The sequence below is a fragment of the Mobula birostris genome, chromosome 31 (assembly GCF_030028105.1).
Source record: "Mobula birostris isolate sMobBir1 chromosome 31, sMobBir1.hap1, whole genome shotgun sequence".
In the NCBI taxonomy this organism is placed as follows: domain Eukaryota; kingdom Metazoa; phylum Chordata; class Chondrichthyes; order Myliobatiformes; family Myliobatidae; genus Mobula; species Mobula birostris.
The window spans coordinates 3850507-3972499 of NC_092400.1; the positions used below are offsets into that span (position 1 = coordinate 3850507).

The 121993-nt window shown below is 43.5% G+C and overlaps 1 protein-coding gene and 1 pseudogene across 1 annotated transcript; both read left to right on the plus strand.

Moving 5' to 3' along the window:
- Positions 1-5937: 5937 nt before the first annotated feature.
- On the plus strand, positions 5938-49056 carry LOC140190707 (solute carrier family 2, facilitated glucose transporter member 11-like; annotated as a pseudogene).
- Positions 49057-49110: 54 nt separating this feature from the next.
- LOC140190708 (solute carrier family 2, facilitated glucose transporter member 11-like) lies at positions 49111-79999 on the plus strand. The gene is made up of 11 exons (XM_072247525.1): positions 49111-49175; positions 49344-49361; positions 50162-50237; positions 62822-62982; positions 66439-66563; positions 67856-67985; positions 69727-69875; positions 70239-70264; positions 71861-71921; positions 72721-72848; positions 75459-79999. Exons 1-11 carry the CDS (start codon positions 49111-49113, stop codon positions 75609-75611), a joined length of 1092 nt encoding a protein of 363 aa, XP_072103626.1. The 3' UTR covers positions 75612-79999.
- The last annotated feature ends 41994 nt before the right edge of the window (positions 80000-121993 follow it).

A 121993-nucleotide genomic window follows, 5' to 3' on the forward strand; every position in this document is an offset into this window, starting at 1 on the left:
CACAGGTCCCTAGCTCTTGTCTGAATTTGACTCCATGATTCCTCTTTCCATTTTGCTGAGGGTGCATCGATAACAGACTGAGCCAAGTCCACAGCGGATGAAAGCTCCAAATGACAGGGAGTGATTTCCTTATAGCCCACAAATCTGTATACTGCCATGCCCAGCGTGTATCTGACAATTTTTTCAACTCCACGGGCTGTGCAGTTGATTCCAGTTCTCTGTTTCTTCATGAAAAGATCGTGGGCAACAGAATTTGTAAAGGAGTTGTAAAGTAGCTGCACAGTTTCAAAAAACTCACCCACCTGCTTGTTGTACATTGCTCACAACATCCACGAAAACAAGGTTAAGTCTGTGAGCATGGCAATGTATATATAATGCCTGCGGGACCACTTTCCTGAACCATTCTTGCACCCCGTTATTGCACCCGGGCATCACTGCCGCCCCGTCATAACACTGACCTATACACGCGTTCTTATCAATAACGCACTGGGCGAGTGTCTGTTTAATGCTTTTAAGAAGCGACTCTGCGTCCAACCCTTCTGCTGGAGTGAAGTGCAAGAATTCTTCAAGTGCTGTTTCGTTATTCAAACACCGCACCACCACTGATATTTGCTCCTTTTTACTTGTCTTTACTTTCATCCACCATGATGGCAAAATGTCCAGCCTCCTTGATTTCTGCACTTAATTGATGTCTGACCATATCTGCCATAATTCCCATAATTTCATTTTGGATATCGTGATGGGTGTTTTTTGCATTTCCAGGATTGTCCTCTTATTTTTTTTTAGCCACAGTCTTATCAAACTTCCCAATTACACTGAGCAACTCAACAAAGTTTCCCCTATTGCCAGATCCATCATCCTCCCAGTGTCCTTGCTGAGCAATGCTTTGGCATGCAGTATAGCGTAGAGACTCAACTACTGCTCTCATATACTCACAATTTTCTTGGACAATCTTTGCATGTCCTTTGTCAAGCATATTTCCCGATCTTGTTTTCTCAATCTGAATTCGGCCCATGCCTCCATAGCAAACTTATGAGCTGCACTTACATGGTGGGTTATGAAAGCTGTTGTAGCTTTCCGCCAGTTGCGGTAACTGGTGACAGTGAAGGTAGACTCGGAATGGAACCCATGTCCTCCACACAGGAAATGTCTGCATGCAAAGCAGAACGTATTATCTTTCGTGATCGAATATTCCAGCCAGTCAAACCAGCCACAAACAAAACTCCTTTGCTGATTTCCAAACTGTTGCGAGCAGCAAAGGGTACTTTTTCAATGCTGGCTGACATCACTAACAGTATTCCCACTAGCACTAAGAGCAGCTTCATCCACGTTCTCTTCCGAATCCCGCTCCATTTCTTGTTCCTCTACTTCACCCTCACACTCCTTTGATGAACTGCTGTCATCCTCATCCCCACTTACTACTTTCTGCATGTCACTTTCAATTATGACAGGCTCAAGCTGAAACACCACTGATTCCTCTGGATGACGTCGTTTTCTGACTAAAAATCGAACCATTTTTCAAGCCGGCCAAAATCATGCACGTGCCAGGTTGACGCTCGCGTGTAAAAGCACAACGTGCGTGTGTGGCATCCGTTAGTCTCGCGAGACCACGGATCTGCGCCCGGATGTATACCATCAATCTCTCGCGTGAGTGAGAGTGACTGACGTCACCACCTTAAGAGATTTTAGATCAGCTTAACTGATCTGAGGACAGCAACGGCAGGACATTGACAATATGCAGAAGTGTAGAGTGGATCTGACAGAGTTTATAACTTTATTGCTGCATGGGTGCTATGGTAATTGGGGGCGCTGTTTCACTGGATCAACTGGAGAAACAAGCTGTATTCAAAACTATACAGAGAAAGCAAAGCAGCTGCAGTTAATTTCTTGGTGGTGCTATGGTGGGGCTATTGTAATTTCTGCTGGGGCTATAGCCCCTGCTAGCACCACCTGACTGCCGCCCCTGGATGCCACTTTCAAGGAATTATGGGCCTGTATTCCCAGATCCCGTTGTTCTACCGCACTCTTCAGTGCCCTACCGTTCACTGTATAAGACCTACCCTGGTTGGTCCGGCCAAAGTGCCACATCTCACACTTGTCTGCATTAAATGCTATCTTCTAAATTTCAGCCCATTTTTCCAGCTATCCTAATCCCACTGCAAGCCATGATAGACTTCCTTGCTGTCCATCACACCCCCAATCTTAGATTAGATTATGAGAACACTCAGTCCTCTTTTATTGTCACTTAGAAATGCATACATGCATCAAGAAATGATACAATGTTTCTCCGGAGTGATAGCACAGAAAACAGGACAGACCAAAGACTAGCACCGACAGAACCACATAATTATAACATATAGTTACAGCAGTGCAAAGCAATACCATAATTTGATAAAGAACAGACCATAGGCAGAGTAAAAAAATGTCTCAAAGTCCCGAGTCGATTGACTCCTGAGTCCCCGATAGCAGGCAGCAAAAGGGAGAAACTCCCTGCCATAAACCTCCAGGCACCGTCAACTTGCCGATACCTTGGAAGCAGCTGACCCCAGCTGACCCTGAGTCTATCCGTCCAAAAATTCCGAGCTTCCGAGCAGCCTCTCCGATACAGCCTCCTGAGCACCATCCTCTGCTGAGCACCTTCGACCTTGCCCTGGCCGCTGAAACACGCAAAGCCGAGGATTTTGAGGCTTTCAGCTCCGGAGATTCCGGTTACCACACAGTAGCAGGGGCAGCGAAGTGGGCATTTCAGAAGTTTTCCAGATGTTCGGCTGTGCTCTCACGTCTGTCTCCATCATATCAGAATCAAGCACGGTCCCCTACTTGACAAATAACAGATATTCATCACCGAAGCGGCCACGCGTGCTGTTGTCGCGCTGCCATCTTCTCCCCCCCTCCCGGGAGGAATTGGTATCATATGCAAATTTGTTGATCCAGTTAACCACATTATTATACAGATCGTTGATATAGATGACATACAACAACAGACCCAGCACTGATTCCTGCAGCACTCACAAGTCACAGACTTCCAGTCAGAGAGGCAACTATCTACTACGAATCTTAGGCTTCTCCCACAAACCAATGTCTAATCAAATTTACTAGTTCACCTTGAATGCTGAGCACCTAAACCTTTTTGACCAACCTCCCATGCGGGACCTTATCAAAAGCCTTGTTAAAGTCCATTTAGACAACATCCACTGCCTTGTCTTCATCAACTTCCCTGATAACTTTCTCAAAAATCTCTGTAAGATTGTTTGGACGTGACCAGCCACGCACAAAGCCATTCTGACTATCCTTAATCAGTCCATGTCTATCTAAATAATTTTGCATTTGGTCCCTTAGAATATCTTCCAATAACTTTCCCATGACTGATGTCAGGCTTACTGGTCTATAACTTCTTGGTTTATTTTTAGAGTCTTTCTTAAGTAGTGGAACAACGCTGGCTACCCTCCAATCCTCCAGTCAATAGGGATGATTTAAATATCTCTACTAGGGCCCTGACAATCTCTGCACTTGCCTCCCACAGTGTCCGAGGGAACAGATTGTCAGGGCCTGGGGATTTATCCACCCTGATTTGCCTCAGGACAACAAACACCTCCTCCTCTGTAATCTGTACAGGGCCCATGAAGTTGATGTCACTTTGCCTCACTTCTCGAAACTCTGTGTCTATCTCCTGAGTATACACAGATGTAGAGAAATCATTCAAAATCTTCCCCACCTCTTTTGGCTCCCTGAATAGATTACCATTCCTAGATTTTTGCAGAGACCAGTTTTGTCCCTTGCGACCCTTTTGCTCTTAACATAACTGTAGAATCCCTTAGGATTCTCCTTCACCTTGTCTCTGGAGCAACTTCATCCCTTCTTTTGGCCCTCCTAATTTCCTTCATAAGTATTCGCTTGTATTTCCTATACTCAGTAAGTAAATCATTTGCTCCTTTATATCTATTCCTACTGTGCCCCTCCTTTTTTTTCTTAACCAGGGCCTTAATTTGCCTTGATAACCAAGGTTCCATACACCTGTTATTCTGACATGCACGTACAAGATCTGTACTCTCAGAATTTCACATTTGAAGGCCTCCCACTTTCCAAGTACACATTTGCCGGAAGACAGCCTGTCCCAATCCTATTTGCCAGGTTGTTTCTGGTACCAGCAAAATTGGTCTTTCTCCAATTTAGAATCTCAATTCATGGACCAAACTTACCTTTTTGCATACCTACTTTGAAACTAATGGCATTCAGATCACTAGATGCAAAATGTTCCCCTACACAGACTTCTGTCGCCTGCCCTGTCTCTTTCCCTATTAGCAGATCCAGTATCGCACGCTCTCTCGTTGGGACTTCTACGCACTGATGAAGAAGACTTTTCCAAACACATTTGACAAACTCTATCCCATCTAGTCCTTTTACAGTATTGGAGTCTCAGTCAATATGTGGAAAGTTAAAATCACCGGCTACAACAACCTTATGTTTCTTGCAACAGTCTGCAATCTCTCTAAAAATTTGTCCCTCTATATCCCTACGACTGTTGCACAGTCTCTAATAAAACCCCATTAATGTGGTCATACACTTCTCATTTCTCAGTTCCACCCACAACACCTCACTAGACCAGTTCTCCAGTCGATCCTGCCATGAAATTTCCCTACTAGTAACGCCATCCCTCCTCCTCTAATCCCTCCCACTCTATCACGTCTAAAACAACGCAACCCTGGAATATTAAGCTGTCAGTCCTGCCTCTCCTGCAACCACTAATGGCTATAATATCATAATTCCATGTGTTGATCCATGCCCTGAGCTCATCCACCTTCTGTATGATACTTCTGCATTGAAATATACGCAGTTCAGGACACTAGTCACACCACGCTCAATCTTTTGATTCCTGACTGTGTGAGGATTTACCAACATCTGCCTCCGCAACCTCTCCGCTATCTGTTATGGCACTCTGGTTCCCACCCTCCTGAAACTCCAGTTTAAATTGCACCGTACAGCACTAGCAAACCTTCCCACTAGAATATTAGTCCCCTTCCAGTTCAGGTGCAAACCATCCCTTCTGTAAAGGACTCACCTTCCCTGTAAGACAGCCCACTGATCCAAAAATCTTATGCCCTCCCTCCTACACCAACTGCTTAGCCACGTGTTAAACTGTAATCTGCCGATTTCTTGTCTCACTAGCACGTGGCACAGGTGGAAATCCTAATATCACAACCCTGGGGATCCTGCCATTTAACTTAGCACCTAACTCCCTGAACTCACTTTGCAGAAACTCATCACTTGTCCTACCTACGTCATTGGTATCTACATGGACCACAGCTTCTGGCTGTTCACTTTCTCACTTAAGCTTACTGAGGACTCAATCTGAGATATCGTGGACGTTGACACCCTGGAGGCAACATACCATCTGGGAATTTCATTCTCGGCCACAGAACCTCCTTTCTACTCCCCTAACAAATCCCTGTCACCACAGCTCACCTCTTCTCCTCCCTTCCCTTCTGAATCGCAGAGTCAGACTCAGTGCTAGAGACCTAACTTCTGTGACTTTCCTCTGCTAGGTCATTCCCCGCCCCCCCACCCCCAACAGTATCCATAGTGGTATATCTGTCATTTGGGGGGATGGCCACTTGAGTATTCTGCACTGGCTGCTTAATCCCTTTCCCCTTCCCGACAGTCACCCAGCTTCCTGTGTCCTGCACCTTGGGTGTATATACCTCTCTACATGCCCTATCTATCACTCTCTCATCCTCCCTCCCGTATGATCTAGAGTTCATCCAGTTCCAGCACCAACTCCTTAGCGCGTACGGTTAGAAGCCATAGCTGGATGCACTTCTTACAGGTGTAGTCATCAGAGATACTGGAGGTCTCCCTGTCTTCCCACATCCCACAAGAGGAACATTTCCACTATCCTGTTCTAACTGATCATATATAAAGTAGGAAGAACAATAAACCATGGAGGTGGGGGAACTCCACCTACAGCTTTTTTGCCTTCTCTCACTGAAGCCTCAAACGGTTAAAGCCTAAAAAAATCTCCACTCCAACACTGACCACTCCAACAATGGCTGCTCCGCTTGACCCTGCCTTATTTTAATTTGATGTTGCCAATCAATCCCAAATTCTGATTGGCACCTGAACAAAGCACGAAACTGCCATGATTTTCTACTTTTTCTATTCAATTGTGAATCTGAGTGAACTATGTTTTCTCAGGCTTCCGATCTCCAATTTGCTGCTGCTCAAAGCTCCAAACCGCTGCAAATCACTGCCTATTCACTCATTCGGTGAACATGGGTGAATTATGTTTTCTCAGGCTTATGACCTCTGATTTGCTGCTGCTCAAAGCTCCAAGTACCATTTTGGGTAACACTCATGATTTCATACAACTGAAATATCCTACCCAATCCTATCAAAGCAAATCCCTTCCTGCACTCTTGAATTTCTCAGCTCAGCAATCAGCTGAAAGATACAATATTGGAATAAGCAGTGTTGAAAAGAAAACCATAATGTAGAAGCAAGTCACTGGTGAATAGCACAAACAAATTACTATAAAATTCAGACAAATGCAGTTTGCCCAACAAAACAGAAAAGTGATTGAATTTCTCGGTTGTAGCTGCAGTAGAACATCGGCTGCTCGTTTTGGGATGTGAAAGTCTTGATTAAATGTCTGCTCTTATCTTCCTTTCAAAATAAATGGTGCCTACAGAAAATAATCCTCTTTGCTTTCTTTTTGTTCCTTTAGCTGCAGATTCGGGGTCTCCTCCTGACCATCTTTTCTGCCTGCATTGGTGGCACCTTCCAGTTTGGCTTGAACCTGACCATCATTAATGCACCAACAACCGTGAGTCCACAGTTATGGTCAACAAAGAAACATTGGTGTTCTCCAAATTTGTAAAACCAAAACTAGATCTGTAACTTTTAATCAGTTTGTCCAGAAGTTCATCAATGAGACCTGGACCAAACGCTACAATACACAGCTGGAGAACAGGGTCATTACATTTTTCTGGACCCTTATCGTGGTCACTTCTCTATTGGAGGACTGGTTGGGGCTCTTATTGCTGGACCCATGGCCATAACATTTGGAAGGTATGAATCATGAAAGAAATGTGCTTGTTGAATTCTGATATCCAGATATATCCACTTCTATTTGCATTTATTAGGGGTTAAGACTTGTTGAGGTTATTTCTAATTTCCAACTCCCAAACACGTAAAGATTTGATTTCACTCCCGCGTCTTTCTCCCACCATGATATCTCCTCACTGCATCCTGTCCTCCATTCACCCTTACTCTGTCTTCTATCCTCCTTCCCCCATCTTTACAGCATGGTCCTCTCGACTGCAATCCTTTGTTTTCTTCCCCATCTTCAGTGTTTCCATCTCCCTCTGAATTCTCTACTTCCAGTGTGCTGCCACACTTTATCTCAATTCTCTTTTTACTTTTCCACCTATTACCTTTCTCTTCATAGTCTCCCTATATCATTAGCCATATCCAAGTCAACCTAGCTTCTTCATCTTCCATTCTGCATTCGCATCCTCATCCTTCCCAGTGTTCTTCCTCCAGCTATTCCTTCTTTCCTTTCCCATCTACTCCCTCCATCTATCCATCCATCCATCCTCTGTCACTCTCCTCTTCATTAACCTCCTGCCCCATTCTTGCAATTCCCTGAAATTTGGAATTCCAGTAAGATGACACCTGATTAAATTTTGACTTCTGGGATCAGAGGTTAATTTGGCTGTTGTTCTATCACCCGATAAGGTTAAATCTTTCAATGAGAAAACAGCCTTTTCTAATCTTACAGGCTCTGAGACATTAAAACATTTGTTGCTGAGAATTTCAATAAATGTTCTCTTAAATTGTTAAATTTAAAATTGGCAAAGTTTAAATGTGGAATCAATGGGGTTAGACTATAGGCCTCACAATAACTACAAGAAGGTAGAGGAACTGATATACTTGTAGGTTATGGAATGATGCAAAATTAAATTGGTAAATTGGTTTATTATAGTCACATTACCAAGGTAAAGTGAAAAACTTGCCTTGCATATTATTCATACAGATCAATTCATTAACAACAGTCCATTGAGGTAGCACAAGTTAAAACAATAACAGAATGCAGAATGAAATGTTACAGAGAATGTTCCGTGCAGGTAGCAGGTAGATGATGTAGACTGTGAGGTCAAGAGTCTATCTTGTCGAACTAGGGAACCATTCCATGGTTTTATAACAGTGGGATAGAAGCTGTTCTTGAACCTGGTGGCACCTACTTTCCCACTTTGTATCTTCTACCCGATGAAGATGGGAGAAGAAAGAATGCCTGGGGTGCCTGGAATCTTTGATTATGTTGGATACTTTACTGAGGCAGCAGGAAGTTTCGACAGAGTCCATGGATGGGAGGCTGATTTCCATTATGTGCTGAGCTCTGTCCACAACTGTGATGGATATTCACTCCTTGGTTGTTTGCTAATCTCAGTTTTCTAAACAGCATCTGCGACTTGGTTAGACCAAAAACAATGATAGGTAAACTTCCAAAGTAATATTGCTTTGTTTAGGGAGCGACTCTTCAGTTTTTAAAATGTAAATGTATAGCAATGATTAGCTTGAGGTTAAAAACATAGCTTTGCAAACAAGCTCTGTCTATGTAGCAGATTGCTAGCTCACTGTACCTGCTTTATTACTGCTCAAGGTGTAATATAAGATAATGGGTTGTTTAATTTGGCTTGGTTCAAACAGACAACCTGACTTTTACATTGCCAAATAGATGGCTAATACAATTTAGCATATCAATAACTGATGTGTTTATAATTCAAAGATTTTATGTACAGAAGGACGTTAGCTTCACAGCATTTTCAGTATTAATTGAGATCTATATCTCCAAGATGGTTTTAGACCATTTGTGTTAAAAGGATATCTGAGGAAATATCATATATGTGTGAAATCACCCAAGTGGAGAAAAGGATTATAAATGTAGAAAGCAGTTCAGTCTTATTCGGAATGGGGAAAGAGCATCAGGAAAAAATGTGAAAGGAACACAGGGTAAACTAGAATCCATTCTTCCAGCTTTGGTTTCTGCGACAGACGATTTGTTTGTCTGTACCGTGGTATGTCATTTTAGTTTATAGGAGTTGTACCTGTGTTTTGGAGATCCTTTATACTTTGTGATTTAGAAATGCTATGTGGTTTGTGTTTTAGAAATGGTTCATAATCTGGAAATGTTTAAGGTAAAAATTCTCTCTGAGCTTTAAATGTGTTTTAAGAAAGTTGCTTGAATTTAAACATGTATCACTGAATATAAATGAACTGTGTTTTAATCTACTTTGTTAGCTGGAAGTATCTTCACTTTGGTAGGGAGAGGGGACCCACCATTCAAATAGTGGGTATTGGCAGCTAAACTCACCACGGAGAATAAACAGGGAAGTAAACTATTCTTTGAAGATTGGGTGGTTACAGTAGGACCTCCCTTTAGTGAGAGTACTCATGGCTGTTTAGGGCTTAAGGTCTTCACTTCAGGTTAGAAGTTCGCAGTCAGCAAACCCAATGTCACACAACTCTCTGCAGTTCCTTGCAGTCACTGAGCTGTGATACACCCAAATGCACTCGGATGCACTCGTATATAAACTTGTTTGGAGCACTTTTCTGACTTAATACGTTCAAATCCAGATCAGATTGGATCTCATAATTACATTATTATGAAAATATGGAAATCACGTGACACTCTCTGACTGTTAAATTGTTCCTACACAGGAGGAATTCACTGTTACTGAGCAATGTTTTCGTGCTCATTGGTGCGTTGCTGATGGGTCTGAGCAGAACAGCCAAATCCTTTGAGATGATCATAATTGGAAGATTCTTTTCTGGAGTAAACTCAGGTATCTATTTTCTTTCAAAGCAGGGAGTAGGAAATGGCCTTGGGAAAATAGCATAACGTATTGGGGAGAAACGATAGCGTAGCACTTAGCTTTATGTTATTCTGGAGCCAGTGACCCAGAGACCCAGATTCAATTCCAGCCACTGTCTGTGTATTCTGCTGAAGAATGCAGAGCTTGTACGTTCCTCTAGATGATCCGGTTTCCTTCCACATTCCAAAGCCATGTGGCTGCTAGGTTAATGATCATATGGGTGTAATTGGGCAGTGTGGGCTCCTAAACAAGATGGGACTGTTACTGTGCTGTATCTTTAATGAAATAAAAAAAACAATAACTTACCATTCTGGCCTTGTCCAGTGGAGATACCACCCTGTTTTTAATACACTCCGTCCGAAGTAGTCTCCCACTTGTTACAGAACTCTTTAATGCACACAAATAACAAGTATAAGTACCACGTGTGATTTAGTAGTTTAAAATATGTTATTCTGTATGTTCACTCATCTACTGTATCGACATAGTAGGACTATAAGATAAAGTAGGATCGTCACCCTGTAAAATATTATCAGGTTATTACAGTAGACAATAGGTGCAGGAGTAGGCCAATCAGCCCTTCGAGCCAGCACCACCATTCACTATAATCATGGCTGATCATCCACAATCAGTACCCTTTTCCTGCCTTCTCCCCATATCCCTTCACTCCGCTACCTTTAAGGGCTCTATCTAACTCTTTCTTGAAAGAATCCAGAGAATTGGCCGCCACTGCCTTCTGAGGCAGAACATTCCACAGAACCACAACCCTCTGTGTGAAAAAGTTTTTCCTGAACTCCGTTCTAAATGGTCTACCCCTTATTCTTAAACTGTGGCCTCTGGTTCTGGGCTCCCCCAACATCGGGAACATGTTTCCTGCCTCCTGGGAATGAACCTCGTGATCCTACGCTGCACTCCCTCAATAGCTAGAATGTCCTTCCTCAAATTTGGAGACCAAAACTGTACACAATATTCCAGGTGTAGTCTCACCAGGGTCCTGTACAACTGCAGAAGGACCTCTTTGCTCCTATACTCAATTCCCCTTGTTATTACGTCTGTTTTGTTTAATTAAGGTGGAAATATGCTGTACATTGAATGAACACTACCTCAAAGGTTTCTGACAAGCACAACTGATGCAGAAAGGACTCACCTTGGGCTTGAAGAGCGGGGTGACTCCAACAAAAGCAAACCCCAAAGTCCACAAATAACTGGCAACCCCTACTCCTGTAATTATTCTTAACTAATCTCTTATCCTTTCTAACAGCCAATGTGTCCATTCTCTGTTGCCTTTAACTCCATTTTCACCCTTGTCAGAATCAATGTTGAGAGTTTCCAATTACCTTTACAAATCGTCTTAAAACTGAACTCCCCTCAGATCTTTTCCTTCCCACGGACTAACCTTCCAGTTTATCCTTGATGATCTGGCAATCCATCTCCAGAGTAAATGCTCAAGCTAGCACAGCCTTTTTTGCTGATTCGATGCAAGGGTGACTGGCGTCTCAGTGAGTGTAAGAAGTCTGGGATTGGAGGTATGTTCCTTCCAGGAGATGTCAGAAAGCCACAGCAGCCTCAGGGGAAGAGCAAAGAAGTGGGACTCACTGGTTGTATGCACTGTGTGGCTTCTTCCATGGAATGAAGCGTTATAATGCAATGCTAAAATTTCAGTGTCTCACCTAATGCCAAGAATACAAACTTGCAAGTTGAATGTGGAATGTGATGAGTGTAATGTGATAAACTTTCAGTAAGTGTATGAGTGAAGAGTATCTTCATTCCCCTTTGCTCTTCAGGCGTGGGATTCAACATTAATCCCTTGTATCTCGGTGAGAGTGCTCCAAAGGAGATCCGTGGGACAGTGGCCCTCTCGTTTGCTCCATTTACTGCAGCAGGATTGGTGGTGGGACAGTTCATAGGACTGAGGTAGGTTCTAGGATTTTACATTTCTTCCATCCCTGGGTGTTGGGTAGATGTTTCAGACTAGACAATTATATAGAGACATAGGAGACAAAATCATAGTCATTTTTGAGAGAGGCAAATACATTAGGGGCATTTAAGAAACTCTTAGATAGGCACAAGGATGATAGAACAATAGAGGGCTATATGAGGGAAGGGTTAGTTAGATCTTAGAATGGGTTAAAAGGTCGGCACCACATTCAGCAAGATCACACATGTAGTGAAATCTTCACCATCTTACCTGTGCCCCTATCTCAGCTGCATTTTACAGGAGCACCATTCAGAGCATCCTGACAAGTTGCATCTCCATCTGGTCTGGGAGCAGCCGAGCATCGGACTGGAAGTCCCTAAAATGGGCTATGAGAACAGCTGAGAGGATCATAGGGGTCTCCCTACCACCCATTGGGAACATTTATCAGGAGCGCTGTGTACACAGGGACCTTAGTATTAACAAGGATCCCACACATCCATCCAGCACCCTCTTTGACTTTCTACCATCAAGCAGGAGACTCTGATGCATAAAAACAAGAACGATCAGGATGGGAAACAGATTCTTCACTCAGGCCATTAGGCTTCTGAACACCCTGCTGCATTGTATTCGAAGTGTCACCGGTTAATCTGTTCTGTCCCTTACAGCATTTAATTTATGCACCTAGTTCATTATTTATGCATGCTTCATCTGTGGATTTTATCCTTACCTTCATAAGCTGCTGTGTGTTCTGTGTACCACTGTGTACACCCTGCTGTGGAGAAATGTCGTCTCATTTCTATATACATTATACACGTGTATATACTGTAGTTAAGTGACAACAAGCTTGACTTGACTTGAAGTAGACATTAAATTTGATGTGCACTCCATATTGTGCCCACCCCTCTACCTGTTACCACCTTGATTACGAAACCCAGTAGCCAGGCCTGCCCATCTCCTGTTACCATGTGAGACTCCAAACCAGCATTGCCCCAACAAGAGCTCAGCCTGACCCCTATTGTTCCGTATTCCCAGAACTCCATCCGTTTGGACAGGAACTTTTGACCTACATTCCGTGTGCTGAACCTCCCGTGAGGTCAGCCTCCCTTTGTCTCAAACACCTCAAGTTTCAAAGTACATTTATTATCTAACAACATATGGTTCACCATTTTGTTGCAGGCATTCTCAAAAAAAGGAAATACAATAGAACTTTACTAAAAACTGTACATAAGCAAAGACTGGCGGATAAGTAATGTTCAAATTAAGACAAACTGCAAATAAAAGTTGTACTGAGAGCATGAGGCCTTGAAAGTTCATCTGTAGGTCTTAGAATCAGTTCAGAGAAGCAGCTCAAAGCAGTCGAGCTGTCCAACACTCGCAGACCAGGGCTGTGCTTCAGATCTTTCCCTGTAACCCCCAGTACGCACCTCACAGACAATGCAAGGACTATGGCCCATTAGCTGGCTTTCCTATCACACTTGCCTCCTCTCCAAGGTAACACTCATTTAGGCCCCATAGTTCTTCACCCCTGGAACACACCTGACAGCCCCCTGGACTCAACCTGAATCCAGCATTCCCTCCAGGGTTCCAACTCCAGTGGAGCTGGCACATCAGCACCACAACATCTTGGGCTCATCCTGAAATCCTCAGCCCTACAGAAAAGCCAGTAGGAGCCACCCAGATGAACCTGGGATTACTTTGTCTCTGCGACCCATCCCTCTGTGCCTGCACCCACCCATGCCACAGTCCCATGATCCTGACAGACTTGCACACACCCCCACACACACGCACACATACATTTGCACACAATAATTCGACTCCTCCACTCTTCCACCAACACTGCTCTCCTAGTCAAGGGCCCTGTGTAACTTGTGGACCCGTTTTTTAATTATTCCGTGGATTCGTTCTTTTGTTCCCTACAACCCTGGATGTGTATAAGAACATAAGGAATAGTAGCAAGAGTAGGCCATCCGGCCCATCGAGCCTCCACTGCCATTCAATAAGATCATGGCTGATCTGGCCATGGACTCATCTCCACCTACCTGCCTTTTCCCCATAACCCCTAATTCCCCTACTATACAAAAATCTATCCAACCTTGTCTTAAATATATTTACTGAGGTAGCCTCCACTGCTTCATTGGGCAGAGAATTCCACAGATTCATCACTCTCTGGGAAAAGTAGTTCCTCTTCATCTTCATCCTAAATCTACTCTCCCAAATCTTGAGGCTATCTCCCCTAGTTCTAGTCTCACCTACCAGTGGAAACAACTTTCCTGCCTCTATCTTATCTATTCCTTTCATCATTTTATATATTTCTATAAGATCTCCTCTCATTCTTCTGAGTTCCTGTGAGTACAGACCCAGGCGACTCAATTTCTCCTCATAGTCTAACCCTCTCATCTCTGGAATCAACCTAGTGAATCTCTTCTGCACTGCCTCCAAAGCCAGTTTATCCTTCCTCAAGTAAGGAGACCAGAACTGCACGCAGTACTCCAGGTGCGGCCTCACTAGTAGCCCGTACAGCTGCAGCATAACCTCCCTGCTCTTAAATTCAATCCCTCTAGCAATGAAGACCAACAAACCATTTGCCTTCTTGATACTCTGCTGCACCTGCAGACCAACCTTTTGTGATTCATGCACAAACACTCCCAAGTCCCTCGACACAACAGCACATTGCAAATTTTTATCATTTTAAATAATAATCTGCTCTTTCATTATCCTAAATAACCCATTCTCCTCCTCACATAGACCCATAATCCTCTGAATGTAATCATCTGCCTCATCAACAATAATTTGCCAGCATTTATATAGTGATGTTAACTAAGGAAAGTACCCTACATTTATCCCAAGTCCCATCATATCGTCATGATATCTGGTGCTTAACAACACCCTCTCCTTGATGCCAGGTACTAAAGGTCTAAAGGCCAAGTTATCCAGTCGAGTCGAGTTTATTTTCACATGCACAGGTATGGTGGGGTTACAATCACAGTGGGAAGCCTGTTTGTAGCAGAATCCCAGGCACAGGGATTCAGGCAATAGTACATAATTATACAAGACATGAAGAAAAGAGTGTGCAAAACATTTGTGCAAAAAAAATAGAGAAACGTCATAGTAGGGCAAAAGGTAGGCAATAGAGAGACTGTAATGATTATTGTCAAAGCTTAAAGTAATATTGTTTGGGTCATTTATCCCGTTCAAATCTAATGTAAGTTTTAAGTAAATCTGTGAACTGAGGAATATTCAGAGGAACAGCGTTCCAGTGTTGTTCCATCGCAGCACCCACACAATGCACAAGGTGAGCACAAGTGAATCTGTGTTGTGATATGACTTGCAGAGAGATTTTGGGCTCAGATGAGTGGTGGCCTCTGTTGCTGGCGTCCTGCGCTGTGCTAGCCCTGATCCAGCTGGCCATGCTTCCATGGTGCCCGGAGAGTCCCAGGCACCTGCTCATCAACAGGAAAGATGAGAACTCCCACATGAAGGGTAAGTGGTGCCGAGGGAAGCAAGCAGTTCTTTTTGTTGACTGTGGGAAAGCAAGAAAGAAAATGGATCAACAGACTCAGAGGCAGTTGATGCTCTCAAGTGAACGGAAGACCATTCTCACTTCCTCTGTTCCATCAATGGGTTCCCCATTTGCATTCCATTCCTCCATCTGTCCTCACTACCTTCTCCTCTTTCCTTCACCCTCCCCTCCTATCCCCTCTCTCTCCAGCCACCCTCTTCTCCTTCATCTGTCCTCACTCCCTCCTCTAGGTGCTGAGGACACACACTGTCATGATTCTGGGGATTCACCATTTCCAATTCCTGGCCTTGGATGTACCTCGGCTGGAGGGAGTGGAGCTCCTTTTGTTTTTGCCGCATGGAAGAGTTGAGCTGAGCACTCTCAAAGTGAAGTTCGTGCCTTTGTTATATGGAGGCTTGGGAATCTTGAGAATTTGTAAATCCTTTTAACTTATTTATTAATTGAAAGACAGCCTGGAATGGTCCCTTCCAGCCACGCCACACAGCAACGCCTGATTTAACCCTAGTTTAGTCACAGCACAATTTACAATCAGCAATTAGCCGACCAAGTGCTATGTCTGTGGACTGTGGGAGGAAACCGGGGCAGGCAGAGGAAAGCCACACTGCCCATGGGGTGAACGTACAAACTCCTCACAGAGAGCAGTGCTTAGCACTTAGCACAATGACGTGAAATGTGGCTATCTCACGTTGAATGGAGAGCTTCAATAATACGACTTGGACACAGTAACGGCAGTCAAAGAACCATCTCCATATCCAGGCACCCAACCGGTCCTGACTCCACTGAACGTTGGCAGAGCATTCTTCACCCTGCCTCGAGGCGGCATGAACTCAAAGAGCTCGTACTCGGAGAAACGCAGGCGTCTTAAGCAATAATCCACATTGGCCAGAGGGCCAGCGATGTGGATGTGAAGACCATCCTGAGTCCTTGCCTTCTCCGCACTCAAAAGCCAGAGCACTGGATATCGGAATGTCCTAGATCTATGGGATCGGATGTCTGTGTGAGCAGGGGGCACAAGGGCTAGGCAATCAGTCAGTCAGTCCGGATCGGGAGCAGTATCTCCAACACCATCACACTGAGCACGGGGTCCCCCAGGGCTGTGTGCTCAGTCCACTGCTGTTCACTCTGCTGACCCACGACTGCTGCAACACACAGCTCGAACTGCATCATCAAGTTCGCCGATGACACGACCATGGTGGGTCTCATCAGCAAGAACGATGAGTCAGCATACAGAGAGGAGGTGCGGTGGATAACGGACTGGTGCAGAGCCAGCAACCTGTCTCTGAATGTGAACAGAAGAAAAGAGATGGTTGTTGACTTCAGGAGGACACGGAACGACACTCTCCGCTGAACATCGACGACTCCTCCGTAGAGATCGTTAAGAGCACCAAATTTCTTGGTGTTCACCTGGCGGACAATCTCACCTGGTCCCTCAACACCAGCTCCATAACAAAGAAAGCCCAGCAGTGTCTCTACTTTCTGCGAAGGCTGAGAAAAGTCCATCTCCCACCCCCCATCCTCACCACATTCTACAGAGGTTGTCTTCAGAGCATCCTGAGCAGCTGCATCACTGCCTGGTTCAGAAATTGCACCATCTCGGATCGCAAAACCCTGCAGCGGATAGTGAAGTCAGCTGAGAAGATCATCAGGGTCTCTCTTCCCGCCATTACAGACATTTACACCTCACGCTGCATCCGCAAAACAAACAGCATTATGAAGGACCCCACACACCCCTCATACAAACTCTTCTCCCTCCTGCCATCTGGCAAAAGGCACAGAAGTATTCGGGCTCTCATGACCAGACTATGTAACAGTTTCTTCCCCCAAGCCATCAGACTCCTCAATACCCAGAGCCTGGACTGACATCAACCTACTGCCCTCTACTGTGCCTATTGTCTTGTTTATTATTTATTGTAATGCCTGCACTGTTTTGTGCACTTTATGCAGTCCTGGGTAGGTCTGTAGTCTAGTGTAGTTTTGTGTTGTTTTACGTAGTTCAGTGTAGTTTTTGTATTGTTCATGTAGCACCATGATCCTGAAAAACGTTGTCTCGTTTTTACTGTGAACTGTGCCAGCAGTTATGGTCGAAATGACAATAAAAAGTGACTTGACTTGACTTGACTTGAATCAGTGTGCCCAGAGTTCAGGTCCCATCATTGGCTTGTCCAGGGGTCAATACTAACGACTGAGCCCGTCGGTCAATTGGAAGTTCAGAATTCAATGCCTGATGGCTGAGGCCTGGAGACTCGAGGCCTCCGCTAGAGTGGGACTGTCCGTGTGGGTGGGTGTGTGGGAGGTAGGAAAGAGGCTTGTTTTGCTGTTGTTTTGTTGCTCGTTGTGTTCTGTTGAACATTGTGGACATGCTAAGTTGGCGCTGGAATGTGTGGCCACACTTAGGGTTGCATCCAGCTCATCCCTCGGGCTGTCGGTTGTTAATGCAAATGACACATTTCACTGTACAAGTGATAAATAGATCTGAATCTGAATCAGATATCCATAAATCTGACTTTACCCTCTCAATACTCCAGTACGAGTCCCCCGTCCCCCACGCCACACAATCCCGATAGCCCAGTTTGCTCTGGGTGCTTATTGTTCATTTTCACAGGGGTTTCCAAGGGGGTCACCTCCTGATGAACTCACTTCAGACAGCAGATGCTTTTTTGTCACCAAGATCTTTGTATTGTTGGAGATTTAGATGGTCAAAAAGGAGGAGCTGAATCATTATCGATCTAGCATCACACTTTCTGTTTACGCAGCTCTGAGGAGGCTGCACAGCAATATCGACATCACGGCAGAAATGGACGAAGTGCTGGAGGAGCAGGCTGTGCTTGAAGGTCAAAGGGCAAAGAGAATCTGGGAGCTGTTCCAGGACAGAGCCGTCCGGTGGCAGATGATCATAACCTTTCTGCTGGGCAGTGCCTTCCAGTTATGTGGCAACGATGCTGTAAGTAGCATTGAGATCCAGGGGAAGCTCAGCTCTTAAAAGCCAGTCACTGCAGTCAGTGCGGCTGCCCCATAGCTCTGGCAGTATGAGTACAGCCCTCACCTCAGCCGCTGTCTGTGTGGGATTTATGCTTTCTTTCTGTTCTGTGCTCCAATTTCCTCCTAAAACCTGAAGAAGTGCTGGCAACTTAATTCCCTCTAGTTAGGCTAGACTAATGAAAGGGTGCAAATAGCAATTGTGAGAGAGTAAGTGGAGGTGACAAGGAAGAAAGAGTGAGATTGGAGTAACAAATGCTCTGCTGAGGATCTGAACTAGTGATTGTGAGAGAGTAAGTGGAGGTGAGGAGGAGGAAAGAGTGGGATTGGAGTAGCAAATGATCTGCTGAGGAACTCAGTGGATGCAACAGCGCCTGTGGAAGGAAAGGAGCTGTCGATACTTTAGACGAAAGCCCTGCCTCAGGAAACATTGACGATCCCTCCTTGCCGCAGACGCTGCTCGATCCGCAGAGCTCCTCCCGCAGCCTGCTTGCAGCTCCGGGTTCCAGCGCCTGCTGTCTCGTGCCTCTCCGAGGTCAGGAATGAGACTGATGGGATTACTCCAGTGGGATGGACCCTAGGGGCTGGACTGAATCCAAGTCCATAACAGAAGATCAACTCTGTGCACCGGTGTGAATCATCAGTGACGCTCGAGGCAACCTGAGCCTGTGTTACACTATCTATGGGTCTCGGCCCGAAACGTCAACTATCTGTTCACTTCCATAGAAGCTACCTGACCCGTGGGTCACTCCAGCATTTTGTGTGTGGTTTTGCTTGTTGTGGGACTGAAGTACAGCTTTATCAGGGCTAGGTAGCAGAGAACAAATCGTCATGAAAAACTCTATATCCAACTTCCTGAATACACTTAATACGGAAGGGATTAAGGAACTTGGCGAGAAGGTGGGAACAGGGAACGGGGTATCCATGAACCCTTTGGCTTTGTAGTTCTGGGGTGGCAGGGTAGTGTAGTGGTTAGCACAACCTCGTACAGTGGCCAGTTGTAAGATCTGGGTTCAATTCCTGCCACTAGCTATGAGGAGTTTGTACGTTCTCCCTGTGACATCAAGCTTTTCTTAAGATGCTCTGGTTTTCCCTCACTTTCCAAAGACCTACAGGTTAGGGCTAGTGAGCTGTGGGCGTGGTGCTGGGACACTCGTGGGCTGCCCAGCACAATCCTCACTGATTTGATTTGATGGAAATGACGTATTTCACTGTATGTTTCCATGTGCACGCGATAAATAAAGCTGACCTCACTTATCTTTAGTTTCTTGTTTGTCAGTTCTGATTCCAGGCTTTAGTTCCAGATTAATTTAGGTCAATGCTTTAGATTTCCCAGCTACAATGGCATTTGAAGACAGATATGAGGTAACTAAGAGCAGGAGTAGGTAACAGACGTCTGCACCCTGTTCCCAATCCACAAGAAGGCACATGTCCCGCTCAGTGTCCCTTCTTCTGTTTCAACGTTAAATGTAGTGTCTTGATGAGTTTGTCTCTGCTGCCTCTGCGGTGGAGAATTGCACAGATCCACCTGCCTCTGAATGAAGACATTTCTTTTACCTGGCATTCCACCAGGCTGTGCCTCGTCATTCTGAGTTCTCCAGCCCGGAAGACTAGATTTGTGCCTACAGGTCATTCATCTAGGCTGCTGGATTACTGAACCAGGAAGTTAACCATTAAACCTTGTATTTCCATAAGACAAGACCATAAGACAAAGGAGCAGAAGCAGGCCATTCAGCAAGCATCTTTAGTATCTTTCCAAGCCGCATCTCGTTTATTCCCCCTTTCCAGTAGAATGGACTTGTAAAACCTTCAGAATTCCCCACCCAAGAGGGCTGTGGAGGCTTGGACACTTGTTACATTCAAGACAGAGACCGATTGACATTGCAAGCAAGAGAACAGCCACCATCTTATTGCATGTAAAATTGCGGCCTGGGTTTGGTGGCCGGAGCTGGTTACTGAATGGCTTGACCCTGTATTTCATACTGTTTCCACCAAATGCTTTACTCCATTGCCGAGACGTCTCTTCAACCCCCAGGTTAGTTACTGTGTGTACCTGCACAATGTCTTTACACTCTCAATGCATCACGGTCAGTCACACCGTCTGGAGCATCCACACAGACTCAGTTTTACATAAACAACCAGTTATTAGGTGCTGCAGATTCTAGAGTTAAACAATGGAATAACTGATTCCCCATTTCACAGTCACACTTTGAACTTGTTATCTACTGGCACAATCAGAACACAGCACGTTATCGAGAAATGCCAAGGCTGTGAGTTCGTATCTCACTTAGAGCACATGTGAGTTCCCAACCTCGATGAGAATTGGAATGTGTTTGTTCAGTCTGTTAGACATGACTTGTCTGGTTTTTGTTTGTAATGTGATTGTATAATAGCACTATCATCATTGAATTTATGCATTTTGTAAAGAAAACTAAATTACATGAATTTACTGCCTGTCCAATGCGTTATTCTGTCTATATTTTGCTGGATTCAGAATCTAATTTCTTTTTTTCTGACAGATGTATTACTACGCTGTATATGTGTTCCGTGCTGCAGGAATTCCGGATGAAAAGATCCAGTATGTCACTATTGGAACTGGGTGCTGTGAGTTCACTACCTCGTTGACAAGTGTATGTACTGTTTCACTATGAACCAATTTTTCTCATAATTCTGTTAGGTTATGACAATCTCCATCAAATCTAATTTCCAACTCTCAAGTTTTTTTGACTTTAATCGCAGGACTGAGCTGCACCAGTGTTGGCTGTTCTGCCATCTTTCATCTCGGCTAAGTTTCAGGCAGTGTCCTCTGAATTTAAATAATGTCAGTGATTCCCCTGTCACTGAAATTGTACACAGACTGATTCATGCTGCCTAAAGATAGTGCGGAGGTGAGATCATGCTAGATAACATCAACATTGGGTTGGATAAAAAATATTTTAAAATATGCTAGAGACCTGTGCAGATTAAATGTGATACATCAAAATATCTAATTTGGAGAGCACTAGAGCAATCATGAGGCTGACTTATCCCAGCCTGTACACTGCACTGTGCCTTGAAGGAAGACAATATTTCCTACTAAATGAGACTTAATGGTCTAGAAATTCCTCTGATCAACTCAAACAAATGGCTAATTTCACTCACCTCTTCTTACAAGTCCCATTGCCAAAGGTTTCAAAGGTTTCAAAGGTACATTTACTGTCAGAGAAATGTATACAATATACATCCTGAATTGCCTTTCTTCGCAACCATCCACGAAAAGAGGAACGCCCCAAAGAATGAATGAACCCCGAAGCCCCCCCCCCCACAGCTCCCCTCCCTCCCGCACATAACTGGCAGCAAGCAACGATCCACCCTCCCCCTACCAGGGAAAAAAAGCATCAGCACCCGCCACGGAGCACTCAAGCGTGAGCAAAGCAACAGTAAAGACACAGACTTGCAGTGAGCTCAAAGACTACATTGTTCACCCGGTATTCGACTAACCACAGGCTCTCACTCTCCCTAATAAGGGAGAAAGAGGTGCCTCCAGATGCATCTTCTAGAATTAACAAGCCTTTAACATCCTCGCTCACCATTTACTTTGTTCTGTCCCTCAAATTTCGGATCAGCGTGCCCATAGAAGGTAGCGGGTAGTGGTCGATGGGATTTACTCTGTGACTTGCAGTGTTCTGTCTCTCTTGCTTTCCTCCTTATAACAGGTATTCCCTTTGTTATCGTCCACCTTCCTCTGCAACGAACCGGTCTGATTTCTCTCTTCCCTTGTTTCAATTTGAACAATTACGAGGCTGCTTCTTTCTCTCCTAAAACCTGCTGAGTATTTTCAACATTTTCTGCTTTTATTTTGGATTTTCAGCATCAGTACGGTATTCTGTTTCCAAAGAAATTTGCCCTGTTCATGTATTACAAAGCCTAAGATCTCTCATGTTTTATGAACTCCTCTTTCAATATTTCCATTTATCCCATGTATCTTAATCTTCTGGATGAGGGACTTTCTCAAACACCTTATTAAGATCCACGAAGAAAATATCCACTCAATATATCCTAACATCTTAGAATCAGAATCAGCTTTATTATCACCGACATATTCCATGAAATCTGTTGTTTTGTGGCAGCAGTATAGTGCAATAGATAAAAAACTATAAGTCATAATAAGAAATATTTTAAAAATAAATATGGAAGTACGGGGCACTCCTCTGTTTTCGTGGATGTTTGCGAAGAGAAAGAATTTCAGGAGGTATATTGTATACATTTCTCTGACATTAAATGTACCTATTGAAACCTACTGAAAAAGGGAGCAAAAAGTGAGGTATGTGTTCGTGGTCTATTCAGAAATCTGATGGCAGGTGGAAAGAAACTGTTCCCAAAACTTTGAGTGTTTTATCTTCGGACTCCTTCCTGACCCTTTTCCCTCATGGTAGCAACGAGAAGAGGACATGTCCTGGATGGTGAGGATCCTGAGGCATCACTATTGAAGATAGCCTGGATGGCGGGAAGGCTAGTACCATGACGGCTGAGTTTACAACCCTCTGCAGTTTTTTACTGATCCTGTGCATTGTGGCTTCCAAGCCAAGCGGAGATGTAACCAGTCAGTATGCTCTCCATGGTACATCTGTAGAAACGTCACATATCAGAGGTACATGCACATGAATCCTCAAGGACTGTACTGTTTATTCCATATCACATCTTCGAACTGTGCCTGCCAAAATACTGATGGCTCTTTCTCTCCAATCTCTGGCTGTTGCAACTGGAAACACTAGAAAAACAACTTTTAAAGTGCTTTAAGTAGTTCCTGTCAATCCTCTGAATTATGAAAACTTTTACAGTAATTCTGTGCTCTTCAGATCCCCCTCAGGCATTCCTTGCATATTGGTGCCTTGAGCTGCACTGTAAGCCTTCAAAGGGTGATCACTTTGAGCAGCATCCAATGACGACATTGATTTTCCTCCATTAGAATCTGTTCATTGACCGGACTGGGCGCAAGGTGCTGCTTATCGGGGGCTATAGTCTGATGGCTGCTTGTGGAATATTGTTCACCATCTCCTTGACTCTTCAGGTATGTCATAGCCTCTTCCTCACTGGTAAAAGGGACAAGTCATGTTGGATTTCAACTGTTTTCCTGTTAAGTTCCCACTAACTGGAGCACATTTATCTGGTGTGTTCATATCCGTATGAAGGTCGCGTTTTAAGAATTCCCAACTATGGATGGGAACCTTTGCTCAATTTTGTGCTCTTGGGGATAGGTTAAGATTCCAACTTATCAATGGGCCACATTTCCCTGTGAGGTGTCAGAGCAATAGCTATTGGGTCGGGGGGGGGGGGTGGGGTGAAGTTACAAACTAGAATGGGAGGGATAAAATACTCAAAGGAATCGGTCTGACAAAGTGAATGGGCTATTCTTGATCTTTATTTCACTGCCTAATTCACTTCAAGCTGCTGATAAAACTCTCATTAAAGTCTATTGAGTTGTAGGCTCTATTATTACAACATATTCCTGACTGACCTTTATTCTTCTGTTCTCTAAGGTCATTAAAGACCAGCATGTTACTCCGACTATGCCACTCATCCATTGCCCTTGTGTTTACTGACATGCACCAGCACCGAGTTAAGCCTTACATACATTCTAAAATTTTCATCCTTACTTTGAAATCCCTGCTTGACCTTGAGTTCCCTTCTATCTTTAACCTTCCACAGTCCTGTAAATCTCTTGGACATCGGGGCTCCTTTAATTCAGCCCCTTAGCTCAGCTCTTGATTTAACTATTCCACCACTGGTATTTACACCAGAAGATGTTCCTTATATCGAACTAGCTCCCCAAATCTTCTGTTTCTTTCTGCCATCCATCAAGATGCTCTTTGACCAAAGATTGCATCACCTGCCTTAATATTTCCTTTGATCATTTGGAGTCAACTTCTTCTGTTTCATAATGGCCCCGGTGAAGTGTCTTGCTACGTTAAATACAGAAATGCAAACAGTTATTGCTGTGTGTAAAAGCGGGCATTGACAGACCAAAATATTTATGGACTTGTTTAGTGCTGAGCATAGCATAGACTTTTATAATCCACCCTGAGGAACAATCAGATCCAAGGCCAGGATCGTGATTTGTTCTCAGTGGAAGATGTTGTGCTTGAGTTGCTGGATTGAGTTAAGTGAGAAATACAAGAAAAATGCTTCAATGGGAAATGAAAATGAGACATTTTTATATCAGATAGCCAACTTACATTGAAGTTAAAAATCTGCAACCATGTATGTTTGGACTGGGAGGAATAATGGATCCACTTCCTTAACACTGTGCTGCAACGTAGAGGCCTGGTTTGCCTTTTTGACGTGAAGTGGCAAGTGAAGCATGACTTTTGAATTGAGAGATGAGTATCATATTGTCAATGAGTACTAATCCTGACAATATGTTGCAATTAGGAAAAGGACTGTGCCTTACCTGTCTAATTGATTCTCCCTCTCTACTGACCCAGGACAAGATCAGTTGGGCACCGTTCCTCAGCATGGCCTGTATCTTTGCATCGTTCTTAAGCTTTGGAATTGGCCCAGGTCATTACTGCTATTAAACTTTTTATCTTACACAGAGAAACAAAATCAAAAGAGAACAAGGCAATTACAAAATATCTGATGTAAAAGCTAAAAAAAAATGCTGGGAATATTCACTGGGTCAGGCAGCGTCTGTGCAAAGAAAGTGACCAAGAAACAGAATTAATGTTTCAACTTGATGATTTTCAACATAACTGTAAATAAGACAAGTTCTAAACATGGGTAAAAATATAGAATAAAAGGAATTAAGCTATGATAGTGAGGATGGCAAAAGATTAGATGTCTAAAATGGGGTAGAAATAAAATGAATGGTTCAAGAAAGATATAAATAGGAATAGCCAAGTCACCAAGGGACATTGTGGAACTCTATGTTAGCTGGAGGGATGAGAAGAGCCTAAGAAAAGTGAAACAGGTGCTTTGAACTTCCCAGAAACAGGAGGGGCATGGAGCAGTTGGAATTTAGATGTGTGTGGGAAATGGATTTTGCAGTTGTGTAGCCCCATGTGGATTTGCTTACCTTCACTAGACTCCCATATTCCAGTGGGACCCAGGGGGTAGATACATGTTCACATTGCATCTGCCACTCCAACCCACTTTACTTCAGAACTAGAATGCTCTCCCTACCCCACCTGATGCAGTTCCACGTCCAATATACATACAGAACATTCAGTTGTAAAAACTCAGTCTGCAAGGTGCACTCTTCCCCGTTGACTATCCACCAAGAATGTTTCACTATATTTCAATATCATGTATTTTAGTTCCACTCATCTTGTAAATTCTTTCTTTTCTATGTCTTAGCTGGTGTGTCTGCAGTCATCCCGATGGAAATCTTCGACCAGACTGCACGGCCAGCCGCCTACATGATCACTGGCTCCCTGTTCTGGATAAACCTCATTATAGTTGGTCTGACTTTTCCATTTCTTGTTGTAAGTGTCCTGAATGCAATTGAATTTTGTGGCACAAACTATAAAGATTTTGCTAAATATTCTACATTGCACCACATGTCCTTTTTGGAAGTTTCTTGCATAGGGGAGGGAACATTTCTTCCATATACCAATAATAATTATTCACTAATTTGGATTTTTTCTATCTCGTTCTTTACAAGCTGTATTATTGATTCATTCTGTTGGAAGTTTTGCTGAAGTGACATGCTTTAATAATGTCCCACCCTGCCTTAGTTCTGTTCTTACTACCCATAGGCACAGACCAAATCTGTATCTTCCAGTTGCCCACACCCACACTGGAGGATTGAAGACTCACCCAGTCACCAATCCATTGAAGAGTCACCTAGTCACATTTCCATTGAAGATTTACCCAGTCATTATTCCATTGAAGACTCACCCAGTCACCATTCCATTGAAGAGTCACCTAGTCACATTTCCATTGAAGATTTACCCAGTCATTATTCCATTGAAGACTCACCCTGTTGCAATTCCATTGAAGATTCACGCAGTCGCCATTCCATTGAAGATTCACCCTGTCACTATTCCACTGAAGATTCACCCAGTCACCATTCCATTGAAAATTCACCCAGTCATCATTCCATTGAAGATTCACCCAGTCACTATTCCATTGAAGATTCTCCCAGTCACCATTCTATTGAAGATTCACCCTGTCGCTATTCCATTGAAGATTCACCCAGTCGCTATTCCATTGAAAATTCACCCAGTCACCATTCCATTGAAGATTCACCCAGTCGCTATTCCATTGAAGATTCACCCAGTCGCCATTCCATTGAAGATTCACCCAGTCACTATTCCATTGAAAATTCTCCCAGTCACCATTCTATTGAAGATTCACCCAGTCGCTATTCCATTGAAGATTCACCCAGTCCCTATTCCATTGAAGATTCACTCAGTCACCATTCCATTGAAGATTCACCCAGTCACTATTCCATTGAAGATTCACCCAGTCGCCATTCCAATGAAGATTCACCCAGTCACGATTCCATTGAAGATTCATCCAGTCACTATTCCATTGAAGGTTCACCCAGTCACCATTCTATTGAAGATTCACCCAGTCACTATTCCATTGAAGATTCATCCAGTCACTATTCCATTGAAAATTCACCCAGTCACCATTCTAGTGAAGATTCATCCAGTCACTATTCCATTGAAGATTCACCCAGTCACCATTCTATTGAAGATTCACCCTGTCACTATTTCATTGAAGATTCACCCAGTCGCTATTCCATTGAAGATTCACCAAGTTGATATTCCATTGAAGATTCTCCCAGTCATCATTCCATTGAAGATTCACCCAGTCACTATTCCATTGAAGATTCTCCCAGTCACCATTCTATTGAAGATTCACCCTGTCGCTATTCCATTGAAGATTCACCCAGTCGCTATTCCATTGAAAATTCACCCAGTCACCATTCCATTGAAGATTCACCCAGTCGCTATTCCATTGAAGATTCACCCAGTCGCCATTCCATTGAAGATTCACCCAGTCACTATTCCATTGAAAATTCTCCCAGTCACCATTCTATTGAAGATTCACCCAGTCGCTATTCCATTGAAGATTCACCCAGTCCCTATTCCATTGAAGATTCACTCAGTCACCATTCCATTGAAGATTCACCCAGTCACTATTCCATTGAAGATTCACCCAGTCGCCATTCCAATGAAGATTCACCCAGTCACGATTCCATTGAAGATTCATCCAGTCACTATTCCATTGAAGGTTCACCCAGTCACCATTCTATTGAAGATTCACCCAGTCACTATTCCATTGAAGATTCATCCAGTCACTATTCCATTGAAAATTCACCCAGTCACCATTCTAGTGAAGATTCATCCAGTCACTATTCCATTGAAGATTCACCCAGTCACCATTCTATTGAAGATTCACCCTGTCACTATTTCATTGAAGATTCACCCAGTCGCTATTCCATTGAAGATTCACCAAGTTGATATTCCATTGAAGATTCTCCCAGTCACCATTCTATTGAAGATTCACCCAGTCGCCATTCCATTGAAGATTCACCCAGTCACTATTCCATTGAAGATTCACCCAGTCACCATTCTATTGAAGATTCACCCAGACACTATTCCATTGAAGATTCACCCAGTCCCTATTCCATTGAAGATTCACTCAGTCACCATTCCATTGAAGATTCACCCAGTCACTATTCCATTGAAGATTCACCCAGTCGCCATTCCAATGAAGATTCACCCAGTCACGATTCCATTGAAGTTTCATCCAGTCACTATTCCATTGAAGGTTCACCCAGTCACCATTCCATTGAAGATTCACCCAGTCACTATTCCATTGAAGATTCATCCAGTCACTATTCCATTGAAAATTCACCCAGTCACCATTCTAGTGAAGATTCATCCAGTCACTATTCCATTGAAGATTCACCCAGTCACCATTCTATTGAAGATTCACCCAGTCACTATTTCATTGAAGATTCACCCAGTCGCTATTCCATTGAAGATTCACCAAGTTGATATTCCATTGAAGATTCTCCCAGTCACCATTCTATTGAAGATTCACCCAGTCGCCATTCCATTGAAGATTCACCCAGTCACTATTCCATTGAAGATTCACCCAGTCACCATTCTATTGAAGATTCACCCAGACACTATTCCATTGAAGATTCACTCAGTCACTATTCCATTGAAGATTCACCCAGTCGCTATTGCATTGAAGATTCACCCGGTCACTATTCCATTGAAGATTCACCCAGTCACCATTCTATTGAAGATTCACCCAGTCACCATTCTATTGAAGATTCACCCAGTTACTATCCCATTGAAGATTCACTCAGTCACTATTCCATTGAAGATTCTCCCAGTCACCATCCTATTGAAGATTCACCCAGTCGCTATTCCATTGAAGATTCACCCTTTCACAATTCCATTGAAGATTCACCCAGTCGCTTTTCCATTGAAGATTATCCCAGTCGCTATTCCATTGAAGATTCATCCAGTCACTATTCCATTGAAGATTCACCCAGTCACCATTCTATTGAAGATTCACCCAGTTACTATCCCATTGAAGATTCACTCAGTCACTATTCCATTGAAGATTCTCCCAGTCACCATCCTATTGAAGATTCACCCAGTCGCTATTCCATTGAAGATTCACCGTTTCACTATTCCATTGAATATTCACCCAGTCGCTATTCCATTGAAGATTCACCCAGTCGCCATTCCATTGAAGATTCACCCAGTCACTATTCCATTGAGGATTCATCCAGTCACTATTCCATTGAAGATTCACCCAGTCGCTATTCCATTGAAGATTCACCCAGTCGCCATTCCAATGAAGATTCACCCAGTCACGATTCCATTGAAGATTCATCCAGTCACTATTCCATTGAAGGTTCACCCAGTCACCATTCTATTGAAGATTCACCCAGTCACTATTCCATTGAAGATTCATCCAGTCACTATTCCATTGAAAATTCACCCAGTCACCATTCTAGTGAAGATTCATCCAGTCACTATTCCATTGAAGATTCACCCAGTCACCATTCTATTGAAGATTCACCCTGTCACTATTTCATTGAAGATTCACCCAGTCGCTATTCCATTGAAGATTCACCAAGTTGATATTCCATTGAAGATTCTCCCAGTCACCATTCTATTGAAGATTCACCCAGTCGCCATTCCATTGAAGATTCACCCAGTCACTATTCCATTGAAGATTCATCCAGTCACCATTCTATTGAAGATTCACCCAGTCACTATTCCATTGAAGATTCACTCAGTCACTATTCCATTGAAGATTCACCCAGTCGCTATTGCATTGAAGATTCACCCGGTCACTATTCCATTGAAGATTCACCCGGTCACTATTGCATTGAAGATTCACCCAGTCACCATTCCTTTGAAGATTCACCCAGTCACTATTCCATTGAAAATTCACCCAGTCACTATTCCATTGAAGATTCACCCAGTCGCTATTCCATTGAAGATTCACCCAGTCACTATTCCATTGAAGATTCTCCCAGTTACCATTCTATTGAAGATTCACCCAGTCGCTATTCCATTGAATATTCACCCAGTCACTATTCCATTGAATATTCACCCAGTCGCTATTCCATTGAAGATTCACCCAGTCGCCATTCCATTGAAGATTCACCCAGTCACTATTCCATTGAAGATTCATCCAGTCACTATTCCATTGAAGATTCACCCAGTCACCATTCCATTGAAAATTCACTCAGTCACCATTCCATTGAAGATTCACCCAGTCACTATTCCATTGAAGATTCACCCAGTCACTATTCCATTGAAGATTCTCCCAGTCACCATTCTATTGAAGATTCACCCTGTCGCTATTCCATTGAAGATTCACCCAGTCGCTATTCCATTGAAAATTCACCCAGTCACCATTCCATTGAAGATTCACCCAGTCGCTATTCCATTGAAGATTCACCCAGTCGCCATTCCATTGAAGATTCACCCAGTCACTATTCCATTGAAAATTCTCCCAGTCACCATTCTATTGAAGATTCACCCAGTCGCTATTCCATTGAAGATTCACCCAGTCCCTATTCCATTGAAGATTCACTCAGTCACCATTCCATTGAAGATTCACCCAGTCACTATTCCATTGAAGATTCACCCAGTCGCCATTCCAATGAAGATTCACCCAGTCACGATTCCATTGAAGATTCATCCAGTCACTATTCCATTGAAGGTTCACCCAGTCACCATTCTATTGAAGATTCACCCAGTCACTATTCCATTGAAGATTCATCCAGTCACTATTCCATTGAAAATTCACCCAGTCACCATTCTAGTGAAGATTCATCCAGTCACTATTCCATTGAAGATTCACCCAGTCACCATTCTATTGAAGATTCACCCTGTCACTATTTCATTGAAGATTCACCCAGTCGCTATTCCATTGAAGATTCACCAAGTTGATATTCCATTGAAGATTCTCCCAGTCACCATTCTATTGAAGATTCACCCAGTCGCCATTCCATTGAAGATTCACCCAGTCACTATTCCATTGAAGATTCACCCAGTCACCATTCTATTGAAGATTCACCCAGACACTATTCCATTGAAGATTCACCCAGTCCCTATTCCATTGAAGATTCACTCAGTCACCATTCCATTGAAGATTCACCCAGTCACTATTCCATTGAAGATTCACCCAGTCGCCATTCCAATGAAGATTCACCCAGTCACGATTCCATTGAAGTTTCATCCAGTCACTATTCCATTGAAGGTTCACCCAGTCACCATTCTATTGAAGATTCACCCAGTCACTATTCCATTGAAGATTCATCCAGTCACTATTCCATTGAAAATTCACCCAGTCACCATTCTAGTGAAGATTCATCCAGTCACTATTCCATTGAAGATTCACCCAGTCACCATTCTATTGAAGATTCACCCAGTCACTATTTCATTGAAGATTCACCCAGTCGCTATTCCATTGAAGATTCACCAAGTTGATATTCCATTGAAGATTCTCCCAGTCACCATTCTATTGAAGATTCACCCAGTCGCCATTCCATTGAAGATTCACCCAGTCACTATTCCATTGAAGATTCACCCAGTCACCATTCTATTGAAGATTCACCCAGACACTATTCCATTGAAGATTCACTCAGTCACTATTCCATTGAAGATTCACCCAGTCGCTATTGCATTGAAGATTCACCCGGTCACTATTCTATTGAAGATTCACCCAGTCACCATTCTATTGAAGATTCACCCAGTCACCATTCTATTGAAGATTCACCCAGTTACTATCCCATTGAAGATTCACTCAGTCACTATTCCATTGAAGATTCTCCCAGTCACCATCCTATTGAAGATTCACCCAGTCGCTATTCCATTGAAGATTCACCCTTTCACAATTCCATTGAAGATTCACCCAGTCGCTTTTCCATTGAAGATTATCCCAGTCGCTATTCCATTGAAGATTCATCCAGTCACTATTCCATTGAAGATTCACCCAGTCACCATTCTATTGAAGATTCACCCAGTTACTATCCCATTGAAGATTCACTCAGTCACTATTCCATTGAAGATTCTCCCAGTCACCATCCTATTGAAGATTCACCCAGTCGCTATTCCATTGAAGATTCACCGTTTCACTATTCCATTGAATATTCACCCAGTCGCTATTCCATTGAAGATTCACCCAGTCGCCATTCCATTGAAGATTCACCCAGTCACTATTCCATTGAGGATTCATCCAGTCACTATTCCATTGAAGATTCACCCAGTCGCTATTCCATTGAAGATTCACCCAGTCGCCATTCCAATGAAGATTCACCCAGTCACGATTCCATTGAAGATTCATCCAGTCACTATTCCATTGAAGGTTCACCCAGTCACCATTCTATTGAAGATTCACCCAGTCACTATTCCATTGAAGATTCATCCAGTCACTATTCCATTGAAAATTCACCCAGTCACCATTCTAGTGAAGATTCATCCAGTCACTATTCCATTGAAGATTCACCCAGTCACCATTCTATTGAAGATTCACCCTGTCACTATTTCATTGAAGATTCACCCAGTCGCTATTCCATTGAAGATTCACCAAGTTGATATTCCATTGAAGATTCTCCCAGTCACCATTCTATTGAAGATTCACCCAGTCGCCATTCCATTGAAGATTCACCCAGTCACTATTCCATTGAAGATTCATCCAGTCACCATTCTATTGAAGATTCACCCAGTCACTATTCCATTGAAGATTCACTCAGTCACTATTCCATTGAAGATTCACCCAGTCGCTATTGCATTGAAGATTCACCCGGTCACTATTCCATTGAAGATTCACCCGGTCACTATTGCATTGAAGATTCACCCAGTCACCATTCCTTTGAAGATTCACCCAGTCACTATTCCATTGAAAATTCACCCAGTCACTATTCCATTGAAGATTCACCCAGTCGCTATTCCATTGAAGATTCACCCAGTCACTATTCCATTGAAGATTCTCCCAGTTACCATTCTATTGAAGATTCACCCAGTCGCTATTCCATTGAATATTCACCCAGTCACTATTCCATTGAATATTCACCCAGTCGCTATTCCATTGAAGATTCACCCAGTCGCCATTCCATTGAAGATTCACCCAGTCACTATTCCATTGAAGATTCATCCAGTCACTATTCCATTGAAGATTCACCCAGTCACCATTCCATTGAAAATTCACTCAGTCACCATTCCATTGAAGATTCACCCAGTCACTATTCCATTGAAGATTCACCCAGTCACTATTCCATTGAAGATTCACCCAGTCGCCATTCCAATGAAGATTCACCCAGTCACTATTCCATTGAAGGTTCACCCAGTCACCATTCTATTGAAGATTCACCCAGTCACTATTCCATTGAAGATTCATCCAGTCACTATTCCATTGAAAATTCACCCAGTCACCATTCTAGTGAAGATTCATCCAGTCACTATTCCATTGAAGATTCACCCAGTCACCATTCTATTGAAGATTCACCCTGTCACTATTTCATTGAAGATTCACCCAGTCGCTATTCCATTGAAGATTCACCAAGTTGATATTCCATTGAAGATTCTCCCAGTCACCATTCTATTGAAGATTCACCCAGTCGCCATTCCATTGAAGATTCACCCAGTCACTATTCCATTGAAGATTCATCCAGTCACCATTCTATTGAAGATTCACCCAGTCGCTATTGCATTGAAGATTCACCCGGTCACTATTCCATTGAAGATTCACCCGGTCACTATTGCATTGAAGATTCACCCAGTCACTATTCCATTGAAGATTCACCCAGTCGCTATTCCATTGAAGATTCACCCAGTCACTATTCCATTGAACATTCTCCCAGTCACCATTCTATTGAAGATTCACCCAGTCGCTATTCCATTGAAGATTCACCCAGTCACTATTCCATTGAAGATTCACCCAGTCGCTATTCCATTGAAGATTCACCCAGTCACTATTCCATTGAAGATTCTCCCAGTCACCATTCTATTGAAGATTCACCCAGTCGCTATTCCATTGAAGATTCACCCAGTCCCTATTCCATTGAAGATTCACCAAGTTGATAGTCCATTGAAGATTCACTCAGTCGCCATTCTATTGTGATGAAATGAAACAGATAAAAAACAGAGGATGGATTCAATCAGCAGTTTTTTGAATTGTTTGTGGATGATTTTGTACCCATTCTTGGAACTAACCATAAACACACCAATGTCTGAAATGAAAGCAGAAAACCCTTCTTTAGTTATAGTTCAAAACATTGCAAAGTCTAGAAATTGCACTTAAAACAGAAAATCCTGGAATTCCACAGGTCAGGCAGCATTTGTGGAGGGAGTGGAAGTTAGCATCTCAGGTGGTTTGATCAGAAATCAAATGGACCCCAAACAGTACTGCAGAGGAGGTGAGGAGATGAGGCAGGAAAGGGAAAATCTGAGGGAGGTTGGAGATCAGGCGAGAGTAAATGCACAAGCTTTACAGTACTGGCTGAGACAGGCTCTTGGAGCTGGAGCAGCCGCTGACATTCCTGTAGATAAAGATCGAAAACATCGAAACATACAGTGAAACTCATCATTTCTGTCAAATCAAATCAGCAAGGATTGAGCTAGGCAGCCCACAAGTGTGTCCGTGCTTTCGGAATGGTAGAAGTAGTGAATGCGTGTTCAAATGGCATTGCCATCGGCAAGACCACTACTTAGATGCACTGCTCTGTGCACCACACTTCCATCTGCCAACAGCTTCTGTCAATCAGAATGTATCTGAATTTTCCATCCATTATTTCTCCTTCAAGCAGCACTGCCAATGACTTAACCACTGCATTGTGGCAGACAGGAAGGCTCCACAATGTGTAGTCAAAATGCCCAACACACCACTGGCACTGGCCTACCCACTATCAATGACACAGATACAGAAGGGTGCCAGGAAAAGGCCAGTGACGTCACAAGGGACCTCACCCACTCCTATCAGGGAGGAGGCTACGTAGCATCCGTTCCAGGACCACCAGACTCAAAAACAGTTACTTTCCCCAAGCAGTAAAGCTGAACACAACCTCTGTCCACTAACCTACCCCTCCACACCCCCCACCACAAGTATTTCATAGTTGCTGGTGAACGCAGCAGGCCAGGCAGCATCCCTAGGAAGAGGTACAGTCGACGTTTCCGGCTGAGACCCTTCGTCAGGACTAACTGAAGGAAGAGCTAGTAAGAGATTTGAAAGTGGGAGGGGGAGGGGGAGATCCAAAATGATAGGAGAAGACAGGAGGGGGAGGGATAGAGCCAAGAGCTGGACAGGTGATTGGCAAAAGGGATATGAGAGGATCATGGGACAGGAGGCCCAGGGAGAAGGAAAAGGGGGAGGGGGGAAAAACCCAGAGGATGGGCAAGGGGTATAGTCAGAGGGACAGAGGTAGAAAAAAGAGAGAGAGAGAAAGAATGTGTGTATATAAATAAATAACGGATGGGGTACAAGGGGGAGGTGGGGCATTAGCAGAAGTTAGAGAAGTCAATGTTCATGCCACCAGGTTGGAGGCTACCCAGACGGAATATAAGGTGTTGTTCCTCCAACCTGAGTGTGGCTTCATCTTTACAGCAGAGGAGGCTTTGATATGTGTTGCTTGAATTTCCAGCATCTGCAGAATTCCTCGTATTGACAAGTATTTCATTCTCTTTTACACCTGTGCATTGGAAATGACATTAGACAATCTTGAATCCACATACAGCAGCTTGCTCAGCTACTAACTATTCTACCATGACCTGTGCACGACACACAAAGCAATCACTAGGTTCCCTCTTTCTTGCAGAGGGTCACACACAACCATTCATGGTCATTAAATTCATTGACATAGTACATTACATCTATCAATCTCTCATTGTAATTACAAATTGTTATTTCACATTGTGTGAGCACATGGCCAAGTGGTTAAGGCATTCGACTAGCAATCTGAAGGTCGTAAGTTCGAGCCCCAGCCGAGGCAGCGTGTTGTGCCTTTCAGCAAGGCACTTAATCACACATTGCTCTGCGATGACGCTGGTGCCAAGCTGTATGGGTACTAATGCCCTTCCCTTGGACAATATCAGTGTCGTGGAGAAGGGAGACTACCGCATGGGCAACTGCCTGTCTTCCATACAACCTTGCCCAGGCCTGCGCCCTGGAGAATGAAGACTTTCCAGGTGCAGATCCATGGTCTCGCAAGACTAACCTTTATTTATTTTACATTAGGGTTACATCATTTCAGTTGTTTAGCTGTGTACAAATATTTCTCAGCAAGTCAGTCTGGGCTGAGTATACTTTCCTGAGTGGCTGCCCTTTCCAACATGGTGCCATTGCTCTCAGCTCCAGCTCCTCAACCCAACCACCCTCTGCTGTAAGCACTTAATCAGTTCCTGACTGGCTGTGAAGTGCTAACTGACTGACTGCCTTCCTATGGTTCTTTGCTGTATCTTGACGACCGCTTCTCGGCTCTTAGATCCTGTGAACAGCTTTCTCTTCTGCCAGTCCTTGGAACCAGGTTGATTCGTTCAATGTAACCTTATGGATCATAAATTTCCATCAGTGATCAGGAGTCACAATTTTCTGATTCAACAGAGAGAAAAAACAATTTAAGTTTCTTTATTAATTTTACAAATCTAACCTGGAAAGTTTAATTTCTCCATTTAGGTATTTGTACAGATGTAAGTCCACACCTTGCTGCTTTTTTCTTTCAGTTGGCCAAAACTATCTCCTGACGAAGTGACTGTTCAACACCAAGAGGATATAAAGAATATAGAGCATAGAACAATTGAACACTACAACATTGTACAGGCTTCTTGGCTCACAATGTTGTGCCAAACTTTTAAGCAACTCTAACATCAATTTAACTCTTCCCTCCTAAATAGCCTTCCATTTTTATATCATCCATGTGCCTCTCTTAAGAGTTTTTAAAATGCCTCTAATGTACCTACCTCTGCCACCAGCCTTGATATCGTGTCCATGCACTCACTATGTAAAAAAACTTCTCCTGACGTTCCCCCATACTTTCCTCCAGTCATCTTAAATTTATGCCTTCTTGTATTAGCTATTTTCACTGTGGGATAAAGTCTCTGGCTATTCACTCAGCCTATGTCTCTTACCTTATACGCCCGATCAAGTCACCTCTCATCCTCCTTCACTCCAAAGAGAAAACCCCCAGCTTGCTCAACCTTTCCTCATAAATATTCTCCTGGTAAATCTCTGCACCCTGTGACAAGAATACACATAGATTAAGATGTAGCTGTCCTGTGCTGGCACCAGTGGGATCAGCAGTTGGTCTGCCACCTGTCTTCAGGAGAGAGAGAGATAAGGAAAACAATGGAGCAGCATTTGGAGATGTGTAATGAAGGGGAAGGAGGGCTGTCAAGATCTGGTCCCCCTTTGAACCCTGAACTGTTTGAAGTGATGGACAGGCGATACCCCAGCAGGGGGATAAAAAGGGACAGGTTCGCTAAGGCAGACACACACACGACACCCGAGGTAACGAGACCCTGGAAGCGGTGCGCCTCTCACCAGCAGAAATGGATCACTCAGTTGGAGTCTGGATTACTAGAACTAAGAAAGTTTTATTAAAGAAACAAGCAGCACAGTACTCTAATCAAAAGGATAATGAATGCAACAGTTCAGCAATGATAAACATACATGTACACAGAATTAAGATAACAGGATCAATCAAGCTCTGTCGTTGTCTAGGGGTAAGTGACCAGCTTCAAAGTGACACAAAGTTCGGTTCAATTTAGTTCAGTTCAGTTCGCAGTAATCGCTGCCGTGGCGATGGACAGTGGGAGGAAGGAGAGAGAGAGCAAAACAAATGAATATTCAAAACGACTTCCACACAGACCTTCACAGTCAGCTTTCGGGCGAGTCCTTTGTGATGTCATCTGAGGTCACCGACCGTGACCCCTCCGTTTCCAGATGCGATCGTTTCCCTGCGCTGAACCTGGCATCCAGTCAAGGGTGGACACACACCAGGTTCCCACCGATCGTGCCTTTCCACCCTGAGCGTCTATGGCTTGATCCCGCGACCAGCTGTCCAAAACCTTCCCACCGACTTGTGAGAAGCGCACCGCATCCAGGGTCTCATTACCTCGGGTGTCGTGTGTGTGTCTGCCTTAGCAAACCTGTCCCTTTTTATCCCCCTGCTGGGGAATCGCCTGTCCATCACTTCAAACAGTTCAGGGTTCAAAGGGGGAGCCGATCTTGACAGCTCTCCTTCCCCTTCATTGCACATCTCCAAATGCTGCTCCATTGTTTTCCTTATCTCTCTCTCTCCTGAAGACAGGTGGCAGACCAACTGCTGATCCCACTGGTGCCAGCACAGGACAGCTACATCTTAATCTATGTGTATTCTTGTCACAACCCTCTCGAGAGCTTCTGCATCCTTTCTCTAATGGGGCGACAGGAACTGAACACATTATTCCAAATAAGAGATCAGTCTTGGCACAGTGGGCCAAATGGCCTCCCCCTCTACTGTGCCATCTGGCAATTTGTCACTCAGTGTCACACTCTTAGTCAATAGACAATAGACAATAGGTGCAGGAGTAGGCCATTCAGCCCTTCGAGTCAGCACCGCCATTCACTGTGATCATGGCTGATTATCCACAATCAGTACCCTTTTCCTGCCTTCTCCCCATATCCCTTGACTCCGCTATCTTTAAGAGCTCTATCTAACTCTTTCCTGAAAGAATCCAGAGAACTGGCCTCCACTGCCTTCTGAGGCAGAGCATTCCGCAGATCCACAACCTTCTGTGTGAAAAAGTTTTTCCTCAACTCCGTTCTAAATTGTCTACCCCTTATTCTTAAACTGCGGCCTTTGGTTCTGGGCTCCCCCAACATCGGGAACATGTTTCCTGCCTCTAGCCTGTCCAATCCCTTAATAATCTTACATGTTTCAATCAGATCCCTTCTCATCCTTCTAAATTCCAGTGTATACTCCCCTTAGAATCTTTCTTCCTCTTTGGAATAAACTGATCCTGCACCTTCTGTATTATTCCCAGAAATACCTGCCATTGTTGTTCCACTGTCATCTTTCCAGTCAACTTTGGCCAGCTCCTCCCTGATGGCTCCATAGTCCCCTTTAGTCACTAGTTGAAATACAGGGATCTTGCATATTGTGGAGACTTGTCTGGAAGTGGGGCTGGCACACGCAGTCTCCGGCCATGAGCTGGTCAGAAGCCATAGCAAGGGGAAGGTTAGCTCATGTGGCGGCTTTGCAGAGGGCAGTGTTACACAGAAGTTCTACTGTGGAGGACTTTTGAGACTTTGAAGAAATAGACCACAGATGGATGTGCACAATGCTATAAAGCAGGACTGCAATGTAAACGTGGACAGAGTCCAGGTCCTATCATACATATGGTTTTGTGCATAATTCGGAGCCACGTCTTCCAGCAGCCAGTTCAGTTTCATCACCTGTAGACCATATGGAGTATGTCACAGTTGATATGTCAGCTTCCATCCAACTATAAGCAGAGGTCAACCAACTTGCGAGTGTTGTACTGGAAGCTCTATCAGCTTCTGCTGAGGGTCCAAACAAGAACTTTGAAGTTGCACTTGAAGAATAACTTAAAATAAGAAAAAATAAACCGAGTGCTCCAAGTTCTCAGCATCCGTGGAGAGTGAAAAACATAAACGTTTCAAACTGATTATCTTTAGGAGATGTGGAACAAGATTAGATGTGTAACACACAAGATGCTAGAGAAACTTAGGAAACGTCTATAGAAAGGGATAAGGAGTCTCGGCCTGAAACGTTGACTCATTATTCCTCTCTATGCTGTAGACGCCGCCTAACCTGCTGAGATCTTCCAGCATTTTGAGCGCATTGCTCCAGATTTCCAGCATTGCAGAATCTCTTGTGTTTAAGGTTAGTTGAAAGTATGGACATTGCAAGACAAACATGTAATGGCTAATGCATTTAAGCAGTATACTACCAAAGGGCACTGACTCTGTCTTTCTGTCTTTCAGGAAGCTCTGGGCAGTTTCTGCTATATGCCATTTCTTTCATTCAGCTTATTTGCGGCTATTTTCATTGGATGTTTCCTGCCAGAAACAAAAGGGAAAACCTTTTTGGAAATTTCTCAGATATTTCACAGGCGCAACTTTAAGACTCAACTGGAAGAATCGTCAGCAAGTTCCTGAAAGCCAAGAGAGAAAGATAATGTCATGAGCACCAAACAGATAACTGTATTAATAGTATCATTGTGTGACATCCTTTGTCAACTGGCCTCTCTTTCCTCTTTAGTGTCTGCTTTTCTTCACTTGCATGGGAGAAAAGAAATGAATATTGAAATATTTTGCATTTTTTCCATGTTGATGTTAGGAAGCTGATGCTTCAGGACTGGTTGAGGAGGACATTAATTATGCAAAATGATTTTAAAAATGTAACCATTTAGTTCAATAATAATAAAAAAAATTCTCCACTTTGAAAACGGATTCTGTTATCTTGAGGAACTGGCTCAGAACAGGGGACGATGAAGATGAAAGGCCACCAGTGATCTATGCTCCTCCGGGAGCTAAGGGCCCAAGAACTTCAGACACAGTCGGCGTTGTTAATGATCTGAGCTTCAGTCTGGAGGGCAGATTAGGGAATCCCAATAAAACAACAATGGTGATGTCTCGTGACCTGAAATGGATGTTCACTGTGCACACGGTTCTGTGAGTGACTTAGCTGTACAGTGGACAAGCAGGGGCACAGGTGCCAGGGTCGGGGGATGTCTCAGTCTGGGTCCACAGTGTTCTAAAAGGGGAGGGAAAACAGCCAGAAGTCGTGGTACATATTGGCACACATAACACAGGTCGGAAAAGGGATGAGGATCTAAAAGGAGAATACAGGGAGCTGGGTAGAAAGCCAAAAAGCAGCAGCTCAAGGATAGTAATCTCTGGTTTGTGGCCTGTGGCATGTGCCAGTGAGGGTAAGAATAGGATCATCTGGCAAATGAATGTGTGGCTGAGGAATTGGTGCAGGGGGTAGGGTTTCAGATTTCTGGAACATTGGGATTTCATCTGGGGAAGGTATGACCTGTATTAAAGGATGAGGTGCACTTGAAATCAAGAAGAACCAGTATCCTTGTGGGTAGATTTGCTGAGTTGTTGCGGAGGGTTTAAACTAATTTGGCAGAAGGATGTGAACTGGAGTGATAGGGCAGAGGATGGGACAGTCGGTATACCAGTAGGTGCAGTGTGTAGTGAGACCATAAAGAAGGGCAGGCAGATGATAGGACAAAATTGCAGTCAGTGGGAAGGGGTAAAGAGTGCCTTTAAGCCAAATAGTAGGTTCACCAGTTCAACAGTTGGAAAAATGAGAATAAAATAAAAGAGAAGGAGAGTGCAGGAGAGGTTACAAAAGTCTTCAGAATAAATTTAAAAAAACAAAAAGTTTAGAAAGGAATAAAAATGTAACTTTCTGCACAGTGGGGCAAGATTGAAAAGGATGATGAGTACAGGACTGAAGATGGTATATTTGAATGCACACAGTACACAGGATAAGGTAGATGATCTTGTAGTGCAGTTAGAAATTGGCAGCGATGACATTGTGAGCATCACTGAGTTGTTGCTGAAAGAAGATCACGGCTGGGTGCCCAACATCCGAGGATACACAGTGTATCATAAGGATAGACAGGTAGGCAGAGGGGGTGGGGTGCTCCTGTTGCTAAAAAATTAAATTAAATCCATAAAAGGAGGAGACGTGTAAAAAGGACAAAGTCACGATAGCCATGGGGGATTTCAATATGCAGGTAGATTGCGAAAATCAGGTTGGTGCTGGATAGGGAATTTGCTGAAAGCCTGCGAGATTGCAGTTGAGCCCACGAGGTTAAAGGTAATCCTGGATTCGGTGTTGTGTAATGAATCAGATTTCATTAGGGAGGTTAAGGTAAAGGAACCCTTAGGAGTTAATGATTATAATGTGATTGAATTCACCCTGCACTTTGAGAAGGAGATGCTAGGATCAGACATATCACTACTAGAGTGGACTGAAGGGAACTACAGAGACATTAGCAAAGAGCTGGACAAAATGGATTGGAAGGGGACGTTGGGAGAGATGATAGCGGAGCAGCAACAGATGGAGTTTCTGGGAACAATCCAGAAGTCGCAGGGTAGATACATCCCAAAGAAGAAGGAGCATTCTAAAGGGAAGATGAGGCAACCATCGGTGACAAGGGAAGTGAAAGACAACCTAGAAGCAAAAGAGAGGGCATATAATAGAGCAAAAATTAAAGGGAAACTAAAGGGTTGGGATGCTTTCAAAAACAAGCAAATGGCAACTAGAAAGTACTAAGGAAAGAAAAGATGAAATATGAAGGTAAGCTTGCCAATAATATAAAAGAGAATACCAACATTTTTTTTCAGCTATTAAAGAGTAAAAGATAGGCAAGAGTGGATATCGGACCTCTGTAAAATGATGCTGAGGAGGTCGTACTGGAGGATAAAAAAATGACAGATGAGCTGGATGAGTATTTTGTGTCAGTCTTCACCGTGGAAGATACCAGCAGTATGCCAGAAATTTGAGAGCCAGGGAGCAGAAGTATGTGAAGTTGCCAATACTAGGCAGAAGGTTCTTGGGAAACTGAAAGGTCTGACGGTAGATAAGTCACCTAAACCAGATGGACTATACCCCCGGGTTCTGAAAGAGGTAGCTGAAGAGATTCTGGAGGCATTAGTAGCAATCCTTTAAGAATTACTGGATTCTGGAATAGTTATGGAGGACTGGAAATTCACAAATGTCACTCCAATCCTTAAGAAGGAAGACAGGCAAAAGAAAGGAAATTATAGGCCATAAGCACAAGAGATTCTGCAAGTGCTGGAAATCCAGAGCAGCACACAAAATGGTGGAGGAACTCAACAGGTCAGGCAGCGTCCATGAAAACGAATAAACAGTTGATGTTTCAGGCCAAGATCTTTCATCAGGTCTGGGACCACTTACTTTCCTGTGGCATGTCGGTGATTTGGATGATGGAATTGATGGCTTTGTGGCCTAACTTGTGGATGATATGAAGATAGTTTGAGGGGCAGATAGTGTTGAGGAAGCAGGGAGTCTGCAAAAGGGTTTAGACAGATTCTGAGTTCGGACAAAGAAGTGACAGATGGAATACAGTGTTGGGAAGTGTATGCTCGTACACTCTGGTAGAAGGAATAAAGGCATAGACTATTTTCTGAACAGGGAGCAGATTCAGAAATCAGAGGCTGAAGTGGCCAGAGGATCCTCATGCAAGGTTCCCTGAGGGTTCACTTGCAGACTGAGTCGGTGATGAGGAAAGCAAATGCGATGTTAGCATTCATTTCAAGTGGACTAGAATATAAAATAAAGACGCAATGCTGAGACTTTATAAGGCATTGGTCATACCACACTTGGGGTATTGTGAGTAGTTTTGGGCTCCTTATCTAAGAAAGCATGTGCTGGCATTGGAGAGGGTCCAGAGGAAGTTCAGTAGAACGATCCTGCGAATAAAAGGGTTACATATGAGGAGTGTTTGATGGCTCTGGGCCTGTACTCACTGGAGTTTAGAAGAATGAAGGGGGATCTCATTGAAGCCTATCAAACACTGAAAGGCCTTGATAGACTGGATGTGGAGAGGATATTTTCTATAGTGGGGGAGTCTAGGACCAGATGGCACTGCCCCAGAATACAAGTCATCCCATTAGAACAGAGATGAGGAGGAATTTCGCTAGCCAGAGCGGGGTGAATCTGTAGAATTCATTGCCACGGATGGCTTTGGAGGCCAAGTCAATGGGTATATTTAAAGTGAAGATTGATATGTTTTTGATTAGTAAGTATAAAAAGGTTATGGGGAGAAGGTAGGAGAGGGTTGAGAGAGATAATAAATCATCCATGATGGAATGGCGGAGCTGGTTCAAAGGGCCAAAGGGCCTCATTCTGCCCCAATGTCTTATGGGTAGGGAACTATAGTAACTGTAATTGTAAATAGTTTATTATTGTCACATGTACCAACATACAGTGAATAGCTTGACTTTGCTATGGGATCCAGACAGATCATTCTGTATGCGTACTTTTGAGGCAGAGCACAAGGAATAAAAATAAATGAACGCCAGAGACTATGCAGAATCAGGAAATCACACACTGAATGTTGGAGAAATTCAGCAGGTCAGGCAGCACCTATGGAGTGGAAGGAACAGTCAATATTTCAGGAAAGTGTTCTTCATCAGTACGTAGAAGTCCCAACGAGAGAGAGTGCGATACTGGATCTGCTATTTGGGAGTGAGACAGGGCAGGCGACAGAAGTCTGTGTATGGGAACACTTTGCAGTTAGTGATCCGATTGCCACTAGTTTCAAAGTACATATGCAAAAAGGTAAATTTGGTCTGTGGATTGAGATTCTAAGTTGGAGAAAGGCTAATTTTGATGGTATCAGAAAGGATCTGGCAAGTGTGGATTGGGACAGGCTGTTTGCTGGCAAATGTGTACTTGGTAAGTGGGAGGCCTTCAAAAGCAAAATTGCAAGTACGAAGCTTGTACGTGTGTGTGTGTCAGAATAGAAAGTAAAGATAACAAGTGTTGGGAACCTTGATTTTTGAGAGATATTGAGGCCCTGGTTAAGAGAAAAAAGGAGGTGCATAGCAGGTTTAGTCAAGTAGGAACAAATGAGGTGCTTATGCAGTATTAGAAATGCAAGAGAACACTTCAGAAAGAAATCAGGAGGGCAAAAAGAAGGCACAGGTTGTTCCAGAGACAAGGTGAAGGAGAATCCTTAGGGAAAAGAGCAAAAGGATTACAAGGGACAAAACTGGTTCTCTGGAAGATCAGAATGGTAATCCATTTGTGGAGCCAAAATAGAAACCATAGAAACTACAGCACAGAAACAGGCCTTTTGGCCCTTCTTGGCTGTGCCGAACCATTTTCTGCCTAGTCCCACTGACCTGCACATGGACCATATCCCTCCATACACCTCCCATCCATGTATCTGTCCAATTTATTCTTAAATGTTACAAAAGAACCCACATTTACCACCTCGTCTGGCAGCTCATTCCATACTCCCACCACTTTCTGTGTGAAGAAGCCCCCCCTAATGTTCCCTTTAAACTTTTCCCCCCTCACCCTTAACCCATGTCCTCTGGTTTTTTTCTCCCCTTGCCTCAGTGGAAAAAGCCTGCTTGCATTCACTCTATCTATACCCATCATAATTTTATATACCTCTATCAACTCTCCCCTCATTCTTCTACGCTCCAGGGAATAAAGTCCTAACCTATTCAACTCTGTAACTGAGTTTCTCAAGTCCCGGCAACATCCTTGTAAACCTTCTCTGCACTCTTTCAACCTTATTTATATCCTTCCTGTAATTTGGTGACCAAAACTGAACACAATATTCCAGATTCGGCCTCACCAATGCCTTATACAACCTCATCATAACATTCCAGCTCTTATACTCAATACTTCAATTAATAAAGGCCAATGTACCAAAAGCTCTCTTTACGACCCTATCTACCTGTGACGACACTTTTAGGGAATTTTGTATCTGTATTCCCAGGAACATGGATGAAGGCAAGGCAGTGGATGTTGTCTACATGGACTTTAGAAAGGTTTTTGACAAGGTCCTGCATGGGAGGTTGGTCAAGAACATTCAGCTGCTCAGCATTCAAGATGAGGTAGTAAATTATTAGATTATGAGGACACTCAGTCCTCGTTTATTGTCATTTAGAAATGCATGCATTAAGAAATGATACAATGTTCCTCCAGTATGATATCACAGAAACACAAGACAGACCAAGACTAAAACTGACAAAAACCACATAATAATAACATATAGTTACAACAGTGCAAAGCAATACCGTAATTTGATGAAGAACAGACCATGGGCACGGTAAAAAACGTCTCAAAGTCCCGATAGCCCATCATTCACGCAGACGGTAGAAGGGAGAAACTCTCCCTGCCATAAGCCTCCAGCGCCGCAAACTTGCCGATGCATTCGAAGGACCCAACCACAGCCGACTCTGAGTCCGTCCGAAAACTTCCAGCCTCCGACCAGCCCTCCGGCACCGAGCACCGAGCACCATCTCTGCCGAGCGCTTCGACCCCGCCCCGGCCACCGAGCAACAGGCAAAGCCGAGGACTCGGGGCCTTCTCCTCCGGAGATCCTGGATCACACAGTAGCAGCGGCAGTGAAACACGCATTCCAGAAGTTTCACCGGATGTTCCTCCGTGCTCTCACGTCTGTCTCCATCAAATCAGAATTGTGCACGGCACCCTACTTGACAGATAACAGATCACTGGAGAGGCCACTGTGCGCTGCGTCGCACCGCCATCTTCTCCTCTTGAATCAGACTTTGGTTTTGCGGGAGAAGCCAGCGAGTGGTAGTCGATGGTGCCTCTGACTGGAGGCCTGTGACTAATGGAGTGCAGCAGGGATCAGTGCTGGATCCTTTATTGTTTGTCATCTGTATCAATGATCTGGATGCTAACGTGGTTAACTAGATTAGCAAATTTGTGTACGACACTAAGAATGGGGTTATATTGGACAGCGGGGAAGGCTATCATGACTTGCATAGGGATCTGCATCAGCTGGAAAAATGGGCTGAAAGGTGGCAGATGGAGTTTAATGCAGACAAGTGTGAAGTTTTTCACTTCTGTAGGACCAATCTGAATTCCTCTTACACAGTGAACGGTAGGGCATTGAGGAGTGTGGTGGAACAAAGGGATCTGGGAATACAGGTACATAATTCATTGAAAGTGGTGTCACAATTAGATAGGGTTATTAAAGGAAGCTTTTGGCACATTGGCCTTCATAAATGAATGTATTGAGTACAGAAGATGGGATATTATGTTGAAGTTGTATAAGACGTTGGTGAGCAAAACCTACCCACAGGAAAAACGTGAACAAGTTTGAAAGAGTACAGAGAAGATTTAAAAGAATGTTGCCGGGCCTGGAGGACCTGAGTTGTAAGGAAAGATTGGATAGGTTAGGACTGTATTCCTTATAATGTAGAAGATTGAAAGAAGATTTGATGGAGGTATACAAAATTATTAGGGGTATAGGTAGGGGAAATGTGAGCAGGTTTTTTCCACTGAGGTGGGATGGGACTACAACCAGAGGTCATGGGTTAAAGGTGAAAAGTTTAAGGGGAACATGAGGGGAAACTTCTTCACTGAGGGAGTCTTGAGAATGTGGATGAGCTGCCAGCACGAGTTGTGTATGTGAGCTCAATCTCAATGTTTAAGAGAAGTTTGGACGGGTACATGTAGGGCTGAGTAGGTTGACGGGAGTAGACAGCTTAAATGGTTTTGGCATGGACTAGGTGGACCAAAGGTCATACTTCTCTATGACTCTGTGTTTTTATATAGTATATTTTATGCACTGTACTCTACTGCTGCCTCAAAACCCACACATTTCACGACATACTGTACATTAGTGATAAAAAACCTGACTGATTGGGCACAGGAGTACATTCAGCCAGAGACTCATTCCACCAAGATGCAACACTGAGCGTCATAGGAAGTCATTCCCGCCTGTGGCCATCAAACTTTACAACTCCTTCCTTGGAGGGTCAGACACCCTGAACCAATAGGCTGGTCCTGGACTTATTTCCAACTGGCATAATTTACATGTTGTTATTTAATTATTTATGGTTTTATATTGCTATATTTGCTATACTTATACTCTATTCTTGGTTGGTGCAACTGTAACAAAACCCAATTTCCTTCGGGATCAATAAAGTATGTCTATCTATCCACGTGTGGCAACTGTGCGATGGATGCAAACATGAGGAATTCTGCAGATGCTGGAAATTCAAGCAATACACATCAAAGTTGCTGGTGAACGCAGCAGGCCAGGCAGCATCTATAGGAAGAGGTACAGTCGACCTCTCAAGCAGAGACCTAGAGATGCTGCCTGGCTGCCGGCGTTCACCAGCAACTTTGATGTGTGTTGCTTGTGCTATGGATGTGCAGGAATGTAACACAGCATGAACGCATTGCCTTTGAAAGTAAAGAATGAAAAGGCACTGCACGGTTTATTCATTTAAATATTTGTTTAGTAATAACGTTTGTTTTGGATAAAAAAAACTTATGTTAGCGGGCTTCAGGGAGACCCAACAACGGTTACAATCAAACTTCTCACAGGGAAGACAACTGCAGATCAGGTCGGGCAGCTTCTACAGAAAAGAGAGAAAAGTTGACTTTTCGGGCCAGACTCTTCATCAGGACCGCACCGGGAGACAGTCACATCCCGTTTCCACGGTAACTCCGTGGCCCGACAGATTCCAGTGAATCACGAAAAAGTTGTGGCGATGAAACGTCTCGCTTTCCTAACTTCGTATTAATACCCCAGCGGCCAGCACCGCCCGGAGGGTGATAGCGGGGTGGCGACTCTGCCCCCTGCCGCCCGGAGGGTGACAGCGGCGCCGCAACGCTGTCCCCTGCCGCCCGGAGGGTGATAGCGGGGCGGCGACTCTGCCCCCTGCCGCCCGGAGGGTGACAGCGGGGCGGCGACTCTGCCCCCTGCCGCCCGGAGGGTGATAGCGGCGCCGCGACGCTGTCCCCTGCCGCCCGGAGGGTGATAGCGGCACCGCGACGCTGCCCCCTGCCGCCCGGAGGGTGATCGCGGCACCGCGATGCTGCCCCCTGCCGCCCGGAGGCTAATAGCGGGGTGGCGACTCTGCCCCCTGCCGCCCGGGGGGTGATAGCAGCGCCGCGACGTTGCCCCTTGCCGCCCAGAGGGTGATAGCGGGGCGGCAACTCTGCCCCCTGCCGCCCGGATGGTGACAGCGGCGCCGCGACGCTGCCCCCTGCCGCCCGGAGGGTGACAGCGGCGCCGCGACGCTGCCCCCTGCCGCCCGGAGGGTGACAGCGGCGCCGCGACGCTGCCCCCTGCCGCCCGGAGGGTGACAGCGGCGCCGCGACTCTGCCCCCTGCCGCCCGGAGGGTGACAGCGGCGCCGCGACGCTGCCCCCTGCCGCCCGGAGGGTGACAGCGGCGCCGCGACGCTGCCCCCTGCCGCCCGGAGGGTGACAGCGGGGCGGCGACTCTGCCCCCTGCCGCCCGGAGGGTGACAGTGGCGCCGCGACGCTGCCCCCTGCCGCCCGGAGGGTGATCGCGGCTCCACGACGCTGCCCCCTGCCGCCCGGAGGGTGACAGCGGCGCCGCGACGCTGCCTCCTGCCGCCCGGAGGGTGATAGCGGAGCGGCGACTCTGCCCCCTGCCGCCCGGAGGGTCACAGCGGCGCCGCGACGCTGCCCCCTGCCGCCCGGAGGGTGACAGCGGCGCCGCGACGCTGCCTCCTGCCGCCCGGAGGGTGATAGCGGAGCGGCGACTCTGCCCCCTGCCGCCCGGAGGGTGACAGCGGCGCGGCGACTCTGCCCCCTGCCGCCCGGAGGGTGATAGCGGCGCCGCGATGCTGCCCCCTGCCGCCCGGAGGGTGATAGCGGAGCGGCGACTCTGCCCCCTGCCGCCCGGAGGGTGACAGCGGCGCCGCGACGCTGCCTCCTGCCGCCCGGAGGGTGATAGCGGAGCGGCGACTCTGCCCCCTGCCGCCCGGAGGGTCACAGCGGCCGCCCCGCGGACTCGGGTGACTGGACACGGCAGCAAATCACTGGGAGAAATAACACAAGAAGGAGCAAAGTGAAGGATCGGTCAGGAATGCCGGTGAGTTTGCTGACTTGCAGCGATGGTTGAGCATGGACTGCGGGGACTGAGGGAGTGGGGCCGACGCCGGCACACCAGCCCGGCGGCTCCGGATGAAGCGAGCCTGCCGTGTCCGTGATGGAGAAAAGCCGCAGAAATAGATTCAGGTAGTCCCCTCCCCCCCATAATGGCATTCCTTGTTCGTGTGCACTTGGCAGTGTAAACCGCATGGAAGTAATAAGTACAGCGACGACCGCAGAAATACCGGAATAGTGCGCACCGGAATGCTAAACTGACAGTGATAGCAGAGGTCCGGCGACAGAGGCTGTAACCCGACGTGCCGACTCAGTCCCCCAGGTAGCCCGTGTCCTGATGCATGCGTTGGTCCTCTGCATCCATAGTTGCTGTTCTGCACATTACCCGTTGCTCCATTCTGCATTTCTGCCAGTCGTTCCGCCTCTTCAGTGTGCTGACGGGAGTGATGAGCTGAGGCTACAACCTGATCTCTCCCGAGTGGTTTCCCAAATCATTCCCGGGATTGGAAGACATCTGGTCGGACAGTCAGGACGAGATCACACAGACCCTCTGGCAAACCAGGAAGGAAGCTATATTTACACTTTATGGAATTCTACGCAAAAAAAAGCCACCAGTAATCCTTAAAATCTTTCAGAGTGCATTAAACAAAGGCAACATTACTTGAGAAGTTTAAAAAATCTCGGAGTATTTTAAAATGTTTGATTTTAATTAACAAACCATTAGAAAATATAAAAATAACTTTCGTGTGCAAAACAGTGTGAAATATCTCCCTGTGTTTCTTGCAGCTGTTTCCCATTAAAATCAGTGCCTGGTGAAGAAAAGCACTTTCTGCATTTACTCGTGACTTGCGGAAATCTAAAAGTGAGTTACTTTCATTAGTATTGGGCAGTAAATATTAGTTCACTTTGTATCCACGTTAAATTTAACCCTGGGCATGACACCAGCACAGCCTCTAGAGCAGCCTTTCTCAACCTTTTTGCCCTGGAGGAACCCTTGAAATAATTTAAAGGTTTCGGGGAAACGCTGCGTCAAACATTTATATCTACAGTTCATGGCTAGTGTGATCAGTAAGCTGCAGATATAATAATTGTCAATGCTCTTTCGAGTAGAGAATGAATTTTTGGCCAACCTTGAAAAAAAGGGTAGTTAAGCTTAGCTTGCCTTTTATGAAATGAATCTCTTTCTTTCCCTTTCATAAATTTTAAAAATTTGCAAGGCAAACATAGGGAGTACCCTGGTGGCTGTGCCCCTTAACAATAGGTACTCCTGTTTGAGTACTGTTGGGGGGGGGGACAGCTTACCCGGGGGAAGGGACAGTGGCCATGCCTCTGGCACAGAGTCTGGCCCTGTAGCTCAGAAGGGTAGGGCAAGGAAGAGGAAGGCAGTTGTGATAGGGGACTCGATAGTAGGGGTGTCAGATAGGCGATTCTGTGGACGCAGTCGAGAGACCCGGATGGTAGTTTGCCTCCCTGGTGCCAGGGTCTGGGATATTTCTGATCGTGTCCAAGATATCCTGAAGTGGGAGGGTGAGGAGCCAGAGGTCGTGGTATATATAGGTACCAATGACATAGGTAGGAAAAGGGATAAGGTCCTGAAAGGAGAATATTGGGAGCTAGGAAGGGAGTTGAGAAAAAGGACCGCAAAGGTAGTAATCTCGGGATTACTGCCTGTGCCACGCGACAGTGAGAGTAGGAATGCGATGAGGTGGAGGATAAATGCGTGGCTGAGGGATTGGAGCAGGGGGCAGGGATTCAAGTTTTTGGATCATTGGGACCTCTTTTGGCGCAGGCGTGCCCTGTACAAAAAGGACGTGTTACACTTGAATCCTAGGGGGACCAATATCCTGGCAGGGAGATTAGCGAGGGCTACTGAGGTGACTTTAAACTAGAATGGTTGGGGGGTGGGAATCAAATTAAAGAGGCTAGGAGTGAGGAGGTTAGTTCACAACAGGGGGATGGGAACCAGTGCAGAGAGACAGAGGGGTGTAAAGTGAGGGTAGAAGCAAAAAGTACTAAGGAGAAGAGTAAAAGTGGCAGGCCGACAAATCCAGGGCAAGCATTAAAAAGGGCCACTTTTCAACATAATTGTATAAGGGCTAAGAGAGTTGTAAAAGAGCGCCTGAAGGCTTTGTGTGTCAATGCAAGGAGCATTCGTAATAAGGTGGTTGAATTGAAAGTGCAGATTGTTATTAATGATTATGATATAGTTGGGATCACAGAGACATGGCTCCAGGGTGACCAAGGATGGGAGCTCAACGTTCAGGGATATTCAATATTCAGGAGGGATAGACATGAAGGAAGGGGAGGTGGGGTGGTGTTGCTGGTTAAAGAAGAGATTAACGCAATCAAAAGGAAGGACATAAGCCGGGAAGATGTGGAATCGATATGGGTAGAGCTGCGTAACACTAAGGAGCAGAAGACGCTAGTGGGAGTTGTGTACAGGCCACCTAACAGTAGTAGTGAGGTCGGAGATGGTATTAAACAGGAAATTAGAAATGTGTGCAATAAAGGAACAGCAGTTATAATGGGTGACTTCAATCTACATGTAGATTGGGTGAACCAAATTGGTAAAGGTGCTGAGGAAGAGGATTTCTTGGAATGTATGCGGGATGGTTTTTTGAACCAACATGTCGAGGAACCAACTAGAGAGTAGGCTATTCTGGACTGGGTTTTGAGCAATGAGGAAGGGTTGATTAGCAATCTTGTCGTGAGAGGCCCCTTGGGTAAGAGTGACCATAATATGGTGGAATTCTTCATTAAGATGGAGAGTGACATAGTTAATTCAGAAACAAAGGTTCTGAACTTAAAGAGGGGTAACTTTGAACGTATGAGACGTGAATTAGCTGAGATAGACTGGCAAATGACACTTAAAGGATTGACGGTGGATATGCAATGGCAAGCATTTAAAGGTTGCATGGATGAACTACAACAATTGTTCATCCCAGTTTGGCAAAAGAATAAATCAAGGAAGGTAGTGGACCCGTGGCTTACAGGAGAAATTAGGGATAGTATCAATTCCAAAGAAGAAGCATACAAATTAGCCAGAGAAAGTGGCTCACCTGAGGACTGGGAGAAATTCAGAGATCAGCAGAGGAGGACAAAGGGCTTAATTAGGAAGGGGAAAAAAGATTATGAGAGAAAACTGGCAGGGAACATTAAAAACTGACTGTAAAAGCTTTTATAGATATGTAAAAAGGAAAAGACTGGTAAAGACAAATGTAGGTCCCCTACAGACAGAAACAGGTGAATTGATTATGGGGAGCAAGGACATGGCAGCCCAATTGAATAATTACTTTGGTTCTGTCTTCACTAAGGAGGACATAAATAATCTTCCAGAAATAGTAGGGGACAGAGGGTCCAGTGAGATGGAGGAACTGAGCGAAATACTTGTTAGTAGGGAAGTGGTGTTAGGTAAATTGAAGGGATTGAAGGCAGATAAATCCCCAGGGCCAGATGGTCTGCATCCTTGAGTGCTTAAGGAAGTAGCCCAAGAAATAGTGGATGCATTAGTGATAATTTTTCAAAACTCGTTAGATTCTGGACTAGTTCCTGAGGTTTGGAGGGTGTTAATGTAACCCCACTTTTTAAAAAAGGAGAGAAAGAGAAACCGGGGAATTATAGACCGGTTAGCCTAACGTCGGTGGTGGGGAAAGTGCTGGAGTCAGTTATCAAAGATGTGATAACAGCACATTTGGAAAGCGGTGAAATCATCGGACAAAGTCAGCATGGATTTGTGAAAGGAAAATCATGTCTGACGAATCTCATAGAATTTTTTGAGGATGTAACTAGTAGAGTGGATAGGGGAGAACCAGTGGGTGTGGTATATTTGGATTTTCAAAAGGCTTTTGACAAGGTCCCACACAGGAGATTAGTGTGCAAACTTAAAGCACACGGTATTGGGGGTAAGGTATTGATGTGGATGGAGAATTGGTTAGCAGACAGGAAACAAAGAGTGGGAATAAACGGGACCTTTTCAGAATGGCAGGCGGTGACTAGTGGGGTACCGCAGGGCTCAGTGCTGGGACCCCAGTTATTTACAATATATATTAATGACTTGGATGAGGGAATTAAATGCAGCATCTCCAAGTTTGCGGATGACATGAAGCTGGGTGGCAGTGTCAGCTGTGAGGAGGATGCTAAGAGGATGCAGAGTGATTTGGATAGGTTGGGTGAGTGGGCAAATTCATGGCAGATGCAATTTAATGTGGATAAATGTGAAGTTATCCACTTTGGTGGCAAAAATAGGAAAACAGATTATTATCTGAATGGTGGCCGATTAGGAAAAGGGGTGGTGCAATGAGACCTGGGTGTCATTATACACCAGTCATTGAAAGTGGGCATGCAGGTACAGCGGGCGGTGAAAAAGGCGAATGGTGTGCTGGCAATTATAGTGAGGGGATTCGAATACAGGAGCAGGGAGGTACTACTGGAGTTGTACAAGGCCTTGGTGAGACCACACCTGGAGTATTGTGTGCAGTTTTGGTCCCCTAATCTGAGGAGAGACATCCTTGCCATAGAGGGAGTACAGAGAAGGTTCACCAGATTGATTCCTGGGATGGCAGGACTTTCATATGAAGAAAGACTGGATGAACTGGGCTTGTACTCGTTGGAATTTAGAAGATTGAGGGGGGATCTGATTGAAACGTATAAAATCCTAAAGGGATTGGACAGGCCAGATGCAGGAAGATTGTTTCCGATGTTGGGGAAGTCCAGAACAAGGGGTCACAGTTTGAGGATAAAGGGGAAGCCTTTTAGGACCGAGATTAGGAAAAACTTCTTCACACAGAGAGTGGTGAATCTGTGGAATTCTCTGCCACAGGAAACAGTTGAGGCCAGTTCATTGGCTATATTTAAGAGGGAGTTAGATATGGCCCTTGTGGCTATGGGATCAGTGGGTATGGAGGGAAGGCTGGGGCGGGGTTCTGAGTTGGATGATCAGCCATGATCATAATAAATGGCGGTGCAGGCTCGAAGGGCCGAATGGCCTACTCCTGCACCTATTTTCTACGTTTCTATGTTTCTATAATACTTTTCTGTTAAAAACTGGCTCAAGCCAAAATGGGATTACATTTTTCTAAAGGTAGATTTAATTTAACTAAAGCTGTAAATTGATTTTAATTAATATTATTTACAACATGGGTTTAATAGTAAAGTTACTAAAAGCCATAACCCAAAGCAATATGAATAAAAATATAGCCCAAGACACAATTTTATACATTTTCTTGCTAAGTGACATGATCAGACTGAAGTATAGGCCTAGCATGTGAAAAATGTACTTGTTTTTTGCTGCACAAGTACTCATTTCTGGGTCAAACATGAGATAAGTACCCACAGATTTCACCTTCAACTGAAATGAGACAATTTCTGTCCTTGCTCTTACTGTTTGTTAAACAAGAAAAAGCTTGCTCACACATGTAAGAAGTTGAAAACTGCAGCAAAATGTTCATTGCTTTTCTGTGAATGGCAGGATACTGTTCTTTCACAGAAATCCAGAACTATTCCAGGGACAGGTCAGTAAATCTCATCTTGAGTGCACGTTGGTCTGTAGCTCACCAAGTTCTTCCTCTTCCCTCAAAGTCAAGTTCTCAGGCCGAGCAGAAGATTCAGAGAAAGGGCCCCTCCCCCAGTCACGCACTTGCGCTGAAAGGGAGAAAAATACTGTTCAATTTTGTTCTAAAGTTCTTCCAGCTGGTTTTCAATAAGACTTGAGACTTTCTGATATCCTTTCTCATTCTCAAGCCCAAGCAGAAGTGGAAACATTTCAAGATTTCCTTTTTCAACGTGATTTTTCCAAAGATTCAGTTTTCTTTTAAATTCAATGTCACTTGAAGTCAAAACATTTTCTCCAGGGTCTTGCAGAGATTTGTTCAACTGGTTCATATGATGAAAAATGTTTCCAAAGTAGGCTAGTTTCTGCGGCCATTCTTCATTTTCACAGCACTCAGCAAAATCTGGCTTACTATTTTCTTGAAAGTACTCCTGCAATTCGCCTTTCAGCTCAAACACTCTGTTGAGAATGCTTCCTTTGCTAAGCCGGATTTCTGTATGTAGCAGAAGATTGGTGTGCTGCTTGTCCAGGTTTTCCCACAGTTTTTTAACAGTCTCAAATGAACTGGTCTTTGTTTAGTGAAGTTAACCATTTTTGTAGCATCCTCCAGAATTTTTTCATTTCATCTCCAAGGGTTTTTGACATTACAACCTCTCTGTGAAGAAAACTGTGTGTTGTGACAACATCAGGATTTTCTTTTTTTTAACAAGAGAAGCAAAGCCTCTCACTGCACGTAAAAATTCCTTCCTTAGAATGAACAATTCCCTCCAATTTTCTACTACACTGGTAGAGTTTGTTTGCTCCTATAAGCTAGTTGGCAGCGTGTAAGTGGAGGTTGGAGGAGGTAGTTCAGAGGGAGAGGCTGACATCACATCCCAAGTTGGGCGAATCTGTTCAATACTTGGAAAATACACTTCATGCTCCTCCTCAGCCTACCGTCCTCCCCTCCATTCAGTAGGGCACTCACCAATTGTCAATGGCCTGCTCTATCTCGCGTCAAAAATTGAGAATGGACTCAACCAAATAAACACGGTCCTACTGCGCACTGCCATACTGGGGTGAGAGACCTCCAACGAGATTGCTAATGGAGCTACTCAGTCACTGCCCACCACTGCAAGTGCTAGCATTGCATGTTGCAAAAGCAATATTTTTTAATCACGATCTCTCTCGGAACCCCTAGCGACCTTTTCGGGAACCCCAGCTGAGGCACACTGAATCAGTAGTACCAGCTTGCAGAAAGAGATACGGGAATCCTGTGGTTTCTGTCAGTTCAGTAAGTCTCCAAAAATTTAGTACACTCTAGACTTTCGTGTCAAATTGGCAGATTTTCTGCACTATCTGATGTCATTTCTGTTAATACCTCTGCACTTGTAATTAACTTATTTTTTAGATTTGACACAAAATGATAACTTTCCCAGTGCATCAGGAGAATTGAAAGGGAGCACTGGAACTGGATTTCTGGTGTGTGAAAGCAAACATGGAATTTCTTGTAACGTGTTCCATGCATTGCCATTTGGTCTTCGCCCTTCCATTTCCACGTTTCAGAAAGATTCTGGCCTGAATGGTGCCCCTGCCCATGTCCGTGGATCCTGTGCAGATCCGCTGGTGGGGTTATTTGCAGACCTACTTCGTGAACGCTATTAGCAAAGCACTCCGGTACAATACAGGTTCCATTTTGTTACTGCAAATAAAGTACACTTCCACAGTGTTTACAAATGTCATCAGAATAGTTTGATAGCTGGTGGAAAATCATATTTTTCACTAATTATTTGCCATTGCCTAGTTTGGCACGGAATAGAAGGGCCGAGATGGCCTGTTTCTGTGCTGAAATTGTTATATGGTTATATGGTTGAGAATAGAATAGAGGTCTGGTGCATCATAGGAATTGCCCTCTGCAGTCACATAGGCAAGGCACAAATCCTGGGTTGGTTTGACAGGGAGATGTTTGGATTGCTTGATCCTGAAAAAACATATCTGATCTCAGTTCCTGCCTAATACTCTCATAGTTTGTCCTGCTCCAATTTAGTACTCTCCTGCAGGGTCCACACTTATCCTTTTCTACAGCTACCTGAAAGCCGCTCCCGAACTGTTCTTTCACTGAAAGGTCAGTCACCTGGCGAGGCCCATTACACACCTGATCCAGTATGACCCCTCATCCTCTTGGGTTATCTACAGTAGTCTACATTTGAGAAGTTGAAGTCATCCACTACAACAATCCTTTCATTTTTCCATCTTTCCCTGATTTGCCCGCGTGTCTGTTTCTCAGTATCCCAGTGGCTGTTTAAGGTGGCGGTGGTGGTTGTGGCTGGTATCAGTAGTACAATCCCATCAAAGTCATTTAATTTTTTCATATTTTTGAGTTTCACCCTTCATTATGTCCCCACTGAGTGCGACTGTGATATTGTCCCTGATTAATAGCGCAACCTGTGCTTCCCTTTTACCAGCTTCTCTACTTTTCTCAAATATCAAAACTCTGGACAATTAAGCAACAATTCCTGTCCCTCTCTTAACCAAGTCTCTTTTATGGCGACAAATTCATAGTCCCATGTACTGATCCATGCTCTGTTTTATCACCCTTACCCACAATACTATCATTGAAAGACACACCACAACCAATCCATCCCATCACTTTGCTCCTGCCTGTTCTTACTGGTCATGACACCTGCCTACCATTCAATTCCTCCACTTTCTGACCTGCTATACTGGTTCCCATACCCTGCCAAGCTAGTGTAAAACCTTCCGAGTCATACCAGCAAATCTTTCAGCCAGGATATTGGTTCCCCTCCAGTTAAGATGTAGCCCATCCCTTTTGTACAGATTGTCCCTGCAGTAGAAGAGGTTCAAATGACCTTTTTTCTGTTCATTTGGTTCACTTAAGTCATTTTAGTTCCTTTTGCCTTCTTTTCATGTCGCAAGTAATTTGGTTCCTGCCATATTGAACATCTCTTTCACAAGTATCTGTAAAAGACATTTGTACATTGGAGTTGCAGTTAGTGTCCCAGGGATTAGAGTTTGCTTCTCAGGCACTGTCTGTGCAGAGTTACACATGTTCTTGTAACCAAAAGATTCCTCTGGGGGCACCAGTTTTCTCCCACTTGTTGACAATTTAGTAGCATACGGCTACTGTAAAATCACCATTCAGTGTGTTAACTGTGTGATAGGAAGCAAGTTGCAGGGTTCTGGGAAATAAAGAGGGAAAATGGGATTACGGGATTGCTCCTCTGGGTCAAAGGGTCTCCTGTGTCATTATAAGTTTATAAATCTATGTAATAAGAAACACAATGGGATGATATATTGGGGGGTTGTTTAGGTGGTGATTTAATGTGGAGGAGCGTGTTATTCTTTTGTCTTTGTCACCCATTCAGTGGATGTTGGGCAACGGGGGGAATGCACATTACAGCTTTGAAGATGAGATAGTGTTCAACATCTTTCTCAAGTTCAAGTGTTTTGTCTTTAATACAACAGGTCATTCAGCTCTGGATTTATAAAGGAGGCTTGATTTTCCTGCTTCTTGTTTAGCCTTGATGCTGCCTCTTCCTTAAGTCTTGACTTCTCACCTAACCATCTTGCAGGAAAAGTCTATAAATGGATTTGGTAAATTATTTGTACAACTATTGATGGAAATTACATTGAGTGGTGATGTCAGATTAATAATATTAAAGTAATGGAAGAAATAGAAAAATGTATTAGAAATGCCATTTGAGAAGTCAGATGTCTTTTTGAATTATTATGGACCAAATGTTTCATGGCTCAAAAGTGGACAAAATCCTTTATTCTGTCTGTGGAATAAAGGATTTTGTCCATTTTTTTGAGTCATTGAGCTTTGTTCAGGGAGACTTTTAAGTGAAAGTCCATTTTTTGAGCCATGAAACATAATAATTCCAGAGACATCAGTAGCATGGTTGTCCTGTGGGTAATTGTAGACATGAATTGGATGTGGAAGGGTAAGTGTGATGTGAACAAAAAACGCACCGCCCTTTTTCATCTTGTACTGGAACTTCAAATGCATTGTCCCTTCCCGCTATCGCAGTCTGCCCAATTACATTTAGAGCCTGCTCTCCCCCCCCCCCATACTACATTTACAGGCAAGAATAGGAGATTTATCACTAGCTTTTAATTTTCACCCTGATAATTCATGGGTGAAACAGTGGCTTACTGTAAGTTACTGCTCTGTATTCACTGCTTTTGATGTAACCACTCTCGTGTACTGTCGCCCTACTGTGAAGAAAGAGTTAAATTTGATTCCTCCTTGGTATATGCTAAAATGGCTCACAGCAAGTGGATGCTTGGAAGACAAAATGCTGTTAGTCTGGGATGTGAAAGTGGTGTGAGTACCAGTCTGCAGCCTTGAATGCAGATAGTGGCAAAAAATGTACTTGCTAGGAAAAGTACATAACATTATGTTATGTTTAAAAAGGGACAATTTCTTTATGCAAGTGGAAGTTTTCTAGGCTAGGTTATGACTACTGCTGAGTGAGGGTCATTTTTCTTTCTTTCTGTATTCTTTGTTTCACTCTAATAAAGCAATTTCTGATAGTCTTTCAAACACCCACAGTGCTGCCTCCTTTGTTTGCCGATACCTCTTGCCGCTGTATCCTAAAATAACAAGGAATGAATTTTAAAATACTTTTTTTACACTTACCTATCATTTAAGCAGTTTATTGCCTTCCCAAACTCACCAATGATTTGCACAATTTTGACTGTATTTGCTGTCTAAACAATCTGGTTTTGTAATTGGCAACTCCATCTCTGCGCTGCAGAGCGGCCACGAAAACTCTGTCACACAGCTTGAGACATCCCCTCCTCTTTAATACATCAGTTGGGCCATTCCAGTAAAAGATAGTTGTATACTTGATTAAGTCGTGAAGTAAAATTGCTTTTAGTGAAATAGAGCAAAAATGTTGTTATGTAAATACTAGATTTACACTAGATTATTAAATCTAACAGTTGATAAGGGGTCAGTGCTTTTTTTTACATCATACTGCTGAGCAAAGTTTTGGAAGGATACAAGATTGGGTTAAAACTTTAACCAGCTTGACATGAATTCTCCTTCCCTTCTCATTTACCATCAGATTGCTTCTATACTGTAGGAGTGTTTTGTTGTCACTCACGGATCACATGTTGGAGGAGTCGACATGTTAATATTTGGGGTTCAATCTTATACTGAGTAAGGTGGGGACTGTGAGTTCATCGTTCAGTTGCTTTTCCCTTTGTCTAGATGAGATGAGCAAGAATCAGACGTTTTCATGTCAAGATTGTACATGTTCATTATTTGCTTCCTTGTTTCTTTTGATGTGTTAAATATTTTACAATGTTTGATCCACTATCAGCAGTGTGACCCACCAATTTTGCGTATGAGTCATGTTCATAGAGCCCAGTAATGGGCCTTCAGCTCAACGTGACCATGTTGACCATCTGTACTAATTTCATTTGCCAGTGCTTGGTCTATAGCCTTGGTGATACAAGAACTCACTATGATGTTTTAGGATTATCTGCCTCCACTACCCGGTCAGTATGTTTCGCATTCCAACCATACTGGGTGAAAAATATGTTTCCTCTAAACTTATGGCTATAGTTTTAGACAACTCTGCTGTGAGGAAATGTCTCTTATTCTCTTCCCTATATATAGCTGTGCAATTTTGCATGCTTGCTTCATTCATCCCAAGGAAAGCAAACCCAGCCTAGTCCACCCTTGCAACTGAAATCCTGGTGAATCTCTTCTGCACCCTCTCCCGTGCAATTGCATTCTTCCTATGGTGTGATGACCAGACCTGTACACAGTGCTTCTTCTTTGGCCTGACAAATGTATCATAAACACCTTGCTCTTATGTTTTCTGTATATGAAGGTAAGTATACCATGTGCCACCTTCACCTTCTCTATATGTGCTGATACCTACAAGTATCCTTGGATGTTAACACCAAGGTCTATCTGTTCCTCAGTACTGACTGGGGTTTTGCCATTTATTCTGCATGGCCTCGTCTGACTGGCCCTCAAAAATGCATCACACCACAGTTACCAAGATTAAGTTCCATCTGCCTTTGTTCTGCCCGTCTTTCCAATTGATTCTACAACATTTAACCACTCTCGTTATCAAAAACATCACCAATATCACAAACACAAATTATACCTCCTACATTCATATCTAAATCATTAATGTGTATAACAGTGAGAAAACTGTGTGCTTCACTCTCCAGAGGCTTCCAATCACAAGAAAAAATCTTGCCTCTTGTAATCAATAGGAGACATTCACATATTTTTTCCAAAAATTGAGTCAAACTGCCCCACCCTCACAACAAAACTATGCTGGCTATGTCTATTTAACTCTATCTTTCAATCCTGTTTCTCAGATTACTTTCTAAGAACTTCCCTGTTATTAATTAGTTTTCTGCCTGGTTTATCCCTGCAAGTGGTCAAACTTTTCATTCAACCAGACAAGAATACACATGAATACAGCCAAATAAAACGGTGTTCCTCCTAGGCTAAGGTTCAAAACACATTATCAACGGTCATACACAGCACACGGCACATATAGGATAGCAAGTAAACATACAGTCACACAGAAAATATTATATGGCCCAAGTCACTGAGAAGTATGTCTTGAAAACTTGATGGTGCACGGGTGTTATCAGCAGGAGCAAGTGGTTTTCAGCAGTCCGCAGATGGACGTATATACGCAATCCAGCTTGTCCTTCCACCGACTGAACATGGGTTGGCAGCACAGGTGAGAGGGTGCGGCCCTCAACTCAACATGGATACCTCGCTGCACTGCCTTCAGTGTCTCCACTGCTGAATTGCTACAACAGGCAAGCCCACGGCCTGAGGCCAAGTCCATGCTACAACTGAGGCCACACGGCTCCCGCCACCGTCTGTCTCACTAATAAACAAAGGAAACAGACTTGCACCAGTTTACATTACCGATGTCCATCAGGGTCTGTGATTGCAAGAGATACATCCAAGACAATCTTTTCTGTTAGACTGCACACTGCCTTCGCGCACTGACTGATGCCTGTCTGGCAGGCTGTAACACAGTCTGCGCCAAGTCCAACTTCTCTGCCAGTGACCAGCTTCTGATGGGGTAAACCTGTCATGCTTCAAGTTCTTGGTGTCCAGCATTATCTTGCAATTGTGCAAAAAAGACAGAAAAATCCTTGGTCCCCAAGAGGCTGCTGCGTCTGAGTGCGCCGCCATCTTACCAGAAGTTTACAATTAGAGCAAAAAAAAAGTCTATTTTAGTGGCAATTGTTCATAATGCAGATAAATTGTAATGATTAAGGTTTTGTCAGTTAGTTCAAGAACCAAATAGTTGAAGGGAAGTAGCTGTTTCTGAACTTGGTGGGAGGGACTTGCAGCTTCTATACCTTCTGCTCAATGGTGGTTGCAAAAGGACGACATGGCCCAGGTGATGGGGATCTTTGTTGACAGATGTTGCCGCCTTCAGACAGCACCTCCTGTAGTTACTACAGATAGTGGGGAAGGGATGTGCCCCTGATGAGAGGCATAGTGTAGGCCAGTACTGTCTGCAGCTTCTTGTATTCCCAAACGTTGGAATTGAAGCACTGAGACTCATTGCTGGTACAGCTGTAAGAGTGGTGAAACTGAAGCAGGTTACACCCTCGGACTCAGCGGCTTCACAGCTTGTGACCCACTCGCACTTGATTACTCGCAAACTTGGCAGTAATGAGCATGGAGAAGGACAAATCACCTGATAATGTTGCTCTGACGATACTGTTAGTGAAACTCTGAGTGTAGGTGTGGATAAGCCTTGCTGGGAAGTAAGCCTTCCCATTTTCTATCATTAATGCACCAACAACCGTGAGTCCAGAGCTATGGTCAACTTGAAATGATTGGTAGCACTTACAGAATCAACATTGGACTTTGTTTTAATTCACCATTGCAGTTTATTCAAATGTTCATCAATGAAACCTGGATTGAGCGTTATGGCAAACCTCTGGAAAGCGAAGTAATCACACTGCTCTGGACTATCATCATAACTGCCTTCTGTGTTGGAGGAGTGGTCGGTGTACTTATTGCTGGACCCATGGCCATAACCTGTGGCAGGTATGAACTGCAGTAGGAATGTTGGCTTAACTATTACCCAACAAAATCTATCATTATGTCTTATGAGTGGTGGAAGGACCTCCCCATGGCCAAGTGTTAATTTGTGAATGTGGACCAAGAGCCAGGCGAGTTTCTGATTTTTCTTCTGTGGCTGACTTAAGGTCGTCCCGATGCCACATCTTTTTCCCTGAGGAAGCCACGGAGATGATGGAATCTAGGAGTAATGGGAAATGAGGAAGAGAGGGAGTAAGAGCACATGGATCAATCGTCCCCAGCAATCAGTACAGCATTGTGTCATAGATGGAGGGTCTGCTGACTTCCACCATAACTTATAAAGGGTTGCTACTACTGAGTTTTTTTAAAACAGGGCTGTATATAAACACAATTTCACAGGGAGTGACTGTAATCTCTGTAGGTTTCACTAATTTGGTTCTTTGTCAGTTATTTATGAAGGTTGTACTGTGTGTCCTGTTTATCCATCCTCTGTTATTATACTATTAAAATGAGGCCAACACATTGAATCATGTGATCAACAAAACTGGATGGGGAACCAAAACCTCTGTAAAGGTGAACTATGACAGTAAATGCCTGGTCCAATTTCATGATGACAGATATTTGAACAGAAAATTCACGAGTACTCAAAGATGGCACAGAATACTTCTTGTGCATAAAGGGCAGGTACAGACAGGTCCAATGTTGGAACAAACGTCTAGAGTCTGGAATAATGAATGCAGGGACGGAAGAACGGGAATCCTGTTTACTCTGGAAGATGGTACAGGTCCATGTAACCTTTTGGTGTTTATCTTTTCACCCTTGGCCTGGGATAGCTGACTAATCTGTGGAATTCTCTGCCACAGGAAACAGTTGAAGCCAGTTCATTGGCTATATTTAAGAGGGAGTTAGATATGGCCCTTGTGGCTAAAGGGATCAGGGGGTATGGAGAGAGGGCAGGTACAGGGTTCTGAGTTGGATGATCAGCCATGATCGTACTGAATGGCAATGCAGGCTCAAAGGGCCGAATGGCCTACTCCTGCACCTATTTTCTATTTTTCTATAATCACTAGCAGCCTCAATAAAATATCCAGCAACCACTTTGGGCAAGTTACTAGATTGCTGTTCTTTCCCACACTTGTAAAAGCTGGAACTGGGAGAGTTCACAACAGTTTGGAGTCAGATCTGAAATCCTTTACATCTTACCCAACCCAAAACCAGCTGGTTTTAGGGATTTAAATTGTCCTCGGTGAGTCTGTTGAAGTGGCCTGTTTCTCTCTCCCACTGCTAGTTGGCAGCTGAGAATGTTACTTGAGCAAGAAAGAGTGAGCTAATCGAGGTTAGGAAGTTGGGTGATAGTGTTCCTCTTACTTCTCTCCCCCAGCCTGCACAAGTCTTTTCAGGTATGAAGTTCACCAATAACACTCAGTGATAAGATCTGCAAAGTGTTATTTGAAAGAGCAGATCTAGTGGCCCGTTTTCACTGCCCCACAATCAGCTCAAGAGTCTTGCCCCAGCTTTGGAAACCAACGCTCTGCAGGCCAGTGTGAATGTTTTCACCTTCCATGTCATTTAACAACACTCCAGAAAGTTCAAGACATATCTGAGCACCAGGGAATTAGAGTACAGTTATGAAATGTGTGAAAACACAAGTGCCTGGCATTGCTAGTGACCATCCTGTATCTGTCAACAGTCCGCAAATTAAAGTTCAGATTGAGCTCAGATTGTAGGGAAGATATTATTTGTTTGCTTGTCTCCGACTTTTTACTCCATATATTCGTAATTATTTCCTATTCTCACACCTTTCTCTTTCATGAGCAATTGTTTATGATAATCTGTTGACATTTGGGTATTGAGATTATGCTACCTTCATGGACTTTTGAAGGATTGGGTGGTAATATTCCTCTTTTTGCTCCTTCCTTATCCTCCAGAAAGGTCATATGCAGGTAACTGATTGGTAAATGTGACATTTCTTCTGCAATAGGTCACTGATACTACACGTTCTGAATATGATCTGAAACCTTCCAAATGAGGTAAAACAGGTCAAAGATCATAATACTCCAATAGTTCATTGAAGCTACACCTCATTAGATATTAATCTGCTATTTCCATTAACACAGTTCCTTTTAAACCTTAAATGATACTCACCTGTTCAGTTCTCTTTAATTCTAACTGATTTTAGACAACTTGCTGGATGATGACATGGTTTAATCTACGTACAGATCTCTGGCAGTCCTTTATAAATCAACAGTCATACCCATGACAATATGAATGCTAAATTGTTCTATTATTGTCACACATATCGAGGTACAGTGCAAAAACTTGTCTTACATATGCATACTCTTCTTGCCAAACCTGACTTTGTACTGTCTATTTTATCCTTGGCAGTTTGCTAGAGATCTGTGAGATGTTTCCTTTTCTCATCTGTGTGAGTAAATTAGTCCATTACCGACTCAAGTGAATATCATCTCTTTTGATGGTTTGGGAAAGACTGTAGATGAACGAAGTACAGAAGGATCTGAGTGTTCTTGTGTATGGATGGTAGGGCGTTAGCAGACAGGTACAGCAACTGCTTAGGAAGGCAAATGCCATGTTGGCCCTGACTGCGAGAGGGTGTGTATTGGAAACAGAGAAGTATTGATAATAATTATACATTGTACTGGTGAGGCCACACCTGTTTTGGTGTTATTTAAGAAAGCATTAGAGAGACAGTGAAAAGGAGATCCACAAGGCTAATTACCGAGATGAGAGGCTTATCCTATCACAATTGGCAAATGAAATTTTCTGCAGAATTCGGGAAAATGAGGGGTGATCTTACTGAAATATCCTAGACCCTTAGGGAGCACGACAGGGTAGATGTCACAGTGGGAAAATCTTGAACAGGGGGAGATGGTTATGAGGTTATTTATAACTCCACAGGACCAACTTCTCGCAGAGAATGAAGAGTCTCTAGAATTCTGTACTCTTGAGGCTTGTAGAAACTGGGGATATACTTTTTAAACATTTTAGTGAATTATGGGGAATTGGCACAGATGATTTTGAGCATTAATATTTGAATGGGTTGGGGGCTGAGTAGCGTACTTCGGCCTGCGCTTTCTCACCTACTTGTCGTCAGGTATTTTGCTGAAAATTGTTCAGCGTTTATTACTATTGTGAAGGGCTGGTGAATGGACTTCTGAAGACATTCTAAGACGCTCTTAGGTGCATGAATTAGGACGGGAGCATTGTTTAGGGAGGAGGGATTAGTTTACTTGGACATTTGATTATTAATTTAGTTCTGCACAACATTACCGACTGAAGGGCCTGTTCCTGGTTGTAGGCTATGTTGTTAGCGAGTCAAGACTACCATTCATACCTTGCAGTATGAAGTTAACTAGCTCTGAGCAGAACATGTTTGCTGCTATTATTAACATAACAACACTGCCAACACATTTTACTAACTGATTTCCATTTCTCTTCTCTCAGGAGGAATTCACTGCTACTGAGCAATATTTTTGTGCTCGTTGGTAATTTGCTGATGGGACTGAGCAAGACGGCCAGATCCTTTGAAATGATTTTAATTGGGAGATTTTTTACTGGAATAAGCTCAGGTTGTCACTTTTGTTTTGGGACATTAAGTTTTTATTCATGCCACTTATTTACAGAGGAAATGTACCTGATGTTATAGGCTGGTGTAGCAGTGGGAATGGGATAGGGATTGCTCTCACACCGCAGTTTTCTTACAAGTTATTGAAATCTAAAGTTCAATTAAGTTTTGTGGTAAGTTAACCAGTTCTTTAATTTGTTCATGTAAGTTAGACACACTGTCGTGGCTGATTTTAAAGTTTAGTACTCTATCTCACTTGAGAATATCTTCATAATGGGTGGCATAGTGCACAATTAGGTGGGTTGAATGCTGATCTCTGGCACTGTCGGAGTTTGCACGTTCTTCCTCTGTCTGTGTGGGTTTCCCCCAGTGCTCTGGTTCCCTTGCATTTCTCCATTGACACGTTGGTTAATTGTAGCCCTTTGTGTTAGATGGGAAATTGGAGGTTCAGGGAGAAGTTAGTGGACATGTGAGAGAGAAACAAGTGAGTGAATGTGATTGAAAGGGTTGTTCTGAGAGTTGGCATGGACTTGCTGGGACAAATGGCCTCCCTTAATGTTGTAGGGCAATGTGGAAAAAAAAACACCTGGCTGTTAATTTTGTCAAACTTCTCAGCCACAGTGACCCTTTGCTCTTTTCTGGTCTGGTGTGAGACAATCTACCTTTCCTTGTATGGAATTTCCAGATTTAAAAGTCATCAGGAGCAGTTGGCCTGAGGATGAGGCGGGTAAGTTGCAGGTAGAAGATATTTAGTTTAATGTGGCATCATATTCGGCGCAGACATCGTGTGCTGAAGGTCTTATTCTGTACTGTACTTTTCTGTGAACTGTGTAAATTCCGTTGGGGAGGTTGTTCACAGTCATGATCAATGCCCTCTGAAACTGCTGGAAACGGGGTTTCTCTGGACATTGTCTGGACCGTGCTGTGATCTCTTTCTCCTCCATGTGGTTAAATGGATTAACATTAAGACTTTCCATGAGGAATCATCTTCCCTTCAGTAGAGCCAGGGAAAAGCTCCAACAAGGAGAAAGAAAGGTTGAAAGAAGTGCAGATGATTTACAAAAGCTGACACACAAATTGTAAAGACAGTGGGTTGTTGAATTGGTTTATAGATAGAACATATTAATGGAAAATTGTACTTGGGGAAAACTAGAAATAAAAATAGACCGAAATATCCAATTCTGTTGGGCTCAGTATCTCTGCCAGAATCAGTTTTAATATCACTGACAAATGTTGTAAAATTTGTTATTTTAAAATCTGTACTTCATGCAACTAACGTTTGCTTTTATTCTTGAGGTGTGGGAGTGAATATCAACCCCATGTACCTCGGTGAGAGTGCACCAAAGAAGATACGAGGCACAGTGGCCTTGTCATATGCTCCGTTCACTGCAGCGGGATTAGTGACTGGGCAGGTTTTAGGTCTTAGGTAGGTTCTACCATTTCCTTATTTACAATATAGATGATTGCTCTAGTGTACCTTAATGCTCATGTCAAAACCTGAATAAAATCTATTGCTCACAATGTAGTTGTAAAGAAGAGTGTAAGACCATAAGCCACAGGAGCAGAATTAGGCCATCTGGCCCATCGAGTCTGCTCCACCATTCAATCATGGCTGATCCTTTTTTTCCCTCTTCTCCTCAGCCCCAGTACACCCAGGGACTAAACATTGAGGTCTGTGCCCAAACTCTGGAATTTGCTCGGGAAACCTTTCCATCTTTCCATCTCTCTTTGTGTCTCTATTTCTTAAGGACGTTCCTACTATGGCAGAGGTTTTGGTTGCCTCATCTGTCACCTTCATTTTTTCACATTGTCAAACTCTGCTTGATAGCAATTTCCATGAATGGCCCTGGATGTTTGATTATATTAAAAAATTGTTATTTAAATGCAGTTGTTTGCTAAGTAAGTTAATTGAAAAGATGAAGGCACCAAAAAAGAGATCTTCTCACTTTGTATCCCTGCAACATGTGAACTTTTGATTAAGAACTGCAAAAGCTGCAGCTACACCCTAAAGTGTAAATGTACAAACTATCCAATCCCCAGAGAATCCTGCTGCGCTATTCATCGTGCTCACTAACAGTTGTGTGGCATTAGATTAGAATGCAGTCTTTAATACACTCCCAGATGCCTGTCATAGGTAGAGTACAGCACAGAAACAGGCCCTTCAGCCCATCTAGTCTGTGCTGAACCATTAACCTGTCTAGACCATAGACCTCCATAACCCCCTCATCCATGAACCCATCCAAATTTCTCTTAAGTGTTGAGATTGATCCCGCATCCACCACTTGTGCTGGCAGCTCATTCTGCACTCTCATTACCCTCTGAGTGAAGAAGTTCCCTTTCATGTTCCTGTTAAGCATTTCACCTTTCATCCTTAACCTATGACCTCTAGTTGTAGTCCCACCTAACCTTAACAGAAAAAGCCTATTTGCATTTACCCTATCTATACCCTTCATAATTTTGTATACCTCTGTCAAATCTCCCCTCAATCTTCTACACTGCAGGGAATAAAGTCCAAACCTTTGCAACCGTTCCCTATAACTCAGGTCATCAAGTCCTGGCAACATGCTTGTAAATTTTTTCTCTGCATTCTTTCAATCGTACTTGCATCTTTCCTGTAGATGGGTGACCAAAACTGCACACAATATTCCAAATTTGGCCTTGCCTCTTACACAACTTCAACATAACAATCCCATCTTCTGTACTCAATACTTTGGCCTTCATAAATCAATGTGCCAAAAGCTTTCTTTATGATCCTTTCTACCTGTGACGCTGCTTTCAAGGAAGTATGGACCCGTATTCCCAGATCCCTCTGTTATTCCGCGCTCCTCAGTGCCCTACTATTGACTGTGTAAGACCGACCTTGGTCGGCCCTCCCAAACACTCTCATACTTGACTGAATTAAATCCATCTGCTATTTTACAGCTGATGCAAGCTTCGATTGTCTTCCTCACTATCCAGTACATCTGCAATCTTGGCCTTGCCTATAAATTTGCTGATCCAGTTTACCACATTGTCATCCAGATCATTAATATAAATGACAAACAACAACAGACCCAGCACCACTGATGTACTCACTGATGACCCTTTTCACATGCTGCTGCTATGTTGGTTGGCGGTACTATTTGTATTCTTAAGCAAGTAAAGTCATTTTATAATTATGTTTGCAGTGAGGTACTTGGCAGGGAAGAAACATGGCCCATCCTGCTGTCAGCCTCTGCAGTACCAGCTCTAATCCAGCTGGCCACTCTTCCGTGGTGCCCAGAAAGTCCCAAGTACTTGCTGATCGACAAGGAGGACAAGGATATGTGCATGAAGGGTGAGAAATGCTAAGAGAATATACGCCATTATCCTTTGCTTTGGGGATGATGGAGAAAGTTGGATAACCAGTGGTCAGAGGCATGGCTTGTACTACAGTAAAAGAAGCTGCTTTCATTTTCTAGTGCAGGAAGCTTTGTCCTGATGGTGAATGGGTCCAGTGGGATCAACCAGCCCTTTGATACCTCATCTGCTGGTCTTCATGTACTCTTTGGACTGGTCATTCTACGTATTAGACGATAAGGGCATTTACTCTTTCAGATTTTTGGAGGTTATGGAGGAGGAGTTGAGGCCAGCACAGATCAGTTGTGAAGAGAGGGACAAGTAGCTTATTCCTGCTCCTATTTCTGATGTTCTTCTGCAGCTTCACTTGATATTAAGACATATACAGTACCTTGAAAAAAGTATTCAGCCCCCACAACTATTTTCACACTTTACTGCCTCATTTTCTAAATTTGAAATATATTCAAGTAGGATTTTCTAAACTAATCCACAATGCATGTGCATCATGTGAAATCAAAAGAAAAATTCCAAAACTTGTCAACAATTTACTAAAAACTAAAAACACTCAACATTGTGAAGCTGATAAAGTATTCATCCCCTTTGTAAATACTGCGCTAACTTTCCTCAGGTGCAGGACTGCATTTCACCTTACCAACTCACCCATTTTGCTGATTGTAGAAAACTGGAGGATCACCCTCTCTCAGTAATGTCCAATAGGATGGTAGATTTTCAACAGGTCAAACCAATGTGACAAAAGCATTCAAGGCAAGTTGGGGAAATGATTATCTGGGAAAGGGTACAAGGCCATCTCTAAGGCACTGAACATACCTCGGGCTCAGTGCAGTCCATCGTGAAGAAGTGGGAAAAGTATGAAACCACAGCCACTCTGCCTAGGTCAGGCCACCCCTCTAAACTTAGTTTCCAGAGTAGTTGAGAGAGCGGGTAGTTTCAAATTCCTCAGAATACACATCACCGAGGATCTCACCTGGACTGTACATACCGGCTGTGTGGTGAAAAAAGCACAACAGCGCCTCTTTCACCTCAGACAGCTGAAAAGGTTCAGCATGAGTCCCCAAATCCTCAGGACTACAGGGGCACAACTGAGAGCATCCTGACTGGCTGCATCACTGCCTGGTACGGGAACTGTACTTCCCTCAATCGCAGGGCACTGCAGAGAATGGTGCGGACAGCCCAGTGTATCTGTGGGTGTGAACTTCCCTCTATTCAGAACATTTACAGCAGCTGGTGCATAAAAAGGGCCTGGAAGATCATCAGTAGATCAGTAGAACTAGTAGTTTCAGAAATTGCCTTTTTAGGATGTAGATTGGGATTTATTTCTTCTTTATGAGGATTATTTCTTTGGAATTCTTTACCCCAGCACAATGGAGGCTGAATCACTGAATGTATTCAAAGCACAGGTGGACAGATGTTTGAAATGTAGGATAGTCAAAAGTTATAAGGATCAGGCAGGGAAGTGGAGCCAAATTCAAGTTTAGGTTAATCACAATCTCATTGAGTAGTGGATCAGGCCTGAAGGATCTCAAGGTTTGTTCCTACTCCACTTTCTTAAATCCAGTGAATGACAGCTGGAGCACTGATTACTGAAAGGTATCTAGAGAGAGCGCGTGGTTAATTGGTCATTGTGAATTGTCCCGTGATTAGGCGAGGGTTACATTAGTGTGTGGCTGGGCGGTGTGGCTTGAAGGGCCTGTTTCACGCTGTATCTTCAAACAAATAAATAATGGTAACTATAGGTGATAAGACTGATTGTTGCATATCTTCCCATAGCTAGCACAACCAAATCAAAACAGAACCAAAGCTTGAGTAGGTCAGTTGTTGCAAGAAAAGGAACTCAGATTCAGTTGAGGGCTCTGAACTTCATCCCTGATCATGTTTTCAGTTGTACTGTTAAAATTAACCTGTCTAATGACTAGTGGAAAAACAACCCTGCATGTTTAACTCATGTGATCTGTCTTGAACTAGATGCCATATGTGAGTGTCATTTCCATCTTTGCATCCATCTTAAGCTTTGGAATTGGCCCAGGTAAGACTCTGTATTATAGTCTATAAAGAAAATTCCAATTGTTGACAAAATGCAGCAGTTGCTGACATTAAAAGTTAATATTTCATCGTGAGTCCTTCAAAACTGCAAAATAAGTGAGCTGTTTTTGTGGAGTTCAGATATAAAAGATGAAGTTACTGAAGATACTTTGGTCAGAAATATGGAAATGATGGGAGGGATGTATCAAGTGTAACCATTTTAATGGAAAAAAACCATGTTGCATCCTCCAGTTTGACCTGCTTGATCTGTTAGTGAGCACTTTGTGGAAGATATATTCAATGCATGAGGTATCAATGCTACAACCACAGTAGAGATGATTGGCTAGGCTGCCTATCAATCAGGCTCAGTGATTAACTTAGTGTGTATAATTTGTATGTACCTGTCCTTCACTCACTGTTTTCTGATTAAATTCCTCCACTTCATGGGGAAAAGTAGCTCTAGTCTTTGATCCCCCTGCCTTTTAAATAGTCTTTTTCTGAATAAAAAAATTTGCTTTGAGAATATCTCTTTCTACCTCCAACTCATTGCCCAGTATAGGATTAATAATAGATGTATTCTACTCCCTGCACTGAAATTTCTCAGTCTCCTGATATAGAAGTGTCTAGACGGCTGCAGATGGCGTAGTTATTAACTACATAGTTGGTGTTGCTAATGATGTAGCAGTCTTGTGATAATAGTGTTTATTCTTTCCTGCATGTGTTAAGTAGAATCTGAATAATTGCCAGGAGTTACTGATGTCCTTATGTTTAGAGTAACATTATTGTTATTTCTCTGCCTCTAGCAGGGGTAACTGGGATCATTCCGATGGAGATCTTTGACCAGACTGCAAGGCCTTCAGCTTATATGTTCAATGGATTCCTTTTCTGGATAAATTTTATTATTATTAGGTTAACGTTCCCATTTATTGTTGTAAGTATCATGAATGTTAACAATGTTTAATATTGGAACAAATTAATCATTTTTATCTCTATAAATAGTCTATATTGTAAAAATGAAAAGTGATGAGAAATGACCAGGTATGGTGGCAGGGAAATAGTTAACAGTTCAGGTCAATGAGAATTCATCGGGATGGGGAAAAATAGGAAGTGGTAAGTTTTAGGGTACTGGGAAAGAGAAGGAAGAAAGAGAAAGGATACTAAGTGAGTTTAATGAACGGCAAGCGTAATAATAGGATGGGTGAGGTGCATGAGTAGATGTGAATCGTGCAACTATTGTCGGCACTTGTCAAACTGTTGCAGATAACAAGTCTGGAAAGTTATGCTGTGAAGTTCTTTTGGACAAAATAAGAATCAAGTTTATTATCACTGACATACGTTGTGAAATCTGTGGCAGAAGTACAATGCAAGACATAAAACTCACTACGGGTTGAGTGCCCCTTATCCAAAATGCTTGGGGGCGGGAGTGTTTCCGAGTTTTTAATATATAATGAGACAGCTTGGGATTGCCATCCTTTCCGACTCTGAATTTGTGTGCTACTGGTAAGCAATCCTTGTCTTGCACTTGCTCATCACACATGGGTACTTAATAGTAAAAGTTGTTCTATACAATTAATATACATTAAATGGAAATATATGTGTGCAGGGTAAGAAAAGCAGCAGCAGGAGAATTCCTGATTCAGCTGTTGAACAACAACAAACAACAACAGGTTTTCAGTCTCCACCTATGATGTCATGTTTTGATTAAAATGTTATAGTGCATTATATTTGTATTTTTTTAGGTTTTATGCCAGGCATAAAAACAATCAGCTTTGTAGACTTGTTCTGGTGTTAGATTTTCATCAGCAAAGCTCTTCGATGAATTTCTTTACTGCTTCATGATCAGCAGACTTTTCAACTTTAGATAATCTGTAAGAATTTAACGCTGTGCCTTTCTGCAACCAGCCTGCTGAATATTCACAATTGCCTTCAATTTTCAGTTTGTCGTGATAGATCATTGCTTGTTTCATGATCAGCATACCATTAAGAGGCATATGTTCACACAGACGCTGGCGAATCCACTCATGGTCGAGATCTTCATTGTTCACTTTATGCGGTGTTTTCCTATTTTTCATTAACTTCTCTTCATTACATACACTTCTCTGAAATTTCTGTGGTGCTCAGGGACTGGCACATCGCCTGGGAACCTTCCCAGCACCTTGTCGGAACTTTCCATTGGTGATGTCATGTCAGTCCTCGGAAAAATTTCAGATCTTGGAGGTTTTTGAATTTTGGAATTTCAGATAAGGGGTACTCAACCTGTGTAAAATACAAAAAAGAAAAAAATAGTTTAAAAGAGGAATAGCGAGGTACCATTCAGAGGTTCTTAGGTCATTCAGAAATTTAATGACAAAGGGGAAGAAGCTGTTCCTAAAATGTTTAGCATGAGTCTTCAGGCTCCTGTTTCTCTTTCCCCAATGGTAATAAGGAAAAGAGAGCATGTCCTGGATATGGAAAGAATGTGAATATGAAAACATTGATTTTTTTTTGTAAAATAGAGTTAAGGCAGAAGGAAAGCCGAGGCCAGAATAAGCTAAGTCAACAGCTCCAATGAGGCTGATGCTCGAGGATATTAGAAAAGAATTAGAGATAGGTGTGTGAGATGAAGGGTGACATTTCTGGATGGAAGAGGTCCAGGAGGATGGAATAATGGTTCAGTGGTGGCTATGTTATTCAAGGGGAGATAAGAAGAATTGTTAAAAAGGGAAAACACAGGAGCTTTTGCAGATATTAGAAATGGAATGAAGATCCTGATGAAGTGTCTCGGCCCAAAACATTGACTGCTTATTCACCTTTGCAGACGTTGCCTGACCTGTTGAGTTCCTTCAGCACTTTTTGTGTGTTACTTTGTGTTAAAACAAACACGTGTAGAACCTCTGCAAGGCAAGGTCAATTACCTAAACAGCAATGCCTTCTTGAGTGATGGTGACTGAGCAGCAAAGAAACAGGCCCTTTGTAAACATCCATCTACACTGATCCCCTTTGATCGGGGTGTAAGAGCATGAAACAATGGCCTCTGCTGAAGACGGAATAAGATCATCAGGGATACAAAAGCTCTTGTGGAATTCTGCAGGATCTTTGTAATCAATCCTTGTCTATTCAAAATAAAATGCTCTCTTTCCCCACCGCACCGCCAGCTCTTTGGAAAACATGCCATCTGAAGGGCAGGGGGGATTCAATCCTGATGCAAATTATATTATTGTTGCTGGGTTGTATGAAGAACAGGAATAGCAAGACTCACCATCCCTGCTGGGAAATATATCACCGGCACTTCATTGCTGCTGTGTCTAAATGCTGGACTTCTCTCCCCTTCAGCAGAGGGACTGCAGTTATTCAAGAAGGCAGCTGACTGCCTTCTTCTCAAGGGCAGTTAGAAATAGGCGTTAACTTGCCTCCTTGTAATGCCCAGATTCCAGAAAATTAAAAAGTTTAATAAAAAATCATTTAAGGGTGAGGCAAAAAGACAGTAGTAAATGATGAAGTTGCTTTGATTCTGTAATGAAAATCTGTTGTGCTGCCCTCACCCTGTCTTTCTCTCTTTCAGGAGGGGCTGGGCAGTTTCTGCTATGTGCCATTCCTTTTCCTTAGCTTCCTCTTCGTTGTCTTTATTGGAATTTTCCTGCCCAAAACAAAAGGAAAGACCTTTCTTGAAATTTCCAAAGAGTTTCATAAGCAAAATGCCAGAGGGCTCAAGTAGACCGGTGAAGATAAAGCAAAGAAACTACGTTAAAGCCTGTCAAAACATAAACAACCAAGGGTTCCTTTCTTAAAATAAGGATTTAAACATTCAGGACTTGAGAGAGAAGAAAATTCATCATCTGGAGGCTGGTGAATCTTAGCAAGTCTCTACTGATGTGCTTCTGTGGAGGCTGATTTGCTGCACACGTCACTCGGGGTCACTTTGTGAGGTACCTCCTACACCTAATACAATGGCCACTGAGGGTATGCTCTGCTGCTGTAGCCCTTGCACTTCAGGGTTTGACAAGTTTTGTGTTCAGAGATGCCCTTCTGCACCGTCGTAGTGCATGATTATTGTCACCTTCCTGTCAGCTTGAACCAGTCTGGCCATTCTCCTCTCACCTCTCCCACTAACAAGGCGATCTCGCCCGCAAAACTGCTGCACACTGGGTGTTTTTTTTTGTTTTCTTTCACACCGTTCTCTGTAAACTCTCGAGACTGTTTGTGAAAACCCCAGGAGATCAGCACTTTTTGAGATGCTCAAACCACCAGGCCTGGCACCAACAAACATACCACGATCAAAGCCACTCAGATCACATTTCTTCCCTATTCTGATGTCCAGTCGAAACACCAAATGAACTTTTTGACCATGTCTCCGTGCTTTATGCACTGAGTTGCTGCTACATGATTGGCTGATCAGATGTTTATGTTAAGGAGAAAATGTGCCCAATGCAGTGGTGGCTGAATGTACCTGTGGCAAAGATTGATCGATTTGAGGGATGTAGAGTTAGCACGAGAAAATAATACTGAGTGGAAAGATTAGCCTTGATATTTGACAGTGAGGTGCCTCTGGGCTACCTCTATTTCTGATGTCCAGTTAAATACTGGTGCTTAATATTTGGTCAGGCAGCATTTGTGAGTTAGAAAGAGAGGGGTTGTTTATGATGTGAAACATGAGCACAGACTTTTTTTTTTTACCTAACCTGCTGAGTGTTTCCAGGATCTTTGGATTTTATTTCAGAATCATAGTATTGGTAGTTTCTTACTCAGTATTTAAACAATATTCTTCCCAATGCTTTTTTTTTCTGCCTTCATGCAGTGTGGGGTAGAGCAGCTGATCTTTGCTGTTAGTTTTCTCCGTCACTGGGCAGGGAACCTACAGCAGAAACAGTTGTTGATAATCCAGGTCATATGTTCAAGTATCTGCAGATTAATTCATAAAATTGATCAAAAGAACCAACAATTGTCAGTGAAAACTGAGTTCATGCTTATACTTTATACTTTATTGTCGCCAAACAATTGATACTAGAACATACAATCATCACAGCGATGTTTGATTCTGCGCTTCCCGCTCCCTGGGTTACAAATATCAAATATTAAAAATAGTAAAAATTAGTAAATATTAAAAACTTAAATTATAAATCATAAATAGAAAATAGGAAAATGGAAAGTAAGGTAGTGCAAAAAAACCGAGAGGCAGGTCCGGATATTTGGAGGGTACGGCTCAGATCCGGGTCACATACCCTCATACCCTTATGAGAAATAATTTCCCAAAGTTTAGGCAGCCCCTAGGTTTCATGTTTTACCATTCCTGACAACTGTAAGCCAATTTCTCTGTATCTGAGAAATACTCATTTTCCACTACTGCCCATATCAAATCGCTCTACATACAATTGCTGTAATTCTTTCATTTCATTGTATACTCACTCTCATAAGTAAACTAATTGAATATATATGTATCATGTTATTCACAAGCACCACAGAACATTATTATTGCTATCTAGATAAATGTTTTACAAATGTACATCACATTTCCACAAATCAGGCCATCCATAGCCTGGGAGCCTCTGTAGCTTTTGAACTTAATGACAGGAAATGCTGGAAATACTCATCTGGTTAGGCAATAATTATAATGGGGAATCCAAAGTCATGAAGGACTTCTTGACAATGATGGATACTAATCAAGAACCTATCAACCTCTGCTTTAAATATACAAATGACTTAGCTCCACAACCACCTGTGGCAATGAATTCCACAGATTCACCACTCTCTGGCTAAATAAATTCCCCCTCTCTGGTCTAAAGGAACATCCTTGTATTCTGAGGCTGTTCCCTGTGGTTACAGACTCTCCACTATTGGAAATTCTCTCTCCATGTCCACTCTATACAGGCTTTTCAATATTCAGTAGGCTTCAGTGAGATCTCTCCACCTTCTAAACTCAGCAAATACAGTCCCAGAGCTATCAAACATTCCTCATCCATCAACTCTTTCGATCCTGGGATCAATCTTACAAACCTCCTCTGGACTCTCCGATGCTAGCTCATCTTTTTTCATATATGGGGCCCAAAACTGCTCACAGTATTCAAAATGTGGTCTGTCTAATGCTTTATAGAGCCGCAGCATTACATCCTTGCTTTTATATTCTAATCCTCTCAAAAAGAATGCGACCATGGCATTTCCCTTCCTTATGCCTGCTAGTTAACCTTTCGGGAATGCTGCATGAGGACTCCCAAGTCCCTTTGCACCTTGATTTCTGAATTTGCTTTCCATTTAGAAAATAGTTTATGCCTTTATTCCTTCTACCAAAGTGCACAGCCATACATTTCTCTACACAGTATTCCATTTGCCACTTTGACCATTTTTCTAATCTGCCTTAGTCCTTCTGCAGACTCCCTGTTTCCTCAGCCCTACCTGCCCCTCCACCTACCTTTGTATCATTCACACACATGGCCACAAAGCCATCAACTCTGTCACCCACGTCATTAATATATAATATGAAACACCGACCCCTGTGGAACATCATTTTGTCACTGACAGCCAACCAGAAAAGGCCTCCTTTATTCTCATTCTTTGCCTCCTACAAGTCGGCCAATCTTGTTATCCTTGCCAGTGTCTATCCTGTAATGCAATGGGCTCTTACCTTGCTTAAGAGCCCCACAGCGACAAAGGCATTCTCAAAAGCCAAGTCAACAACATCCACTGATTCTCCTTTGACTTTCCTGCTTGTTGCTTCCTCAAAGGGATATCTCTGTTTCTACCTGCCCAAGTACACCTATCCTACTTTCAACAGTGGTCCTCAGCATTGTGTTGTCAAAAAGAAGGGTGAGAGAGATGGCAGGTGTTTAGAAGGCTCGTTGAAGATGAGATGGGCCATATTGTGCTCAATTTACATCTGGATTTGCACTCCCCGTTCCTATACTGGCCTGGTGCAGATGCATGTGTCCATTTACATAGTCTGACTGACCCCACAGTGAGGCCACAACCCGAAATCCTGGAACTTTCTGATAGACCCTGAAAGGAGACAAACCAATCAAAGAGCTTCCGAAGACCTCATCTTTTAGAATGTATTATTTTTAAATATCTCAGCAATATAGTTAAAAATGAAAACTTTTTCAGTATCTCTGATGTACAAAGTCACATAAAAACATTAAATTATTTCAATGTTTATTAAATGCACATTCAAACATATCATTAAAAAGATAAAAATCAAGTACTGAAAAATAAATACAACTTGAAAAGATGATTTGAATCAAGAAAGCAAATAATCTTAGTGATGTTTTAATATTGAAATATATATTTTCAAAAAAGGTGAACAACTTGTAAGCTTATTTTTCAGATTGTATTAGTTGTTTTAAACTTTCAAATGTTTCAATGAAGTTGGGCAGCAGCTTGGAGAATGTTTGACTGAGTTCGGTGAGGACAACTCAGTGTTCAGTCAGATAGGTGGACCCTTCAGCATAATACTTGGCAATTCAGCCCAAGAGGTGGATACGCCGGCATCAGACACTAAGCTTGTCGTGAGCTGATGATGGGGCCATGCGAATCCACGACATGCTAGCTGGGAGCATCTGTAGTTGAGTAGCTTTGAATCCACTGGCCACAGCTCAGCTCAATTCACAATGATCTGCGACTCTCATACTTCTGGGATGCTGGGAGAATCTGTATAACAGCAGAAAAACCAATTGCTTCACAATCAAAATTTGACGTTGAAAATGGTAATTCATTCTCTCCAAATGTAAGGACATTTATATGGTGCACAGTATAAAATACCAATAAAACTGTATAATATTATTTATACATTTTAAATTATACAAGTTAAGCACACTTTAGTCTTCCTTGTGTTCTTTAAAGCATAGAAGCTGAATCATAGATTAGAAGACACAAGTGCATGGGAAAGAACCTCTAGCAGTGCTGTACATATAGATAATCTGTGAATGAAAAGTGGCGTTTAGTAAATAAGCCATTGCACTGAAGCATGCTGGAATTGTGAAGCTGAAGATGTAATTTTTCAACTTTGCCACCTTCCTGATTTATACCAATTGCTACTAAAATAGCCTTTGAAGAGCCTACCACATGTATCAATATCCTCAGTGCCTGCATCAATAAATTATTGAAGTGCCTGTTGAAGTAATTGTAACGTTAAATTATTTAAAGTATAATTTCTGGAAGGTTGGATATAAAGCCAACCTCTGAACAATGAACATATCAACTGAACAGTGTGAAATTAAGGAATATTTGTTAAAGTTTCATTTCCTTGTAACGATGCCAAGCACCAGTATTATAATACATCAGTTACAGTAAAGTTAGGTTTTCTTTCCAATGAAGAGTATAATTTGTGACTTATCTTTTAATGGAAAAGCAGTTTATTTAAAACAAACAAGGATTTGCGGTGAAGGGATTGGGTGGTTGAAACAAATGCTGACTAGGTACATTGTGAAAGATTTGGAGTGATTTGGATCTGAATAAGACTACCTCCTTTGCTACCACCTGAACCCTTTATATTTATTGCAGTCTTAGAAACTCCTGCCCCCAGGGGAGCAATATTGCCCACCCACCTTACTTGGGGAACAAGAGGTGCATGCTCAACATCCCATACAGACATACTTGATGCCATGGAAGCACCTTTTCACTCTGCTGCCAGCCATTTTATATGAGTGGGGAGAAAGGAGAGTGAGAACAGGAGGTTACAGTGTGAGCAAAGGGTGAAGAAATAGGAGATAGGATGGTAGAATGAAAGAGTCTGTGTGTGCGTATGAAAGAGAGAGAGAGGAGAACTGATTCTGCCAGCTGTAAGAGGTTTTGAGTAGGGTTTTGCATAAGCCACCAAACCAAATAAAACAACTCCACTCGGTGACAACCGTTCAAAGATGAATAGATGAAATGTCGAAGATTGTGGAAGACGTGCAACATTCTTAGGACAAGAGAATTTGTTCTGCATTTGGGTGAGTCAAATTTGCCAGGCAACTAATCTTTGTTTCTTAGTTCTGTTTGCGATGAAAGCGTGGTTCAAGGGGACAAGAAACAGATACAAAGGGGAGTCAATATTTTTGGATTGTTGAGCAATTTTTTCAAAGAGAAGAACACGCCACTGGCCAGCATTCTTGCTAGTGCAGCAGATGGGCCACCGTCGGGTGGGTTATTATTTTCTTGAAAAACACTGCACCAAACATTTTTATTTAGAGTTATAGTATGGAGTAGGCCCTCCTTGCCGTTCGAGCCGCACCACCCCAGCAACCCCCGATTCAACCCTGGCCTAATCATGGGAAAATTTACGTGTAATGACTAATTAACCTACCGACCGGAACGTCTTTAGACTATAGTGTGAAAACTGGAGCACCCACAGAAAACCTGCGCATTCCACTGGAAGGATGTACAGACTCCTTACAGATGACATCGGAATTGAACTCTGACTCCCTGAGCTGAATAGCATCACGCTAACTGCTACGCTGTTGTGATACCCCATTTACCATTCACTGTAATTTACAGACATCACCTTGTCGCAAAAACGTTGGCTGCACAAATCATTACATACCTCAGCGGTACATAAAACCAAATCCCATTCTCTCAATTCTCAATGATTTCAAGAGCTTTGTACTGAGAATGATGAATAGTCTGAGTGCTTGCTGTTGCACACACACGTCAGATGGCTCTCAAAACGAAACTGCCTGAGGAGCTTTTACGTGCTTTTTGAAAATGATAAAATTCTTTGAAGACTGGAATGCCTCATTCAGTAATCAACTCAAGAATATTAGGCATGACATGCTATTTGTCAGAATTATTTGAAAATTTAATAAATTCAGTTTTCAGTTGTAAGGAAATTATGTCAATCTTATCAAAGTCAAATCAGTCCTCTCCACATTTCTGTCCAAGTTAACCCTAAATGCAGTATTGGCTTTGAAGGAGTACCAGAAGGTGATCTTAAAGTACACTGTGCCCACCTGGGCAAGCTGCATAAAGACATGTCAGAGAGATCTCAGGATCTTCTCAATCCAAATTCCAGATTGGGTAAAAATCCATTCCTGAGCACTTGTAATGAGGAATTAATAGGATGGATGGGGGAAGAACTGATCTCGCTACAAAATGACTGAGCTGAAGCCGAGGTTCAAAAAATCATAGACTTTTGGTTGCAGAAAGAAATCTCTGAACGTTATCCTGCACTGTGGAAAAAGTTCAAGATGGTCTTTATTGCTCGTTAGTGGTATGCAATTTCAGTGCAGTTGCCCAACTTCTTTCAAGGGAACAAAACAGACTGCAAACTACTGAACGTGGGGAATCTGAGACTTCTGAGTGACATTCAGCCTGATGTCGAGAGGTTGATATCTCTGCACCAAGCCCATCCATCTCATTGAAAAAGCAACAAAGTTGTAAATAGTCGGACTACTAATATACATTCACTGTGGAAGACACTAGCAGTGTGCCAGAGGTCTGTGAGTGTTAGGGAGCAGGAGTGAGTGCCATTGCTATTACAAAGGAAAAAGCACTAGGCAAATTTAAAGGTCTTAAAGTGGATAAGTCACCTGGACCAGAGGGACTACATCCCAGAGTCCTCAGCGAGGTTGCTGAAGAGCTAACAGAGGCCAAATCTGTGGGTATATTTAAGGCAGAAGTTGACAGTTTCCTAATCAGTCAGGGCATCAAAGGATATGGTGAGATGTCAGGTGTATGGGGTTGAGTGGGATCCGGGATAGCCATGATGGAATGGTGGAGCAGACTCGATGGGCTGAATGGCCTAGTTCTGCTCTTATATCTTATGGTTTTATTCCACAATTGTTGATGAAAATTGTTTTTACTGTAATTAAATAAAGAAATAATTTTATTTGTAGCTTGAAATGGATTTGAATAAATATTGCAATTGTTTGTCACTGCTTTGAATTTACATTTCCTATTTTCTTTCACTATGCATTGTAAATCAAAATTCTTTAAAGTTTTTATGTAATGGCCATAAAGGAAGAGGGGGCACTGGGGGACAATGTCTAGGAGTCAAGGGGATGGTAGCCCACAAGTTTGGGAACCACTGCTCTAAACTTTCATAGGGTCAGAGAATCATAGAAAGGTACAGCCCTGAAAGAGCTTCTTCAGCCCACCTAGTCCATGCCAAAGCCTTTTAAACTGCCTACTCCCATCGACCACAGCCCTCCATATCCCTACTATCCATGAACCTATCCAAACTTCTCTTAAACATTGAAATCGAGCTGACATGCACCACGTGCTGGCAGCTCATTCCACACTCTCACAACCCTCTGAGTGAAGAGGTTTACCCTTAAACTTTTCACCTTTCTGACAAATAGACCCCAATCAGTTAAGTTAGACAACCTCTCCTCCTCCCCTCTCACCCTGAACACCGGCGTGCCTCAAGGCTGTGTGCTGAGTCCTCTTCTGTACTCCCTTTTCACCTATGACTGCGATCCTGGACATGGGTCTAACTCCATAATCGAGTTCGCAGACGACACCACGGTGGTTGACCTGATCAGAGGGGATGACGAGACAGCCTACAGGGACAAGGTCCAGCACCAGGCCGTGTGGTGTGCCGGCAACACCCAGAAGGACTTCAGGCATGCCAGGAACCACACTCACGTCCCCATCGACATCAACGGAGCTGTAATAGAGCACGTATCAAGCTTCAAATTCCTTGGTGTCCACATTTCCGAGGATTTCACCTGGTCCCTGAACCCCTCCATCCTGATCAAAAAGGCGCAACAGCGCCTTTATTTCCTGCGGAGCATCAAGAAAGCTCACCTCTGTCCCAGGATACTGACGGACTTTTACTGCTGTACCATTGAGAGCATACTCACCAACTGCGTCTCAGTGTGGTGTGGCAATTGTCCCATATCAGACTGCAAAGCACTCCAGTGTGTGGTGAAAACTGCCCAGCGGATTATTGGCACCCAATTGCCCACCATTATCTACCATAAACACTGCCTGGGCAGGGCGAAAAGCATTATCAAGGATGCATCTCACCCTAACTATTGACTTTTCACTCTCCTCCCATCCGGTAGGTGCTACAGGAGCCTCCGCTCCCGCACCAGCAGGCACAGGAAGATCTTCTTCCCTGAGGCTGTGACCCTGCTGAACCTCACATCTCAGCGCTAAGCAGTATTACACCCATATTGTACTGTCTCAGTACTAAGGGGCAGAAGACGCTGGTGGGAGTTGTGTACAGGCCACCTAACAGTAGTATTGAGGTCGGAGATGGTATTAAACAGGAAATTAGAAATGTGTGCAATAAAGGAACAGCAGTTATAATGGGTGACTTCAATCTACATGTAGATTGGGTGAACCAAATTGGTAAAGGTGCTGAGGAAAAGGATTTCTTGGAATGTATGCGGGATGGTTTTTTGAACCAACATGTCGAGGAACCAACTAGAGAGCAGGCTATTCTGGACTGGGTTTTGAGCAATGAGGAAGGGTTAATTAGCAATCTTGTCGTGAGAGGCCCCTTGGGTAAGAGTGACCATAATATGCTGGAATTCTTCATTAAGATGGAGAGTGACATAGTTAATTCAGAAACAAAGGTTCTGAACTTAAAGATGGGTAACTTTGAAGGTATGAGACGTGAATTAGCTAAGATAGACTGGCAAATGACACTTAAAGGATTGACGGTGGATATGCAATGGCAAGCATTTAAAGGTTGCATGGATGAACTACAACAATTGTTCATCCCAGTTTGGCAAAAGAATAAATCAAAAGAATAAATCAGTACACTCGTGGCTGACAAGAGAAATTAGGGATAGTATCAATTCCAAAGAAGTAGCATACAAATTAGCCAGAGAAAGTGGCTCACCTGAGGACTGGGAGAAATTCAGAGTTCAGCAGAGGAGGACAAAGGGCTTAATTAGGAAGGGGAGAAAAGATTATGAGAGAAAACTGGCAGGGAACATAAAAACTGACTGTAAAAGCTTTTATAGATATGTAAAAAGGAAAAGACTGGTAAAGGCAAATGTAGGTCCCCTACAGACAGAAACAGGTGAATTGATTATGGGGAGCAAGGACATGGCAGACCAATTGAATAATTACTTTGGTTCTGTCTTCACTAAGGAGGACATAAATAATCTTCCAGAAATAATAGGGGACAGAGGGTCCAGTGAGATGGAGGAACTGAGCGAAATGCTTGTTAGTAGGGAAGTGGTGTTAGGTAAATTGAAGGGATTGAAGGCAGATAAATCCCTAGGGCCAGATGGTCTGCATCCTAGAGTGCTTAAGGAAGTAGCCCAAGAAATAATGGATGCATTAGTGATAATTTTTCAAAACTCATTAGATTCTAGACTAGTTCCTGAGGATTGGAGGATGGCTAATGTAACCCCACTTTTTAAAAAAGGAGGGAGAGAGTAACCGGGGAATTATAGACCGGTTAGCCTAACGTCGGTGGTGGGGAAAGTGCTGGAGTCAGTTATCAAAGATGTGATAACAGCACATTTGGAAAGCGGTGAAATCATCGGACAAAGTCAGCATGGATTTGTGAAAGGAAAATCATGTCTGACGAATCTCATAGAATTTTTTGAGGATGTAACTAGTAGAGTGGATAGGGGAGAACCAGTGGATGTGGTATATTTGGATTTTCAAAAGGCTTTTGACAAGGTCCCACACAGGAGATTAGTGTGCAAACTTAAAGCACACGATATTGGGGGTAAAGTATTGATGTGGGTGGAGAATTGGTTAGCAGACAGGAAACAAAAAGTGGGAATAAACGGGACCTTTTCAGAATGGCAGGTGGTGACTAGTGGGGTACCGCAAGGCTCAGTGCTGGGACCCCAGTTGTTTACAATATATATTAATGACTTGGATGAGGGAATTAAATGCAGCATCTCCAAGTTTGCGGATGACACGAAGCTGGGTGGCAGTGTTAGCTGTGAGGAGGATGCTAAGAGGATGCAGGGTGACTTGGATAGGTTGGGTGAGTGGGCAAATTCATGGCAGATGCAATTTAATGTGGATAAATGTGAAGTTATCCACTTTTGTGGCAAAAATAGGAAAACAGATTATTATCTGAATGGTGGCCGATTAGGAAAAGGGGAGGTGCAACGAGACCTGGGTGTCATTATACACCAGTCATTGAAAGTGGGCATGCAGGTACAGCAGGCGATGAAAAAGGCGAATGGTATGCTGGTATTTATAGCGAGAGGATTCGAGTACAGGAGCAGGGAGGTACTACTGCAGTTGTACAAGGCCTTGGTGAGACCACACCTGGAGTATTGTGTGCAGTTTTGGTCCCCTAATCTGAGGAAAGACATCCTTGCCACAGAGGGAGTACAGAGAAGGTTCACCAGATTGATTCTTGGGATGGCAGGACTTTCATATGAAGAAAGATTGGATGAACTGGGCTTGTACTCGTTGGAATTTAGAAGATTGAGGGGGGATCTGATTGAAACGTGTAAAATCCTAAAGGGATTGGACAGGCTAGATGCAGGAAGATTGTTCCCGATGTTGGGGAAGTCCAGAACAAGGGGTCACAGTTTGAGGATAAAGGGGAAGCCTTTTAGGACCGAGATTAAGAAAAACTTCTTCACACAGAGAGTGGTGAATCTGTGGAATTCTCTGCCACAGGAAACAGTTGAGGCCAGTTCATTGGCTATATTTAAGAGGGAGTTAGGTATGGCCCTTGTGGCTACGGGGATCAGGGGGTATGGAGGGAAGGCTGGGGCAGGGTTCTGAGTTGGATGATCAGCCATGATCATAATAAATGGCGATGCAGGCTCAAAGGGCTGAATGGCCTACTCCTGCACCTATTTTCTATGTTTCTATGTCCTCTGGTACTTCTATGTTTCTATGTCCTCTGGTACTTCTCCGGTTGCTAAGGATGATTTAAATATCTCTGCTAGGGCCCCAGCAATTTCTGCATTTGCCTCACATAGGGTCTGAGGGAACAGCTTGTCAGACCCTGGGGATTTATCCACCCTGATTTGCCTCAGGACAGCAAACACCCCACCCTCTGTAATCTACATCGGGTCCATGTAGTTGATGCCACTTTGCCTCTACAGACTCGGTGTTGTCTCCTGAGTAAATATGGATGCAACTAATTTATTTAAGATCTCCCCCATCTGTTTTGCCTCCACACATGGATTACTGTTCAGATCTTACAGAGGACCAATTTTGTCCCTTACAATCCTTTTACTTTTAACATATCTGGAGAATCCCTTAGAACTCTGCTTCACCTTGTCTGCCAGGGCAATTTCATGCCGTCTTTTAGTCCTCCTGATTTATTTTTTAAGTGTTCTCTTGCATTTCTTATACTCCATAAGCACCTCACTTGTTCCTATCTGCCTACACCTGCTTAGCACCGCCATTTTTTCTGTTAACCAGGGCCTCAATATCTTTTGAAAACGAAGGTTCCCAACACATGATCTTTATCTTTCATTTTTATAATTGCAGACAAGCTTTGTACTCTCAAAATTTCACGTTTGAAGGCCTCCCACTTACCAAGTACATATTTGCCAGAAATCAGCCCGTCCCAATCCACACTTGCCAAATCATTTCTGACACTCTCAAAATTGGCCTTTCTTTGATTTATAATCTCAACCTGTGGACCAGACCCATCTCTTTGGATACTTACTTTGAAACTAATGGCATTGTGTTTACTAGATGTAAAGTGTTCCCTATACAAACTTCTGTCACCTGCTCTGTCTCATTCCCTAACAGCAGATCAAGTATCTCTCACTGGGACTTCAACGTACCAATTAATGAAACATTCCTGGACTCATTTGACAAACTTGATCCCATCTAGTGCTTTTACAGTATGGGAAAAAGCCAGGAGGGGCATGAGAAGGCCTTGGCAAGTAGGATTAAAGAGAATCCAAAGGCATTTTATACACACATCAAAAGCACAAGGATAACTGGGGAGAGGGTAGGATCATTCAAGAATAAATGCTTAGATGTGGAGGATGTGGGTGAGGTCATTAATGAGTACTTTATATCAATATTTACCAAGGAGAAGGACGTGGAGGATGGGGTGCTCAATGCTGAGTGTATTGATATGTGAGGGCACTTTGACCTAAAGGAAGAGGTAGTGCTAGGGCTCTTAAAGAGTATTAAGGTGGATAGGTCCTCAGGACCTGATGGGATGTACCTCAGGTTATTGAGAAAGGCAAGTGAAGAGATTACTGGGGCTTGACCAATATCTTCATTTCCTCTCTCGCCTGAGGCAAAGGTCACGGAAGGCTGGCAAGTAGTTATTATTGTTCCATTTTTCAAGAAGCAATCCAGGGATGATCCTGGAAACTGTAACAAGTGAGTCTCACATCAGTGGTAGGGAAGTTATGAGAGAGAATTATTAGGGATAGAATTTATGAGCATTTGGAGAACCATGGCCCAATGAGGGAGAGCCAGCAAGGCTTTATGTAGGAAAGATGTGTCTTCCTAACTTGATTGAGTTCTTTGACACGGGTGATTGATGAAGGTAGAGCTGTGGATGTCTATATGGATTTTAGTAAGGCATTTAATAAAGCTATTCATGGGAGGCTCAGATTAAGATGCATGGGATCCATGGTGAATTTGCCATTTGGACTTGGAATTTGTTTACCCAAAGAAGACAGAGGGTAGTGGTTGAAGGAACCTATTCTAGCTGGAGGACTGTGAAACTGGCTGATTAGTGATAGCCAGCATGGTTTCATTTATGGGAGATCATGTCTCAAAAATTTAATATTTCTTGAGGAGATATGATGAGAACAGGGCAGTGAATATAGGACTTCAGTAAGGCTTTAGACAGGGTCGTGCTTGGTAGGCTGATCCATATGCGATTTGGGGTGAGGTAGAAAATTGGAAACAATTAGCTTTAGTTGACTAAAGTCTGTAACAGATTGTAAACTGCAGGGATTGGTGGTGGGTCTCCTGTTGTTCACCATGAGGTGGAAGAGAATGAAGGCAGCACGATGAGTTAGTTTGCAGGTGATACCAAGACTGGTGATGTAGTGAACGGCGAAGGAGGCAGTCAGAGTTTGTAGTAGGATTTACATTGACTGGGAAGGTGAACAAGGAAATGAATTTCAGACTTTATCTCAAGCAGGATGCATTTTGGATGGATGAATCACCCCAGGTTACTAGGGAGCAGCAAGGCTCTGGGGAGAGTTAATGAATAACGAAACTATAAAGTACAAAGTCTACATCACGGGTTCCAATCACACGCAGCTTCGTAGCAGAATCATATTTGAAAGAAGAAGTAAAGAAGTAGAGTTGTGAACAGTCTGAAGGACATCGTCTTTGATCGCGTTGGTTGCTGACGCCATCTTCTTCTCTAGATTAATGTGACAGAGCAAGTAATACCATGATGGAACCAGGACCAGTAGGATGAGCTGGGATTACCAAGCCACCTTAGTTAGCTCCATCGCTGATTTAGTTATCACTCCCAAAATAATGGATCATTTTAATGAAACAGTTTGAGAAGTGTTTGATACAACATTCAGCGTGACTGCATGGAGATTTGTGAAACACTTCACCGTGCAACTTTTTTCTTTGCTCTTCACAGTGACTGTATGATCATTTATTTGAGTAGAGGAGCATCTAAAACCCTCAAAATGAGTTATATATGAGAGTATGGCCCCTGAGAGCTGTGAAACCAAAGTACCTGGCCAAGAAAATTTGGATGAAGGGAGTTGCCAGTGTTCCTGAAATTGACCTTTCAATGGCCCACCCCCAAGAGTTAGGAGACCACGTCCCTTCCTGTGATGAATATTTTTGTGTTGAGAATGGAAGCTGTAATAGGCTCCTGACTGCGGTGTGTGAATGAGACCCAAAATGTCTGCCCAGTAGGGATCAGCATGGTTGCATTGTGGTTAGTACAACACTTTGCAGTACAGGTGTCACAGGTTCAATTCCTGCCACTGACTGTAAGGAGTTTGTACGTTCTCCCTGTGGCCGTGTGGGTTTCCTCAGGGTGCTCTGGTTTCATCCCACAGTCCAAAGACATACCAGTTGGTAGGTTAATTGGTCATTTGGGCTAATATTTGTATTCAGCCCTGTCCTCTCTAATCCCACCACCAGAATACCACTTTATATTCAGTCCCGTTCTCTCTAATCCCTCCACTGAAATACCACATTGTATTCAGCCCCATTGTCTCTAATCCCACCACCGGAATTCCACTTTATATTCAGTCCAGTCCTCTCTATTCCCAACACTGAAATACCACATTGTATTCAGCCCCATTGTCTCTAATCCCACCACCGGAATTCCACTTTATATTCAGTCCAGTCCTCTCTATTCCCAACACTGGAATACCACTTTGTATTCTGCATGGTCGTCTCTAGTCGCTCCACTGGAATACCATGTTGTATTCAGTCCCATCCTCTCTAATCCCACCACCGGAATTCCACTTCACATTCAGCCCCGTCCTCTCTATTTTCACCACCGGAATACCACTTTCTATGGTTGTATCTATTTAAAGCATTTCTACTTCTGCTTAACAGTTTTAGTAGACGGAGTTAGTTGGGTGACTTCCAATGTTATCATGGAAACCATTGCTTTTTCCATATCTACACAAAATAAAAACAAAGTAATTCCCAGTGGAAAGCCTATTTTTGTCCTGTCTGTAATGATGAGAATAGGTGGGAAGGATGGAGCACGTGGAAGTGGCAGACCTTTGATCTATTTGTTCATGAGTTGTGAACATCTCTGGCAGTACTGGCATCTAATGTCCTGAAAGGGTAAATTGAATTCAAATAGCTGCCAAGTTTTTGACTAAACTTTTAATTTCTAAAGAGGACAGATGACTATTTCCCGTATGACGAAGCAACTGATGTGATAGATAAAGTGGAGCTGGAGCTTCTGATGTGATAGATAAAGTGGGGCTGGAGCTTCTGATGTGATAGATAAAGTGGAGCTGGAGCTTCTGATGTGATAGATAAAGTGGGGCTGGAGCTTCTGATGTGATAGATAAAGTGGGGCTGGAGCTTCTGATGTGATAGATAAAGTGGAGCTGGAGCTTCTGATGTGATAGATAAAGTGGAGCTGGAGCTTCTGATGTGATAGATAAAGTGGGGCTGGAGCTTCTGATGTGATGGATAAAGTGGGGCTGGAACTTCTGATGTGATAGATAAACTGGGGCTGGAACTTCCGGTGGTAACAAGAGCAGCACCGAGATGATTCAGGTTCACGTTCACGTTCACATTTATTTATCACACGCACATGGAAACGTACAGCAAAATCTGTCACTTACGTTAACAATCAATGCACCCAAGGGTGTGCAGGGGTGTTGCCACACATTCTAGCACCAACATAGGACGCCCAGCCTGCTCGGCAGAGTAACAAAGAACCTACCAATCCAAAAAGCAACCAGAGCAAAACAAGGCCCATTCCTCCCTCCCAATGCACCTCCTCAGTGGGCATATGTGTGTGAACAGAGTCCCAGAAAAAGAAGCTCGAATCTATTTTCTGATGCAAATATCTCAGTTCATTCCTGCTTAATACAAGAATACTGGCTTGTCCCATTAAGCAAGGACTTGTGGCACCAAGTTTTCATTTTCTGTTGTTGTTTGTCATCTGCTGTCTACCAGCCAGTCTGGATGGTAATGTGGTAAACTGGATGAGCACATTAACAAATGACACTACGTTTGGGGGCATAGTGGACAGCGAGGAAGGCTAGCAAAGCTTGCAGTGGGATGTGGAGCAGCTGTAAAAATGGTGGGTGGAATTGAATGCAGACAAGCGTGCGGTGTAACAACTTTGGGAGGAAGGACAAACCTAGGTAGGACTTGCACGGTGAGTGGCAGGACACCCTTTACCAGCTTGAAAGGTTGCAGTGGCATCTCTGGGTCCAAAAAATGGTGCGTATGTTTGTCTTAAATGTTTTTCTTGTTGGACATTAGTAATACAAAGTACTGCAAGTCCGGTTCATTAGTTCATTTGCAACAGATGGTGGGGTAGCTGCCTGGCCTCGGTTGTTATGTAGACCAGGCCCTGATGCCGCGGAGTTGCCTGTTACAGTCACCCAGGGGAGGAAACACCAGTTATATGGGTTATCATATGAGGAGCAGCTGATGGCTCTGGCCCGTACCCACTGGAATTCAGAGGAATGGTGGGGAATCTCATTGGAACCCATTGAATGTTGAAAGGCCTAGACAGAGGGGATGTGAATGTTTCCTATGGCAGGGAGCCTTGGACCAGAGAGCACTGCCTCAGAGTAGACGGATATCGCTCTAGAACAGAGATGAAGAGGAATTTCTTTAGCCAGAGGGCGGTGAATCTGTGGAATTCATTGCCACAGCCGGCTGAGGAGGCCAGGTCATTGGGTGTATTTAAGGCACAGATTGATAGGATTTTGATTAGACAGGGCATGAAATGTGTCGGGGGGAAGGTGGGAGAATGTGGTTGAGAAGGAAACTGGATCAGATGTGATAAATAGCGGAATCAGAAACGAGAGAATCTGCAGATGCTGGAAATCCGAGCAACCCGCAGAAAATGCTGAAGGAACTCAGCAGGCCAGATAGCATCAATGGAAAAGAGTACGGCCGACGTTTCGGGCCGAGACCCTTTTCCATCGATGCTCCATGGCCTGCTGCGTTCCTCCAGCATTCAGTGTGCGTCGCATGAAATAGCAGAACAGACCTGATGGGCCGAATCTGCTCCTTCTCTTATGATCTTAAGAGATAAATGATAATTCGGCAGGGTCTAGATGGGCCAAAAGGCCTATTTCTGTGTTGTAATGGTCTATAACTTTGTAACAATTTGAATTTTGATATCAGCCTTAATTTTGTAATTTCTTCCTTTTAATGGCATCTGTGGTCCTTCTGCCCAGTTGTAATCCTGACCCCACCGAGAGGAGTCAGAATGCTCTGGTTCTAATAGTTAGAAACAGTGACAGCACCGGCTCCCAGAGAGTTTGCACTGTGGAGCAGCTTGTCCAAGGCATCAGGAACATGCTTTTCCTCCCACTGGTGCATCTTCCGTCAGTGCAAGGAGGCAGAATGCTCTTCACTAAGGAGAGGTGGAGTACTGAGTATGAATCACATGACATATGCATGGTGATAGTCAGAGGATTTTTCTTTGTTAATGTTATGTTTCTGCTTTGCCAAGACATCATTTTGATGTGAGAATAACTAGTCCAACCTTTTCAGTACTTGGCCATGAAGTCAGAGTTGATGCCAACTACGAAATGAAGGCTATCTTTTCTCTTTGCATGATTTCTATTTTAAACAACTTCGAGGCAGTGTCACAATTCAGCTTGAAGACAGTTATGAGGCCTGGTTGAGTCATGTATACTTTCTAAAAAAAGAATCTCAGATTGCTGCAAGCAAGTTGGAAGCTATTTGCCCGGCCCTGGAGTGCTACTATTGAATAAAAAATAAAGCCATTTAAATGGGATTAGGATGTTTCCATTTGTAGGAGAGCAGGAGATCTTATAACTACCTAGAGTCATGACACATAAAAAGGTCATTTGACTCAAATGGTCAGAGCCGGGATCAGAGGGCACAGCCGCAGAATAAAGGAGCCTAAATGAGGAGGGATTTCCTCAGCCCGGAGGATAGTGAGTCAATGGAACTCTTTTCCATGGATGGCAGTGGAGTGTCATTGATGGCGATTGATAGGTTCTTGATTGGTAAGGGGGTTACGTGTTAGAGAGTGAAGGCAGGAGAATGGAGTTGAGAAAATAAACAAACCGTGAGTGAATGATGGAGTAGGCTCGATGGGCTGAATGGCCTAATTTGCTCCTATACCTTGTGGTCTTACGATCACAGTGTTACTACAGGTCATTCAGCCCGACTGATCTAAAGCAGAGTGTGGGCTCCCTACGGATCTCCCACGCTCCAAAAGCGTGCCGTTAGGATTAGTGATTAGTGAGTTGTGAGCTTGCTATGTTGTTGCTGTAAGCACTGTAGCCCTTGTGGGCTGCCTGTAGTACAATGCTTACTGATTTGATTTGACGCATTCTGCAGTACTTTATACTTTATTGTCGCCAAACAATTGATACTAGAACGTACAATCATCACAGCGATATTTGATTCTGCGCTTCCCACTCCCTGGAGTACAAATCGATAGTAAATATTAAAAATTTAAATTATAAATCATAAATAGAAAATAGAAAAATGGAAAGTAAGGTAGTGCAAAAAAACCGAGGCAGGTCCGGATATTTGGAGGGTACGGCCCAGATCCAGGTCAGGATCCGTTCAGCAGTCTTATCACAGTTGGAAGGAAGCTGCTCCCAAATCTGGCCGTACGAGTCTTCAAGCTCCTGAGCCTTGTCCCGGAGGGAAGTATGTTTCCATAGACATGTGTCAGATAAAACTACTCATCCCACTACAGCACTGAAGAAAGTAATTTAACCCCTTGACCTGAGCTGGTTACTTCCTGTGCAATCCTGTCAGTAACATCTCCAGTGTCTAGTGATGGTTCTTCACTTCATACAATTCCTTCTTGAAAGCCAAAATTAAATCTGCTTCCTCAACACAGTGAATTCCAGATCATAATCACTAAGTGTGAAAATACTCGGTTCACACAGTCATAGAAACATGGAGCAGGGAAGCAGGCTGTCGAGAGGGCTGAGTCTACATTGATCATCTTGCTCCCATCCTCACCCATCGCCCACTGTCACTGACACACTCCCATCAGCCCCTCCACGGCTCGTCTGCACACTTGGGGAAATTGGCAGCACACGGTTAACCCACTGACTGGCACACCTTTGGAACTCAGAGCACCCGGAGGAAACCCCGAGGGCGGCAGAGAGAACAGGCTGACTCCACACAGACAGCACTGGAGCTGTGAAACAGCAGAGCTAATACCTGTGCCATTCTACTGCCCAGCTCCAGCATTTCCTAATCTCTCTGAATTTGTTTCTTCCAGTTCTTGACCCCTCAGCTAGTAGGAGCAATTTCTCCTCATGCATCTTACCAAATACCGTCATGAATCTTCATTTCTCAACTCTGTCTGTTCCAGGGAAACTAACCAAAATTTTCTGGTCTAGTTTCATTACTAAAACCCCTGAACCATTCCGATCAATTTCCCCTCTTGTTAATAATAAGTACTTAATTGATCCCGAGTGGGCAGATATTTTGTTACAGCACCAATACTTAAAAACACACTTAGTAATAATAATGAATATAATGATAATAAATGTAATAATAATAATATTAACTAATAATAAAGTACGGCTAAGTAATTCTTTATTCTTCTCCGCCTACCACAAACAGTTACTGCCTAATTACTTCCTGGCATTGTGCTTGTTTCATTGAAACTGGTTCTGTCTCGTTAAAACTTAACACAGAAATGTATAACGTTAACGCACATTTATCAACTACGTTCTATCCTGCTGCTCATTCTAATTGAAGGAACTGCACTTTTTTTTAGTGCTATAAAAGATACATTTTGAAAGATTGAGATTAGTTTGAATTTTAGACTGCGACGATTGGAAAAATCTAGGCTTCCACCAGGTGTCTTGTCATGAAGCCATTGTCCTCCAGGCAGCTTCTGTGGGTTGTGGGAAGCGCTGCCATTTGCTCAGGTTGAGTGGTTCCATGCTACTCCTTAAAGCAGCACAGTGGAGGTAACTTGTGACAGATGCCACGGAAGCTTTTACAACAGCGTGTTCCACGGTCAGCGGACTGTACGGTTCACGCCACAGTATCTTACAGAACAAGGCCGCCTGTGTCTTAAAACCTGTGCACTTCAGAAACATCCGAGTGATCTAAAAAGTCATTGTGGTCATCGAACTGAATTGCTAGAAGCAATTTCAGATGATGAGTGCAGGATGTGTTTATAGAAGGTACACAGTGTCCGGCCTTCGAGCTGCCAGGTGTCCAGACATGCCAATGTCCATTTGGCACAGGGAGAGCTTATATCTGAAGTGAAGTGATTTTTCGGTGAACCAACAATCTTAAAAACTGCTGAATGATTTTGTATTTTTGCAAAAGCAGTATTACAGATTTAAGTGCCTATGTAATAGGTCTGATAAGCTAAATAAACTCATACTGTAAATTGCAGGATAAATATGTTGTATAAACCGAATATTTATTACTTGCAAAACATATCCATTGTCTGTACAACACAGAGGTAAAGCAGAAGATGCTGGAAATAATTATTTGGCACGTTTGCAAAGCAAGAGGCCTAATCTGTACCTTGCTCTTGTATTTATAAAGTGTTTGTTCTTTGGAATATAGAAGTCGTGGTAGCAGCTACTGCGATAAAAGAAAGGCTGAAATCAGTCCTGGTTGAATTATGATTCATTACCTCATGAAGTAAATGTCATTGTCTTGCAAACTATGCTCGGGATAATTAAATGACAAAAAGGATCACAGGAAATAAAATAATTTATGGCTCTGATGAGTGTTGTTTCCATGGTTGAGCAGGGGCTTTGGTTAGGGCATGGGCCTGGAAGTCAACTCAATTGTGTTGTTCAATCTAGACAAAAGGAGTGATAGTTGAATGGACAGATGGACTGTTAGACAGAATGGTGATTGTATTATAAACACAAGAGAGCCTGCAGATGCTGGAAATGGTATGGAAATGGGTTGAAACATCTTGAAAGGACAGAAAATTACTTAAGAAGACAGCATAAGAAATAGGAGTAGATATAGGCCATGAATCCCCTTAAAGCCCGTTCTGCCAAGCTGACTTTCTACCGCAGCTCGGCTTTCATATTTAATCCCTAAATCCATCAACGTCTTTAACATTTAGAAACTATCAATCTCTGTTTTGAGTAAGCTCAGTGGGCTTCCACAGCCCTTTGTGGCAGAGAGTTACATGGATTCAGCCCCCTCTGAGTGTGGAAAATCCACCTCATCTCTGTACTAACTAGTCTGCTCCTTATTCAGAGAATATAACCCATAGTTCCAGACTCCTTCACCAGGGAAAACAGCTTCACTGAATCCTCATTGAGTGAACTTTGTAAATTTCAGTGGGTTCTTCTTCCAAACTTGAAAGAACATATGTCTCGTCTTCATTGTGACTTGGTATGGTATCAGCTCTTCCCATGTCCGGAGGGTTGTGGACAGAGTTCAGTACATCACAGAAACCAGCCTCCCCTCCACGGATCCTGTCCACATTTCTCATTGCCTCGGTAAGACAGCCGGCAGATTCTGTCATTGCCTCTTTTCACACTTCCCATCAGGCAGGAGATACAAAAGCAGGAAAGCACATACTAGCAGTCTCAAGAGTAGCTTCTGTCCTGCTGTTATACGACTATCAAAGGATTCCCTAGTATGACAAGATGGACTCTTGGCCTCACAAAGTACTTTGTTATGACTTTGTACCTTATAAGACCATAAGACATAGGAGCAAAAATTAGGCCATTCAGCCCATCGAGTCTACTTTGCCATTCAATCATGGCTGATTTATTATCCCTCTCAACCCCATTCTCCTGCCTTCTTCCTGTAAACCATGACAACCTTATTAATCAAGAACCTATCGACCTCCACTTTAGATATACCCAATGACTTGGCCTCCATAGCCATCTGCGGCAATGAATTCACACTCTGCCTAAAAATATTCCTCCTCATCTTTGCCCTTGCATTCTGAGGCTGTGTCTTCTGGTCCTGGACTTTGAAACCATTAAAAACATCCTCACCATGTCCACTCTGTCTAGGCCTTTCAATGAGATCTCCCTCATTCTTCTAACCTCCAGTAATTACAGGTTAAGAGCCATCAAATGCTCCCCATGTGTCAACTCTTTCATTCCCAGGATTATTCTCGTGAGCGTCCTCTGGAATCTCTCCAATGCCAGCACATCCTTTGGGGCCCGAAATTACTCACAATACTCTAAGAGCCCTTTAAAGCCTCAACATTACATCCTTGCTTTTATATTCAGCTCCCCTTGAAATAACTGTTAATATTGCATTCGCCTTCCTTGCTACTGACACAACTAGCAGGCAGGTTAACCTTTAGAGAATCTTGCATTAGGACTCCCTAATTAAGACCCGACTACACCTTTATTTCTTCTACCAAAGTGCATGACCACACACTTCCCTACACCGTATTCCATCTGCCACTTCTTCCCCATTCTCCCAATCTGTCTAAGTCCTTCTGCAGATTCCCTGTTCCCTGAACACTGACTGCCCCTCTGCCTAACCTTGTATTGTCCACAACCTTGGCAGCTTCAAAGCTTCACCGTGCTCGGCGCATGAACACATTACACATTTGGACCCAATTGCAGACAACTCTTCTGACAATCCCAAGATGCAGGTGTAGGAAGAAAAAAGGCAAGCTCCTATCGCCAAAAATGCAAATTATTTGAAGCTTCCAACTGAAGTACAGATTCCAGGTTCAGGCCACAGCCACTGGGGCACTCTGATGATAACGTGATGCGATGGGAAGCAGTCACTCCCGAATATAGTCCAAGAGTTCAGACCTTGACTGAGATCAGCACTGCATGGAAGCTGATGCACTTGCAAAGACAAATAAACAGAGAGACTTAAAACAGAGAAGAAACAAAAAAAAGACACACAGTAAATTAACGACAGCAGAAATCCAACCCTTCAATGATACAAAACTGTGCAAGGAAACTTTGAATTTATCTAAGAGAAAATGAACCCTTTGTCAATATTCAACACTACTGAGGGTGTTCTGTGTCACAGTAAGCTGAACACCAGAAGTTCTGCAGATGGAAATCTTCCAGGACTAAAATGATGCCGAGTCATTCAAACCAAAACCATGCAAGGAAATTGTTCCTGCAAACACATCCTCCTGATAAACCTGAGGAACGTCAAAAGCCCAGTGAACTTGCTACCAATGGGGCTATAGGTGAACACACATTACCGCATAACTACGTCTGACCACTGAATCACACACCCACATGTACACTCAAAATCCACCTTAGTATGTACCTCGTGCACCTAACAAAGTCAACACTGAGTGTCTGTCTGTAATCGTCTGCTGCTATAGCCCATCCGCTTCAAGGTTTGACACTGTGCAGTCGGAGATGCTCTTCTGCACACTACTGTTGCAACGTGTGGTTATTTGAATTACTGACACCTTCTTGTCAGCTTGATCCAGTCTGCCTCTCTTGTTAACAAGGCATTTTTGCCCACAGAACTTTTGTGCAGTCTGTAAAGTCTAGACACTGTTGTCAACATAGACCATAGAAATCTACAGCACATCACAGGCCCTTCGGCCCACAATGTTGTACCAACCATGTAACCTACTCTACAAACTGCCTAGAGTTACCGGGGACATTCACAAATGGGTCACGGACCCATTCCTTTGCACGTCTCAGGTCACTGATGACCTGGCAAGCATTAAAATTCAACAGTGCGTGACAGGGAATGAGGAAAGGTGCAGCTGACTCATACCGTTTCATATCACCAAATCATATTGTTTCCTTGTGGCCCGGTGGTTGGGATCCACTCTTAGCATGAAGAGAGACCAATCATGATGCTCGCTCTCCCTCTCAAAAATATCTATTTCCGGGATATTGTATATAATTTCCTCGCATCAGGGAGCCACTATCCCTATGCGGGAGACTCCCAGAACTTCCGGGAGAGGTGAGATGTCTGCTATGTTAACCCAAACTGATGGGCAGCATGCAATATAGTACTACTAGTATAGATATCATCTTGTTTATTTTAATACCCTAACTCTAGGAATTCCAAGGAGGTTAGTTCAGTAGGTGTTTACTGGAGAAGTGATGCTCGACCTTCACTCAGTTGAACCAGATGCAGATTTTGAATTAGAACACAGAACATGGTACCTAGAAAATCTACCACAAATTACAGGCCCTTCGTCCCACAATGTTGTGCCGACCATGTAACCTACTCTAGAAGCTGTCTAGAATTTCCCTACTGCATAGCTTCTATTTTTCTAAGCTCCCTGTACCTATCTAAAGGTCTCTTAAAAGATCCTATTGTATCCGCCTCTACCACCTTCGCCGGCAGCCCATTCCACACACCCATGACTCTGTGTGAAAAACTTACCTCTGACATCCCTCTTGTATCTACTTCCAAGCACCTTAAAACTGTGCCCTCTCATGTTAGCCATTTCAGCCCCGGGAAAAAGCCTCTGACTATCCACATGATCAATGCCTCTCATCATCTTATACACCTCTATTAGGTCACCTCTCATCCTCTGTCACTCCAAGGAGAAAAGCCGAGTTCACTCAACCTACTCTCATAAGGCATGCTCCCCAATCCAGGCAGCATCCTTGTAAATCTCCTCTGCAATCTCTCTATAGCATCCATGAACACAGTACTCCAAGTGGGGTCTAACTGTCTTCTATAGCGGTAACATAACCTCATGGTTCTTGAACTCAATCCCACGGTTGATGAAGGCCATCACACCATACACCTTCTTGACAACACTGAGTTGGAGAAAGCCCAACTTTGATGGTATCAGAAATGATCTGCCAAATATGAATTGGGACAGGCTGTTCTCCAGCAAATGTGTACTTGGAAAGTGGGAGGCCTTCAAAGACAAAATTTGAATACAAACCTTGTATGTATGTGTCAGAATAAAAGATAAAGATAACCTGTGTTTTCAAGAGATATTGAGGCCCTGGTTAAGAGGGAAAAAAAAGAGGTGCATAGCAGGTATACAAGAGAAATGAGGAAAGCTAAAAGAAGGCATGGAGTTGCTCTAGCAGACAGAATGATGGAGAATCCTAAGTATATGTTAAGAGCAAAAGGTTGGCGAGGGGCAAAATTGGACCTCTGGAAGATCAGAATGGTAACCTATGTGTGGAACCAAAACAGATGGGGGAGATCTTAAATGCATCTGTATTTACTCAGGAGGTCAATGCGGAGTCTGTAGAAGTGAAGTAAAGTGGACCCTGTACAGAATACAGAGGAGGAGGTATTTGCTATCCTGAGGTAAATCAGGGTGGATAAATCCCCAGGGTCTGACAAGGTGTTCACCCGACCCTATGGGAGGCAAGTGCAGAAATTGCAGTAGAGATGTATAGAACATCCTTAGCAACAGGAGAGGTATCAGGGGATAGGTGGATAGCCAATGTTGTTCTTCTGTTTAAAAGAAGCCTCTAAACAGAATCCAGGAAATTATAGGCCAGTGAGTCTGACATCAGTTATGGGAAAGTTATTGGAAAGTAGTCTAAGGGACCAGATATATAAGCATTTGGTTAGACATGGACTGATTTAAGGTAGTCAGCATGGCTTCATGCGTGGTAGGTCATATCTAACTAATCTTAGAGTTTTTTTGAGGAAGTCACCAGGAAAGTGGATGAAGTCAAGGCTGTGAATGTTATCTGCATGGACTTTAGCAAGACCTTTGATAAGGTCCTGCATAGGAGACTGGTCAAGAGGGTTCAGTCGCTCGGCATTCAGGATCAGGAAGTAAATTGGATTAGGTATTGGTTTTGTGGGAGAAGTCAGAGAGTGGTACTAGATGGTTGCCTCTCTGACTGGAGGCCTGTGGCTAGCGGTCTGCCACAGTGTCGGTGCTGGGTCCATTGTTATTTCTCATCTCTATCAACATCATGGATGATAATATGGTTCACTGGATCAGTAAATTTGCAGATGACTCCGAGACTGGGGGTGTAGTGGACAGTAAGGAAGGCTATCATAGTTTGCAGAGGAATATCCATTAGCTGGAAATCCGGGCTGAAAAATGGTGGATGGTATTTAATGCAGACAAGAGCCAGGTTTTGGACTTTAGTAGGAGCAACTACAGTAGCCTTACACAGTGAACGGTAGGGCACTGAGGAGTGTGGTAGAACAAAGGGGTCTGGGGATAATAATTCATTGTAAGTGCCACATTCCCTAGTAGCAGATCCAGTATCACACGCTCTCTTGTTGGGACTTCCATGTACTGACGAAGGCAACTTTCCTGAACACATTTGACAAACTCTATCCCACCTAGTCCTTTTATAGTATGGGATTCCCAGCCAATAGGTGAAAAATTAAAATCGACTACTATAAACAAGAGAAAATCTGCAGATGCTGGATATCCAAGCAAAACACACACAATGCTGGAGGAACTCAGCAGGCCAGGCAGCATCTGTGGAAGAAAATACAGTCGATGCTTCAAGTCGAGACCCTTCGGCAGAACTGGAGGAAAAAAAGCTGAGGAGTAGATTTAAAAGGTGGGGGAGGGGAGAGAGAAATGCCAGGTGATAGGTGAAACTTGGAGGGGGAGGGATGAAGCAAAGAGCGAGGAAATTGATTGGTGAAAGAGAAGGCCATGGAAGAAAGAAGAAAAGTGGTGGGGTGGGGGAAGGAGCACCAGGGGGAGGGGATGGGTGGGCTAGAGGACAACATGAGAGGGACAAGGGGATGGGAAATGGTGAAGAGGGGCATGTAGGGCATTACCAGAAGGTTGAGAAATTGATGTTCATGCCATCGGGTTGGAGGTTACCCAAACAGAATATAAGGTGTTGTTCCTCCAACCTAAGTGTGACCTTATCCCAACAGTGGAGGAGGCCATGGATAGACATATGGGAATGGGAAGTGGAATTAAAATTGGCGGCCACTAGGAGATCCAGCTTGTTCTGGTGAGCGGGGTGTAGATGCTCAGCGAAATGGTCTCCCAATCTACGTCGGGTCTCACCGATATACAAGAGGCCACACCAGAAGCACCGAACATAGTATATGACCCCAGCGGACTCACAGGTGAAGTGTCGGCTCACCTAGGGTCCTGAATGGTAGTGAGGGAGGAGGTGTAGGGGCAGGTGTAGCACTTGTCCCGTTTGCAAGGATAAGTGCCAGGAGGGAGATCAGTGGGGAGGAACAAATGGACAAGGGAGTAGTGTAGGGAGCGATCCCTGTGGAAAGCAGAAAGTGGGGGGGAGGGAAAGATGTGTTTGGTGGTGGGATCCAGTTGGAAGTGGCGGAAGTTTCAGAGAATTATGTGCTGAACGCAGAGGCTGGTGGGTGAGTAGCAGGGTGGGATGAAGCACAGTCCAGGTATTTTTATAAGGACTTGAGGACCAAAGTTACTGGGGAAGGTTAAATGTGTTATGTCTTTATTCCTTGGGGCATAGGAGATTGAGGGGAGATTAGATCGAGGTATACAAAATTATGAGGGACACTTCCATGGAGGTTGGGTGAGACTCGAACGAGAGCTCATGGGTTAAAGGTTAAAGGTGAAATGTTTATTTAAGGGGGACCTGAATGGGAACTTGCTCACTGAGGGGATGGTGAGAGTGCGGAATGAGCTGCCAGCAGAAATGGTGGATGTGGGTTTGGTTTCAACATTTAAAAGAAGTTTGGGTAACTTTAAAAGGGCTAAAATGGGGGAACACTCACCATTTCAAAGGGGGATCAGAAGCGGAAAGAGTAAGCAATTTTAAGCTCCTGGGTGTCAGAATCTCTGTGGATCTATCCTGGGCCCAACATGTCGATGCAGCTACAAAGAAGGCACGACAGCGGCTATATTTCAATAGAAGGTTGAGGAAATCTGGTATGTCACCAAATACACTTGCAAATTTCTACCGATGTGTCTGGTATTGGGGAGGGGGCGCACTGCACAGGATGGAAATAAGCTGCAGAGGGCTGCAAACTCCCAGCTCCATCATGGGCTCTAGCCTTCCCAGCATCCAGGACATCTTCAAGGAGCAGGGCCTCAAAAAGTGGCGTCCATCATTAACGGCCCCAGTCACCCAGGACATGCCCTCTTCTCACTGCTACCACCAGGGAGCCTAATGGCACACACTCAACGGTTTCTTCCCCTCTGCCATCAGATTTCTGATTGGACATTGAACCCATGAACACTACATAAATATATATATATATATATATACTGTAATTCACAGTTTTATGTTTTTGTATTGCAATGTACTGCTGCCACATAACAACCAATCACATGATATATGCCAGTGATATTAACCTGATTCTGATTTTGACGCGTGAATGGGAGGTACGTGGATGTCTACGGTCTAAATGCAGGTCAGTGAGACTAGGCAGAATAAGAATAGTTCAGCACAGATTATTTCAGCTGAAAGGTCGGTTTCTGTGCTGTACTGCTCTCTATAACTATCTCTCGATGTAGATTCTTCTGGCCTTTATGAAGACATTCCAAAAACCTTTCTATTCAGATGGAGTATGTGCAAACTAACAAGCTGGCTGATGGAGAATAAGTCATGAACGAAAATGGTACAACTTCTTCCACAATTCAGTATGAGTACATGCAGTGGACCTCATGGGGATGGTTGGGTGCATGGAGATTTGCAGGAGTTTGACAGTGACATTTTGCGTGCTGACTACTGAGATGTGTAGCAGCCCCACTTTGATGCCTTCCATGGCAGTTCTGTGGGTGCGGATGAGAGGCTTCTGTTTAAATGTTCTGAAGTTGCGTCCCTTGCCCACAGATTGAAGTGTCATGAACAGTCTCTGCCCGAAATGTTGACTGTTTGTATCCCTCTATAAATGCTGCCTGACCTGCCGAGTTCCTTCGGCACTTTGTGTGTGTTGCTCAAGAATTACAGCATCTTCGGAATCTCTCGTGCCTTCATTTATACATGACCGTACTGCACAAGATCACCTGTGACGTTGCAGTACTTTCTGAGCACAATGCTGGATATGGTGATCAAATCTGAACAACAACCGCCTCTCTCAGACGTGAGGGCGTTTTGATCCATAGCGGACACATTTTACTTCCATCTTCCCTCTACTTTACACTCTAAAGCCAAGGCTAGGGACTCATCGTCTGGGGGAATTTAGATCAGTACGTTGACTTTGTGGCTGTGGATAGGACTTGCTGCAGTGCCATGTCACTCTGCTGCCTCTGGTACCGAGTCCGTGTGTGGGGCCAAAAATGGAACTTGAAGGCACTGATTGTACTTGTAGAGTACTTGGATCGATTGCGACATCACACTCACCTGCGCAATGGAAGAGTCTGGTTCTTCTAAAGGTTAATGGGTATTCTCATCGCAATATGAAGAAAGTGCAACTTAGGTATTTTTAAGATAATTAACAGAGCATGAAAAGAGATTCTGGAACAATCTGCTCATGCACAGACTATATATAAGACCCATGTTGGAACTTGAAACGCTACCCATCCGATCCTTCTTTTTCCCTTTGGTGCTTTCATTTAAACTTGCAGCCTTTGTAACTTTTTCCTTACCTGCAGAAATTGGGAGTGGCTTAGGATCAAAGATCTAATGGAAAATATCCTGAAGGAGCTGGTATGAACCATATTATTTTAATCATGCGTGTGTACAGATTGGGTGTTATTATTGACAATCTGTTTTGTGATTGGATGATGTTGTTTCTTCAGCAATGCTTTGATTCATGAAAATGGAGTTGCAGGGCAAACACTGGGACAATTCACCAAGCAATGCTTCTCCTGGGACTCCAGAGGTCCTCATCCAGGGGCAGGGTCCCCAGGAGGCCTGCTTTACAAGCAGAGGGGCAACACTTTGGCAGCACAGACTCATGGACTGAATCCTTCAATATGCACTGAAAGATAAAGCTTTCACCTTCTTCTCAACTTCTTGTCTTGTTTGACTTGCTCAGTAAAGTACATGGGTACAGAAGGTCTTGGTCTCCATTGGTAATGGGCACAGACCTTCAAACACTGTCAACCACTTACGCTTAGGGAGAGATTGAAACTGTTCAACAGCAGAAGCACAACCAGGAAACCTTCTTGGTATGATGCTTAAATAGAATTATAGTTAGCTACTTTCCATTTTCTGAATACTATTTTCTTAAATCTGTATTTTTAACACACAAGATTTAGTGGAATAAAAATGGTCTTATTACAAGTTAATAGTGCAGGGAGCTGAAATTAAACTAGCTGTTGACCAGTATATTTCGGTGCAGAGAGTTTGTAATGGAGAAGTTATCAGCATGTGAACTCTAATATTTCAATTTCCTGATTGTAAGCACTTTTCTGACTTCTTTAAAATTTTCTATTTTTGGATTTTGTGTTTTTTTTTTGTTAACTACGTCAGAGGAGATTGGGGAGAATGGAGTTCTCCCCAGGATGCACGCAGTTCAAGAAATTGCTTAGACACTGTTGGGAAAATTCCTTTTGAACAATGCAAGAGAGGAGAATAGAATGAAAGAGAGCATGTAGGATGGAGCTCACAACAAATAATGAGAAGGAGAGTGCAGAGGGAACAGAGGAACGTAGACAAAAGGAAATGCCGGGAGGAAGACAGTTGTTGGAAGTGTAGGAACAGGGACAAAGAACAAGTGAAACAATGGACTATTTGTCAGGCAATTGGGTATATCTCTCCATTAACGTACGGACATTTTCAAGGGCTGGTTTTCAAAAGGAAAAGTGCATTGAGTAATGAAAATGAAAAAGGAATGCACAAAGACTGAGGAACTTAGAGTCAATGAAGAGAAAAATAAAAGATAATAAAAAGATACTTATAGCAGAAAAAAGCATACTATTCTAATGGTGAGAGATTAGGATGTCTTAACGTACGATTTTCCAAAGACTAGTAAGCAAAGGGGAAAGCTGACAGGATGTAATTGCTTATTTACTGACTTACTGCCTGTTACACCGCTGGTGTTTAGAGCAGCAATGAAGGTCCCCCATCTCTGGTGGTGTTCAGGGCTTCTCTCATTGTGTCAGCAGCTTCCCCTCAGTTTCCACTACTGTCAATCATGCAGATCCTGGGCGGATACTGTCGCACTCAGTTGCAGAAGGATTCTTCATTGTTTCTGTACCAATTTTGTTTGATCAGTCAAGGTTGTAGCCCTGATCTGACCCCCCAAACCTGGAGGACCAGTGGACCACTCTTAGTCTGTCTCTAGCCTTTGACCTGTTTGGCATGGGTGATCCTACCAACAGCCAAAGCATAAAGTCCTGACATGGCTCTGCAGATCATTAAGGCAAGCAAACCTCCAAACCATCGCAAGGTTATGGTCCTCTATAGGAGCTGCTTATTGTGGAAGGAATGATTACAAAGATAAAGAGGTTATTCTTCAGTTATATAGGTCTTGATGAGACCCTGTCCTCAGTTCTGTGTAAGGCATTGATGTCACGACTTAAGAAAGGATGTAAATGCATTGGAAGCAATTCAGAAATTTACTAGTCTAATTCAAGTAATGGACAGGAATCTTGTGAGGCATGGTTGGATGGGCAGAGCTTGTATCCTCTGGATTTCAGTAGAGAGAGAAGTGAATTAGATATTGAGTAATTTTCACAGGATGAATATAGAGAGGATGCTTCCTTTCATGGGAGAATCGAGAACTTGGTGTGGAGGTCACCTTATTTTAACAAGGGGTTGCCAAACTCAGAGAGATGAGGAGAAATTGTTTTCTCTCAGCTTTGTCAATGTTTGAAATTCTCTTCCTTGAAGAGACAGAGTTCTGGATTTTTTTTAAAAGTTGGAGGGGTCAGCAGCTTGGTAATCAAGGGAAAGAAAGGCATCAGTGGATAGATGTAAATGTCTAGTTGAGATTCAGATCAGATTAGCTATGAATTTATTAAATTGTGGGGCAAGCCTGGGGCCGAATGATTGAATTTCAAAGCACATTGTGTGAATGTCAATAAAGTACTTATGAATTTTCAGTGCACAGAGTGGAAGTAGAGTATGGTGGCAAATTTACATAAACTTCAGGGAAGAAAATTATATCCCCATCACACCATACGTCTTCCTAACAACACTGTCAACCCTGTCAATGGACTCGTGACCTCATAATCTACCTCGTTATGACCTCCACTATACTTTCCCTGTACTGCAATTCTTCATTAAGATGGAGAGTGACATAGTTAATTCAGAAACAAAGGTTCTGAACTTAAAGATGGGTAACTTTGAAGGTATGAGACGTGAATTAGCTGAGATAGACTGGCAAATGACACTTAAAGGATTGACGGTGGATATGCAATGGCAAGCATTTAAAGGTTGCATGGATGAACTACAACAATCGTTCATCCCAGTTTGGCAAAAGAATAAATCAAGGAAGGTAGTGCACCCGTGGCTGACAAGAGAAATTAGGGATAGTGTCAATTCCAAAGAAGAAGCATACAAATTAGCCAGAGAAAGTGGCTCACCTGAGGACTGGGAGAAATTCAGAGTTCAGCAGAGGAGGACAAAGGGCTTAATTAGGAAGGGGAAAAAAGATTATGAGAGAAAACTGGCATGGAACATAAAAACGGACTGTAAAAGCTTTTATAGATATGTAAAAAGGAAAAGACTGGTAAAGACAAATGTAGGTCCCCTGCAGACAGAAACAGGTGAATTGATTATGGGGAGCAAGGACATGGCAGACCAATTGAATAATTACCTTGGTTCTGTCTTCACTAAGGAGGACATAAATAATCTTCCAGAAATAGTAGGGGACAGAGGGTCCAGTGAGATGGAGGAACTGAGCGAAATACATGTTAGTAAGGAAGTGGTGTTAGGTAAATTGAAGGGATTGAAGGCAGATAAATCCCCAGGGCCAGATGGTCTGCATCCCAGAGTGCTTCAGGAAGTAGCCCAAGAAATAGTGGATGCATTAGTGATAATTTTTCAAAACTCGTTAGATTCTGGACTAGTTCCTGAGGATTGGAGGGTGGCTAATGTAACTCCACTTTTTAAAAAAGGAGGGAGAGAGAAACCGGGGAATTATAGACCGGTTAGCTTAACGTCGGTGGTGGGGAAACTGCTGGAGTCAGTTATCAAGGATGTGATAAGAGCACATTTGGAAAGCAGTGAAATGATCGGACAAAGTCAGCATGGATTTGTGAAAGGAAAATCATGTCTGACAAATCTCATAGAATTTTTTGAGGATGTAACTAGTAGAGTGGATAGGGGAGAACCAGTGGATGTGGTATATTTGGATTTTCAGAAGGCTTTTGACAAGGTCCCACACAGGAGATTAGTGTGCAAACTTAAAGCACACGGTATTGGGGGTAAGGCATTGGTGTGGGTGGAGAGTTGGTTAGCAGACAGGAAGCAAAGAGTGGGAATAAACGGGACCTTTTCAGAATGGCAGGCGGTAACTAGTGGGGTACCGCAAGGCTCAGTGCTGGGACCCCAGTTGTTTACAATATATATTAATGACTTGGATGAGGGAATTAAATGCAGCATCTCCAAGTTTGCGGATGACATGAAGCTGGGTGGCAGTGTTAGCTGTGATGAGGATGCTAAGAGGATGCAGGGTGACTTGGATAGGTTGAGTGAGTGGGCAAATTCATGGCAGATGCAATTTAATGTGGATAAATGTGAAGTTATCCACTTTGGTGGCAAAAATAGGAAAACAGATTATTATCTGAATGGTGGCTGATTAGGAAAAGGGGAGGTGCAACGAGACCTGGGTGTCATTATACACCAGTCATTGAAAGTGGGCATGCAGGTACAGCAGGAGGTGAAAAAGGCGAATGGTATGCTGGCATTTATAGCAAGAGGATTCGAGTACAGGAGCAGGGAGGTACTACTGCAGTTGTACAAGGCCTTGGTGAGACCATACCTGGAGTATTGTGTGCAGTTTTGGTCCCCTAATCTGAGGAAAGACATCCTTGCCATAGAGGGAGTACAAAGAAGGTTCACCAGATTGATTCCTGGGATGGCAGGACTTTCATATGAAGAAAGACTGGATGAACTGGGCTTGTACTCGTTGGAATTTAGAAGATTGAGGGGGGATCTGATTGAAACGTATAAGATCCTAAAGGGATTGGACAGGCTAGATGCAGGAAGATTGTTCCCGATGTTGGGGAAGTCCAGAACGAGGGGCCACAGTTTGAGGATAGAGGGGAAGCCTTTTAGGACCGAGATGGGGAAAAACTTCTTCACACAGAGAGTGGTGAATCTGTGGAATTCTCTGCCACAGGAAACAGTTGAGGCCAGCTCATTGGCTATATTTAAGAGAGAGTTAGATATGGCCCTTGTGGCTACCGGGGTCAGGGGGTATGGAGGGAAGGCTGGGGCGGGGTTCTGAGTTGGATGATCAGCCATGATCATAATAAATGGCGGTGCAGGCTCGAAGGGCCGAATGGCCTACTCCTGCACCTATTTTCTATGTTTCTATGTTTCTATGTGACTATGTGTGGATAGTCAGAGTCAGACACCTTTTCCCAGGGCTGAAATGGCTAGCACGAGAGGGTGCAGTTTTAAGGTGCTTGGAAGTAGGTACAGAGGAGATGTCAGGGGTAGGTTTTTTATACGGAGAGTGGTGAGTGCGTGGAATGGGCTGCCAGCAACGACAGTGGAGGCAGATACAATAGGGTCTTTTAAGAGACTCCTGGATAGGTACATGGAACTTAGAAAAATAGAGGCTATGGGTAACCGGAAGTAATTTCTAAAGTAAGGACATGCTGGGCACAGCATTGTGGGCTGAAAGGCCTGTATTGTGCTGTAGGTTTTCTATGTTTCTATCTTTCCGGAGTGGAAGCGTCAAACACTAGACAACGTAGAGTAGCTTAGGGTGAGAGAGTGAAAGTTTAACGGAGGTGTATGAGGTAAATTTGTTTTACACAGACAGCAATAGGTAGCTGGAATGTGTTGCCAAGGGAGAGAACAGAAACAGCTAAAACTATAAATTTCAAGAGGCGTTGAGACAGATGTATGAACAGAGAATGGAAGGATATAGACCATATGCAGAAAGAAGGGGTTAGCTCATTCGGTGTCATGGAAAGCACAGACATGTTGGGCCGAAAGACCTGCTCCTGTTCTGTATGTCTAGGTTTCCGTGTAATGCTGTGACAGGGGCAATATGACCTGGGGTTTGGGTAGTGTTCCTCAAACCAGGGGCTGCAATATTTTGCTCATGGTTGGTGGGGGGAGTTTTATCCTGGAGGCATCACACACCTCAACTGGTTAGCAATGACTTTGACTCATTCTCATCACTTCCCATACCAGGCCAACTGGTGATAATGCCGGGAGAGGCAGGAAATCCAACTCAACTTGCAACACTTAAACCAGCAAGTAACACACACACAATGCTGGGGGAACTCAGCAGGCCAGACAGCATCCGTGGAGAGGAATAAAGAGGCTGAAACATCTACTCTTTATTCCTCTCCATGGGTGCTGCCTGATCTCCGAGTTCGTTTGTGTGTGTTGCTCTGAATTTCCAGCATCTGCAGAATCTTTTGTGTTTAAATGAGCACCTCCTTGCAATACTTGGCAATCAAGCTCACACCATCCCACGAGGAAAACTTGGATCAGAGCTTCACTGTAGAACATAGAACATAGTATGGTACAGAAAATTGAGGTAGTAAATTGGATTAGACATTGGCTTTGCAGAAGAACCCAGAAAGTGGTAGTAGATGGTTGCCTCTCTTACTGCAGGCCTGTGACTAGTGTTGTGTCGCAGGGATCGACACTGAGTCTTGTTGTTTGTCATCCATATCAATGATCTGGATGACAGTGTGATTAACTCGATTAGCAAATTTACAGATAACTCCAAGATTTGGGGTGTAGTGGACAACGAGGAAGGCTAACAAAGCTTACAGTGGGATGAAGGCCAGTTGGAAAAAACGGCAGATGGAATTTAATGCATTGGGTAATTTACAATGACCAGTTAACCTACCCACTACGTCTTTGGTCTCCGGAAGAAACTGGAGGACCCGGAGAAAACCCACACATTCCACGGGGAGGACATAAAGAAACTTCTTACAGAGGACGCCAGGACTGAATTCCTAACTCCGACACCCCAAGCTGTAATAATGTCCTTCTAACTGTACGCTACAGTGGCGTAAGATGTTGGTGAGGCCTAATTGTAGTGCTGTGTGCAGTTCTGATTACCTACCTACAGGAAAGATATCAATAAGATAGAATGAGTGCAGGGAAAATTTACAAGGATGTTGCCAGGACTTGAGTTACAGGAAAAGGTTGAAAAGGATAAAACTTTATTCCCTGGCGCATCGGAGACTGAGGGGAGATTTGGTAGAAGTATACAAAAATATGAGGGGTAAATGCAAACAGGCTTTTTTTTCACTGAGGTTGGGTGAGACTAGAAATCGAGGTCATGGGTTAAGGGTGAAATGTGAAATGTATAATGGAACCTGAGGGGGGACTTCTTCACTGAGAATGCGCTATGGGTGTAGAATGAGCCTCCAGCAGAAGCGATGGATGTGGGTTTGATTTTAACATTTGGGAAATTCCGATAAGTACATGGGTGCAAGGGCACTGGAGGTCCAAGTGAAAGTCGATTGGAGCAGGCAGCATAATAGTTCACCATGGGCTAGATGGGCCGAAGGGCCTGTTTCTGTGCTGCAGTGATTTATGACTATACAACAGGCCCTCTGCCCACAATTTTACGCTGAGCTCAAGGTGGTAGTTAAACACCTAGCTAAATTAATCCCTTCTGCTTAAACAATGTCTGTATCCCTCCATTCTCTGCACAATCATGTGCCTATTTCAGAACCTCTTAAACATAATGATCAGATTTGCCTCCTGTGTCACCCCGGCAACACATTCCCAGGCACCCACCATTGCCTGTGTGAAAATACTTGCTCACACACCTCTTCTGAAATTTCTTCCTCCTCCCTTATCCACATGCCCTCTAGTATCCAGACATTTCAACCCTGGGAGCAATACTAGCTGTGCATCTATTATTTTTTGGATTAGAAGTGTTTTTATATCTTAATATCTCTCTCACTGTAAACCATCCACTTCAAGGTTGATAATTATCACCTCAATACCTCAAAACATGTCCTCAACTTTGTGACTGTGACAATGAAAAGGTCTTGTTGAAACCAGCAACAATATTGGTGCTTCTGTCTATTAATCAGTTCACCATGTTGAGAATATACATAAAAATAAATTATTTGAAGCAGTGGCCTAGGATATCGGAATAAAAATCTACCTGTGAAGGCCTGTCCGTGTGTGGGAGATTATCTCTCTCTCCATTCTAGTCATCCCAGCGCACAAGGTTACTGGGCATCATTCTTTTGTTGCTGGAAATGCTTTGACAAAATGTCTCTTGTGATTTTTCATTTCATTTTAAAATCTTTTTATTAATATAATCTTCTACAGCTATAAAATAGAGATTCAGCAAATTAGTATATATATAATTAATAAAGCTAAAGAAAAAACCCATATATATGCTAATGGAAAAAAAAATTATAAAAGAAAAAGAAGGAAAAAAGAAAACCCCAGCTAACTAAAAAAAACCCCACTAGCTATAAAACAAAAGAAAGAGGAAAAAAACCCATTAGGAACCAACTCCTGGAGCGATACATCTTACAATCATTTATATATATAAAGAAAAAGAAATCAACAACCACCAAATCACATTTATATAACATAAAATTGGAAGGAAACCACGTAAATTGATTCAAATTAAATGATAATATTTCGCAAAAGAGCCCCACCTTCTCTCAAAATCAAATCGGGGATCAAAAGTTCTACTAATTTTTTCCAAACTAAGACATAACATTACTTGGGAAAACCATTGAGTTAGTGTAGGAGCAGAGGTATCTTTCCACTTCAATAAAATAGCTCTTCTTGCCAACAATGTGATGAATGCAATTACGTTTCTTGCAATATTTACAGGTCAGACATTTTTTACAAAAATATGTTTCTACGTTTCCATATATGCAAGAATCTAATTTGTTGGACACTATTTTGAATATGAACCCCGTAGTGAGAGGTTCCATTGGTAGAATTTATGTTATTTTTACTACAAAAAGATAACCTCTCACTAAAGATTAAATAAGATTTGGAGAGAGAACTTAATATGACTTTTGTTAATGAAGACTGGTCGCGGGTTTTGAAAATGGTTAATTCTTCTTCAATATGTGCCAATCATTGTTTAATTCAGTTAAAAATTGTTCACCGCTATTATTTAACAAAGAAAAGGCTATCCGAAATATTTCCTAGTAAAGATAATTACTGTGATAGGTGCAAAAATGAAGTAGATACTTTGTCACGTATGTTCTGGTCATGCCCCTCTTGAAATCTTTTTGGAAATCTTTATTTACTACAATTTCTAAAGCTTTGAAAATTAATTTACAAATGGGGAATACAGCCTGAAGCATCAGGCAGACCGGCCAGGAGGAGACCAGGTAAGTGATGACATTATGTTGACCAAGGTGGCACAAGGAACAACAGGAGAAATATTCTCATGTGAGACACAAGTCTGCTGATAAGGAGAGGTAAAACACCTCCAAACTTTAGCTCATCACGAGCAAAGCAACTTTGTGTAAAATTTAAAAAACTGTAATTTTCCTTAGGTCACGGTCTATTTCATCAAACATGGAGTGAATTCAAAATCCCTATCTTGCTCTTCATCTCTGTTATTATCTGATCTCTATCCAACCTTCATTCTCACTCTCTCTAAATCACAGGATCTCAAAAGCTGCCAAGCCTCATGCAACATTTTTGAAACTCAGCCTCATCTGCTCTCTGACTCTCTCTGACTCTCTCTGACTCTCTCTTTCACTCTCACCAAATCACAGGATCTCAAAATTTGGCAAATCTCTTTTGAAACTCATGGATCACTCACCCACTTTCTATCAATTCAGAACATGAAAAAGGTGGTCAAGATGGTGCCAGCATACAACGTTCCCATAGTCAACATCTTCCAGATGGCAAACAAAATGCTTTTTTACTACTTTCATGTCTTTTTTCACCATAAAAATGTTTCTGGATGGATAGAGCCTGCAATTTACAGTTTGGAATCTCCGAGAAGATTTCAGGAAGTGAGCTGGTGCTCTGACGGCCTCGATGTGAAGAAACCGAGACCGGTGTGAGCTGATGTTTGACTCCATTTCACCATTTAAAGTGTGAATTAATCGCTGTTTAACCCGTAGAGGAAGACTGAGACACTGAGGCAAATACAGAAGGCGAGCGAGAGTTTGGGCGATGACCGCCTGCCGTTTGGTCGCTGCAGGAGGAGGGTTCTGTGAGCAGCCTATCTCTGTGGCTTGCTGTGACAGGCGGGTAGGCCTCTGCACTCGTGTGGTGTCCCTCTCTTTCGATGAATGTTGGTGCTATCGGAGGATGGCATTGTGGTTCTGTGTTTATGGATTGGACTATTGTGTTTATCGACTGTAGACTTCCTCAGAATGATGTTTTTATATTCTGTGTTGTTTTATTGCCCGTCCCTTTTCCTTCTGGTTGTGCTAGGGGACTGGGTTTGGAGGCTGATGTTTTGTTGTGCTCGTTTTTGTGCGGGGGAAGGGTTGTTATTTTGGGGGTCGATGTTCTTGTTCCATTTTGTGTGGGGGGGAGGGATTGGGTTGGTGTTAATGGTCAGGATGTCGTTCTTTTCTATAGTCATAGTCATACTTTATTGATCCTAGGGAAATTGGTTTTCGTTACAGTTGCACCATAAATAATTAAGTAGTAATAAAATCATAAATAATTAAATAGTAATATGTAAATTATGCCAGGAAATTAGTCCAGGACCAGCCTATTGGCTCAGGTTGTCTGACCCTCCAAGGGAGGAGTTGTAAAGTTTGATGGCCACAGGCAGGAATGACTTCCTGTGACGCTCTGTGCTGCATCTCGGTGGAATGAGTCTCTGGCTGAATGTACTCCTGTGCCCACCCAGTACATTATGTAGTGGATGGGAGACATTGTCCAAGATGGCATGCAACTTGGACAGCATCCTCTTTTCAGACACCACCGTGAGAGAGTCCAGTTCCATCCCCACAACATCACTGGCCTTACGAATGAGTTTGTTTATTCTGTTGGTGTCTGCTACCCTCAGCCTGCTGCCCCAGCACACAACAGCAAACATGATCGCACTGGCCACCACAGACTTGTAGAACATCCTCAGCATCGCCCGGCAGATGTTAAAGGATCTCAGTCTCCTCAGGAAGTAGAGACAGCTCTGTCCCTTCTTGTAGACAGCCTCAGTGTTCTTTGACCAGTCCAGTTTATTTTCAACTCGTATCCCTAAGTATTTGTAATTCTCCACCATGTCCACACTGACCCCCTGGATGGAAACAGAAATCACCGGTACCTTAGCTCTCCTCAGGTCTACCACCAGCTCCATAGTCTTTTTCACATTAAGCTGCAGATAATTCTGCTCACACCATGTGACAAAGTTTCCTACCGTAGCCCTGTACTCAGCCTCATCTCCCCTGCTGATGCATCCAACTATGGCAGAGTCATCGGAAAACTTCTGAAAATGACAAGACTCTGTGTGGTAGTTTAAGTCCGAGGTGTAAATGGTGAAGAGAAAGGGAGACAAGACAGTCCCCTGTGGAGCCCCAGTGCTGCTGATCACTCTGTCGAACGCACAGTGTTGCAAGCACACGTACTGTGGTCTGCCAGTCAGGTAATCAAGAATCCATGACACCAGGGAAGCATCCACCTGCATCGCTATCAGCTTCTCCCCCAGCAGAGCAGGGCGGATGGTGTTGAACGCACTGGAGAAGTCAAAAAACGTGACCCTCACAGTGCTCGCTGGCTTGTCCAGGTGGGCGTAGACACGGTTCAGCAGGTAGATGATGGCATCCTCAACTCCTAGTCGGGGCAGTAGGCAAACTGGAGGGGATCTAAGTGTGGCCTGACCATAGGCAGAGCAGCTCCAGAACAAGTCTCTCCAGGGTCTTCATGATGTGGGAGGTCAATGCCATCGGTCTATAGTCATTGAGGCCGCTGGGGCGCGGCGTCTTCAGCACTGGGACGAGGCAGGACGTCTTCCACAGTACAGGAACCCTCCGGAGCCTCAGGCTCAGGCTGAATACATGGCGAAGTACTCCACATAGCTGAGGGGCACAGGCTTTGAGCACCCTGGTACTGACACCATCCAGTCCTGCAGCCTTGCTTGGGTTGAGACGTTTCAGCTGTCTTCTCACCTGTTCAGCTGTGAAGCTCACCGTGGTGGTTTTGTGTGGGGAAGAGGTATAGTCATGAGAGCAGGGTGGGAGACTGTGAGGAGGGGTAGGAGGGGAGAGTGGAATATGTGTTGGTTGGGGGCCAACAACAGATGGCTCATGTGGGGGATGGGCAGGGGCCACACTGTCAAATCAGTTAAAGAACAGGTTAAGTTCGTTGTGGGTTTGACGTTTTTCTCTCTGAAAGACTTTCATGTTCTTTCTTGTCACAACCACGGACTCCGCTGTGGGGTCTGTGTGAGCTGCGGAAGGGGCTTGGCAAGCACACTTGTGAGTAAGCATGTTGCAGCTGATTAGTGTTTCATTGTGGTGGGATTTAATGCCCTTCCTCCCATTCCAGTTTTGCTGAGACCTGATCAAAAGCACAGCAACGTCTACACCCGCTCATTACCTTCGGCCGTGTCTGGGACAGAAGACTACTGTCTGTTTCGATTGATGCTCTAAAGGAGAGGTATTCCTCAAGTAATAAGTTACCGCTTTCTAGCCACAGTGTTGATGTTAGCTTTCAGTTTGAGAGTTTTAGTTAACGGGCGTGTTGGCCTCGCATTTGTCCTTTATCCTGCACAGTTCTCACTAAAATCTAGTGAACTGTTCATCTGCCTTGGAGTCGCTCCCTCTGTGCTTGGGCCCTAACCTCACACTTGTGGCTGCAAATCCTAACAAACTAATATGGACCCAGCAAAGAGAGAACAGCTGATCACAGCCCTGTATTTCATTGGGCAGGTAAGAGAGAGAGAGAGACCATCAGATACAGGAGTGTAGGCCAGTTGGCCCATCCAGTCTGCTCCACCATTCAATCATGGGCTGATCCACTTCATCCAGCCATCCCCACCCCCCTGCCTTCACCCCATACCCTTTGATGCCCTGGGTAATCAAGAACCTATCTACCTCTGTCTTAAATACACCCAATGACATGGTCTCCATAGCAACCCCTGGCAACAAATTCCACAGATGTATCACCCTCTGACTAAAGTAATTTCTCCGCATCTCAGTTCTAAAAGGACGTCCTTCAGTCCTAAAATTGGTCGAGCTTTATCTGACGAAATGAAAATTCTGTGAGCTCTTTCAATATTGGGAGGCTGAGATAGAATATCCAGGAACAGGGATTGAAACAGATTGGCAAAATAATCCAATAAATTCCCATTCTCGGAGCCTTCTTGAAGACCCACAATACGAATGTTATTCCTACGCAACCTTGCGTATAAATCGACAATTTTGCGTTGAGCCTGTTCCAATCGGGTTGAAATATCCGCAATCTGACATTTCGATTCTTTAAACTCTGTATTCAAGGAAACAATATTTTCCTCAATAGTCTGTAAACTCTGTCGGAACGACTTCAACTCAGAAGTGTTATTGTCTATTTCCTTGTCGAGACCCATCAACACACGTTGCAAACGCTCAGCCCAGACAGGCATATCTTCTGATTTTTCTTTCGATGTTTTTCCCTTTCCATTGCTGGGTTCAAAAAGCTGTTTTCCACTTCTTAAAGGATACGACATAATGACCACTATTTCCTCCCCAGATCCAAAAAATAAAAGTTGAATAATTCAAAGTTTAGACTGGGGAAAAGGAGGGATTAAAGGCAGCCACAAAATTTATGTATTACTCCATTGAGCTACAGGCGGAAGACCCACGATAGGGTATTTTAACAGACTCCTGGATAGATACATGGAGCTTAGAAAAATACAGGGCTATGGGTAACTCTAGGTAATATTTAAGGTAAGGACATGGTCGCCACAGCTTTATGGGCCGAGGGCCTGTATTGTGTTGTAGGGTTTCTGTGTTTCTATGTTTCTATGTTTCTATGTTTCTATGTTCTCTATAGCTGCATCAATATGTACTGACCTGGTTAAGTTCTCAGAGATATTGACATCCAGGAACTCGAAATTGCTCATTCTCTCCACTCCTGATACATACAGAAATAAACTGAATGGCAGTAATTACATATATGTTTATTAAATAGTTAAATTAAATACGTAGTACAAAAAAAGGAATTAAAAAAGTAATGGGGTAGTGTTCATAAGTTTAATGTCCATTTAGAAATCAGATGGCAGAGAGAAAGAAGCTGCTCTTGAAGTGTGTGCCTTCAGGCTTCTGTACCTCCTTCCTGATGGTAACAATGAGAAGAGGGCATGCACTGGGTGGTGAGGATCCTTAATACTGGACAACTCCTTCCTGAGGCAGCTTATGGGACATAAAGGGTAACCAATCCAAGGAAGACTATATACACCTGAGAATTATCAGAGGCATAGATAAAATAAACAATCACAGCCGTTTTCCAAGGCAGGAAAGTCTAAAACTAGAGGTCTAGGTTTAACGTGGGAGTAGAAAAAGATTTAAGAGGAACAACTTGTTCATACAGAGGCTGCTGGGTATGTAGAAGGTGCAAAGGAGATGGAAAGATCCACTTTCCAGAGAGTGCTTGGGGTCTGAATCAACAGAACCCCCTATACTGAAATACAAAATGCATTAATTTCTGCACACTCTCTGCAGATACTGAACACACTGTGCCCCTTCCAACTTCATTGCTACAGCAAGGGATGATTTTACATTGGTGCTGCTGTGCAGACCCACAGGGCATAAATAGACCCTTGGGGCCCCATTCTTCACATTAGTCTAACATAGTTCTGAGCGATCTCATGTGTGACCACCCACACTCTGTATGCTAGGACACAGTCACAGGCAGTACATGTATGTGAAGATACTGGGTGTAACCATTTTATTGTCCTAAATTTAAGACAAGACCTTAAGCCATAAAGTTATAGATAGCTGTTAGCCGACTCACTTGAGAGAGATCATACTGAGAGAGAGCAAATACAATACAATGTTGGAAAGTATATGATCATGCACTTTAGTGGAAGAAATAAACGGGCAGACTATTAGTTAGATGGGGAGAGAATTCAAAAAGCAGAGATGCAAAGCCACTTGGGAGCGATTGTGCAAGATACCCTAAAGGTTAACCTCCAGGTTGAGTCGGTAGTGAAGAAGGCGAATGCAATGTTGGCATTCATTTCTAGAGGTACAGAATATAAGAGCAGGGATGTGACGTTGAGGCTCTATAAGGCACTCGTGAGACCACACATGGAGTATTGTGTGCAGTTTGGGGCTCCTTATTTTAGAAAGGATATACTGAAGGTTCAGAGAAGATTCACAACAATGATTCCAGGAATGAAAGGGTGACTGTATGAGGAATGTCTGGCAGCTCTTGGGCTGTATTCCCTGGAGTTCAGGAGAATGAGGGAGGATCTCATAGAAACCTTCCAAATGTTAGAAGGCCTGAACAGATTAGATATGGCAAAGTTATTTCGCATGGTAGTTAATTCCAGGACAAGAGGGCATGACTTCAGGATTGAAGAGCGTCCTTTTAGAACTGAAATGCGGAGAAATTACTTTAGTCAGAGGGTGATAAATCTGTGGAATTTGTTGCCACACGTGGCTGTGGAGACAACATCATTGGGTGTATTTAAGGCAGAGATAGATAGGTTCTTGATTACCCAGGGCATCAAAGGGTATGGGGTGAAGGCAGGGGAGTGGGGATAGCTGGATGAAGTGGATCAGCCCATGCTTGAATGGTGGAGCAGACTCGATGGGCTGAATGGCCTACTTCTGCTCCTATATCTGACAGTCTCTCTCTCTCTCTCTTACCTGCCGAATGAAATACAGGGCTGTGATCAGCTGTTCTCTCTTTGCTGGGTCCATATTAGTTTGTTAGGATTTGCAGCCACAAGTGTGAGGTTAGGGCCCAAGCACAGAGGGAGCGACTCCAAGGCAGATGAACAGTTCACTAGATTTTAGTGAGAACTGTGCAGGATAAAGGAAAAATGCGAGGCCAACAGGCCCGTTAACTAAAACTCTCAAACTGAAAGCTAACATCAACACTGTGGCTAGAAAGCGGTAACTTATTACTTGAGGAATACCTCTCCTTTAGAGCATCAATCGAAACAGACAGTAGTCTTCTGTCCCAGACACGGCCGAAGGTAATGAGCGGGTGTAGACGTTGCTGTGCTTTTGATCAGGTCTCAGCAAAACTGGAATGGGAGGAAGGGCATTAAATCCCACCACAATGAAACACTAATCAGCTGCAACATGCTTACTCACAAGTGTGCTTGCCAAGCCCCTTCCGCAGCTCACACAGACCCCACAGCGGAGTCCGTGGTTGTGACAGTGGCCCAGTGATGATAGTGGAAACAGATATGATAGTGACATTCAAGAGACTCTCAGAAAGGCAAATGAATAGTCAGAGAATGGAGGGATTTGCAAGGTTGCTGGCAGAAAGAATTAGATTAATTTGACATCATGTTGCGCACAGACATCATACGGCCTGTTCCGGTACTGAACTGTTCTATGTTCGAGGGAGAGACTTTGCTAACCCCTCTGAAAGTGAGCTAGTTGCTGTGATCTTTGCTGTACAGTATGTCCTAGAGGGATCGTAAAGTCAGGGCTTAGAAACTCAGAAATGTTGCAAGTTGCTGGAGGCTTTAATGATTGGAAATGTTTGTTTACAGGTGTCTGCTGGATCAATAATCTTTAACATTCCTTACAGTTTAAAAGTGTCCTTGATTAATCTATTATTGTTGTCTATTTGTTAAACTTTTGAGAGAAAGTCACATTCAAAGGTTCATTTGTTATCAAAGCATGTATCCATATACAACTCTGAAATTTGTCTTCTCCAGATAGCCATGGAACAAAGAAAGAACATGAAAGTCTTTGAGGGAAACATCAAACCCTATACAGAAAAGAACAACATCCTGATCATTAACACCACCCCGATCCCTCCCCTCCCCGTACAAATTGGAACCCCAAAATAACAACCCTTCCCCCGCACAAAAACGAGCACAACAAAACATCAGCCTCCAAACCCAGTCCCCTAGCACAACCAGAAGGAAAAGGGACGGGCAATAAAACAACACAGAATATAAAAACCATCATTCTGAGGAAGTCTACAGTCGATAAACACAATAGTCCAATCCATAAACACAGAACCACAATGCCATCCTCCGATAGCACCAACATTTATCGAAAGAGAGGGACACCACACGAGTGCAGAGGCCTACCCGCCTGTCACAGCAAGCCACACATAGGCCGCTCACAGAACCCTCCTCCGGCAGCGACCAAACGGCAGGCGGTCATCGCCCAAACTCTCGCTCGCCTTCTGCATTTGCCTCAATGTCTCAGTCTTCCTCTACGGGTTAAACAGCGATTAATTCACACTTTAAATGGTGAAATGGAGTCAAACATCAGCTCACACCGGTCTCGGTTTCTTCACATTGAGGCCGTCAGAGCACCAGCTCACTTCCTGAAATCTTCTCGGGGATTCCAAACTGTAAATTGCAGGCTCTATCCATCCAGAAACATTTTTAAGGTGAAAACAGACGTAAAAGAAGTTAAAAAGCTTTTTGCTTGCCATCTGGAAGATGTCGACTATGGGATCGTTGTACGCTGGCACCATCTTGACCACCTTTTTCATGTTCTGAACTGATAAAAAGTGGGTGAGTGATTCATGAGTTTCAAAAGAGATTTGCCAAATTCTGAGATCCTGTGATTTGGTGAGAGTAAAGAGAGAGAGAGAGAGATAGAGAGAGTGAGTGAGTGGA

Coding starts and splice junctions, on each gene's coding strand:
- LOC140190708 (XM_072247525.1), top strand. CDS start 49,111: ATGCTGCCCCCTGCCGCCCGGAGGGTGATAGCGGAGCGGCGACTCTGC. Junction 67,986..69,726: donor GGGCAGGTTTTAGGTCTTAG/GTAGGTTCTACC, acceptor TTATGTTTGCAG/TGAGGTACTTGGCAGGGAAG. Junction 70,265..71,860: donor TTGATATTAAGACATATACA/GTACCTTGAAAA, acceptor GTCTTGAACTAG/ATGCCATATGTGAGTGTCAT.